This window comes from Ricinus communis, chromosome 3, assembly GCF_019578655.1.
Source record: "Ricinus communis isolate WT05 ecotype wild-type chromosome 3, ASM1957865v1, whole genome shotgun sequence".
Classification (NCBI taxonomy): Eukaryota; Viridiplantae; Streptophyta; class Magnoliopsida; order Malpighiales; family Euphorbiaceae; genus Ricinus; species Ricinus communis.
In genome coordinates, this window is record NC_063258.1 from 5874168 (window position 1) to 6018346 (window position 144179).

Genomic DNA, 144179 nt, shown 5'->3' on the forward strand with positions numbered 1-144179 from the left:
TCGGATTGAAAAGGATAATTGGATCAAAACCATTTAATTCCTCTCCTTAAATTTAAATAAGAGATTTAACTATGTAGTTTAACTTTTAATATAAATGATTTTGTGATTTCTTTTTAACACTTGGATATCTTGAAAGTTAAGTATTAATAATTAGCATTCGAATTAATTTACACTGTTAATTTAATTATTGTAACTCTTGTAACTCATTCATTTAATGTTAATTATTTATAATTTTATCATTATTTTTCTCTTTACTAATTTAGCTTTCATCCAAAACCAGAAAGAATAATCGAAAAAAAAAAAACTTACAATTCAATTTCTTTTTTTTAATTATAATCATCTCCTAGAAAATTCTACATTTCATCTAATCTTGTCAAGATTGATTTTACAGTAACAAATTTTATTTAAACTTAATAGCTAAGATTATTAACAATGTTTTGCTAACCGATTACTTAGCAATTCTCTAAGTACATTGAACCAAATGACTTCTTGCGACAAACGATTAATCCACTTTCCTCAATAAATAATTAGAACTCATCATTGATATGTGACTTATTTAAAATCGCAATAAAGTCCTTTTATTCATAGAAATTACCCATTGCAGTTTCCTTTTAAGAAATCAACTTTTTATTTTTGTAGAAATCAAATCAAACCAATTACAAAAAGATATCGAAAATTATATGGTACTGATGTCCTTTGAAAATTAAAATTGAAATCCTCAAGACATTCGAGTACAAGCAAAATGAAAATAGGAAAAGAAAAAAGGAATAAAGATCCCAGAGCATAGATTAACAAGAAAATTAAAAAAAGGCATGCGAAACCCCCAAAAATAATTCGGTTTGGGCAGAGTCACGTTTGTTTTCTTTCTAGAGCTATGCCCCTATTACAATTTACAACCATTTTGGTCATCACATCTATTTTCAGAGCTTAATAACAATCCCAGATAACAAAAACCCACAGTTCTCCAGTAACCCATGGAAGAGAATAAACAGCATAGAGCGACAGGCAACATAAGAGAAATTTGGCATCTGGAGACTCTTTGCCAACTGGTGCTATAAACATATACTTCGTGTTCTCATATTCCTACACTGTTAAACGGTTAAATCGACCCCCCCCCCCCCCCCCCCCCCCGTTAATCAACACGGAATTTTGGTTCCTGCCTCAAGTCATGTATCCTCGTATAAATAAATGGTTACATCAGGACAGTAAATGTCCTGCTCCTATCACTCACAACTATAACTGGAATTAACAGAGACCCATGTTACATACATTTTTTCTGGCATGCGAGAGAAAAATGCTGTCTTATTCCTGCTTCACTTCACTCATTCTGATGTTGTTATGTGCCTGTAAAACAATGCAGCTGTTTGTCAAAGACTCATTGCCTGTACAATATACCTTTTTGAAAAATATAGAACAGAGAAAAATCCCAGCGTTTCTGCAGAAGATCATTGCTGCTGATTAGTCATGTAAATTGGCAGCAAGCTCAAGAGGTTGCTGTGGTACAGCAGCCTCTCCAACACCACCTGCATGCCTCCGTTGCCTCTCACGAAGGTAGAGGACTGTAAGGAGACAGACAAAAAGGGTTAGTATTGTTGCATTTCCTTCCTCCAAGATCACATTCTCCACCCATGCTTCAACTTTTGGGTAGACTCCAGGCAATGAATCAATCAAGTTGACCTAAATTAAGAGCAAAAGCATCATTGAATTGGTAAGTCAAGAATTCAAACAATAATTACAATGAAATGCAATTAAATCTTAACCCTAACAGAATGCAATAACTCCAAAATACATGAATGTATAATCATAATATTGTCCTCAACCTACATCAAGCCTTATTGAGGCATTTAAGCAAGGCATATGAAGAGCCAAGAAAAAAATGCACACACAATACACAGATTGATTCCTCCCATATATATATATATATATGTATGTATGTATGCGTTCAAATCAAATTGCTCTACAAACAGGAGAACACGGGCATTACTGGTTTCCCTAAAGTAACGTAAAAAATTGAGGCTTAAAATACTTTCATGACAGCGCAGAGGCCAAAATGAATGGGGCAAATGAACCTTATGTCTATCCTTGTCATAAGTCAAAAGTGATCCTTCCACCCATAGTTCCTTTCTTTGGTAATAAAATAAAGAAAGAAAGGAAAGGAAGAGCATTATTTAATCAATGGCACTTTCTCTCTCTCCTCTCTCTCTCCCTCACACGGAAAATTCACACCCAACAACAACAAGAGAAACCCATGAGAAAAGGGAGAAATCAAACTCATCTCTTTCCTTGTCATAAATAACCCTAGTTCCTTTTTCAACGATAATAAAATTGAAGAGGAAATAAATGGAAATCTAATCGATGGCTCTCTCTCGCTCTCTCTCTCTTTCTATCTATCTATCTATGTTTTAAACAGTTAAAACATCCAATCAAAAAACAAAAAGGTGTCTAATACTCGTCCACTTACAAGCATCTTTTGATGCATGAAATATTGAAGTTCACTACCTAAATTTGATACTGACATTTAATGAACGAAAGCATGTAAACTGGATGAAGAAACTCACTAGGAAACTGTCTGCATAGTTCCTCCGCACCCACAGGCTTGTTAGGGCCAGTGTAACAGGTAATTTTGCTGCAGGATCAATCTCTAAGGCTTGATCATAGTAACGCTTAGCAAGATGGAGATCAAATGGAAGTCCTTGACCATGCTCATGCATGTACCCAAGGTTGAACATGGCTTGCGCATTAGATTGAGACTTTGCATGCATATAAGCCTCTGCAGCACGTTCATAGTCCCTCTCAGTACCCTGAGGGGAAAGAACAAGAAGGCCAGCATAATAATAAGATCAGAATATAGGATTTGAATTTCATAGGTGCTAAACTGAAGTATCCAAAGCAGCCATGCAGTCAGAGGCTGGAGAGACATACCCGTCCATAATAATATGCATCACCAATCAGCAAAGCAGCATGTTCATTGCCCTGTTCAGAAGCCTGCCACCACAAAGAATGTGCACGTTGATGTCTTTCTGCATCTGTACAAAATCCAGATTCTCCCATGCACATGCTTCGCTCCCCATATTTGTCAAGAATCCATGCAGCATTACTCTGGGCAATCTCATATCCCATCTCGGCCATCCTTGCATATAACAGGAATGCCTTGCCCACATCACCTTTTAAATATGATTCTAGAGCCCATCTAGACAAGGTGCTCCATGGTCCCCGTTCTGCAACTAGTTTATATAATGCAGTAGCCTGGAATGAAGAAAGCTCAGTTATAAAGGGATGACAACATATGCTGTGCAGTCTTGAAATATAAAACATTACTTGGATATTCCTATTTTATAGTTTGATTCACCTCAATAGGGCATGAATGAACCTTTTTTTCACCATTGACCTACTAGTCTATGTGGACAACAAAGACAATTAGTTTCAAGATGGTTAGGTGCTTATTAGGTCCTAGCTACTGATATGTCATGCAAAATTGGCAATCGCCAGGCATTTGTATCTCACAATATCTACAATTTTCAAAAACTCAACATGCATGTCCGTTAATCTATAAATTAAACCAATCATGATACAAAACCATGGTTGAGCTCAGCAAACATGGAATAGAACATAAACTCAATTTGGCATTGGTTTCAACCTTCAGTACAGGAACTCCAAGACAGTAAAGGCTTCTTTCTTTAGCTTTTGGCAGAAGTTGCTGTTTTAACATCTTGGAGTTTACAGAAGCTAAAAAGCAATGCCAAACTCCCTCAGAATTCCACTAATGGTCATCAACAAATCCATCTAATACCACTCAAACGAAACTACAGCTCCAAGACTGTCAAATACAACTTAATTCTAAGCTTCTTTAGTCAGCTCTCAACAAAAGTTGATGTTTTAACATATTAGCCTTCGTGCACCAAAGGGACATCCAACAGAGATGGAAAAGGCACTCTTTTTACCACTTTCTTTAAGCATGTATAGAAACAGAGAGATGCATAAACCTGTAGTCAAAGCCCATTACAACCTCTTTTGGTTTCCAGGGACCATAAATAGTTTTCTATATTATAACAAAGATACATATCATATGCCATGAAGCCAATTGCATGTTTAGACAAACCCAATAACCCCAGTTTCCGCAAGGAAATCAGGTTGACTCATCACTGTGGCAGTCTGACAGCAATCAAGGGAGATAATTCAGCTAAAAGAGATGCTAATTACAAAAGCAAGGAGGAAAAGGTAAAAGTTAAATATATGTTTCAGAAACATCTAAGTTTGAAGAAAGATAAAGTGAAAGAAAAATAAATCGATTTACCATAACAAGGTCCTTCTTAAGTCCCACACCTGTATGGAACATCTTTGCTAGCTGGTAAAATGCCTTTGGTTGACCTGCATTAGCAGCCACGATAAAATACTTGCATGCCAGCTTTACATCTCTCTTTACCCCAATCCCCTTAAGATACATTACTCCGAGATTGTAGTGCCCACCAGCCTCTTCATTGTGAGCAGCCTTCTCAAAGTATTCTTTTGCCTGAAAATAAAAGGAAACGGTTTGTGACCCATTGTCTCAAATAGCCTTTACAAAAACCCAACTCCATATCATGCAACAAAAAAATTTGAAACAACCAAGTAAAATCCACAACAGGTTCCTAGTTTAACAAGCTTCGCCATGGCATTACAAAATAGTAGAAAGCAATATGGCAAAGACAACACAATCAAACCCTATCCCAATCATATAATGATGAACATATAAAATATTTTTTTAACAAATATAATACAAATTCATAAATAGATGCCTCATCCCACAAGTTTTTTCAAACATAATAGTAAGGGATATAACTGCAGCATAATTAGAAGATATTGACAGACACGGTATAAAAAAATCAAATTTGATACAAATCCTTAAAAATGGTTGATTAATTTCTTTCACTAATGACAAAATTTTTCAAGGGGGTCCTTTTTTCCTCTGCAGTATGCAGCATAATTAAGAATATACACAAGGCAACTATTTCACGTTAGGGATATTAAGAGTACCATTGGGTTAGATCCAACCAACAATAACATAAAAAGCTCGAGTCAAATAAATGTGCTATGAAGAAAACTGAGCATACTTTGGTGTAGTTCTTTTCTACTCCATAACCTTTGACATATAGATACCCCATGCCATTATAAGCTGAATAAAGTTGCTGCTTTGATGCAAGTGTAAGCCATTCAAGTGCTTTAGTATAATTCCTTTCAACTCCAGCTCCCCTTGCATATATCTCACCTAGGAGTTCCATTGATCTGGGCTCCCCCTTCTTTACAGCCTTGGAAAACCATGACAATGCCTTTGCATGGTCACGCCTCAAACCTCTCAATCCAAAGTAGTAAAATAGCCCAATTTTATACATGGCTCCAGCATTACCCTTCTGAGCCTGATATTCCAAAATCTGGAAGTCTTCATCCTCTTCCCCTCGGGACTTTCTCAGAGCTTCTTTATTCTCCTCAGCACCATTATGAATTCTAACAGGTTCAATCACAGGCGAATCTTTGGAGATCAGAAAACTATTCACAGCTACTTCAGCTAATTCCGCATATAATTTCACCGCTTTATCATGCATCTGAAAAACAGACATAATATAAACCCACTGATCAAACAACAAGAACAGGAAGAGAAAACAACATTTGAGTATAGCTGTATTCAGACAAGGAGGTATGACTTGTTTCAAATAAACAAATTCAACAGAAAATAAGACTCCGCATTTTTTATTAATTACTTGAGGTAAAAAAAAAAAAAACCAAAACTATAAATCATCTATTTTTAACATAATCTGACATCAATAATTGAATCTGTTAGCTCAGTTATGCCAATATTAGTACACTATCAAGTTATGTTTTCGTCATAGAAGTTGTTCTTTTGTGCGGTTTCAGCACAAGGAGCTAAGCAGCCAGTATTAACCATATATACAATTTGCAAGATTATGAAAAAAAAGGATATCGCAATAGGAGAATTAAAAAGAAAAACTCACATCTTGGCGTGAATAAGTGAAAGCTAGAGCCATCTTAGACTGCATGTTACCAGATTCAGCAGCAAAATGATGATATAAAAACGCCTTTGCCTTATCTCTCTCTTTCATTTGACCTAATCCGTACAAAAACCCTAACACTGACTGCGCGTGGGGATTTCCACTCACCGCTGCGCTCTCGATCTCCGCCGCTGCTTCCTCCATCAACCTCACCTTTCCATCACTCACAGATGCCAGCATCTTCTCTACACCGGAGTAGTACTCTGCCATTTCCGAATCCTCGACTGAGGAAGAAGAAGAAGAAGAATCCGGTTCGAAGATTGGACGCCAGGAGCCAGGATCAAGTTCGTGCTCTGGTTTTGAGTCGGAATCGCCGAACTCATCCCACTCTGGCGGTGAGTCGGTGGCGGAGGATGAATCATCGACGGTGGCGGGAGCGTCCTTGAGGTCGTCTTGAGAGAGAAGGAGAACGAAAGGACGAGCGGTGAGAGAGAGAGGAAGGAGAGAGACAATTATCAGAGAGAATGTAAATCTGTAAGTTCCCAAACGGCGTCGCATCTTTCTTTTTTTTTTTTCCCGACGGAGTTGGAAGAAGAAGATTAAGAAGAAGAAGAGAAGAGACGGAAGCCTGTGGCATATTTGAAGTTTGTTTGATGAAGAGGGTAATTATGGAATTTTACTTTTGTTGTGAACTATTTTATTTGCCACGTCAATTTCTGTAGGTTGAGCCAATGATATGTTGCCAGGCTATGTATTTTTTTTTTAAAAATATCAAATACTCCTCCAATAAAAAAATTTAATTATTTTAATAAATAAATTTATAATTTTTATTTAAAAACTAACCAGATTCAAATTTTAATTAAATTTTTTAAAATTAATGAAAATAATATTAATGATGGTTTGGCAAAAGCAACGGTCGTAGAAAAATAAAAGAGCAATAATTGTTCATTTTGATTTTTTTAATAAAATATTACAAGATTTTAATATATAAAAATTAAAATGTTTAATTTTACAAAACTAAAAATTAATATTTGTTTAAATATTATCTTATTTAATTAATTAAAATAAGAAATATGATAGATATACTCATGATTTTTTTTTACTATTTGATCTTTGAATAGAAATTTTGAACCTATTTACTAAAATAGTTGAAATTGGACTTATTTAGCCTTGAGTTACAAATTCAGGAAATACTATTATAATAGAATAGAAGAACTTTGCTCTCATCTCTTTCAATGAGATACAGGAATAGCTCTTTTAGCATCAACATAAATTGACCTAAAACTACGAGTAGTTGTAATTTTTGTCTATAATAGTCATCTAGCATAATATAATAGAAAAAAGCGCGTCGAGCACAGTTTTCGTGTCACCAACAATCCTTTTTCGTTTATTAGGAGACTAAAAAAGCTCTGTCAAGCAGGTATAATTGTCACGTTGATCAACAGTTAAGAAATTCTATCTTCAAAGCCCTCACTTTTGGGCTATATTTCACCGTTGATAGACATGGTTCAATATGTGACCTTTTATCCGCTTTCTTTTCATTGTCTTTCCTTAAGGAGGAAGCAATGAGAATTTATATTAAAAAAAAGGTTAGAACTCGTTTAGTTCAAATCTTATGAACCGAGAAATGAGAATAAACCTGGCATATTCCTATTTTTCTTTGTTTGGTTAATTAAAAATATCTCATGAATGTGACTCTAATATCCTTAGCAATAGGAATGACTCATTTCTTATTAGCCTTGGTTCAATAATACCCACTCCAATAAAAGATGAAAAAAGTATTACAAAGTTGACAATTTTCCATTCACTTCCCTCGCCACTGCTCATGTTGTAATTGTTGCCTACCCAACATATGGTAGACTAAATCTCCAATTTTTTTATACTTTCTTAGATTAATTGATCATTAAGTCATTAATCTACCAGAAGCATTAAAGAAGAAGGTGAGCTCTCTTCGTCTCTCTCTAGTGGTACACGACCTAGAAATAATTTCTTTGTGAATGTTATTAATGACTCCACATCTCGTTCAAGATTATTTCATTGCTCTTTTCGATATAGCTTTTCTCTTTCACTCTCTTCTTCCTTCTCAAGTAACTAATTAGTGCTTCTATTATTATTTTTCTTTGTGATTTAGGTTTATAGGTGTCTTTTGTTTATTGATATTTGGTACTTAAATTACTTTGGCTTAGTGGTTGTTAGTTTAATTTTTATAATGTGTATTTTATTTATCATATTGTTGGGACTTGGAGTTTAAGTAAAAATATGAATTTAGCAATTGGAGAGTTCAAGTATAGATATGGATTTGAACTTTGAACATATTTGTATTTGGTATTAGAATACAAGCATTAGTGCAAACAACTAGCATTATGAATTTTGATTGAATGGAATATGTTCATAATATAGTAAAACTTATTCTTGCTTATGAATTTCATTAACCAAACATATTATCTTGAATAAAGAATTTGTAAAAAATTTGTAGATATTAGTTTAAAATAGTAAACAATTAGTCTAGAAGAAAAGGGGATATGGTGTATTTGCATCCACTAAAATTAGTAAAGCAGTCATATATGTGATGGCATATTATTTTGAGTTCATGGAAACATAATACTGGAAAAATAATAGAATATATAACTATTTTTTCTAATAATTGCTTATGATATTTTTTTTAGTTTCATGAATATTACAATTAGTCTAGAAGAAAAGGGGATATGATGTATTTGCATCCACTAAACAACAACCATGGACTATTGGTTATGTTTTAAATTTCAATAGTCAATAAGACTTGCATAAAACACGTAATTCTCTTTGTCTCTTAATTAACACTCCATTAAAGTAAAGCTTCTTTCTCCTTAAATAATGGCAAGTTCCAGTATTTGTACATTATCTTTAATAAACTCAAAATTCCCATAATTTAAAGAAAAAACGCATCTTAAGGTTCCTAAACTTTACAAGTTTGTTTCGGTTGGTTCTTGTACATTTATTTTAATTTACAAGGTCCTTGAACTTTTATTTTTGCAGTCATGATGTCCTTTTTCAACATATATCGTTAAATGCGTGTATTTAAGCACTGGTTATTACGAGTATAAGATGTTAATTTAAACACTAAGAGCTTAACTGGGATAAAGCCTATCCAACAAGGACAATGGTATTGATAAAACGACGTAGTATCATTTAAAGAAAAATGACATTGTTTTATTATTTCCCAAACTGAATCTAGTGTGGGGCTTAACCCTAACCCTTTCTCAATTACACGAAACACATAACTTGGGCTTAACCCTAACACTTTCTCTGAAAAATAATTTACATTTATATCTGGCAATGTCACTTTTGCTTTATATTTTAGCCTTTGTAAGATTTTAGTTCTTAAGCTTTGTGAATTTTGTGAGGATAAAATTTGGAAAGTGGAGGCTATCGAAGCTAACAGTTCTGTGGACTACTGTTAAGTAATGCATGTGTAGTTTGCCGTATGTTGTGTTGATTATTTAGTTGTTGCTTCGATTTAGGGTGTATAGAGTCCATTGTAGTTCTTTACTTTTCTTTTATTCTTTCATTACTTTGTATAAGGTTTCTATGGTTCCTTGTGTTTAGGTATTAAAGACAAAAGTTAATTTATTAGTATGGACCATTATCGGGTTAATTTGTATCATTTATAGAATTTTATAATGCTGCTTTAATATTATGGTCAAATATATTTTGTGCATTTTGACTTAGGAATGAAATTAAGCTTTTTAAAATACATTATGATCCTACTTGTATGTTGGTAATGTGGCAGAATGTTGTGTTATTATTGCTATTTTTTTTTGCTAAATCATATTTTAAATATCACGTGGATGATTATGTTCATGTAAAATGAATGAAAAAACTCTAAACCTGGTAATACATCATGGTGGCAAGTTTAATAGTAATAGAAAATCTAGGTATGTTGGTGGGAAAGTGTCTTAGGTGAAAGAGAATTTAGACATTGATAGGCTTTCATACCTAGAAGTTATATCATATATTATAGAAGACTTGGGGTATAAAGAGCATATTCGACTGTTTTACTAGGTAATATTTTTTTTAGTAAAAAATGATGATGACGTGCTGGAAATAGTTGGTAAATTAAGTTCTAGGATTAACTTAGAGTTCTATGTTGAGCATACAATTGCTGGTGAGGATGCACTTTAGTCTGTAAGTGGTAAATGTAGAAATATGAAAGGGTTAACAACAAGTGAGTGTATTAATGCGGAAGGATCAACAACATTTGAGGGTAGAAATAAAGAAAGGTTAGCAACATATTAAAGTGTAAATCGAAAAGGGTCAATAATAGGTCAAGGTCTAATTGGGGAAGGGTCAACAACTTTTGAGGAAACCTATGGGATAGAGAATATAATTGGAGAGGAAACAATTGGGTTAGAATCTGAAAGTGATCGAAGTGAAGAAAGTGAAATGGAGGATGAAGTTACTCAACAAACATATGATAATCTAAATATTAATGTTGATGTTTTAACTAATGATGATGAAAAAGAGCTACAATAGACTAGAAGGAATGTTAAAGAGCTTAAGAAAAAGAATATGTTTTCTAAAAAATAAAAAGTGGTTGAGAATGATGGTGAGAGTGATAAAATGGGAGAAAAATAAGATGATGGATTAGAAGAGGACTTAGAGTTAGAAGTAGATGATGACGATGAACTTTATAGTGAAGGATCAGAGGTTGATAAATGACTCTACATATAGTGTGTATTATGATAGTGATGATGCATATAAGTGTATATAGTGAAACGAATGGCGAGTATGATAATCATGCTCTTAGGAGACCTAGCAAGGTAGTAAAATTTGATCTAAAGGCAAATAGTCTAGTATTTTATCTTAGAGATGGTATTTAAAAATGTGGAGGAATGTAGGGATGCATTTGCAAAGTATGTGATCATAAAGGAACTGTAAGTGCAATTTATGAAGAATGATAAATAAAGGATCAATGCATAATGCATGAAGCAATGTCCATAGGTTTTTTTAGCATCAAAAGAAAGAAATAATGACGATTTAGTTATTAAGACTTATGTGCCCTACCATAAATGCATAATAAAAAACACTAATCTAATGGCCACTAGCAAATTTTTAGCAAAGCTTTTGAGGGAAATATTAATAGGACAACCATTTATTGGGCATGTAACACTTGGAGGAGTTGGTAGGTTATAACTGAATTTGAAAATCAGCCTCACTCTACTTAGGAATATAAAAAAAAGTTATTGCATATTTGATGGAAACTTATAAGGAGGAGTACATGAGATTACATAATTATGTACAAGAAATTAAATCAAGTAATCCAGGTACAACTCGCGTTATGAGGGCTTCTAAAGAGGAAGGTGAGGATATTAACTACTTTAAGAGGTTTTATGTTTGCTTTGCTGCTTGTAAAGAGTGGGTTGCTGGGTGCAAAAAGACAAAAAGATTAAATTAATACTTTTTGAAGGGAGTGTAAGGATCAACTACTATACGCCATTAGATGTGATTGGAACAATTAAATGTTCCCAATTACTTAGCCTATAGTGGCTATTGAGGATAAGAAAAATTAAGACTGGTTCATAAAGTTGTTGAAGCATGACTTACCAATTGGTGAGGGAGCTGGATACACTATTATTTCTAACATGCAGAATGTTAGTTATCATTTATTTAATATTTTTATCAATTAATTATATAAATTAAGATTGCAGCTACTAAAAATAAAATAATGTATTTTACAATGGTTTATGTAGGAATTGCAAGCTGTTGTACTTTAGCATTTACCATAAGTGGAGCATAGAATGTGTACTAGACACATTTATGCAGCTTGGGCAAAAAAATGGAGGAGTGAAGACAAGAAGCTATCTTTTTGGAATTATGTAAGAAGCACATCTAAAAAGGATTTGAAGTTAAAGCTAAAGGAAATGGAGTTACTTGGAAATGGTATAGTCCAAGATATGTTGGATTATAATGTTTTTGCAAGCATATTTTAACACTTATGTGAAATGCGATATGGTGGATAACAATATGGTTGAAACCTTTAATAGTTGGATTTTGAAAGCCCGTTGCAAGCCAATTATCAACATGTTAGAAGAGATTAGGCTTCAAGTTATAAGAAGGCTCCATATTAAGAGAAGATTTTACAAAACTTGGGTTACATATATGGATCCAAGGCCTTTATAAAAATTGAAAAAACATAAGGACTTGTCTTTTAATTGGCAAATGTACTGGAATGGGGATGAGGGGTATGAAGTCACCTAAATATATGGTCTTATCTAAGGTGTACAATGTATCTTGATAAGAAGACTTGCATATGTAGAGAATGAGATTTGATAGGAATTCCCTGTCCTTCATAATATATGTGCAATTTATAGTGTAAAAAAGGAGCTTGAAGATTTTATAAATGGATAGTATAAGGAGGAAACATATATAAATGCTTATCAGCATATGATGCAGCTTGTGAAAGGCAAATTATTATAAGAAACAACTGATAAGAAAGAGATTACACCTCCACCATATAGAAAACTACCTGGTGGACCTAAAATGAGAAGAAGAAGAGACAAAGATAAGCCTATAAAATTAGTAAGCTATAAAGGAGAGGAAGGATAATGACCTGCCAACTTTGCAAAGACACTGGCCATAATATAAGGACTTTCCCTAAGAGAACAGAAAAGATATTTTTGAGCTAATTCTAAAGCTTTGTTCTTAAATATATTATGCAATAGCTTATATAGATTTTTTTATACACTTAAATATTTTTTGATTGCAAAATGTTGTAGTTAATTTAAGGAGAGGAAAGAAAAAAGATAAGCTAATTGGCAGTCAACCATGCACCAACCTTAATGCACAACTTGTAACAAAAGTTATCAAGCCAAGAAAAGATAAAGAAGTTAGAAGCAATACCACTAATAGTAGCTCCTTAAGTGAAAGCTTCACCAGTAGCTCCTTAAGTGCAAGCTTCACTAGCAGCTCACCTGACTCTTTTAGTTACACCTACCCAAGTGCAGATAAGCCCCAACCTTGTTAACATTAATAAATACTTGTTAAGGTTCAATTCATTTGTAAGAGAAATTGCTTCAGCAACAAAGTCAACATCAATAGTCGTAAAACCCAACAAGTCAATAAAAACCACACCTTATGTACCTCCGATAGTAAATGGAAGACTTAAGAAATAAACTAGTTATGGATGTTATGTGGATGAGGCCACTAGCAAAGCCATTTTGAATGTTATTATTTGATGTTTAAATCCTTTTCTTTTGTTTAAAGATTTTTGGTGACATGATGTATTTTGTGTTTATGGTGCAGCCTGGAATAAGAGGAGCTAGGACATTATATGGAGGCTACAGTTCTTCCCAGCTAGTAGGGTCATAAAAAAAAGCAGCATAAAGTGTTAGTAAACCACCACTAGTGTCCACTACTAAACCACTTGAACTTGAAGCCAACCACCTGGGACTGCAAGTAAGGATGTTATTGATTATCCACTAAGAGGCTTAAAATGGAAAGGAAAGATCGTAGTTACAACTTCACAACTAAAGGCACAAGCACAAAGCAAGAAAGTTGATATTACAATTCAAGCAAATCTAAAAAAGGATGTGGGACTTGCAGTAAAGCAAAGGAATGAATTTGGGCCAAAAGGATTTGGAAATATATTTTTAGATTTTGGACCTGTTTATTTTAGTATTATAGGAGATTTAATCATTTGAAACTACTCTTTTGTTTAGGAGCCATTTTGGCCAACATGCAGTTGTGTGGTTTTTTGGTTGCAAGTCTAACTTGGCTTAGCCATTTAGTCAGCATTAATGCTTTTTGTTCAAGCTCTTACCCTTACATTAATGAAGCTTATTATTATTTTTTGCTTTTTTTTTTTCTGTTAATTCAAGTACTGTAAATAGTTACTGCAATATTATAAACATCAAAACAAGCTGTTCTTCAAAACACATTTACAGATTTCATTAATTTAGGATGAAAATACATTAAAAATAAGGAAAAACGATCCCAGATACCTTGACCTTTAATTATTTTCGCGAATCTACCCTCACCTTTAAAACTTATCAATTTGGTCCACCATGTTTGCGTATTGTATCATGTCTACCCAGCCGTATTTTGGCGTGTGCCACTAATGACATGGCGTCTACACGTGGCCCCAAATGTTTGTCTACGTGGCTGAGCACAATGAAGGAATGCAAAACTCACCATTTCATCCCACGATTTCCCCAAATTCTTCCCTAATTTTTCCCCAATTCTAATTTCTAAGGTTTCCAATTACAATACAACTAATAACTTCCATAACTCATTCTATTCCTCTCATTTCGCTCATTTCGCTTTGTTATCTTTGTCCCTTCTGTCGTCCATTATTGTTGAAGCTTGTGTTGTGGTCCCCAACAAGATGGCTCCTTCCAGAAAACGACAATGAAGTTCTGCATTTGTTAATACATTGAATGGGTAAAGCAATGTAAGTGGAGAATCTTATTCTCGTGGGTATAACATTGTAGGGAATATACATTTGTTATTACTACAACCTTCGAGCACTTTCTAAACATAATGCAATTATTACAAATGCCATTTCGTATATGCATTTGTTAAGTGGCTGTAATAACAAAATGCATTTGCTACAAAGTGCCCCAATTCCAAATGCATTTGTTATTACTATAGGCATTTGCATTTGTTATTACTACAAAGTTGCATTTTTATTACCGCATTACTAATTTAATTACTGTGTGTGTATTTATGCAGTATTCCTATTGAATTTTATCATGGTGGAGCATTAATTAGTAATCCTGTAGTCAAGTATGTTGGTGGGTGTAGTGTAAATCTTAGTGGCATTTCTAGTTTCAATATGGATGATATTGAGGAGATAGTGAAAACACTGGGATATAAACATTTCTTAAGTGTTGCCTATGAACCCCTAGGAGATGGAACCTTATAGGGAAGGATCTAGGCTTAGTTTTTGTTGAGACTGAGGAAGAGTGCAAGGTTTAGATTATGGGTTTTTAAAAGTTTATGTTGAAGCTGTAACAATGACTCCAAACTGTGGGCAAACTGTAACTGAAAATGATAATCAACCTCATAATGATAATGCAGATGAACCATTGACTGTAGTTGCATTTGAAAATGCAAATCAAAATGAAACTGAACCTGAAAGTGTTGTAAATAAAAGGAAAAGATGGAGTAGAGCCTGAATGTGTGAACAATGTTGATGACTATGTTGGATCTAGTGAGAATGGAGATTATACCCTTGAAAATGATGAATGTGATGATGAGGATAGCCTATCTTCTGATGTTTCTGATTCAGATATGGATGAGGAATATGTTACTGCAAAACAGAATCTGAAGGACTTTAGCAAGATTGTAGTTGACAATGGATTTGGGTTAGGATTGGATAGGGACCAAGAGAGAGATGACACTGGGTTTATAGGGCCTAGTAGCAACACTAGAGTGGATGACAATGAGTGATAATAGTGAGTACCATTTTGAGTACCTTGACAGTGATGCTGAGGTTGATACTCCTATTTCAAGTGATGAGGATGACTGTGGTTTTAGGAGAAAAAAGAGGGAGAAAAAAAAATTTACAATCCTAAGTGTAATCATCAATAGTTAAAGTTTGTGGCAGGAATGAAATTCACAAATGCATAACAATTTAAAGGAGCGGTACAGAATTATGCTATTGCAAATGGGTAATGATGTATGGTGGAAAAGGACTGGAGAAGATAGGATGGAAGCACAATGTAAAGAAAACTGCAGTTGGAGAATGTATGCTTTAAAGGTTCCAAATGAGAGGACATTCATGGTTAGGACTATTAGACCTAACCATAACTATGCTAGGGTGCAAATAAATAATATGGCAACTACAAAGTGGCTGGCTGATAAGTTTTTAAATGAATTTAGAAAAAAACCAAATTATTCTGTAGGTGAAATGGAATATGATTTAATGACAAAATGTGCATTGACAGTCTCAAAATGCTCATGTCATAAGGCAAAAAAGCTGGCTTTAGTGAACCTTAGAGGATCAATAGAGGCTTATTATGCCAAGTTGAGATCCTATGTGCATGAATTGAAGAGAGTTGATAGAGAAGGATGTTTTGATCTAGAATGCAATATGGAAGGGGATAATTCTGTTTTTAAGGATTATACATATGTTTTAGTGGATTAAGGAAGGGTTTTATGCAAGGATATAGACTTGTCATATCCCTAGATGGTGCATTTCTGAAGAATATACTTGGGGGTGCAATTTTAAGTGTAATTGGTCTTGATGGTAACAACCAAATGTACCCCATTACTTGGGCAATATTGTTGGCTGAGAACGAAAACACTTGGAGATGGTTCCTAAGCAAATTTTTCAATGACTTTGTCCATTGACACGAGCATAGGATGAACCTTTATAAGTGACCAACAAAAGGTTTATTTATCGTCTATTTTTTCTTATACTTGAATCAGTTACTAGTTAAATTACTTACATGCAATTTGTTTTGTTGATGTGTATAGGGCCTTATTAAAGTATTACAAGAGTTTGTCCCACATGCTGAAATAAGAAATTGTTCAAGACACATTTATGCAAATTGGAAGAAATTGCATAATGGAATTGAACTAAAGCAGCTATTTTGGAAAATAATATACAGTACATATGAAGCACAATTTGTGGCTAACTTGAAGGAACTTAGAGAAGTTGATCCTGAGTCAGAAGATGGATTTGTTTCCAGGGATCCAAGACTCTTTTGTAAAGCATACATATCCACTCTCTCTAAGTGTGACAATGTTAACAACAACATTGCTGAGACTTTTAATGGATGGATATGCAAAGCAAGGTTGCTGCATATTATTGACATGTTGGAAGAGATTAGGGGTGCTTTGATGGAAAGGATTAAAATGAAGTCTGACATGATGAAAAACAGTTTGGATGAATTGTGCCCAATGATTAGAAAGAAGATTGAGAAGTTAAAGTGGGAAACCAGATTCTGTATACCAAAGCCAGCTTTGAATGATAAATTTCAGGTTAAAATGTTTGATGATCAGTTTGTGGTGTCTCTGCCAGACAGGAGTTGCACATGCAGAGCTTGGCAACTGATTGGAATTCTTTGCATTGGTTGAAGCAAAATGTGGATGACTATGTTGATGAATGCTACAAGAAGGACATGTACTTACAAGACTATTAATATGCCCTTGAACCTTTAAATGTCAAGAAGATGTGGCATAAGATCACTAAGGCACAGTGCATCCCCCACCATTCAAAAGGATGCCAGAAAGACCTAAGTTGAATAGAAAGAAAGCTGTTGATGAAAAAGAAAGGGATCCAAACAAATTAAGTAGAAATGGAATCAGGATGCAGTGTAGAATTTGCTATGCATATGGACACAAGAAAAGAGGGTGCCCAAGAAAGGATAATCCACCTCCATCTAAAGATATTCTGGAAAATCATGTAAAATTTTATTGTTTGAGCTATCATATCTCAAAACTTCAGTATGCTCATTCATGAATTTTCTATTTGTAACAGAGAAGCAGAAGGAGAACTAGATGTCCATTAGCTCTTAAAAGTAACGTTACCAATATTGATGTACCAAATCAGACCATAGTTGAAAATGTAGAAGTTGCTCCTTCACAATCCAAACCATTATATGATAAGAGAACGATTGCCAAAGAAAGAATTCAGGTATTGTTCATAAGTTAGTTCTGTGTGAATTATACTTAGTAATCCTATGAGTTATGTGTTGTTGTATTACTGCAGGCTAGAAAAGGATATGGCCTGCACATATCCACAGAGACTGGTAATATGTATTTAAGAGTACGTAATCAACATGTCAAATGTGAATCTCCAATTTTGTGTGTTTTCATATGTTTCATGTTCTAAATATAAAATGTCATATTGCAGATGCCAGGGGAAAGGAATGTGAGGGCTGTTAGTGGTTATACAGAAACAGCAACAATAGCAAGGCAATCCAGAAAGAGGTCTGACACCCAAAGATTAACTACAGCTGTAAAGGAACAAAGATCAGCTAGTCATGCACAAAGTGTGAAAGTTTGTAGCCAAACTTCAACAGCTACAAAGGCAAAAGAGAATATGACTGTGTTCGATAGGTTGTCTCAAAAAAGTGTAGCAACTAATATATCAGTTAGTTCGAAAGGCAAAGAGAAGGTGGTAGCTACAAAAACAAAGACTAGTAAGAATGCAGATTTGGTGATTCAAGAAGGGCAACATGTTTTGCCAAAGCCAATGCAGAAGTTTAAGAAGTTGCCTTAGAGAAGTTGCAGTACTGTGTTTTTGTTAGAGCTTATAAAGTTGCATGGAACAAATCTGTCATTTGGACCATATCAATTAGTTTGCCTTAATATTAGTTATTTAGTTGTTTTATGTGTTTGTCTTTTCGAAGACATATGTTTAATGTACCTCATGATTTTTGTAAGGATTCTATATTATAGTAATGTTAAAAGGTTGTTTAATGCCTATTTTATCTGCCCAAATGTGAATCTGTCATAATAATTATAGGTTCACTTTACTTCATCAAAGCCATAAGCAATACATGAAAAATATCTTAAGAGAAAAATAAGAGCTTCATTGTAAAATCAATTATAAAAGTTGGTAATTCAATTCACCATTGATTACAAGATTCAACCCCACCCATCTACTACAAACCCAAATCCTACACCTTGCTACATCAACTATAAATCTTCTCTGGCAGAAACAGGCACAAACTGATCATCAAACATCAAACTTTCCTTTATATTTTCAGCTTTTCAATCATTCATTACAATGTTCAACCATACCACAGAAACTGAACTTGAAAAGCAACAAACATTCCGCCCCAATCGTCAAAATTCTTCTCGTTAGTGTAAGAGCACAGCTCCGCCCTTACATGACCAAATTGAAATGAAAGCATCATACATTTTTGACAACAGAAGCTTGATGATGCCCCTTGTAGTTTGAAGTGGAAATGAAAGGAATAGAATGAGTTATGGAAGTTATTAGTTGTATTATAATTGTAAACCCTAGAAATTAGAATTGGGGAAGGAATTGGGACGAAACGGTGAGTTTTGAGATACTTCTATGTCCTTAGCCACATAGACATATATATAGAGCAACGTGTGGACGCCATATCATTAGTGGCACATGCCAAAACACAGGTGGGTAGGAATGATACAATACGCAAACATGGTGGACCAAATTGATAAGTTTTAAAGGTGAGGGTAGATTCGCGAAAACGGTTAAAGGTCGGGGTATCTAGGATCGTTTTCCCTAAAAATAACATAACAATATAACTGCCTTACTACAAAGGCAGATCTTCATAACAACAAAACTATAAAAATTATTTATTTCTATAAAGAACCACCTCAATAACCCACCTCATATATTGTGTATTTGATTTTTTTTTAAGATAGAAGGTCGTTTCCCCTCTTTAGATGAATTCTACTATCTTTTTTTTGTATGTCTCTAGGCATGACTCTAGTTCTTTTATTTATGCCAGTAGTTTGGTAAATTGTTTATTATTTTATAACCTTCCCTTTTTCGTTAAAAATTAGAGAGTTCTTTTTGTTCATTCACCATGATTTAGCTTCTTTAAACTTAACATGTTCCTAGGCTCCTCTCATTAGGAAGGCACACAAGAGGCTTTTGAAAATAAAAAATGCCATGTTCTTAGAAAAATTATTAACATAATTCCAATCAAAATTTCCTCTAGTCAAGGACTATGTTAGAAAATTCATTCATAACTTTACTTCACCCTATTTTCCACTCTTCAAGCAATATCAAGCCCTATCTCTTTTGATTCTGAAGAAGATGAGGATCCACATTCGACTTTAGGTATTCGCCATCTTGTTGCCTCACAGTGTATTTTAGAATGAGTGTTCTTTATTTATTCACTTATGTTGTTTGTTTTTGTGGGCACGGATCCCAATGCATTTATAAAGGTTTTAAGCTTAAAGAAGGAAGCTTCCTCTTTATTATACCAATATTCTATGGTTCCCTTGTTTACAACCACTAATAAATCCTGAAGGTTCAAAGTGCTTCCCTCAAAAAGCAAATGGAAAAAGGTTATACTTTTTTCTTCCAATGCTATTGAAACTCGATCAAGGAAGGGTATGCTTAAGGAAGAGACCTTTACTTCCAAAAAATCTAAGTCCAATATCTCAAATCCCTTAGGGTGGCTTTTAGAAAATTTTGAAAGTTGGCGGAATGTGCTCGACTTCTTCATGACCTTAATGAGTGGGAGAATTACAAGATTGATGAAGTTATCTTCCCAAGTCTCTTATCATAATCTGGTTGCCATCCAAGGCTCTTTTATATCAGAAGAGATTCCAGAAAAGCTTAAAATCTCAAGTGCTGAACTTAAGCTTTAGGATTCCAAATTGCTTTTTAAGAAGCTTATAGAATTCTAGAAAAGAAAAAAGATGCTTTTACTAAAGAAAGGAAGCAGTTGTCCTCTAAGATTGATAAACATTTGACTCTGCAATATGGAAGAAGTGTTGTAAGGAGACTAAGCTAGCTAAAACAGAGGATCAGGCGAAGGAACTTCAAGCATTATGTTCGGCTATGATTTCTCGTTATAGACAAGTGGTAATCGAAGCTGTTTTGTTTCAAAATCCCAACATTGACCCTTCAGCTGTTGATGAAATCAACATTGAAGACTTATATGCTTTCATGCTTGCAGAGCGTAATGCTAAAGATCACAAACAAGGTCAGAAAGAGGCAGCTAATTCTAAGAAATAGCAAACTTCCAAGGTTACAAAAGATGTATCTATTCCTCTTGCTGATGATGGCAATGATATGCTATAGTTTAGTTTCTCTATAACTTTTAAACAATTTTTATTCTTGTGCAACTAGTTTTACTTATTTTAGGGCATGGTTTCCTCATGTTTTGAGCATGGTATCCCTTAGGATGTTCTTATTTTATTTTTTTCTTGTTGTTTCATGGATATTTATTTATCTTTATATATGTCTCATCATATCCAGATGATTTTATCCTTTAGGATATACTAAAACTATTTTAATCCACTTAGGATTACATTTTCATATACTTTTTGATCTTTTAAAGACGTATAATATCATGAATTTAATACCACCTTGCCATGAGGAGTTTGTTAACTCCAAATCTTTCTAGGACTTTATTCAAAGATTTTAACAGCTTAAAGAACTAATCTCATCCAGACAAGATTTTTATACTGAATTTTTATGGAGTCAAAGATCTTGAAGTTTTTAATCTGGCTCTTCATGGTGAGGTCATTGAATCTCTAAGGATTCTTGAATGTTGCCTTATCATAATGAGGTCTTTAAGTCTAAATCTCCAAGGATTCGTTTTTTGAGCTTTCAATATCTCAAAGTTATTTGGCTCATTATATTGAGGTCTTTTAACATCATAATCTTATGTAGTGTTTTGCTGCCTTTCACTTGCAAAAGTTCTCTACTTCAAGTCTATGAAGCTTTTGATGCCTCTCGCTTGTCTTTTGCCACTCCAAATTTATAAAGTTTCCGATGCTTATCACTTTCGGAGGTTTTTTACCACTTCAAGTTTATGAAGTTTGTGATGCCTCTCGCTTTCGAAGGTCTTTTCTTTATCCTAATGTTTAACCACATAAATAATATGTTAGAAGAAGGATAGTCTTTTATTGCTTTTGTCATATTACAACACGTTCCTATCCTGAATACCTTGTTAAAAAAATCTAAGTATGCAAAACCTCAAGGGATAAAGCTATACCCAGGAAAAAGAGTATATTCAGGAACTAGGATATGACCTTTACTAATAGAATTTCCTTAAGTGGTCAATGTTCCAGTATCTTGGGATGCAGGTTCCTTCCAAGGTTTCAAATTGAAAAGCTCTACTTCTAGTCAGTTTTAGGATTTGGTAGGGACCTTTTCAATTTTCCCCTAACTTTCCTAACCCCAAATCTCCTTTATCTATGTCTACCCTCTTTAGGACCAAATCTCCAATTTGAAAAGAGCGAGGCTTTACTTTTGTGTTATGATACTTGTCCATTCTTTGCTTATAGGCACCCTGCCATATGGATACTTGATCTCTGATTTCTTTAGCTAAATCAACATCTGTCCTGATCTGGTTGTCATTGTTAGCATAATTCGCATTCTTGACCCTTGTTGTAGGTATCCCAATTTTAATAGGGATTACCACCTCCATCCTGTAGGGTAGCTTAAATGGAGTTTCTCTAGTAATACTTCTTGGGGATGTTCTATATGGCCAGCTGACATTCAAGAGTTCCTTTGCCCATCGTCCCTTTAATTGATTCAGCCTTTTCTTCAATCCTTGCAAGATAGTTCTATTAGTGACTTCTATAAGCCCGTTAGTTTGTGGATGTGACACAAAAGTGAATTTGAGTTGATCCCCACATTCTTACATACACTTTTGAATCTTTCACAATCAAATTGTTTTATATTATCCGTTACAAGGATATGAGGGATTCCAAATTGATAGATCACCATGTTCTTAAAGAAATCTTCAATCTTTTTCTTAGTAATTTTTACCACCGATTCAACTTTCACCTATTTAGTGAATGACTTGAAAGAGATAATATAAGAATTAGGTTTTCATTATTGTATTTTAATATCAAAAAAGAGATACATCAGCCTTATATTTATACTCATATGTAAGACTTTGATAAAAACTAAATAACAACCTCTTAATAGCTAGACTCTAAATTTAAAAGATAAATACTTATTATATCCTAACAGCCTTAACAACTCTTTTTAGAAATAAGAATCTCAACACTCCTCCTCAAGTTGGTGCATAAATATCATACATGCTCAACTTGCCTAGACACTTAAAGAACACGTGATTTGAGACTGCTTTAGTAAGGATATCAGCCAACTGATCTTTAGAACAAAAACTTTAGGCAATTCTATGATATTCTCATCTAACTTCTCTTTGATAAAAAATCTGTCAACCTCTACATGCTTTGTCCGATCATGCTGTACAGGATTATAAGCTATATCATGTGCTGCTTTATTGTCACAATACAATCTAAGTGGCTGCCTCGATGCATAACCCAAATCTTCAAAAATTTATTTTAACCATGAGGCATCACACACACCAACAGCCATTCCTTTGAACTCAGCCTTTACACTAGATCGGGCAACAACATTTTGCTTCTTACTTTATGTCACAAGTTTTCCACCCATGAATGAAAAATATCCTGCAGTTGATCGTCTATCATCGACCGATACAACCCAATCAACATCATTGTAAACCTCTATGTTTTGCCAATCTATATGTTGAGTGAACAAAATTCCTTTTCCAGGTGCAGATTTCAAATACCGTAAGATTCTTATGACAACATTCGTATATCTTTTTCCATGATTATGCATGAATTGGCTAACAATACTCAAAGCATACGCAAGATTAGGTCTTGTGTGAGCTAAATACATTAATCTTCCTACAAGTCTTTGATATTTTCCTTTATCAGCGGGTACTTGGTCTACCTTAATGCATAACTTCAAGCCTTCCTCAACTGGTGTATCAACTGGTTGACATGCTGACATTCCAGTTTCATGCAATAAATCCAATGCATGCTTCCTTTGGGATAGAAAAATTCCTTTCTTTGATCTTGAAACTTCGATCCCAAGAAAATATTTTAAGCAACCCACATCTTTCATTTCAAACTCTTTGGACAAGTATTCTTGTAATGCCTTCCTCTCTTCTCGATCATTTCTTGTAACTACCATATCGTCCACATAGATAATGAGAGTTGTGATCTTCCCATTTGCCTTCTTTATAAATAAAGTGTGGTCTCCATTACTCTGATGATATCCAAAAGCTTTCATAGACTTTGAAAATCTCCCAAACCATGCCCGTGGAGATTGTTTCAGTCCATACAACAATTTCTTCAACTTGCAAGCTTTTCCATTCTGTATTGTTGACATACATCCAGGTGGAAGCTCCATATGGATTTCTTCGGATAATGCACCATGTAAAAAAGCATTCTTAACATCAAACTGTTGTAATGGCCAACCTAAATTTGTAGCTAAGGATAATAACACTCTCACAGTATTGATTTTAGCTATGGGAGAGAAGGTTTTAGTGTAATCAATCCCATAGGTTTAAGTGTACCATTTTACTACCAATCTTGCTTTGAATTGCTCGATTGTGCCATTTGCTTTATAATTTATGGTGTAGACCCAACGACACCCCACTGGTTTCTTTCCTGCTGGACAATCGACAAGCTCCTATGTTTCATTCTTTTGCAAGGCTTTCATATCTTTGTTCACTGCAGCTTTCTATTTTGGATCAGATAAAGCTTCCTGCACACTGTTAGGAATAAATACAATAGATAATTGATTTGACAGTGACTTATTTGATTTTAACAGGTTATGATTCGACACATAATGACTCATTGGGTATTTAACTTTATCAGAAATTTTAGGCTCATAACTAAGTTTAGGAATACCTTTGGTGGATTGTTCTGTTAATTTTTTCTTGGTGGATCGAGTTCAGGAATAGGAATATCTTCAGCAGGTGATTGGCGTGGTATTTCAGCTTGGGATTCAAGTCTTCTTCACTCGAGAACTCTTCTTCAACCGATGGAGTTAGAGCTTCTTGTTCAATACGTATCCCATGATTTTCGGAGTGATCACCAACACCATTATCAACCACTTCATACTCCTCATGAAATTGATAATCTAATGTCTAAATTTCTTCTTATCTCTCCTCCAAAAATTTAGACTCAAAATACATCACATCTTCATGAAAGACTACATCTATAGATATGAACATATGTCGAGTTGGAGGATGATAACACTTGTACCCCTTTTTATTTGTTGCATATCCAAGAAACACACATCTTATTGCTCGAGGAGCAAACTTATGGCGGTGATGTTTATGAATATGAGCAAATACTACACAGCCGAAGACACAAGGAGGTAAGTTTGATGTTGATGGAGCAGCTGTAGTATCATTAAGGACCTGAAAAGGTGTCTAAAAATCAAGAATCCGTGAAGGACTTCAGTTAATTAAATATGCAGCAGAAGCAAAAGCTTCTCCCCAATATGTTAATGGCATTTTTGAATGAAGCAATGAGGCACGAACAACTTCTAGTAAATGCATATTCTTCCTTTCAGTTACCCATTTTGTTGGGATGTATAAACACATGTACTTTGATTAACAATTCCGTTTTCTTCCAAATAATACTTTAATTCAAAGTTATGGTATTCACCACCATTATCGTTGTGAAGCACTTGAATATGTGCATTATATTGAGTCTTAACACGTGTGTGAAATTTCTGAAACAATGCACTCACATCACTCTTAGATTTCATTAAGCACACCCAAGTTATCCTTGTGCAATCATCGATAAAAGTAACAAACCAACGAGATCCCTCCAAAGTTGAAATCTTAGATGGACCCTAAACATCAGAATGAACAATCATAAAAGGTAAATGACCTCTATTAAAACTTGATAAAAAAGAGCTACGATGACTCTTGGCAAGTTCACAAAAATCACAATGAAAAATAGAAACATCAATGTTGTTAAACAAACTAGGAAATAAATTTTTTAGGTAGCCAAAAGAAGCATGCCCTAGTCATCTATGTCGTAACCAAATTTTTGCTTCATTTTTTCCCTTCTTTGGACCATCCATTGCAAACGCATGATGTAACTTGGAAGAAGTATTCGATTGCAAGTCCAAGTAGTACAAATTCCCTCGCCTAATACTACAGCCAATCGTCTGCTTCGTTTGAATATCCTTAAAACAATAGAAATTAGGCCATAAAATAACAACACAAGACAAAGCTGATGTTATTTGGGAAACAGATAAAAGGCTATAATTTAATGATGGAATAATTAAAACTGAGTCTAAATTTAAAGACTTGGTGGCAGTAATAGATCCCTCTCCAATAATTGGAACCTCATTACCATTTGCTACCGAAACAAATTTTTGTAAGGATGGTCTAAGTTTCTTAACCTATCCAGAATCAAAGGTCATATGATTTGAAGCACCAGAATCAATTATCCATGTACCATCACAAACAGATGTAGAAACATTAAACACCTTACCTTCCTTGCTTGTGCTTGCTACTAATGTTGAAGTTGATTCAACATTGTCCATACTTGTTTTGGTTTCAACAACAACGGAAATCAGGGAATTCTTAGCTTTCCTTCTTTGTGATCCTCGATTCTGATCCCACCAATTTGGATAGCCTACAAGCTCAAAGCAACAATCTTTGATGTGGCCTGACTTATCACAATGAGTACATTTTTGTATAGACTTTTCAATACCAATAGATGTCTTTGACTTGTTGCGAATCACCATAGCAGCAACATCAGAGTCTTCATAGTCTCCTTTTAATGTTACACGGCGGTTCTCCTCTCGTCAAATCAGGGTATAGCTTTCTTCTAGGCCTGAAGTAGACTCCTGACATAGGATTTCTCCAGGACAGGAACCTGCTCAAAATGATCATCCAGTCCAGCTAAAAGTATATGCACCAATAGTCGTTCAATAGATTTTTGGTACGCAACCACATCATTAGGATCCTTCATGACCATTTTGTCTATGTGATCCAATTCCTGAAAAATTGCAGTTAGTTCTCCATAATATTCAGAGAGAGATCTTCCATTCTGTTTGGTTGCAAAGGCTTTCTGGTTTAAGGCGAAGAGCTGCAACTCATCACTGCCATCATAGAAAGCTTTTGATAAAGCAGTCCAAATTTCATGGACAATGGATAAGCGAAAATATCGCTTCATGATCTCTAGACTCATAGACATTAATAGCCATCTCTTCACTTTTGGTTTTCAGCATACCACTTTTCATACCCATCCTCTGATTCAGCTGGTGGTTTTATTTTTTCCTGAATATGGAAAGCTTTCCTCTTTCAACAATATGCATTTCCATTAGTTGGGATCATACGTCATTAATTTGATTTTGTAAGCGTAATTCCTGCATTGAATGCTTTTTCAGATTGAATGATAATATGTTTCGATCCAGATGGTTCACCATCTCTACCACTCATGTTGTTTTAAGTGTTTCAAGGTTTTTTTTTTTGAGTCAGCTCTGATACCAACTTGAAAGAGATAACATAAGAATTAGGTTTTCATTATTGTATTCTAATATCAAAAAGAGATACATCAGCCTTAAATTTATACTCATATGTAAGACTTTGATAGAAACTAAATAACAACCTCTTAATAGCTCGACTCTAAATTTAAAAAATAAATACTTATCATATCCTAACAGCCCTAACAATTCTTTATAGAAACAAGAATCTCAACAGAATGATCTATCACAACAATTACAAATTTCCTTTACCTTAATGCTAAAGGGAAGGATCTTATCCATCCCCCAAATTGTGAATGACCAAAGACACTTTAAGGAAAATTGGCTTAGAGCTGGCTTATGAATCGAATCACTATGCTTCAGACATTTTTGACATTTTTTCACCAATTTTACTGCTTCAGCTTTTATGGTTAGCTAATAAAATCCTTGCAATAAAGCTTTTCTTATGATCATCCTTTCTTCCTGGTGGGCACCATAAACTCTCTCTTGTATTTCTTGTAAAACATACCTCTATTTCCAAGAAACACGCTTAGACTAAGTCCTGAAAACTTGGCTCCTTCTCTTTGGACTTGCTCATTTCTCAGGGTTTGGGTGACTTTTTGTCAGAATCTTTCTGCTTTAAACCCTTAAGCTTAGCTTCCATCTTTTGCTAGTTTCTACGCCCCTCATCCAACTCGATATATTTTCTAGCTATCACCATAAGTCTTGACAAGGTGTCAAGTTTTTTAGTATGGAATTTATCAATAAGCTTACCTAGTTGAGTTCCTGCTTACAAAGCTTTCGTGGCAGTTTCCACATTGAGGTTTTCAATTTGTCTTGGTTCATTGTTGAATCTTTCAAGATAACTACGCAATGTTTCATTCTCTCCATATTTACAAATTTTTCAAATCACTGGTGCACTTTTTAGGTGGTACATTGGCGATCAAGCATAATATGAAGGCCTTTGAAAGAGACTCGAAGATCGAATGGATCCATTGGGCAACTCTAAGTACCACCTAAGAGTTGAATCTATGAAAGTGGTAGGAAACACATGACATATAATTGCATCAGTTGAATCTAAAAGCAATATTTGACATATAAACTTGTGAAGATGAGGTCCTAGATCTCTTATTTTCGTAAATGAGTCGAAGGTTGCCAATTTGAGCTTAGCTAGAGACTTTTCAACCATTATCTCTAGGGATAAGGGTGATCTTTTTGCCATGAAATTTTTTAAATCATAATGCGATGTCTTCAGTTCTTTCATTGCCTCCAACAATTGTCATTTAAGATTTGGATTATCTCGCCTTACTACAACGACATTCACAGTGTCCACGTTCGTACATTGATGGATTTCTGCTTCATCTTTTATATTCTCAAGATTAGCATTATGCTGTTGATTTTCTCCATTTGGAGGTGGAGGTGGTGGAGGAGGTGCATGCCTAACTCCAACTTAAAGGTCATTTAAATCCATCGCAAGATTAACAAGCGGTGCCGGGGCAACAACCTGGGATAATGTCTCATGAATAATCTGTTGCTATTAGTCTTGAAATTATAAGAGTGCAGTATTTGTTATTCGATTGAAGGTTGTCTTGGGGGTTGAGGATAACTCTGGTGACTCTTCCATTATAACTCCCAATGGCGTAACAAAAGTTAAACTGCCTCCGATTTCTAAATTAGGAAAGTGCAAAGGTCTACGGAAATGAGTCAGTGACGTGCGCCCTTGAGAAATTGGTGTTGAACTAGGTGTTATAATGATAGGGGAATTATGAGCCAGTAATGGTATACTGAACATAGGCTTCGTTGAGTTTGCATGGTCAACTGGTGGAATTTGCTCGTTTGAAGCCATCTTTAGAAATCAATCACAAAAAGAGAAGGCTTTTACTCTTCCCATAGATAGTGCCAAATAATGATATCCAAAAATAACGATGCCAATTAGATAAATCTCCAAGCTATTGAATCCCTTTCAAAGATAGAAAGATATCCTGAAAGGACCTAAACTTAGCGTCCAGGAAAGCTTCCGATGCCTAAATCAACAATGATAGAGTAATTTAAACCTAGAAAAAAAAACTAATAGTAGCTAAAACTTGTGTAAAAAGCATATCTTGCCTCATAATGAACTTTTTGTATATATAATAAGGAAATAATTTGCTTCTTAGTATGCTTAGGCTTCTTAGTATTATAACAACAAATAATAATGAGTAAATGTGAGTCTCATACTTTAATACGTTCTTAAATATTATTTATTTAACCACCGGCTATTTGGAGAGAGTGCTATAGTATTCTGAATCCTTTTGAATTGCTGCACGTCTTTTATTTTCATTCTCTATCTCGGCATATATAAAATTATAATAAAATATGATGTTATTAATCTTATTAAAATTTATAATTTATTATATTATTATCTTAAAAAATAATAAATAATAAATAAATAATTTTTATTAAAATAGTTTAATCTACAATTCAACCGATGAGACTCGTAAATAACACCTTAATCATTTCGCTAACTATTTTGATTTTTGAAACACTGCATCAAACAATATCAAATCAAGATTATTAATACCTTCTTCAATCGATACACTATCTTCATCACATATATACCAAACAATTCCGAACCATAAATGATAGCCTACTTGCAATCTCGAAGACATACTTTAACTTTTTCTTAAACACAGCCAAACGGCCTATACTTGCTAAAGAGCGCCAAGAACTAGAACAAGCTTAAATAGTCCTCCTTGTCCTCTCCACTAAACTAAAACCTTTCGCTGTCTTCAGTCTGTCCTGGCAATGTCAACGACGATAGACCTTAAGCTTTCTCGATCCAACCGTATATATCGCCCTTCTGTATATTCTCTCTCTCTGCGTGTGTTTATACAACAAAACCCACAATTTTTTGCACATAAAATGACGATGATTTCTTGTTTGGTACACAATTTCAGGATCCTCTCAGAGGCAAAATAGTAATCAAGTCATCTTCTTCACTTTCTCACTATGGGATTCGTCTTACTGTCAACGGATCCGTTAACTTACAGGTTTTCAGTTCAGTTCCTCTGTTTGGTTTCGAATACGAATGAAATATGATACTTTTTGTTGCAATTCTCTGTTTTTTTTTTCTTGGTTTATAAAATTTTTGATGCATCCATACATGCATACTGTTTGGAGAACTGAAGGGGAAAAGAGGGCATTTTGAAATAAATTTAATCATATCAAAAGTGAACTGGTTTGCAAGAATTCAATTCAATTGACCTCTTGTGCTTAATATGCTCCAGAGAATGAATTTATGATTGCTTAAGTTTTGTTTGCAGGTTCGAGGAGGATCTGCAGGAGTTATTGAGTCATTTTATGGCGCTATTAAGCCCATCACCATTGTGTAAGTTCCAATTTTCGGTTTTTAATTTATTTTTCTTAAAAATTTATCTCACAAGGAAGCTTCTATTTGCTTCTTGGTGAAATAAGAATTACCTGTGGAATATATGTAAAATGCAAAACAAGGAGTTATAGTTACAGTATTTAGTAATGGTGGATGTACATTTAGTGTTTGATTTATGCAGCTTTGTGCTCTAGAGCTATGTTGATATTTTTGTGGATTTGATTTTGATGTAGTCCACATAGGAAGCTAGGATTAGGTCTGACACGTAGAATAATGTGAAAGATAAAAGAATAGGAAATTCTGTGGGAAATTAAGGTTTTCATTGCAGCATGATTTAGGTTTTAGATATGATAAATGAACCTCTTGGGCTGGAGAGTATATGGCTTTTGGTAATATATATAATGCCATAGATGATAATTATGGGGCACAGATTAGGATTTTCAATGAGGATATGTAGATTTCTATGTTGAAAAGACCACCATCATATTCGGGCACAAAAGGCACCTCAAGCCTAAGCACAATTCACATGCAAGTGCTGAGAAATGTAAGGTGCATATCAACAGAAAATGCAAAATAATACAATTAGCAAATCTTGTAATTGAAGAACAATTAAATTCAAAATTAAATATCCATGTTGCAGAGAAGATAATTGTCATAGATGTTGTATATAAAATAGGATTATATATAGCAATTAGAAGATTGGTTTAATTAGGAGTCTTAAATTAATTAGGATTGTATGTAGTGTGTGTGTGTGTATGTATATATGGGTGTAACTCTATTCATTATGTAATTGAATCCTTTGGTTAAATTACATGGTATTAGAGCACCAGGTCTGTACCTTTTGGAATCTCTTTAAAAGAAAAAAATTACAAACAATTTAGAAATTTACAAACAGGGGTAGGTTTTAGGGTTTCTCGGGTCCCCTTCCTCCGCTGCTTTGCTACTCTCACCGCTTGCACCAGAGGGAGCGCTAGCCGTCGATAGACCTTTGCCTGAAGTTTTGTCACTAGAAACCCTGCGCATGACCCACATGGGTCGCTAGAAGTTCTCTGCTACAAATCCACGTGTCGGCGCATGGAGGTGCGTCCTTTGTCGGAATTTGCTTCGGTTTTTCTTGATCAACTCGCCTCGGCTTCTACAACTTGTTTGTGTTCTTGTTTGGGTCAGCATCATTGTGTTGGGATCTCTTATGTTATAGGTTTGATTTTTCGGAAATTTTTAGGCAGAATTTGTTTTCCATATTTGGGTTTGCTTTACGTGGAATATGGTTGAGAAAAAGGTTGTGGTTGTTTCTGATGTGGTCCCGATGATGTTGAAAATCATGGAACATGAACTTAATGCTTCATATTATCTTGATTTGAGTCAAACTATTGAATTATATTTGCTAAGTATATCTATAGATAGTGATTTGATCGATGATCCTCCAAAAGATGATGCTAGACTACCTTGGATGAGAAAAGATGTTTTTACAGATACGCAATTCTATTGACAGTAAGCCAGTTGGTATAATTGCTCACTATAGGATAGTATAGAATTAATGAATTATTTAGAATTTCTATATTCCGAGAAGGGAAATAATTCTCATATTTATGATGTGTGTAAAACATTTTATAGGGCTGGCTGACAAAAGAGAAAAGTCTCACCAATTATTTTATGGATTTCAAAAAAAAACATATGAAGAACTTAATATCTTGTTTCCTTTTAGTAGTGATATAACTGTTTAACAAGCTCAACGTGAAAAGATGGTTGTTATGAGATTTTTAGCTGGACTCCCTTTTGAATTTGAGAATGCTAAATCTCAAACTCTTTCCAGTTTAGAAATTTTTTCTCTACATGATGCTTTTATTAGAGTTGTTCGTATAGAAAGTTCTTCACTTGTTCAGCCTAGTAGTGTCCTTTTTAGTGGTAATACTATATCTGTATCAGGAAAACAACAATACAAGAGCGCGAGTGGTAGTAAAGGGATGAGATCTAGCAACTATCTAATACTCGTGGACAAAGTCAGGAGAGATAGTGTGTCACTATTATCATAAGCCAGGACATATAAAAAGAGATTGTAGGAAGTTGCAGAATAAGAAAACTCAGCCCACCCATATTGCAACCACCACAGATACTTCTGAGAAGCCTGCAATGATATTTGCAGATGATTATGCAAAATTTGCCTAGTACTAAGAATCATTGAAAACTCAATCTCCTCCTATTACTGCAATCGTCGAGTCAGGTTAATTCAACACATGTCTTGTGTCCTCTTCAAAATGGGTCAATGATTTTGGTGCTGCAGATCATGTGACAGGTAATTGAAAACCGTTTTCTAAATTTTAGTCGCATAAATCTAGCTCTCCAGCTACTTTAGCAGATGGGTCAATATCTTATGTTATTGGGTCTGAGACAATTAATTTAACATCGTCACTTTATCACCTGTTTTTAGTTTACCACAGTTATCATTTAATTTTTTGTCAGCAAACTCACTCGTAGCCTTAACTATTGTGTATTTGTTGGAGAGAATTTGGTTTCGTGGAAAAACAAGAAGCAGAATTTGTCTCATGTTCAAGTGCAGAATCAAAGTATAGAGTTATGTCTAAGTCTGTATATGAAATAATATGGATATATCAGCTTTTGACTGAAAGTAGGCCTTAAAACTTCAACACTAGCGGAATAAACTTCAATTTAGCCACTAATTTTGTCACACAGGCTCAATTTAATTATTTTCTAAATTTATGGACTTTTTAGCCCAAACCTTTATATATTTAGCTTAAATTAATCTATTTTGGAAAAATTGAAAGTAAAAGTCACTCTCTTGAAAATAAAAAAATAATTAAAAATTTTATAATAATATTTAAAAATTATTTTATAATTTTAGTACAATTAATATAATTAAGCAATAAGTATTTATTACTACTATTATTCTCGCTAAAATCGCTTTCATCTCCACCGCCCTCAGCACCACCACCACTATAACTGTCTCCTTCACCGTCATTATTAAAAAAAAAAACAGTAATAACATTGAAAAGTGGCAATATTTATTTTTTTTATTGCGTTTTGTTTAAATATAAATATATATTTTTTAGTTTAAATAATTTAATTTAATGTAAGAATTATTATTTTTAGTTTTTCATTGTATCCACTCTCTTTCTAGAGTGTGTAACTCACTCTTATTTAAAAAATAGCACTGATTTGAGCTGAATATATAAAGGATTGGACTAAAATATCCATAAATTTTAAAAAGTGACTAAATTGAACCCCAACAATAAGGTCAGTAGCCAAATTGAAAACTTTATTCTAGCACCAGCCAAGTTGTGGTGTGATAACCAAGTTGCTCTTCACATTGCATCCAATCTTGTATTTCATGAACAAACTAAGTAGATCGAGATTAACTGCCATTTCATTCGTGAGAAGATTCAGCAAGGTTTGATTTTTATAAGCTATGTGAAGATAGGAAAACAACTGGGAGATATCTTCACGAAGGCTCTTAATAGGATTTGGGTTGGTTATTCTCTGTAACAAACTGGACATGATTAATATCTATGCTCCAGCTTGAAGGCGACTATTATAGATGTTATATGTAAAATAGGATTGTGTATAGCAATTAGAAGATTTGTGTAATTAGGAGTCATAAATAAATTAGGATTATATATATATATATGAGTATTGATTATTGTAATTCGAATCCTTCAGTCAAATTATAATAATTAGTAACATTAGTTCAATATACATTTAAAGAACTATAATGCATAAGTTTTATAAAACAAAGATAATCAAAATAGCAAGCAATACTAAGCTTATTTCTGCAAATGCTGAAATAAATTGTAAAAGCTATCATTAGATAGAATTGCAAAGTGCAAAGAAACTAATGATCACTATAGAGCATAGAAATTCAACCCAAACAAGGTCACAAGTAAACCATGGATAGATCCAAATGTTGAAATTCATCAAGCTATTGCATTACAAGCTTTGTCACTTAGCTGTTTCTTACATGCGTCACTTTTTGCTGTTTGTCTCATCTTTCCATCCCTCCTAATTTGCTCAACTTTTTTGGCATTAGCTGTTACATTTACCTATAATTGGCTTATATCATATTTGTCAAAAGTTCCCTTCATTTTCTTTTGGTAAATAACTATATCTATACCACTGATTTGTTTTTCTCTTAACAGGAATAAGAGCTTTGAGATCAGATCTTCAGGAAAAATTGGTTCAGGTACAACGGAGGTAGATATATTGAAGATGATTTAATTTGGAATTGATATAAACAATGTTTTGGCTGTTGATTTTCTTAGGATGATGCAAGACCCATGATTTAATGACTAGTACAAGTCTTTTGGTTTCTCATGTGGGGCATTGTCTCTCAACTGAACCACCATTTGTCCTTTTGGCTGGTTATTAGATAATCATATATATATTTTCCCCTCCATGTCTGATGTATTTTCTATATTTCCCTTTGTTTTCTAACTGCATGTGCAATTTGTTTTCTTTGTAACTTCAAAAAGACGTTTGCTTTCTGTGACAGATACCATTTTCTACAATTCTGAAGAAACCTGGAGAAGAAAATTTAGAAAGGTTTTATGAGACTTTCCATGGAACAAATGTTAGCATTCAGGTGAATATTGACTTATGGAAGCACCGATACTAATTGGCTGATATTTTCATTGTGATTCTCCTTGGTTTCAGTTTCTTATGTTCTCCATCTATTTCTATTTTTCTTTTACATTTTATGATTAACGAACCTTTTGATAGTATTTGGCAACTGTAGATATAATCAGAGGATACTTGCATAAATCGTTATCTACAACCATGGAGTTTATAGTTGAAAGTGACAAAGGTGAAGTTTTGATGTTAGGAACATTACTTCTTATTCTTATTATTGTCTAATACTTAAACTCAATAAGTTTCCATCTATCTGTGGCTGTTATCTTCAGTTGATCTTCTTGAGAGACCAGTTTCTCCTGAAATGGCTATCTTTTACATTACTCAGGACACTCAAAGACATCCCTTGCTTCCTGAATTAAAGTCAGGTTTGCTTCTTCTTCTCTATTCCTAATTCCTATTGTCTTTTTCAGAGTCTTTAATACAAGTTTATAAGTGGCATCCAGTGATATTTTTGTATGAAGGAGCATGTAGGTGCACATGTTTGTTTATTTGCATATTGCATGATTTGGAATTCCAGCTGTATGCATCTAAGTATTGTGTAAGCACTTGTAGTATTTAGAAGATCTGTGAACTGTATATGGTTGAATAGGTGGTTTTCGAGTGACTGGAAGAATATCTACTCAATGTTCCTTGTTGGATCCTATCAGTGGCGAGCTAATAGTAGAAAGATCTGCAGTTTCCCTTCGCTCCATTGACATTCACTTGCTTCGAGTAGAGTCAATTCTTCTTGGAGAGAAAATTGTGACTGAAACCTCTTTGATTCAGACCACACAGGCATGGCACGTTTCACATCTTATGAAATTCCCAACTCATATGATGATCTTTTATATTTCTTTTCCTTTAACATTATCAGATAGCAGATGGAGATGTCTGTCGCAATGTGACTTTTCCCATATATGTTATTCTACCCCGTCTTTTGACTTGTCCTACTGTCTTAGCCGGGTGAGTCCTTGACCTTCTTTAGTATAGTTTTTTAGCGAATGCATTAAAGTGAAAGGAAACTGTAAGAAAATTAAAATTGGTTATGCTGAAGCTTAGCTGCTAAAATCCTTTTTTTTTTTTTTTAATATTTCTCAGTTCAAAAGAAAGTGGACTAAATTGAGTCAAAATTATGTTAAACTCAATGCTACTACATGTTGGAGTAATTACAGTAATACTTATGCTTTCTCTTTTCTTTGGTTTAAATTGTTGAGTTGATCATGCAAATAGGTTAATTGGTATACCTGCACTTAATTTCTTATGGAGGTAATTGGTTTGGTATCTGGGCCCTTCATGAAAATCCAATAGCCGAATGGTCCCAATTAAGAGTTTGCAATTGGTCTGGTTCCATAAGGATCATTGTTCGGTATTTTTTCACCAGGATTCTCCTCTTTATTGAGAAAATGTTACAGCTTTTGTAGCTTATTTAGGTGTTTGACGTGGGAAACAATGAAGGTGAACTTCGATATCTGGACAGTGGAAAAGTTGATTTATTTCCCTTGCACCCAGTGTTATAGCTATAGGAGTAAAATGCTTGACGACTTCGGGCTTCTTCTACTTTGCTTATAATCATTGCCTGTACAGTTTTCTTGAGATGTTGTATCAGAAAAGGTTAAACTATGCAGTGATTATTTCTCCCACCATTCTATTAGTCATTTATTTAGTTATCTATTTTGGTGTGTGGTGGGGGGAGGGGATGGCGTGGGTTTATGCACATTTTGCATGTTCAAGTGGATTTTAAGTAATGTCATCTACTACTTAATCTGTGTGGCTGGCATCCTTTCATTGGCTCTGGTCTTGATTATTGTGTTTATATGACAATGTCAATATGGTCACCAGAATAAGCTCCTTTTCTTCTCTGTATTGCCTGTTGCAGACCATTTTCAATTGAGTTCAAAGTGTCCATTGTTATCAGCTTTCAGTCAGAACTGTCCAGATTGCATACAAAATCTGATCCAAGAACTCCAAGACTCTGGGTAAGCATTATTTCTAAATTTTCACTCTAGAGGTAAGCTATTTGGCATATCTAAAATGCCTTTTTAATTTCAGCTTGCAATGGAAACTTTACCGCTTGAACTTGTCCGATCAAAGTGAGCAATCAATCCGGAGGAAATAATATACAGCGATCTTTTATATGCCTTTCAAGATTGCCCTGAAGGTACAGAGGCAATAGTGCAAATACAGCAGTGTCCATCCGAAATATGCTTGGGTGTCTGTATGTTCAGAACTAAAACTATTATTATGAATGTAAAGTCTACACCTTCAGATTGAAATCATGATATCAGCATATGTAAACTTCACTGAAGCAAGACCCTGTATATCTTCTTGGGTCCTAAACTATTTCTGCGCCATGCTCCGGTTGTTTGTTGGTAATTATTGATGGATTGATTGAGATAATATAAACAGGGTTATCCTTTTTCTGCACCAACCAAAATAAGAAAAATAACAGAAAGATTGATTGAGAATTGCATACTGGAGTGAAGATCTTTAGTTGCCAGAAATGGCATTCATAATTTGTATCTCATTACATCTGCATCAAGTGTTCCAAGTCAATTTTATGCTATCTTTGATTGTTTATACGCTTTCAGAATAAGAAAAATGCAGATAAAAGTACAGATTTAATGACCTGACAGGGCATTTCCAAATGGACTGTGTAGTACTAAGAAATATTGAAATCAAAGTCAGCACAATACTGGAGTCGTTCTGCAAGACAGTAAGATTTAGTTTGGAGTTTGAACTTTGCACAGCTGATAGATTGTAGTATTTGAATTTGAATTTGAACACCAACCGGAGCCGATTAATCAAAGAAGGTAGATTTCAGTGTCGAGTTTGAACTCTAAGCCAACCGATTAACAAAGAAGGTAAATTTTAGTATTGAGTTTGAACTAGCAGTTTGCCCTGTCAAGAGACAAAGAATATTGAAGAAAGATACTATTCTGCACGAGAATTCAATGAAAATTTTCACACTATTCATGCCACTTGAATCCCTGCTTTCAGGAAAAATTATATATAAATTTCTTAGTTGATACTATATTTAATTACTTTTTTAGTTATCATTAATTAATAAAAATTCTTTTGAGAATATTACCTAATAATAATTTAAAAAGCCATATCTCCATGCTTCCACTTTTCTGGAAGCTTTACAGGTACATTCAAAGAAATTTTCTCCCTCTTAAAATTTACTATAAAGTCTTAAATAAATTATAAAAAAACTATATCTACATTTCCTAACTCCATATCTTCTTTTGAAGGAAGTTTTATCTAGTTGAATGAGAATTTTTCTGGAGAATTCAAAATATTCACTGTAAAAATAGCTGTTTTTCTTTGACACTGCCTGGTTCAGTTAATAGTTCAGTTCATGTAAAAATCCATTAATAACAATAGCCTCTCAAGCACATACAAAAACCTCATAAGTTTATTAGTTGAGGTGGTATAAGATCAACCTCTAGTTTATAATTCTGCAAAACCAACACTAAACATTATTCTCACTCCTATCACGCCCGACCGCTGCTATTTCACTCAACTGAGAACTCAAACAACATAGTGTGCTTGTATGTCTCACCAGGTCGAACGACAACTGATGGGAAGTTCGGTTGGTTTATGGCATTTGGAAATCCTTGCGTCTCCAAACACAGCCCCGAATGCTTTCCATAAACAGCGCCTCCCTTTCCGACTACTCCATTCACGTAGTTTGCAGTATAAAACTGCATCCCGGGAGCATTGGTCCACAAGTTAAGGACCCTCGAGCTTGATGGATCCTTGAGTTTTGCAGCACGTTTCAATCCTGATTTCTCTTCTCCGCAGTCGAGCACGTAGTTGTGATCATACCCTAAACCAACTTCACGGATTGAAGCACCGACCTTCTTTTCAGTGGTGAAATCAAAAGGAGTGCCTTTAACTGGCATGATGTCACCAGTTGGTACAGTATTCTGATCTACAGGTGTAACTTGAGATCCCCATATTTGAATTGCATGGTCAAGTATACTCCCTGAGTTGTGACCAGCTAAGTTCCAGTAGGTATGCTGAGCTAAGTTGACTGGAGTAGCTTTGTCCTTGGGTACTGCTTCCATATCAAGTCTCATTGTGGTGCTTGAAGCAAGAGAATAAGTTGCAGTTACAGAAAGATCTCCAGGGTAACCTATTTATCAGAAGAAACGAAAAAAAAAAGAAACAAAATAAGAGAGAGACTAAGCCGGAGAGATAAAGAAGTCAAGTAGATGGGGGAGGGGAATACCTTCCTCTCCATCATGACTATGGTACTTGAAAGTAATTGATGGATTTTCGCCTTTCTTATAATCTGCTACCTCCCAGATCATCTTATCAAAACCCTTGAGCCCACCTAAACATGACATAAAGATTGTCAAATTTACATGCAAGAAGCGTCTGCAAATAGGTATTTAATCTGGAACCGATCAACATCATGGCAAAATTATCTATTGTCACCCCAATAAAAACAAAAAAATTGGAAACTAGAACTAGAAATGTACTAGTCACTGTAAAATTTTAAGTCACAATGCTCTAAAAGAGCATTTTCATCCTCTAATCAATCCTTGTCAAGTGTACCCATTCCAAATTTCATTCGAATCAAATGATCCGCAGCTGCCACAGTGACAATGGAGAAACCAATTACTACACAGCAATTTCGTGAATGGAGAAATCTTATATGTTAATGCTAAAAATGGTCCTCCTGTCAAATTCTCCAACAAATCCTAAGCCTGAACCTACAATAACAAGTGATGTGTAAAGAATTGATCTTCCTTTCAACAAATGGCATTTTCCAAATGTAATAGTCTTGACCAGCTTAAAAGAATAAATTAAATGAAAATACAAACTTTAAGACTATAACATCACTTCTACACCATTACCATTCACTTCCTTCTCTGCCATCATTGTTTCCATTACAATTAATACTAGTACCATGTCCACAGCCGTAACTCAAAACCTACTAGGACCATGGCTGCCTTACCAGTGTTCACGTCATTACCATCCCATAGTAAGACATTTCCATTTCCGCTTACAATTGCTTGCTTACAGATACAAAACTACAAAAGAATTATTTTCAGTTTATTAGAATAGCATTGACTAAATTTCAGGTTTTCAATTTGTGGTTTATACTCTCAATTTGTACCACTTGATGGCATGAATTGAGCTCTAAACTTACAAACTCTCAGCCATCAGAATTCTTCAAAATTAATTCAACAAACTGCCCTGCAAATTATTTAAAATGATATAACAATCTCAACCCGTTTGAAACATGCAAGAATACAGTGAGAAAAGTTGGAAATAATTTAACGATTACGCACCATGAAGACTGTTTGGAGGCCTGTTAAGGGGCAAAGTGTAATCCACCCCATCAAGAGTAAACTTTCCATCTTTGATCCTGTTTGCTACTCTGCCCACAATGCTCCCAAAATAAGGGGCAACTCCTTTCTAGTCACACATAAAGAAAAGGGCTAATAACCAAAATCTGAACTAGATTAAGAGCAAAGTTACAATGATCCTGTCAAACAATTCAAATTAATACATCTGGAATCAACACCTTCTAATTCCAATAACATAATGAGCTAGATAGATCAAATGGGTTTGCAAGCAAAATTGACACTTATAAAATGGGTACTCTTTCTTTTTTTTTAAAAAGAAATAAATCATTAAGCCAATCACTTAGGATATAAGGTCGATACAGGGAATATAATTTACCAGATATGGCTCAAGAGAATCAAATCCAAGAACAACATCAGCCAAATTCCCTGGAAGATAAAGAAAACCAGAAATCTTAATCATCATAAAAAAAAAAACTTAAAAAAAAACACATTGATGACCAAACAAAGAAACTGAATATTCCCACTTTGAAAGAGATAAGAAAATAAAAGAAGAAACTGGAAGCAAAAGTTACCATTTTTGTCAGGTAGGGTCAAAGAAGTAATGGTGCAACCAAGATTGGTGATCTTGACAAGCATAGTGCCATTATTGAGTTCAAAGAGTTGTGGAGTCATCTGGGTATGATCCGCCATTGTTTCAACCACACTCTGAGTGATCGAATTGCGTCCGTTTGGTCACATATGTTGTTCAGATTATATAGTATGGTGGTAAATGACGCCATTAATAGCGATGTCCTTATCCTTTTCCACGTATTTTCATACGTGGTTCTGACTCTATTATATATTTCTACAATTTGTCGCTTTTTCTAATTTTAAATAGGGCAAAGGTGCAAATTGGCGCCTTATGTTTGGTCCAGGGGACATATAAGCCCCTAAACCAATTTTTTGAACAAATTACTTAAAAATTAACACTAAAATGGGTTGTCTAAGCCCCTTTGTTAACGTTGACAATTAACGGGGCATATGACCGTTTGAAATTGACGAGGTGGACTCCTTTGGGACCCATCAATAACCGATCAATTGAATTTGCAAAGCAGAAGCTCTCTCTTTTTACAAAATTTCTTTGCCCGATTCTATGACCCATCAACCATTGTTAACACAGATAGTCTTCCCCCTTGAGCTTGAGGCCCTGCACGTCCAACTAAAACTAAACCTGTGACAAATACCTTCCCACTATAATAATGCCTTTGAATAGCCATTGGGCTTTGGGGTTGCAATACAGTCGTTCATCTGTTACAAGAATTATACTTAAATTTAGGATCTGGGATACCCAGCGAAGCACGAAAGCCAGAATTTTTCAAAAAATGGATTCCTATTTAAGAGTAAAAGAATTTATTAGTCTTCTTTTGAGAATATCTATTCTTAAATACCTATTTATATTTTCCTTTCTTCTCGGCTGGTTATAAGACCGAATCCATTTGATTTTCTTAGATATGAGGAAAGTAGATTTCGATCCAAGAACAATGATAAAAATCACAAGCACTTAGTAAGCAAGGTGCTTGACGCGCTTTTTCCTATTCCACTGCGCTAAGTGGTCTTTCCCTTGCTGGACTTCAAGTGGTTCCTAGTGGGAAACTGCATTGCCATCTTGAGCTGTCTAGCCTCGCGTAAAAGCGATCAGAATTCAAACACGCCGCGTTTTACTGGGAAGGATCGAACCATGGGAGTGAATCATTCTGGCGCTCCAGCGATCCATCAACCTAATAACCCAAAAGTCGCATAAGTGGGTCACTCTTCTCGAGAATTCATACATCCCTTATCAATTATGGACAGCTATCTCTCGAGCACAGGTTTAGGTTCGGCCTCAATGGGAAAATAAGTAGCGTAACCAATCGTTCAAATGTACCATATTGTACCTAAAAAAAAAAATAGAAAACTAAGAAGAGCACGTACACCTCTAGTTCTAGGAATAGGTGTGGACTAAACCAAGAACAGGGCAGCATATCTGCATAATTTGCAACCATGACAACAGGCCATTTGACATACCAAAGTATAATGCAGCAGAAGACAGAATTTCTCAAAAAAAATGGACGTTTACTTGCTGTGAAGGAGTACACAGAGGCCCAGCTACAAAGCATGGCTTTAGCTTTACAATAATACGTAGCTGGTCATTACAAAAAGGAGTAATCTCACAGATTGAGCTTTTGGATCTAAGCACCGCTTTGTAAATACTGCAAGCAATGGAAAGTTTCCAATTAAAAGTGTCAAGGGAAAAAAATCAAAATCATTATAAATTTAAAAATAAAATTCAAACTGGATTGAACTAAATATTCAATACATTACAAAAGAAATACAATAACAACAGTATTTCCTTATCCAAGCAAGGGGCTAAGCACAATTAAACAACAAAATCGCTAGAACATTAAAATATAAAAGATGCATAAAACTTGTTATAAAAGGAAACAACTAAGCAGACAAGAGGGACTAAGAACCTCACTATAAAGACTGGACTGCCTTTTTTGTTAATCTGATAAAGCGTTGCGCTTTTCTTTCCCACAAAAATGCAGAGCGATGGATTTGAACCATGGAGCTGAAGAGATAATCTAGAGAGAGAAAGAGAGATATGGAGTCTTTTCTCTTTTCTCTTTTCATAATTTTGCTTTACAAATTCAACTAACCGTTATTGATGGGTCCCAACTAAGTCCACCTCGTTAGTTTCAAATGGTCATATGCCCTGTTAAAGGTCAATGTTAATAGAAGGGCTTAGACAACCCATTTTAATGTTATTTTTAAGCAATTTATTCCAAAAATTAGTTTAGGGGGTTATATGTCCTACGGACCAAACATTAGGGGCCAATTTGTATCTTTGTCCTTTTGAATATGTAGACAAAGGGTCTATTTTACAAATAAACTTGTGTCTAAGTATTAAATCAGTCAATTTTAATTTTTTAATAAATAGATTCATAATTTGTCATTTTTCAGTCAATTGAATTCAAATTTTTTAAAATTTGCCTAATACGCTCTTATATAGCGTGTCACTAGATATTGTATCAGTAAATTAATAAAATAAATGTCATTTAATTTTTACTACTTAACTAAAATCTAAAAATATGATATATTTTATTTTTTAAAAAAATTTAAATTGGATGTATTTCACTGTTAGACACAAGTTCAGATAGTTATTTATTAACAAAAAATTTAAATTTGGTGAATTTAACCCTTAGATATAAGTTCAGGGGCCTGGATATAAGTTCAGAGGATAAATGACCCTTTATCCCAAATAATAGTATAGTAAAGTTTGTTTATAGTTATATACTTAGGACCAATAAATATATTTTTTGATTTAATACTTAATTTTACCGGTAAAATGATAGCAACAAAAAATAAAATATGTTGATATCACATATTATACAAATAAGATTGATGAGATAAAATAATAATACAGTAAGATAAAATATAATATAATATAAATATTTTAAATATATATATTCAAATATTACTACATAAAAAAATATTTTCTTAAAACGAAACTTAAAAAATATTATAATATAGAGTTTATTAATTCTATTAACAACTTGTTCAAATTGGAACCAAAATTTTTTTATAACTATGTAATGTTATTCTTATATTGGATATTACTATTTCAAATTGTTAAATAATTTTCAGTAACATAATACTCTAATTGGGTAAGTTAATAATTCTACACATTCAAATTTATGTGGAATTGATTATAACTAAACTAAATTCTAACAAAATACATAAAATTTTCAAATAAATTCTATATTAATTTGTTAATGTATTTTATAATACTAAAATATCTCCTTTAACTTTATTATTTTTACTTTACTTTTATTAATATATATTTATCAAATAAAATGAATTTCTTAATAGATTTCAACTAAACATAGCATTACTTCATTCACAGCATATAAACTTTAGATTTATAGATAAATTTTATGGATTTTAACCAAACACAATCTAATGTAAGTGTATATATGGACCCAATTTTTTTTTCCTCTGTATCCCAAACTTTGGAGCCATTTTTCTGCACAGGTCAACTTTATGTTGTTCGCTTAATCAAACATTCATTTTATGTAACTAAATTGCTTTGTCCCCAAGACAAGAAGCTGACAAGAAGTTATTAGTTTTCAAAGTCAAAACAAAATTTTTTTGTGAACTATGTATGAATCTTTCAGTTCAACACACTTGCTCTCCAAGCAAAATGTGTATATAAAATAAGACATCATTCTAATTAGACATTCACTTATTTTTATTGTTTCTCCAGAGATAGACAATTAGCAATGGTGTCACTGAGGCTGCAGAAAAGGCTAGCTGCTAGTTTATTGAGATGTGGTGAAGGAAAACTGTGGCTTGATCCCAATGAAACCTGTGAAATATCCATGGCCAATTCTAGTAGGTTACCTTCTTTCTTTTCCCTGCATATATAACTCTTATTCTCTAGTATTATCATATGTGTGTGTTTGTTTTTCCATTTCATGTTGTTTTTATCTTTGTTAGCAAAAAACCAAAGACAAAATTATCTATAAGCTATTTCCATCTTCCACTAGAAATAGTATTATTTGCCCAATTTGTTCAAAAAAAGGATTATTTGATATTTTCTATCGCGATTATAATTTATTTATCTTATATATATATAAACAAATAGATAAATGATACGCAATTTAAGTATTTTATTTAAAAATATTAATTAATTGACACATATTTCAATTTATCATTATCTACGTAGGTTAAAAATAGAAGCATTTAGTCCTATGGACCTTTGAAATTTTAATCCATTTTTCTTTGATTTCTCAACTTTATTCTCACATTAAAAAAATACTTTATCATTCACTTAATATATATTGAATTCACCCATGTCTCAATATTTTAATGCTAAATAAATATCTTATTGGTCTATAAATATAGTATATAGATGAGCATATTATTACACATTGCAAGTATAGTTATTATGTTGAAGAAACCACTAGCTTTTATAAGAAATATATCTCTAACACCAACATATTTTACTTAAAAAGGCTTCATAACACTAAATGCTTTTGAACCAATCTCTAACACTTTTCTTAAAAGAAGATAACAATGGCGAACACATATATTACTTGCCAGGGTGACTTAATTTACTGGTGAGGCATGTCAAACTGCAGGGATGAACATAAGAAAGCTGATACAGGATGGTTTCATCATTAGAAAACCAGCAACAACCCATTCAAGATCACAGGCAAGGCGGATGCAGGAGGCGAAACAGAGAGGAAAGCACTCAGGTTTTGGCAAGAGGAAAGGGACAAGAGAAGCAAGGTTACCTTCAAAGCAAAAGTGGATGGGGAAACTGAGAGTGCTGAGACGTTTACTAAAAAAGTACAGAGAAGTTGACAAGATTGACAGACACATGTATCATTATATGTATATCAAAGTGAAAGGCAATGCTTTCAGGAACAAGCGTGTGCTTATGGAGAGTATTCACAAGTTAAAGGCTGAAAAGACTGCTAAGGATAGAGCAGTTCTTGACCAATTTGTAGCCTGGAAAGCCAATAGCAAACATAGTAAGAATAAAAAGAAGATTATTTCTTCTGTGAGCAGAGATTGAGCATGGCAATATGTTGAATAAATTTCTTCCTAATAGAGTAAGAGTTCTGTTATTATTATTATTATTATTTTATTTTATTAAATATTCAAATTCAATCTAATTAAATTAGAGCCTACCAAATAAAATTTTTAGAGGCGGTAAAACACTGCTGGTTAGAACTTGTTATTAAATTTTTAAAAATTAGATTAGTTGTTTGTTTATTTGTGTTTGTATACTTTTGAATATTATCTACTAGTTTTTATAGCTGACTAACACTCACATGCCCACTTATATAATTTGAAAAGGGGAACTAAAGAAATTAAAGAAAATATATTATGTTACTAGATTAATCTAAAGTTTTACTTACATATGGTATTAAGTTTAGGATGGCATTCTCCAGATCAATTTTTCCAAAGAAATCTGTTTTTCTTTTTCTTTTTTAATTTTAAAAGGCTTTAGAAAGAAATAGATAAATTGATATTTTCTTAATAGTAGATGATTAATTAAAATAATATAAAAATAAATAAAGTAAAAAAAAAAATTATAAATTTGCTTTTGAAACACTAATAATAACTTCAAATAAAAAATGTTACACTTAAAAACAGTGCTTTAAACGGAATTGATTATCTCAAAGAGTCTAATCATTGTTTTTAATTTAATTAATTTATCAAAATTTATTAATTTTCTTCTTGTTTAATTTTTTTTTTTTGAAAAAATAAAACAATCCAATCGATAGCTTGAACTGATTAAAAATAATCATCCATTGAACTTTTAACTGATTAATCTGTAATTTGCTTAAAATTTTAGTCTTTAGTTAAAAAAAAAGAAATCATTCATTAAATCGAATTTAACTGATCAAACTGTGATTTGATCCAAATTAAATTAACCACCGGTAATTTGATCAAAATCATTGGTATCCAATTTTAACAAAAAAAATAAATGGATTGGTTGGAGCTGGTTTTTCTTTGGTTCTTGTGTTAACAGATCTCACAAGTGTTTTCTGGCTGAAATTCTATATTGGTATCCTTTTGTTGCTTGAGATCTTTTAGGACAATTTATTACAACAGTAGAAATCTGAAATATTTCTTTATTAGGCATCATCAATAAGTCTTACAGTATAAACACACATGCATATGCAATATTTGCATAAAAATGTTGTTCATAATTCAAATAAATCTTCATGGAGTACCATGGAACCATGAATGGGGGCACAGGCAATTATTTGTAGATTAGGACTCCTTGTAAAAAGTGGGGGAAATCAAGCTTTTCCAGCTGAACCAAACAAATGCATCTTTTCTGCAATCACAGCCTTCATTGCTTCTTTTGCAGAAGCCATAACACGAACCAGATCTTTCTTCGGGTTGCTCAGCGCGTCCATGTAAGCCTTGCGCACTTCAGTGTTCACATTAAACTTCCTCACACCATGCTCTATACAAGCCTGCTTAAGACAGTTGCGAAGATCAGTAATGTTTCTGCCTCCAATTCTATTCATGATTTTAGGTCTACACATTCGTCAAGTTGAATAAGAATACTATCGAACTTTATTATTCGATAAAGGTTCATGGAAAATTGATACCTCAATCGTACATGTCCTACTGTTCTTTTCCATGTACATATATGTACAAGGCAGAAAGCATACATACCTTGACAAGCTCCTTGGGTACGCCAGAAGCTCCATGCAGCACCAGAAAAACGCCTTTCTTTGAACTCAAGGCATGCAGATCCTAACAGTAGCGACAATGTTTACAATCACTCAAATTTTCTATATGACATTGCAGGAGTTAATAACAGGCAATAAAGTTTAGAAATAGGAAAATCTTCAGTTTTGAGACTTATTTTATAAACAAACAACCCTAGTTACAGGGTAAACAATAAGCTGTATTGCCATTGAATTCGTGAACTGTGGAGGCCTACACATATCCAAGCATATGTAAGGACAGTCAAATTCTCGAGATATTTGGACTAGGAATTGCATTTATGCTAACCATTTAGGATGTTTGTACCAGTATCTCTAGAATCTAGGTAAAAGTCTATGATATTCTTGTTGCTGCTCTTAATTTCATGGAACATATTGTGTTTTTGTAGTTGATGAACACAACCACATAAGACATTTTACTTCATAACAATTGCAGCATCGCATCTTTAATATACTAGAAAATGCTTACAATCTCTGTTTGAAAAGGTAAACTCTATGCCCAATCATAAATATAGTCCCAATCTAAAACACATAGGCAAATAGCTAATGTATGATACCTTGAGCAAATCAAGCCTGAGATTTGGGCCACTGGCAGGGTACTTTCCATGTACATTTCCAATGCACACTGCTAAAGCATCTATACCAGTCTCATCAATGAAATCTTCAGCCTGAAATTCAAGTGAAGCCAATTATCTTCCATTTGCTGTATCAAACATATGGGGTTTCTTATTCTTCTTAATTGATTAGGAAGTACAATTACCTGACTGACGTCAGTCAGTCTTGCTTCATAATCTTCAACAGTCAAATCATCTTCTGTTCCTGACAACCTTCCTAGTTCTGCTTCAACAAGCATATTTTTTGAGTGGGCCAAGGAGGATATAAATTTTGTGTATGACATGTTATCCTTGAGAGGAAGATGTGAACCATCTACCATCACCGAATCAAATCCCTGAGGTGTTTGATTCAAGAAAAGAAAAACATCTGATACTAATTTAGTGTTCTATAACAGAAAAAAACAGTAGAAAAAGCTACTAATTTACAAATCATTTCATCATTGAACCCACTACATATGACTTTGACAGAAAAAAGGAAGCACACTTACCAAGTCAAGAGCTTCCACAAGTTCCTGCTTTGAAGTCCCATGATCAAAGTGAACAGTAATAGGAACCTGCCATGGAGGTGTATGCATCGATCATATAAGCCTATACAGATGCATATCTAAAACTCTTGATGGGATCTGCTATTTTGGGAAGCCAACAAATTAATACACAAGATTGAGTTTCAATAGGCTGTAAAAGAAGGGCCATCACTCTTTTATGATCCTTCATGTGCAGGATTCTAGTAAGAAAAATTTGAAGAGTCTTTCCTTCAGCATTTTTCCATAAATGGAATGCATGAGTCTTCTAACATCTAAGGTTTTCCTTTGCACCACATAAGATCCAAGTTTCTAAAGAAATTTTCTTTCAACGTTTCTGCCTAAGCAAATTGTAATCATATACATTTCAACCAGCATCCCACACACACTCCACCAGGCAAGGAAGTGACTAATGAAAAAGAAATTTCCAAAAACCAAATCAAATTAAGGTGCACTAAATTATTCCTACAATGTATACTAGGCTACCTCCTTTGTGATGCATAGAAGCAATCCGTCACAATTAAGCAACCGTCACACTGATCCCCCAAAAACATTAGCGCCTGAATTTCTCAACGATTTCTATCCTAGATTTGCAAATAACATCTCCAGTTAGAATTGATATCTAGTCAACCATGATTTGCTTATAGCCGAAATAACGCAAACTGACATAACTGTCGCTCATCTTACATATTGAATAAAGCATCCGTGACCTGGTTGGTTAGTCCAAGCTTGTACTGAGGCTAGGGTTTTAAATTATGCTATCATGAACTGTTTTGATATTGATATCTGTGTCACATTGTCATCGGACTGTATCATCCACGCCTATCATGAATTCTGAAATTCCTAGTACAGCATTAAATTATGTAACAGCATTGTACTGTTTTGGTATAGATGTACTGCTATATCCACGTCCAGGTAACGATATCGGAAGGTATCTTACTGTACAATATTTAAAACCATGCTCTAGGCCGTAGCACCAACTAATCAAACTTGGCAAGTCTACCTTGCGTTCCATCATCCCTGTTTTGGCTTGAGATTTCTGGTTTAAGAAGTCATTACTCCTAGTTACTAGATGACTGATCCCTAATATTTACTGTCTAATACCATGCTTTCCTGTTCAATTTGTTTCCTCAATTTTAATAAAGATAAATGCCACTTACATTGGCCTGTTCAGCAGCTGAGACACAACAAGCAACCAAGGGAATTCCTCCTTGCTTCAAAGCACTAGGATGTATCTATCAATAGAACAGATATCAGGCATGAACTTGTCAACAAGCATCTGAAACTCATAGATATCTCCACACATTAAATGAACACAAGATTTTCTTTAGAGGAATTAACACAAGATTAATACCAAGTCTAGGTAAGTTTCAAATTGCCAATAACATCTCTCTCATGCTAACCTGTAAAATAGCAGGACTTTTTTCTTCTTCTGCAGCAGCAACAACAGCTTCAGCTCCTTCCAAATTATAAACATTAAATGCTCCAACAGCATATTTACCATTTTCTGCATTCTAAATGTGGAAAGAAGTCGTCAATATGTGAAGAAGAAAAGATATAAGAAAAACATAAGTCTATTGTCCTCACTAGAAGGAGCTCTTTTGTCGACGAAAGTTTAGAAGGACGGGCCCAAGATTTCACTACTTCTGCCAATGCTTTACTGTCGCCAACATTACCTGCAAAAGCGACCTTACAAGATAGAGATCCAATTCTCAACTCAAAGGATATTGAAGTTCAAAAAGTACTGTATCAATTTAAATACCTGGGAAAACAATGTATGGAACTTCTGGATGCCTACTTTCAGGACCTAGCAGCCACAAGGGAACACCAGCCAGAGCTTGTCCTGCTACTTTGGCACATTTTGCTTTTAGAGCTTTTGTAGCAAGGTCTGATGACGTGATTCCACCCTACAACAACAAGACACATTACTTGGAGTTACTTAAAGGAAGGAACAGTTCCCCTTAATAAGAAAATAAGGCAGTGAACCAAGAATTCCAAAGGGAAAAAGAAACATATATTAGTCCATGGAAGTGCGGCAATCACTTGTTTTATATCATGTTTATTCGTCATAATTTTTGCCCAGTATAAAGACAATCAACAGAAGTTGAGTTACTTCTGTGAAGATAGATTTGTACATCCAGCTGGAAACAAACAAGAAAGATAATTTGCATTCATTAAACTAAATTTAATTAGATAAAAGAGATTTTTGGGAACTAAGAGAAACCAAACAAAAGAAAATGATTTCAAAAGCCTAGCACATGCTGTTCAACTTGCATGCATTATGCATGTTAATTATAGAAATGGATCTCATTGGAGTAATAACAATTTTCTTATTACAACACTCTTTTGAGAAAAAACCATAACAGATGCAAAGAAGAGACATCTTTCAACTAGAAGGCTCTGAGCCAAATCTTTGCAAATGGATGGAATACGAAATCACAGCTACATTTACACAAATTATCTTCCTTCCATATAGGAAATATTTGACAATTGTGCTTTTGTCAATGTCTAACAATAAATTAATTCTGTTGAGTTTCAAAATTCCCAGATACATTTTATTGCAATAGGAAACTATTACTAGACAAAATATGCATGTCTGTTGCAAATTCATGCAACGATTATCACTTTTTGTATCAGACACAAGTTTCCAATGGAATAAGATCTTATGAGTATTTTGAGCATTACTGATGCTTGCTTTGCTGTTGAAATAGGAAACGCATATAATTGGGTCAGATCAAAATATTTGTATGAATGTCATAGAACTTTGACCACTCTCTCATTCCTTAGTCTCCATTGGACAGTGGTCTATGCACAAGTTGTTCTCAACATGCTAATACATGCATTGCACAATTTAGATATATAAAAACTGTCTAAAGCACTTGAGTCATATCTCCACTTTCACAATGCAGATGCAGAGGATAAATTTTCAAGATTAACATAAACAGTCTCATTACATTCATGAACTGAAATTAAATAGTGGAAGCTACATAATTAAAATAATAGACTGTTTCAGGGCCCTAACATTTCAGCACATTTGAAGATTAATATGAGAGGATCCAAGCACAAGAAAGAAGGCAAGTTTATTCTCTGCAGGATTATGAAATTGATACGGCAGTTTGTTTCAGTTGCTTACTGGAAGGTATATGTTACATTGCTGGAAAAGATGGACAGGAGATAAGTATGACAGTTCTATAATACCGAACAAACAAATATAACTGCTAGAAGTTGTATTTATTCCTTATTGCTAAGATATTGGGCTGTTATGGTGTATATATCTGGATTGGGCACCACTTCCTTTGGGTTAACTTTAGGGAATGAGTTCTATCCAAGTCCATTTATTATGGTATCAGTTATGGTGTATATATATCTGGATTAGGCACCCTCTTTCTTTGAGCTAGCTTTTGGGAATGATTATCAATAATATTAAAAAAGTATACAAATTGCGTCTGATGAATTTGGAAATCAGACGAGAGTAGGAATACATGAAACAAAAGCTGATAAGTTAAGCATAACCAACCAAAATATGATTTGATCATTAAAACAAATTAAGATACCTTTGCTAGGATGTATCGAGGTCTTGTTGATATCTGACGCACAATTTCCACTAGTGCAGAGCTCACTTTAAAATTGATTTCCAAACTTTCAGAAGGAGCTGGAAGACAAATAGTTAAATAAATAAAATAAAACAGTTTAGATGACTGATTTAAAGAAAAAGATCTTCCCTTCTGCAAACAATAAATCTTCTAAGTGCTCTGTGCTTCTTTTATTAATAATAAAAATAACCAGCAGCAGGTCAGACTACATGTCCAAAAATGCATTATCCAGTTCAATATTCTTACAAAAAAAAGAAAAGCTGCAACATATAACTTTTATGTTTTAACTATGCCAAGAATCCATCATAACGAGAATTTAAAACTAGAATAAAGAAGGAAATGCCTGACTTTTTCCAGTGATGAGTTGACGACTTGTCATTACTAATGTGTCTTTGCCAGCCGTAAGGCAAAAATCTGCCATCTCAACTGCTCTATTAATTTCCTCCTCCCTCTCTAATGGAGACTTCATCGCAAGTTTATCAACAGAAACCTAGTCAGGCAAAGAAAGAAATTCTGATCCACAGTGATAACAATAGCCACCATGCTCGCTCTCTGCTGTAGGAGTAAGCTATTTAAAAGGTAATACTGTTGCATATTCTTTAAAGCAAAGAGAAAAGTTAACAGTTAGCACTATGACTAAAAAATACAAAAGACATTATGCATTTGGATCACCTCAATGATTTTTAATATCCCACCACATTGTATTTTAAGTTCTTCAACCTGTTATTTACATAACAAAAAAAACTATAAATCATATGCAAAAATCATTATAACAGGTCTTGTTAAGATGCAAAGAAAGCAGAATCCACAAACTCAACCTGCTTTGTTGTTTTTGGAACATAAGATCCCACAACTATTAGTCCACCTCTCCTGTCTTTGTTTATTCCTAGATCCTTGGGAAGTATTGGAGCTTTTGGAACAATACCAATTCGAGCAGAAACAAAACTAGCAGCTGTTCGGCATAAGAATGATTTCCCATTCAATTCAGCCTGCTCAAGTAGCAAATGTTAATAGAAGTTCTTTATCAATTTTAAAGTAGACAGACCAAAGAGTAACTCCAAAAAAAGAATAAGAATTTAAGGATATTTTGCCTGGATCATGCCAGCTGCAAATACAGCCATGTCTCTTTCACTTGCAGCATTCACTATACATGTTGACCCCTGTTTCAGCCAATAAGACATAATCAATGAACAATTAATACCAAGCCATAAAGCCTCTGTCGTGCTGCAGCCTAAGACTGATCAGATGCATCAACTATAACTGAACATTATACTTTCATTGATGTTACAAGTCTAAAAAAATAGTGAAGGACCAACAGGAAGACAAAACCAGCAATTAGTGCTAGATAGGACCACTGTGAATCAAATTGTTGCACAAACTGGCATCCAAAACTTAAAGCAAGTACAGAATAGGCATAACGAGAAGGGAAAAGCAATTGCCACATAGGAGAGTGGAACTAGCATACTGGGACTATAAAAGAATTGCCTTACTCTATCATTCAATGACAGAAAATTTACACATGCATTCCGGATTATCATTACCTTCTTCAAGCCACAAAGAAGCTCACAAACAGCATTTGGTCCACCTTTCCTTAGAAGTTGTATAGATATAGATGTAACACTATTAGCTGGAATACGGCCTTTAGTTTTTTCTTCGACCCACTACAGATCAAGACATTATTGTGAAATCACTGCCAAAACCAACAAACTTTCAAAAAGAAATCAGAATGAGGAAAGCAAGACCTCTCGCAGGTTGGAGGATTTATAGCCAAAAGCAGCATCTTTAGCAAACTCTGTGTCTCCTGCAGGGAAAAGCCTAAAGAAACAATGTCGTGTCTTATATGCCAAGAACATACTATCAAGATCATTATGATTTAATGTTCAGACTGATACCGATCAGAGTCTGCAACATAGTGTACATCTTCAATAGTGTAACGGCCTCCTTGAAGGAAAAAGGGGCAAATGATCCATGCATCCATCTCACCAAGTACTGAAACAGCTGCATCTGCTTCCTGCATAAATCACATTCTTACTTCAAACTGTGGTTGATAAAAGTAAGATGCAAAATTGTTCTACACAATCAAAACACTTCATGGCCTGTGTCCTTGCCTCTGGAAAATGACCTCGCAATGTTGAATCACCTCTCAAAACTACGGTATAGTCAACATTCTCAACTGATCTAGCTGCATCACTTAGGTTTCTGCAGATATCTCCTATCAGTGCACTGGCCTGTAAACAGTTAACTAATTACTCAGAAGAACAAGTCTATACAAGCAAAGTTTATTCCCTTCCAGCAGAACATGAATTCTTGATAAGAAGTCATTATTCTTGCTGATACAAAACAAATTAAAAGACAGCTATATTACCTTCTCAGAACTCAATGACCTGGAGTTAGTCAGAATAAAAAAGCACGTAGACTTTTTCCTCAGCTGATCAACTAGAGACTCAACACTCCTGAAATGGAACAAAAAAAAGAACAGCTAAATAATGAAAAGAAAAAATTAAGGTGAGCCGGTGCATATTGTAGATCTTAAAAAGTTTAGAGGTTTCTCATTTGTTGAATGGAATTTAAAGAACAAAGAATAGTTAACTAGTAATGAGAACAGAAATTTGCCTCCCGAATGTTAGATATATCATAGTAAACTACGTCATACTTTTAGATGATTTTGCAAAGGAGTTAATATAACATAGAGATCGAGAGATCACCATTCTGTCAATACTTCAATATCGTGAACAGTTTGAGTTCCAGTTGGGTCATCATCCAGGACGACCAGTGTTTTTGAATTACTCTGATTTAGTCTATGGATATCATCAATGAGATCCAGGGGCCACTCAGATGGAAGAGATTGCAAGACAGTTTCTTTCTTAAGAATGGGAAGTTTTCCTTCAACTCTGACACCTGTGAGTGTCTCATATACCTGTGGAGTTGTGGAAAAACTTGCTAGTTTGATAACTGCCAACTTTGACAAGCTATACCCCGTATTAAATCTCCATCATATACAATTATATGTAGTTTAGTATTCCATACCTTAACTACACCTGCGTCATCTTGCCGACCCCAACCAGCAGCAGAACCTGCTCATCAAAGTATATCAAATATTATGTCACTTAAAACTGCAAACTCAAATGCAAGACTAACATGAGGGATTAAGTGCATATACACTTGCACCAACACCTGAATTGCAAGATTTTCATGTCCATGGCAGCTTGATTGCATTTTGATACTCATATCATGCAGAATGCATTCTGCTAAATGTGCAAGGCATTCCAGCTAATAGTCTATAAATTGTAACAAAAACACGAGAGAATCTTTTGGACTAGAATTTTCTCTTTTAGCATCAAAAGCTACAGAAAACTAACTATTGCAGCAAAGTTGCTCAAATTTTGGACTTATCCATGAAACTTCAAGGTTGGATCCTGTTATAATCAATTATTTCAAACTCCTTCTAAGAATGTCCAAGTTCTGACACTTCAACTTAGACATGCGAAAGGCCAACCACATGTGGTTGCTTACAGCACTTCGTTTGCACCATTCTACCCTCTTTCAAACAATGGTTCAAGAATGGCATAGAACTTCCACATTGTAGCATTTCTGTCGAGATTCAAGTTACTTCTACATCCAACTGGTTTCTAAACTGATCAAACTACGCTAAACAAGTTTTCACTGCCTCTGCATATTACTATTGTTTTTCCATTTCATGGATAACCTATAATATTTAAATCCTTAAAACTAATTTCAATCAATTTTACCCCTAATGTAAACAACTCATCCAAGATGCTGAAAGTGTCACTGCAACCTCCTATTGTCATCACAAGACTATTCTAGGTTTTACTACATCAGCATTCCAGAAATTTCATTTCCCAAATTACCTCTTCATAATGCAAACTTACAACCAAGGATTGGCTTCAGCCAGCGAAAACCACAGGAAGTGCAATAGAAACTTAGAATAATTGAGGCAAAAACAAAGATGATGCTAAGTATAAATATATATATATATATATATATATATATATATATATATATATATATAAGAAAACAGTTACAACTATGAAGGCCACTAGACCTGCTAGGAACAGTTGGTGCGCAACAGTTGAAATATGAAGCGGAACTTTATGATATGAGCATTCGCGAGAAACAATGCCCTGAAAATATTTAGGAATTGTTTAACAACCTAATGATTAATTACTTAAATTATATATCTAATTAAATCTAAACAAAATAACAATAATAGAATAAAAGTATTCAAACCAGATCCTTCACGAAGATATCAAGTGCAGAATATGGGGTGTAGTCATTGTCCAACATATGTGGAACACGATTCTCAAACATCCTGCAACAATAACATTTATTAAGCTGTCAAACATATGTTTCATGAGGTTTGACTAGCTGGTATGCAGCAGCACAATATAGCACTTTTGTTCTAATAATTTTTTTACTATTCTTTTTCCTTTATAGTTTCTTAGGTAGGAAAAGTTTTTTACTTACTTCATTTCTTGTATCTAAATTCAATGTCTTCATTTTCGCAATAAATAAATCAATAGATATATTATGTTTTCATGTTCCTAAAGTAATTCACAAATCACAGGATGAATTCCTGTTTGTTACAGCATTCAAGTACTGATGTCTTTTACTTTTCCTCCACCTGGTGATTTTTCAGGAAGTATAAACAAGTAAATATACATATAGGTGAATCCCAAACCACATTGCATAGTACAACACTGTTACGGTCCTGAATTTAGGATCAGGTTATGGGTCTATGATTCACCACAGTGTCGAAAGAACATGAAGATTGTTTATTGGAATTTCTTCCTTTTCAACCTATGTTGAATTATAGTCAAGGGCTCATTAGAGAGAACCCCACGATCTCTTAACTTTAGGAGTTCACAACCTTGTTGAAATTTCTGCTTGCCTTATTGCATAAGAGAATAATGTTTATATAGTAATAAGAGAGGGTAGGCTAGCCTCTAACCCTTAAACCCTACTTGTTATAATTAAGAACATACAATTAAGGAAAACTTATATAAGGAAGATTCTAAGATTTACCTATAATAACGAAATAGGAAATTAACTAGCCAAATATTATGAAAGAAAATTAAGGAAAACTTAATGATTCTAAGAATCACCTATAATAGCTAAATAGGAAATGAATTAGCAAAATATTGGAATACTGTAACATCACTCCCTCCCTCGAAAATGCACTTGTTCTCAAGTGCAAAGAGAATTGTTATTGTTATAGGAAATTCACTTCTCCCTCTTCGTGCAACCCTTAACTTGTAGTTTAGGGAGCACATATGCCCATATTAACATAGACATAACCTTTAGGCTCCAATTTCACCTTACCGTAGCCCCATCCATCCTTGGATTATTCATTATTTTCCCAAATTTGCACGGAGAACAGCCTTGTACATTGACGACCTTTTACGTACTGCTCCTTGCAGTTGAAACAAAGCCCTTTACTTCACCTTTCTTCCATCTCTACCCTGGTGAGACGTTTCACCATTGGTGGCCCAGTTGGATTAGCGTTGATATTTTGTTGCATAGGTGGAAGGCTATTATTTCGCCACCCTCCCCGCCTCTCATACAAGCGGTCCAAACTCAATGCACTAGTCAGGTCTTTTGGGTGTTGAATCTCTACCTCTACTGTAATATAATCTTGCAAACCACTAATGAATAATTGCACCTCTTGTTTTGCGGTTAGAGGGTTTGCACGTGCTGCAAGTTGCTCAAACAAACGTTGGTACTCCGTGACTGTCCCATCTTGTTTTAGTTTTGCTAATTCCCTAAATTTATTATTATGAATAGGTGGGCTAAATCTTAGATTGCATTGTTGCTTAAAATCATCCCAACTCAAGGAAGGTTGATCTTTTCAACTTTAAAAACCATAATTGTGCGTCACCCCTAGATGAAAAGATGCCAAGCCCACTTTATCTTCCTCCGAGGTGCGCTGGTGACGAAAAAATGTTCGCACTGCGCTGGTGACGAAAAAATGTTCGCACCTGTTTAACCAACCTAGAGGATCATCTTGACCACTATAACATGGAAAATCCAGTTTGGAATATCTTGGAACATAAGAACCATCCTCAGCTCTGCCCAAACTACTATTTTTCGCTGTTGGCTTGTCAATTCTGCCTCCACTTACATTGTTGTCCTCCTGTTCATTCTGCCATGCTGACTTAGCTGCTGCAATTTCTCAGGACAGACCCTCCAATTTTTTAGTCAAGTCTGTCCCTACGAGCCATGTCTTCAGCTGCACGTAATGTTTCATCTTGATACATCTTTATAAACACCTTCAACTGCTGTTGTAGACTTCATAAATCACCCATAACAGTAGGCTCTGATACCAAGTTGTTACGTTCCTGAGTTTGGGTTCGGGTTATGGGTCTCTGATTCCCTATAGGATCAAAAGAATGTGAAGAGTGTTTGCTGGAGTTCTTTCTTTTCAATCTATGTTGAATTATTGTTAAGGGCTCATTAGAAAGAATCCTACGATCTCTAAACTTTAGGAGTTCACAACCTTGTTAAAATTTCTGCTTGTCTTATTCCATTAGAAAATTATGTTTAAATAGTTACAAGAAAGGGGAGGCTAGCCTCTAACCCTTAAACCCTACTTACCATAATTAAGAAAAACAATTAAGAAAAACTTATATAAGAATGATCCTAAGATTTACCTATAATAATGAGATAGAAAATTAACTAGCAAAATATTAAGAAAGACAATTAAAGAACTTAATGATTTTAAGAATCATCTATAATAGCTAAATAGGAAATTAATTAGTAAAATATTGAACTATTGTAAAAAACACCTAATGGATCTTCCAAATACCACTAGCAACATCCAGCCAAAAAGCAAATAGAAGAATTTGAACAACAATCTAATGTTTAGGAGTAATAAACGAGCTTGGGTAAAACTCATTCCAAAAGCTAGCTCAAAGGAAGAGGATGCCTAAATATATACACCATAGCAGCCTAATAACTTAGTGATGTGGGATAAATACAACTTTTACCACCCTTCCTCACGCTTAGCGTGACATGCAAATGGGTCGGAAGAGGGTGCCCAATTCACATATATACACATAGTATCCCAGTAACTTGGTAATGTGGGATAAATATAATTTCTACCACTCTCCCTCACGCTTAGCATGACATGCAAATAGGCCTGATCCAAACCCATTATTGCTAACAAAAATCTGAATCTGATATTATAATAAATGGGTTTGAGTAGAACTCAATCTCAAAAGCTAGCTCCAAGGAAGAGGGTGCCCAATTCACATACATACACCATAGCAACCCAGTAGCTTAGCGATGTAGGACAAATACAACTTCTAATAGGGAGTATAAAAACTGTTCAGTTTACCTGAGGAAATTTTTCTTTTGACTAATGATAATGAAATTCATGGATGAACAATGTTTCTAAAGGTTATGTATGATAAATTAGTGGCTTAATTACAAATTAAATCCTAAATTTTACATTTTTTAACAAATTTTATCCAATTGTTTTAAAATTTTAAAACAAATACTCATTCTTTTAATTTATTTTCAAAAATACTTTCCGATGGCAATTTTTGAAATTTCATAGTGAAAAAGATGATATAGGAAATCGATTATGCTTACTAAAAAAATAATAATTATAAAGCAGCAAAAATAATTTATCCTAAACTTAATAATATAACCATTAAAAATCTCATGTATGTGCATTCTTTCACATATTTTACATATAAATGCAACAATTTTTTTATTAACTCGCTAATTCTCATATTAGTAAGTAGAATTAACTTGCCACGTCATTTTTCTCATTGTAATATTTCAAGAATTATTATCGAAAAGTGTTTTTTAAAAAAAATTGAAACTATAGGTATTTGTTTTAAAATTTTGAAATAATTGGATAAACTTGTTAAAAAGTGTAAAATTCAGGATTCAATAAGTAATTAGGCCTAAATTAAATAAAATAGGTTAAGAATTATCAACAGAAAATTGTTAGACAAGTTAATGAAATAATAAACAAGCTACAACTTCTCTCTCTCTCTCTCTCTTCTTCTGTTTTATTTTACTCTTTTGCGGTAGATATTCCACCACAACATTAGCATCAAAAAGGAAAAATCATTAGTCCATCAAATGAACCTAAGCCGTTATTGCACATTCAACAAAGATGGCATATTAATACATTTTGAGTCAATTATGAAGAGACATTGCATTTAAATCAAACAATACCAATTCTTTTGAGAGTTTTTTATTATTTCTAACACGAAAAATAATAAGCATAGTAGAAAGGATAACAACCATGTGGAGAGAAAAAGTGTTATGCAGTGTGCATGAGACAAACCAGGATGTTCCCCCACTATTCGCTATGAAGTTAAATAACGTCCTTGTATTAAGACCTAATCGAGCTCCAAATGCCATTGCCTCGGCTGCTGAAGCTATATGAACTCCAGCAAGCAACTGATTAACCATCTTCACACCACTGAAAATGATAATTTATGAACACAAGCTAATGTCATAGGATTCTAAAAATGTTAATGTACCTCAAAAGTACAATTAAGAACTATAAATAATTTGCAGCATTTAAATTGATGATGAAATACCTTCCAGCTCCACAACCTCCCTTAATAATATAGAGCTTCTCACTTAGTGCTGTTCATAGTTAAAAAATCAAGAAATGATAGTATAATAAATTTCAGGAAATTGTACAACTAAAAGTACAAAATATACAACATGCTAATTACCAGCAAGGACTGCACCAGTACAAATAAGAGCTTCATCAGCACCAGAAGCCATTATCTGAACAAAATATGTAATCCCTGTTAGAATATATTTATAAAGCCTATCTGCTGTCTTAAATAAGAGGTGTTACTTTCAGACCGTAAGTGTTCCATCAGAAGCCCTCTTAACACCACCAGAAACAGGAGCATCCACCAATTTCAAATCCTTGCCTTCATCTAGAACATTCACATGTTGATTGTTATGGTACTAGAACATTACATGGGAGAAGCATAAATCAACCACCTAACGCTGTGTAAACAAAATAATATCATGAGGTCTCCCCCCCAATTTGAAATGCCACCTTCCTATTTCTTTGAAGGTATAAAGAAGTGATAGTTGCGTAATTTTCATTGCCAAACGTCCCATTGACATCTTTGATCATAGTTATCATTATATGTAATTTTCATCTACTTAAACCTTTTTCAATCCCTTTCTTGATACTTCAAAAAGATCATGATAATTTTCTTTTAATCTTTTGAAAAAAAAAAAATAGAAAGAAAAGAATTGGGATAGTAAACTATGAGAACAGAAAATGTGAAGCTGCATTTTCTACAAACAGCATTTTTAGCTTGAAAATAAAGAGAGGCTAACATATTGGAACTGGAAATTCCACATCGCAAAAACATAATCATAATACATACAAGAGAATAAACAGAAAGCATACTTTGCAATCGTCGCTCTAGTTGGATTACGAACCCAGGAGATACAGTAGATGAAAGGATGACAGCTGATCCTGGTGAAAGTGCTATAGAATAGAATCCAAAAGTAAAGTCAGCAATTTCATCAAAACAAATAGATATTATACAACAAATGGTACCTTCAATTGCTCCCTGATCTCCATACAAGACACTCTCTGCTTGAGCTTCATTTGTAACCATGACTACAAGCACATCAACATCTGGACATGACAACATAAAAGAAAGTAATACCATAAGCTTCATTGAGCAATAGCTGAATCCACCACTCTACAATGAAATTCTATCGAGTTATCTGATCATCATTTTCCCGCTAATACTGCTATCATATAAAGTAAGCGAAGCAAATTACCTTACACTCCAAACAAATATCCAATTACAAAATTTCAAAACAAATGAATATATATCACAACCCAACAAAAGTAAAAATCTCCAGAAATGTCAGGAAGCAGGCAATGCACCTGAAAGTAGATCAATTCAGTGTTCCCGTTTGTGGATGCTTAGAAACATCAACTAATGCAGAAAAGTTCTTTGTAATTAGAGACAATGACCAAATGTCTTCTTATTCTAAATCAAAGCAAGTGCCTAAGTTGTAGATGGAGGCATGGTAAGCAAGGGAAATTAAAATTATAATGTCAGTTATAATTGTGGCAATATTTTCTGAGACTCAATTGCGGTAATATTTTAGTTCAATTTACTCGATCTAATGCCTTCCAGATTCTGAGGCCCTTTGATATGAATGTTTCTCAATTCGTTTCCTACTACTAAATGGAATCTTGTCCTTTTATGGAAAAAATATAAAAGGCATTCTTGTAATCCCAATCTTACCAATACAGATACCCACCAAAAGAAATCTATCTAGGGCCCTACACGTGAGTTGTTTTTAATCTATGACCTTATCTTTTGCCTGCAAAGTGAAAGATTCAGCAGAGGATATTAAGAACTATGATCAATGCCGAACAACTTCATATTCTGATGAAATTGCATAAAAGAAGCAGGAGCAGAACAGTAAGACACATCAGTCAATATTCTCTGAAAATAAAAGCCTCAGATGCACTTAATAGGGTGTGCACGCCCCATTACTTATGCTCCATGACATTTTATATAAGCATCGCATAAGCTAAGGTTGGATCACATAAAACTGTAGAGACACATTCAGAAACAAAGAACTCGATTTCACAAATAATATAGCTCTGTTTATCTAAAACGACCTTACTTGCCAACTCAAATTCAGGACCTTTTAATGTGCCTGAATATTTACCTTTGGATACTTCAGCTGGAGAGTTGCCAATCAAGCCACCAGCATTTGCAAATCGATTTAGTGTTGGTTTATAGACCTGCCAACCAGGAAAAAATGCATCTAATACAAATTTGCAAAAGCAGTTTAAGCTTTCAATTAAAGATATAAATGTGCACCAACAAAAATCCTAGAAAAGTAAAAGACAAGCAGGGCATGGAAGCAAATACACACAAATAAACATACATATCTTACATACTTAAATGTACGTGGCACCCATGATAACTTCCTAAAACACCTGCAAAATACACTAACACATGAACCACACATGCAATGGATCATGGTGTTCAGGCCATTTGTATAAGCTGAAATCTTGCAACAGTTCAACTGAGCACAATGACATTACAAAACAAAGATTGATGTGTAGATTAGACATTTAATTAAATCTAAATGAAATTAACATTTAGTGAACAACCTAAAATCTAGAAAAGGAGCTATGAGCTTTGACATTGAACCTTTTAATTCAATACTAGAATTCCACATACTATGTTTTCCCTGGGATGCAACACCAATCCGTCCCAATAAAGGAACTGACAAGAAAAAGGATCTTGAAGGTTATTTAAAAACATTAATTTTTAAAGTCATTTCAACTTGCAGTCAGCATGAAAGTAGTGGATTCAACTCAATACACATGATTGCTAAGAGGAAATTTCAAGTCATTTGACATCAATTTTCCTAAATTTAGATGAAAATAGGGATATGAGACTTTAGTATTCAAATTCTGATCTACTTTACGATGCATTAAAGATATAAATAAAGAAATTTAGGCTTCATTATAAACACTATGTTAACTGTATCTGTCTATTATCCAACCTCAAGCATGAAATAAATTGGCTATTCAATCAAAGTAGACTAGAGTTAGAAATTACATCATAACCAAGGACACAGAAATTTGACTTCAGCAGGTGCGTTGCCATGCCAAATCCCATTGCTCCAAGACCGATAAAACCAATTCGCTTCGCAGAAGCATATTTAGCAGTAATTTCATGTGCCAATTGCTCAGGGCTGTAGGGCTCTGCATTAGCTGCATCTTGAATATTTACTTGAAGTATTTTTTCCCAAACCTGGAAAAGAATGGTATAATGTAAAGCTATTAATGCATACGATAAGTCAATTTTTCTTCATATAATAGCCCAAGAGCAACATAGCCAAATGCTAAAAGAAAAATGCAGGAGAGAGTGAGGGAGGGAGAAGGACAGAAGTGCAGGGAATACCTTAATCAATGTGATATCATTATTATCTCCATGAACATATGTAGAACCTATAAAGAAATATATTATTGATCAGGAACTTGGCTGATTTGAATCATTCAACAATCAGAACAATAAATGGTGGTTTTTACCAAGAATCAGCTGTTGGTGAGCAACAGCTAAAAGTGGAAGAGGAAACGTAAGAGATTTAGCCATGTCCAAAACAATACCCTGAAATTGGAAAAATCCATAAATCTCAAGCAAAGTCATAGTATAATGATTTATCAAATGCCATAAGATAAGATTGAAATTTCACCAAAAAATTACTTCTTTGATAGTTTGGTCTTATAACAAAATACATACAAATAATTATATGCTATTATTTTCATAAAAGAAATAGGTACTTGATGATACATTTTAGATTTTATATGAAAAACTTTAACAGCATAAGTTAATTTGCACTATTTGCATGATACCAATTATTATACCACAACTAGGCTTCATCTTATCCTTGGTAAGTCTGTTGTTTTCATGTGCAACAAGACCTGACATTATATACATAAATAGTGTACTGACAAGGTTCATGAATGCACCAACTGAAGTGCATTTCCAAGCAGCAAAAAGAGTCCTGAGATACATCCAGGACAATATTGATTTTGGTGTATTTTACAGGAGGAGCACAACAACAAAGCTGCTTGGTTTCACAGATAGTGACTTGGCAGGATCAACAGATGAGATAAAAAGCAATACAAGATATTGCATCACACTTGGTTTAGGCATTGTATGCAGAATACATTGCTGCTTCTGCTGCATTTAACCAAGCCTTGTGGATGAGGAAAATTTTGGAAGATTTAAAGCTCAGACAAGAGAAAGCAACAGAAATTTCATGTGACAGCAGCTAGGTAAAGGGTCAAAGATCCAGTCTTTCATAGAAAAAGAAAGAATATCAAGGTCAGATATCATGCATTAGACAAGCTGAAAAGAAGGAGAAGTCCAATTGCTGCATTGTGGAGCTGGAGATCAATTGGCAGACATATTCACTAAGGCATTGCAAAAGGGAAGGTTTGAAATGCTCAAAGAAAAACTGGGAGTCACTAATAGCACCAGTTGCAAGCTTTGATGCAAAGTACTGTTAGCTTAGACTTTTGCTTAGATATTTTGCTATGATATTTTGTAAAGTTTATTGACTGTGGTGGATGCTCTGGAATTTTGTAGAAGTCTAAGAGAAGTTAACAACTTGTGGTGGAGACTAAAGTTAGGTAAACAAACTTCCTTAAATTAAGGGAGTTGGTGAATCAAAATATGTATATTTTGCTGTATAAATACATATGAAGATGAAAAAAGAAAAGTAGCTTCTTCCGGCACAAAAATCTGCTTCTTTCCTCTCTGAACTAAGTCTTCAAAACTCCAACAAGAAAGAAACCTAGGACCTTATTAAGGGCATCCCTCTCTATCCATAAACCACAGACCACCACAAATGGAAGCACAAATTATCCAATTTTACGTTGACAACCAATTCAACCACAAACTAAATGACAAACCTAGAGAAATTGAACCCATGTAGGTTTTAGGTGCCTAATACCATTTTATAAGTAGCCAAAGCCATTCCTTTCGAAAGTTCAAAGACATGTTAACCAACTCTGCGTTTACAAAAATCAGAAAATGTATCTTACCAAATTATGAACCAAAATACCGAGGGAATGTGGCTTGGTATCACCTCTTAATAACTGAGGTACAAGATACTTGAAAACCCTGCATTTATAAAACATAAAATGTCTAGAGGTAAAGAAAAAGAAAAACCATTACAAAGATAGATCACTATGCAGTTAAAATCTCAAAATTGGATTAAAAGGAGCGCATGAAAACTCAAATTAGTGGGGTTTGCAAAGCTGACAGTATTTGCAACTTTTGGAATCTATCACGTGATCCTATTAGTGTAATACATTTAAGTTCCCCACTGAATGCATCTTGCCATTGTTTGTCTAGCTTAATAATCTTGATGCTAAAACAGTAACAAAATCAACTTATCATAGTAACATTGTTTATTGGATATAACAAGTAATGAGAAAAGAAAAAAGAAACAGGTAAAATAGTGAAAGTGCTGGGGTGATACTGATAGCTGAGAACAATAGCAGCCAATGAAGGTTGTGGTCTCTATACAGAAGGAATTATATACGATCTGAAGCAAGTTATAACTAAACACTTCTGAGATTTTCTAGCACCAATAGTGATAAACAAGTCAACTAAATGTTACCCTACTCAAATGAGAACACAAAATGTCTTTCAAGCACCTGCTTGCTAGGTCTATTTTGGATTTTTATTGATGCTTCCAACTCCAAATTCTGCAGCACATAGTACAATTTTCTCTATAAAATAGTAGAAGATAATGTGTATCATAGCATAATGCATAATGCACTCACCATGAGTTTCCAGCAGCATTGGAAATGATGTCATAGACTATCCATGGATGAATTGCTGCTTTAGCACCAAGAGAGATAGCTTCCACTGAAGCAACAAGATGAATGCCCTCAAGCAACTCATTCACCATTTTAATTTTACTATGAAGAACAAGAACATATTGAGTTATTTAAACATTTTCTAATACTTAACCACGAATGAATCCGCACAAATTACAAGCATTTACTCTCTTGTCTAAATTAGCATGCCATGTACTTTTTTAACTTTCTCATCTAGAACTTGCAATTTCAAATATTAATCCAATGAAAATATAATACCAAGAGCAACAATTAAACAGTGTTCTTCTTTATGATAAGAAGTTCCAAAAGAACAAGAATAAAACACACCTTGCAGCACCAATTTCACCTTCAAAAATGTAAAGCTTTTCAGACATTGCTGTCAGGAAAGACAAGAATTGAATTGGAGAACATATAGATAATATAAATTATGATGCAAAATAATTTAATAGAGCAAATAGATCATAAGATGATCATTACCAGAGAGAATAGGCTGTGCCTTTGCAATGGCTTCAGATGTTCCTGAGGAACTAATCTAGATAGGGCAAAAAATAGTCATGCATCTCCTCAATGAAAATTAGCTAATGAAGTAAGAACCTGCATTCTGCATTCACTACAAAGCTAGGTTTAAGATTATTCAGTGGCAGAGACAATGTTACCATAATTTGTCCATTTAAATCCTCAGACATTCCCCTGGAGACATATGCATCTACTAAATAAGCTATCACACCATCCTCTGCAAGACAAACAAATATGCCAAATTTAGTGTTACTTACAAATGATTGTGTAATTATTTTCAATTTTTTTTTTTTTTTTGGGAAAAAGCAACTATCAGAATGAGAAACTAATAAAAAAAAGGAACATGAAACAACACTTTATGTATCATCAAAACTTTCAGATGATAATACATCTCATGCTTGTGGTTAGACAATGTTATAGAAATGATCAAACAGGAAGAATAAGATAGACATGTCCACATTCACACTTCATTCCCTACCTAAGAAATTTTTCCTATATGTATGTATGACAAATCATGTGCAAGTCATAACCCCTCCCACTAATTCTCTTAAGCACCAACATTACTAGTATCATTATTGTCTACATACAGGATAGGTTAACAATAATTTACAGAAAAAGTAGTTGGAAAATGCTTAAGACGAATGGTTAAATTTTTGTGATTTAACTACTAGATTTAGTGAAATATGTGATCTTACTCATTATGAAAATCCTCTGGTGCCTACATGATTACAACAAAGTTTTTGTAATGTTTATGTTACGCATACATAAGCGGCCCAAAATGAAGTAGAATATTTAGGGTAAAAGTATGCGTGGCTATACTTATATAAATTGTAGGTAAATATCATTAGTTCAATATAAAGTTTACCATAACAAAAATCTTTCATTGTGTAGTAGTTGAAATTTAATTTAAGAAATCAAATTTAGGGTAAAAGTATGTGCCTCTATGAATAAAAATAACATCAACAAAAATATTACCTATAAGACGTTTCTGTAAATTTTGGACATGTGATGGCAAAATAGTTGAGCGTATGATGATAGTAGCCCCTTTCTGGAACCCTGCATACCATCATATAATGAAGTTATGCTTCTGTATGTATACAACATGGACAAAAATGATCTAATAAATCATGGGGAGCTTTATAAACCTTTTAAAGCACCCTGTTGACCAAATATTACGTCATTGATTTGATCCACATGAGATATTAACACAACCAAAGCTGTTACATCTGCAACAACAAGACAATATATAACAAAAAGAAAACATCTAAATCAAAACACAAAATTTAGACGTTAAGTTTATGTATTGTAATCGATCCAATATATTATATCTCAATAGTGGTGGTCCATATATCAAAGTTGAAGAATTAAAATAGCAATAACAGTAATGCACAAATTTACACTAAACAAATTTCTAAACTTCTACATAAATATCTGGTAGAAATGGGGATACTAAACAAATTTCTAAACTTCTACATAAATATCTGGTAGAAATGGGGATAATGAAAGGGTTTTGCATGTCTGAGGAAGTTTAGAATGCTATAAGTAAAGTTTTAAGCAATAGAAACAGAGACTTCTAAAACTAGACAATAACAATTGTTGTTGTTGTGAAGCTTTCAGAAAAACATGCAAAATAACTTGAGTCCTCATTTAATAAAGAATTTACCAATCTTTTAACAAGTTATAATGGAAAAAGAAAACAAAAGCGAAAGATAGTTTAAGAAAAATATACTCATTATTTTAAAAAATCACATTTAACATGAATAGGTTAACATACTAAATCATTAGAAAAACTTGCCTTGTGATAGTGACAAATAAGGCTTGATGGTCCAAATTAAAAATGAAAAGTTCTAAAATAGTGTGTTCCAAATTAAAACTAAACTGTTGTTAGGGCTGAAAGTTACAATCCAAAGACCATTTCAAGGAGTAAAAAAAAAAAAGAGTGAATTTCTACATCTTTAAAAAAATTTACATTCTTTAAAAGGATTTAACTTTGGCTTTGTTGTTGTTACTACTGTAAATGCAAAGGAAATATATTGGCTTATACTATATTCGTGATGGTCTACTAATATCATACAGTATTTAGTTAGATTAACCATTTATTTTAAAAGAAAAAAAAGGTAAAGAAAATTAAACTAGTTTCGTAATTACTTTTTAGTAAATTACATATATAAACTAACTTAACCTTTTTAACAATAAATTAGAAGTTTATTTTTGTTAATATTTCCAAAATTACAAATATATAAATCTAATTTATGGATCAATAATAATATTATAAATCTAGATCTGATGTCCTTGTTTGATATTCACTCGTTCACCAGTTGCATTTCATGAATTTAGTAAACTCACACAATATCTATCCATTTAATTTTAACAAGTTGCCATAGGGCATAAACATTGGAAGATGGTCAAAACTAGGGCTGAGCATGGATCTCGGTGATTCTCCCCCGAACCGAATAACCGTACCGAAAAGTACCAGAACCGAAAAAAAACGAAAGTTTTTATAACCGAATTGAACCGATCCGAATTTTTTTACTATTACGGTATGGTACCGGTTCTTTAGTAAAACCGCATCAGAATCGTACTGTAACCGATCCGTCTTGTACCGATCCCACCAAACCGTAGAACCGAATTTTTTACATATATTTATAAATAATTATTTATATTATATAAATAATACATATATTAAAAAAATAATACATATACTCTATAAAAAATTATTTTATATTTATCATTTATATAATTCAAGCAATTGCTATCGAAATACAAAAATAATACATATTAAAAATAACTATAATATTATAATATACTTTATACTCTATAAAAAATATAAGTTATATATTAATATGTCACATAGTATATTGATACTAGTAATCTAGTATACATAATATAATACTAGATTTAAAATTTATTTACTATCTAGAAATCTTTGACAAGTTAATTAAAAAATTACTTAATTTAATACAAAGTTATATAAATTAGTAAGATTTATAAAAAGATATTATTATATAAATATAATATTATTTACACTATATTTATTAATAAATTAATTTTTAATTATATAATATTTTTATTTTAAGAATAATAATATTAATTATACTAAAAGTATTAATTTATATAAATATTAAAATTAAGAAATAAATATTATAAAAATAATTTTTATATTATTATAATAATAAAACTTAAAAAATTAAATATTTAGAAATAATTAATTTATTAACTTTTAAAATATTATAAATTAATATTAAAATATAAAAAATATATTAAATTATATTTATAAATTTAATTTTTTTTTTGAAAATGATTAAACAAAACTTGAGAAAAAATTGTCAAAACATATTTTAACAATATAGAAGTTCTTTACTTCCTACAACAAATGGAGGTCCTCATTTGTTGTTAAGATTGGCTTAGAAGTTCAAATAAACCTATCCAACTAGAAGAATCAATAGAGGATATTGAAAGCATAGAGTCAGATAACATTTCTTTACTTCTTACATATATTTGTTTATTGTTGATGCTGTTAAGTCTTATTGACGTAATCTTTTACTTTTATTGTAGAAATTATTCAAGATCTTGAGATTGGTGAGTCCCTTATGCCAAGAATAAATGTGGAGTGCTAATTTTGAGGGGAGGTAATAACATTCCTTTGCTAATTTTGAACATTTATTTTAATGCTACATAAAGTTTTTAAATTTATTTATTTTAATGATTGTCATCTGTAAAATATTTTTATGCTAGCAGTAATATATATTTTAATGATTTGTATTTGAATATTGAATGAATTATTGTATTTGCAAATGACTGAATTGCGAAACAGGTTGTTCAAGAATGTGATTATAATTTTAATTCAGATTTTCATGCTACTTTTTTTAGGTTGGTAATCATATTTTCTCTAAATGTATTTGATTAAAGTTGAATTTTTTAAATTTTTTAGAACCGACAATAGCACCGAACCGAACTGTATTGAACCGTAAAATTGGTACAATACGGTATTGGATCCTTTTATGTTTGGTACGGTACTGGTACCTTCAATTTTAAAATAACCGAGGTTTGGTATGGTACTGGTGATTTATAAATAACCGAATTGGATCGATCCGTGCTCACCCCTAGTCAAAACACCCCCCATTTCTTTTATACATAATTGCAGCTATGCAATTTAGATCAGCAGCTCCGAAAAAAAGTAGGAGATAGAAACAGAGAAGGCATCACATAGAAGCCTCAAACAGTAAGCATTGTCTTGGCTCAACACAAAAAAAGAATTAATAAATTTCTTTTGAGAAAATAAGATTTACATGCATTTTAATTTAAAGATAGCTAATCAATAAAGAGAAAACCTTTTCTAGTTTAACTACTAAGAATGAGATACAATAGTGAAAATAGATGGCATAAATGCTTATTATTGCTTAAGAAAGTGCTAAATATTGTACCTTTCCCTACTTCACTAGGACTGGTACATTTGTTACCCCCAATACTTGAAAAATCATCCAGCAAAGCTCCCTCTATCTATAGAATGAGACATTGGCAGTTAAACAGTATTAGTCCTTTCAATTCATAATATTAAACTTTGAATCATCTCATAAATCAACTCAATCCAATAAAACTTTAATCCCAAATTAGTTGGGCTCACAATCCAATTCAGCTAAGCCTTAATGGTTATATAGATTTTCTCTTTGGTCCATTCCCAATAAACTACTTGTAACCTCACTGGTAATTTCAAAATTAGTTTTATAACAATCATGCAAAGAACTCCACCAAATCAATGTTTCTGCATTACGAAAACATTTTGAAAACAAAAAACTCAAAGAAACTATCTCCGAAATGTTTCGGGCCCATATATATATATATATACAAATTTGTTGACATGTGTTACTATTTTGGCATAGAAGATTTACTTTTTTTACATGTATACTTTTTTTTTTTTTTGAGATATAAGAGTCGAGCTGATTGTAATTTTATAATTTTTCTATATTAATTTGTTAATCAATTACTTTCCTAATAAAGAAATTATTCTAATCCTAAAAAATAGTTTTTTAATTATATTTTAAATATTATATTAATTAATTAATTAGTTTCTCTTTGTTTTTCTATGTTCTTAAAGCCTTTTATTTGTCGTTTCTCTTTTTTTTTTTTTAATAATTAAGAATGGAAAATTATTGGATAATCAATATTCATAAAATTTCTTATATATATCCCCTATATTTTTAATATTTACATATGGCGAATTCAATGGTGACTTTATTTTAAGGATTAAATACTATTTATCCCTTGAGGTTTGGTTTAATACATAAGTCGGTCCTTATATTTTTTTATTACATCAAAATCCCATTGAGTTTTAATAACCTTCTATGTCAGTCGAAGGAATAATCTAGTAATTTAATATTCTTTTACTTTTTTATATCTTATCCTAAAAAAAAAATTAAACATGTTAAAAACATTTATTTTTTGTTTAATATTATTAAATTACTATGTAGTTTAATTTTAAATTTTTAAATAAAATAAATAGTTAAAAGTTATTGTTTTTATTAGACATTAAAAATGAAAATTTTACTCATATTAATCTCATTTGAATGGTTGATGAAATGTTTTATTTTTAACATACAAGATTATCATGGTCCTCTTCATTAATAGTGGACTTGTCAATTTAGTTCTAAATTATTTTGCTATATTAAGACATGGTTGTTTAATTTAATTTTTACCTTTAAAATAGTTTACTACAATATATAATAAAAATAACAACGGAATGATATTTTTAACTAGAAATGTTTATTTTATATTATTAATTATTAAATTATATAATAATTTAATAACATTTTGTAAATATAAGTAGTTTTAAAACTTTTAGATTTACTTGAATTATATTACATTAAAAATAAAATATCAAAGCAAGAAAAAGAATATTAAATTTATTATTTTAATTAGGCACTAAAATTAACTTATGCTAGAAATAAGATTTTACTCTAATTTGACAATTAAATTAATTACGGACGAGTTTGAGATTTGATAATAAATTCAAAAATCAAATTGTAATCTTAAATTATCAGTTTAGTCCTTCAACTAACACTAAAAGAAATAGTAATTAGTTTTATTAAAACTCAAAGGGGTTTTGATGTAATAAAAAAATATAGAAACCGACTCGTATATTAGACCAAACCTCAAGGGGTAAATAGTATTTAACCCTTATTTTAAAAGATCAATAAGAAATTGTGAAATTATTAATTTACTAAAACATTAAAAGTATTATAATTTTATTGATTATAATTAGAGGTTATCAAATAAAAATGAGAAATGTTATAATAATCAAGATACTATTGAAATTTCATCACCTGTAATTTTAAAATTATTATTTTAATTATAAAAAGTATAAAAAGGATTATCATTTTTCATAAAATGGTAATTTTTATGGCAATTACAAAAAAGTTTTATTTTTTTGTTATTAATTCTTTTCATAAATTATTGACTTATGCAAAAATAGTCATTTTTCATAATATCATAATGTTTTTCATAAGTACTATGAATTATGAAAAATTATTTTAATTTACAAAAATATGAAACGGATTGTTATTTTTCATAAAATAGGAAGTATTGTTGTCGTACGAGAAGTTTTATTGTTTCTCATAAGTTTATCAAATTTTTTTAAGTTGTTTATGCAAAAGCAATTATGTTTTTATAATAAAAAGAAAAAAGAATTGTAAGAATTTATTTTAATTTACCAAAAAGTACAAATTAATTGTCATTTTTCTATAAAATAGTAATCATTTCTTGATTATAAAAAATTTTCTTCTCTTTCACTAACTTACCAATCCTTATATATTTAAAATTTACACATCTTCACATTTCCATTTTCTATATTTAAAAAAAAAAAATGCCATCGCATATCCATATACATTACTCGTTTCTGTGCCGTGCTCCATGGTTAGTGCATAAGGAACAAAATGAAATTACTATTTGCCCCTTATATCTTGCCATATACTAGTTATTCCTTAATATTTAAAAATTATATTTTTTGTTTATAATTTTATATCAAAAAATCTTTCCGTACTAGTTTCTAGTTTTGGTTTTCTAAAAGTTGCCCCTTCAATTTTGGTGTAATGTATAACTTATCTCTTATATTTTATTCATTACACTATATATTGAAAATCAATGCAATTAAAGAAATAAATTAATAAAAAATATAATTTGATCTTTAAACTTTTTATCACAGTTATAATTCATGTGTAATAAAATTAATAATAAAAATAATATTTACTTTGTTTTGATAATTTAAAATTAAATTATATGAATTTTTAATATTTTACTAAATATAAGTATTTTTAAAATGTTTAAGTTTCACTGGAATTAAATTATGCTAAAAATTAGAGCATGTAAAAGATTTAATGACTAAGTTGAATTTTTTTATCGACTTCATCTTTTATCTAACTTGACTTTGCATAAAAAAAGCTAATAGTTAGTTTTATTAAAAGATAAAAAAAATATAGTGTAATAATTAAACTATAAAGAGCAATTTATGTATTACACTAAAATCAAAGAAAAAAATAGTCTAAAACCAAACTTAGTTAATAATTGTTAAACCGAAATTCAGACAAAATGATTTTCTTAGTATAAAATTATCAAATAAAAAAATATAATTTTAAATATTAAAAAGTAATTAGTATAATATAGTAAAATTTAGGGGCAAAATAATAATTACTCTTTGGAAAGATCCATCGGAAGGTTAGGAATGTTATCCAAACTTGAATTATAGGCAAATCTTAAGGACTGAGATGTAATTTAACCCTCCCATAGAGAAACAACTTTTAATAATAAGATCAAGTGGCTTGTTGATCAACTATAGTAATGACTACAAATAAGGAAAACAACAATCTGTTATTAATGTACATAGTAATTTCTTTTTATATTTCTCTTTTTTTTTTGTTATATACCTTTTATTGTTAAGTAATGAATAAGACTGTAAAGTACGATTTTACCCTTATAAAATTGATGTTACTGAAGAAAATAAGAATATTTTTTATATAATCTTATAAAGGGAAACAATTTTTAAGACCTAAGGGCTAAACTGACAAATTTTTATTTCCCCACATACTTTTTCTCTCCCTTTTCCTTTCCTTTTCCTTTACTACCCAAAGAAAGAAAATAACAACAATTACTTTCCTTTTTCCTTTTTCTTTTCTTTTCTTTTCTCTCGAAACAAACAAGGCATTTAAAATATATAAAAGCAAAGTCAATAACTCTCTGCCTACTCTTACCACTAAGAATGGCTTAACTTAATACTTTTAGACACGTAATGTCCAGCTCATAATCATTTCTCAGTCTTATCTTTATCCGTTAGATAAACTAAAAAAAAAAAATTCAAAACAAAAAATTTATTTTCCCTCATCCTTCATAGGCCTTTTTCTCGGAAACCAAACAGAAAATATAAAGAGATGGAAAAAAAAAAAAAAAAAGTAGAGAATCAAAAAAAGAAAAAGAATCACCTCAAAAGCCTGAACTCTGTAACCAGAATGGAGAAGAGAAGCCGCCATTTCCAAGCTCAACTCATCCAAGCCAACAAATCCAACAACACCACTACCAGACGCCATTTTCTTTGCTTCCCTGTGATATGCTTTTAGCTGTGGATTTCTTGAAATCAGAGTGTGCTTATTCTTTTTCTTCTTCTTCTTTTTTCTAATGGTTAGAGCTAAAGGTTTTTGGGAATGAATGACAGAAACGATGAGTTTAAATTAAGAGGCGGAGTCTGGTTCCGGTAGTCCATTCCAATACGTAAATATAATAAACACAAGAGGGCAAAATGTACAGTGCCTTTCTTAAAAAAGTCGCCACCTCCGCCCCCACGTTTTTCAAACTGGCAATTCCTTTTTTTTTTTCCCTTCTTCTTCTTATTATTACATTATTAATAATAAAAAAAAAAAGAAATAAATACACCCGAATTTGAAATTATTAAACGTCGAAGTGTTCTTAATTTTTATCTCACTAAAATAATAAACATAAATCTATATTTATTTCTAAAATAAAATTTTATTAATTAATAAATTAGCTCTAGATTAATAATTATATAATGATATTTTTTATATCAATTTTAAATAATCTCGTAGAAAATATCTTAATCACGTATAAAGATGTGAAACTTCTTAATATGTATATTTATTTATTTCTAATATTTAGAAATATTATATTGATACATAAATTTATAAATTTATTATAATTAATAAATAAATAAATTATATTTTTAATTAATTTTTCAAAAGTAGATTTTTAGCTATGTTTTTAATTATAATATTAACTATAGTTTATTATAAAATATGTTTTATTTTTGAAATTAGTAACCAATGATATTCATTAATTTTATATAAAAATAGATTAATTAATAAATATAATAAAATAATTTTTTATATTTTCTATATTAATAAAGTATTAAAATATTATAATTTTATTAAAGATTTAAAAAAATCTTAAATTATATTGCTTTAATATATCATAATATTATAATTAAAATAACAAAATAAAAAATTTATATTAAATATTGTAAAAAAGAATATTTCAACTCAGATGGTAATAATTTTTTTTTAAAACAGGGTGTAAAGAGAATTTAAAAAGTAAAAACATACAATTTACTGACTAAATTATTTATTATTTATTTTTTCTTTATCATATTTAGTAAAAAGATTATGAATTTACTAAATCACACTCTTTTTCTTTTTTACTTTTCGGTGTAATGTATAGGACAAGAGAATACAGACACTTGACTTGCTTTCCTTTTTCATTTTCTTTACTTTTGTTTCCTTTTCTTGTTTTTTGTTTTCCTGATATTAACCACAAAATAACCAATAAAAGGAACCGAAGAATGGCTGCCTCCGTACATGGGCTCCACCGCATGACAGGGAAGGTGCGCGTATCTAATACGGACGGATAGGACTTTTGGAACAAATGCTGTCACCACCACCATTCCTTAGGGTTTTGGAGTGCCATTCCTGAGTCTTGTATGAAATTTTTAAATTTTTGTTATATGATAATTAGTTATTTTTCTAATATTTGTTGTTATTATTTTTGTTATAATTTTTTTTAATTTAAATAACTCCAACTATATTTTTATTAAAAATTATGTATACATTTATATAAATTATTGTTAAGAATAATAAAAATATAAACTATATATTATCACTATGTACGTGACATATTAAAAATTTATATTTATATATATATTATATAGGTCGGCTAACAGGGCTTAATTCAGCTTGTAATTTTTAAGTATTGGATTGAGCCTGGTCCAATATGTATATAGGCTTAAATTTTGACCTAGCATGCACATTTTTAAAAGTTATGAACATTTATATAAATCATCTTTAAAAGTTATAAACATGCATGAGTGGCTTAAAGTACAAATTTTGTGTATAATGCAAAAGAATTTCGAGCTAACTTAGATGACTCTGGTAGATATCCAAGCCCATAAGTTAGTTTAATAGAAAAAAAATTGCTAGATCAATCTCTAGTTTCTTTTGTATTTTTTCTATCCATGATAGGAGGGTCAAAAGACTATAGATTTTACAACTCGCCGTAAAAACTGATCTAATGAGGAGGAGAAAACTCAAACTTGAGACTTCTTACTCCCAAAAGCAAACGATCTTACCACTTGATCTTAATCTTAAGTATAATTTATTTTGTATTATCATAAAAAGAAAACATAAGATGTTATAAAAACATATATAATATAATAATTTAGAAATTAATATGTACAAGTAAATTTTAGAATTTAAGAAATATGAATGTCATTTCGAGACTAACACATCTTTGACTACCAGACTAAAGTTCAGAATCTTTATATACTCATTTTGTATGAAACTTTTAAAATTTTGTTATGATAATTAGTTACTTTTCTAATGTTTGTTGTTATTATTTTTGTTATAAATTTTTTTAATTTAAATAACTCAAACTATGGTTTTATTAAAAAATTATATTTATTTATAAAAATTATTGTTAAGAATAATAAACATGGAAACTATATATCTTCACTATGTACATGACATATATATATATATATTTATTTATTTATTTATATTACATAGGTCGGGTTAGAGTCTAACTGGACTTGACTCAACTTGTAGTTTTTATGTATTGGCTTGAGCCTGGTCCAATATATATATGTAAGCTTAAATTTTAACCTAGCATGCACATCTTTAAAAGTCATGAACATTTATATAAATCATCTAAAATTTACAGTTCATGCTTGGGTGGCTTAAAATAAAAATTTTGTGTCAAGTGCAAAAAAATCTCGAGCTAACTTAGATGAGTCTAAAGGATATTCAAGCTCATAAACTAGTCTAATATTCAATTAAAAAAAAATGCTAGATCAACCTCTAGTTTCTTTTGTATTTTTTAATTTATTGGAGAATCAAAAGGCTTATAGGCTTTAACAATAGGAGTAGTCGTTCCTTTACACTCGCATATAGTAAGAAGGAGAGGACTCGAACTTGAAACTTCTCACTCCAAAAAACAAACGCTCTTACCATTTGAACTAAATTTCAAGTATAGTTTCTTTTGTATTATCATAAAAAGAAAGCATAAAATTTTATGAAAACATGTATAATATAATAATTTAGAAATTAATATATACAAGTGAATTTTAGAGTTAAGAAATATGAGCTGCTTTAAAATATTAAGGACTTAAACATACTAAAATAATTATTTTTTTTGCATTATAGTAAAATGTTAAATCGTCGGATATTGGTAAGATATATTATTAAGCCTCTAAACTAGTCTATTTTATTTTACTGAGCCATTGAAATTTTAAATTATTTTATTGAGCTTGCATTTGTATTTTTTTGTTTTTTTAAGGATTTCTTATATATATTTTATGAGATTTTTGTTTGTTCTAGTGAACCCTTGTATTATTTTTTTATTTTTATTTTGGTTAAGGATCATTAAATCTCAATACAAGTAAGATAAAACAAAAGCACAATGAATTAAAACAAAATTTAAAGGATTCAATAAATAAAAATAATAAGTTCAAGAGGTTAAAAATACATTTTGTCATATTAAATTTAAAATTTTAATTATGAAATAATAAAAGTCTATATGTATTCTAAAGGTAAACACTTTCTATTACTGGATGTTTATTATATTAAATTTAAAAATTTAATTATGAAATAATAAAGTTCTAAATATATTTTAAGAGCAAATACTTTTTATAACTCGATGTTTGTCCCCACATTATGGGCGGATTACTCTGATTATTGAATTAGATAATATTTAAAATTATAGTAAATAATACTTATTATTTTATAGGATTAAAGATCTTTAAAAAAATGACGTTGAAATTTTAGAATTTTCATTTTATTTCTTATCTAATTCTCATTTATGACTTCATAAAAAATTTGTATTATATGCAATCTCATGGCAATACTTCTAATATAATGGTCGTCAATATACACTTGAAAAATAAACTTAGCAATTAAATATGATTAAAATATAAATAAGAAATAATATATGCATATTTTTATCATATTCTGTGAAAGTATTTTCATTTTTATTAATAATATCTTTCTCTATTGAGTGATGTTTTTATTTGAATTGCTTAGAGATTATTGTTTTAATTTTTTAATTGCTCAATCTATCACTGTAACAATCTAATGCTCACTTTAATAATTTTATAAGTCTTCATAGACTAAGTTTCAAAACTTTGATGCATGCGCCAGCATAGCCCTTAAGGCTTCTCCTTCTACAACTACATATAGGACCATATTCCTTTTAGGTTGTGAGGGTCGCAGTATTGGAGGGGCTATAAAATATTCTTTGATTTTCTCAAAAGCTATTTGACATTGTTCATCCCAACCCATCTTCTCACCTTTCTTCAACAGCTTGTAAATAGGTAAGAATATCGATGTAAGCTTTGCAATGAACCTATTGATATTTTGTACTCTTCCCAAGAAGCCCATGACTTCTTTCTCTGTCTTGGCCGCAGGCATGTCTTGGATGGCCTTTACCTTGTCTAGGTCTACTTTGATTCCATTCTCACTCGCTGGGAATCCCAACAGTTTTCTTAAGGTAACTGTTGAGATTTTGAGTTGTTAGGGTTGTTAGGATATGATAAGTATTTATCTTTTAAATTTAAAGTCTAGCTATTAAGAGTTTGTTATTTAGTTTCTATCAAAGTCTTACATATAAGTATAAATATAAGGCTGATGTATCTCTTTTTGATATCATAATACAATAATGAAAACCTAATTCTTAGGTTATTTCTTTCAAGTTGGTATCAGAGCCTACCAAAAAAAAAAAAGGCTTTGAAACACTTAAAACAACATGAGTGGTAGAGATGGTGAACCATCTGGATCGAAACCTATTATCATTCAATCTGAAGGAGCATTCAATGCAGGAATTACACTTACAGAATCAAATTATGATGTATGGTCTCAACTAATGGAAATGCATATTGCTGAAAGAGAAAAGCTTTCCTATATTCGGGGAAAAACAAAATCACCACCGAATCGGGAGGATGGGTATGAAAAGTGGTATACTGAAAACCAAAAGGTGAAAAGATGGCTGCTAATGTCTATGAGTCCAGAGATTATGAAGCGATATTTACGCTTATCCACTGCCCATGAAATCTGGACTGCTTTATCAAAAGCTTTCTATGATGGCAGTGATGAGTTGCAGCTCTTCGCCTTAAACCAAAAAGCATTTGCAGCCAAACAGAATAGAAGATCTCTCTCTGAATATTATGGAGAACTAACTGCAATTTTTCAGGAATTGGATCACAGTGACAAAGTGGTCATGAAGGATCCTGATGATGTGATTGCGTACAAAAAATCTATTGAACGACTACGGGTGCATATATTTTTAGCTGGACTGGACGATCACTTTGAGCAGGTTCGCGGAGAAATCTTACGTCAGGAGTCTACTTCAGGCCTAGAAGAAAGCTATGCCCTGATTCGACGAGAGGAGAACCGCCGTGTAACATTAAAAGGAGACTATGGAGACTCCGATGCTGCTGCTATGGTGATTCGCAACAAGTCAAAGACATCTATTGATATTAGAAAGTCCACACAAAAATGTACTCATTGTAATAAGTCAGGCCACATCAAAGATTGTTGCTTTGAGCTTGTAGGCTATCCAGATTGGTGGGATCAGAATCGAGGATCACAAAGAAGGAAAGCTAAGAATTCCTTGATTTCCGTTGTTGCTGAAACCAAAACAAGTGAGGACAATGTTGAATCAACTTCAACATTAGTAGTAACCACAAGCAAGGAAGGTAAGGTGTTTAATATTTCTACATCTGTTTGTGATAATACATGGATAATTGATTCTGGTGCTTCAAATCATATGACCTTTGATTCTGGACAGGTTAAGAAACTTAGACCATCCTTACAAAAATATGTTTTGATAGCAAATGGTAATGAGGTTCCAATTATTGGAGAGGGATCTATTACTGCCACCAATTCTTTAAATTTAAACTCAGTTTTAATTGTTCCATCATTAAATTACAGCCTTTTATCTGTTTCCCAAATAACATCAGCTTTGTCTTGTATTGTTATTTTTTGGCCCAATTTCTGTTGTTTTAAGGATATCCAAACGAAGGACGATTACGTGGTATTAGGCGAGGGAATTTGTACTACTTGGACATGCAATCGAATACTTCTTCCAAGTTGCATCATGCGTTTGCAATGGATGGTCCAAAGAAGGAAAAAAATGAAGTAGAAATCTGGTTACAACATAGACGACTAGGGCATGCTTCTTTTGGCTACCTAAAAAAGTTATTTCCTGGTTTGTTTAACAACATTGATGTTTTTATTTTTCGTTGTGATGTTTGTGAACTTGCCAAGAGTCATCGAAGCTCTTTTTCATCAAGTTTTAATAGAGGTCATTTACCTTTTATGATTATTCATTCTGATGTTTGGGGTCCATCTAAAATTTCAACTTTGGGGGGATCTCGTTGGTTTGTTACTTTTATCGATGATTGTACAAGGATGACTTGGGTGTGCTTAATGAAATCTAAGAGTGATGTGAGTGCATTATTTCAGAAATTTCATACACATGTTAAGACTCAATATAATGCACATATTCAAGTGCTTCGCAGCGATAATGGTGGTGAATACCATAACTCTGAATTGAAGCATTATTTGGAAGAAAATGGAATTGTCAATCAAAGTACATGTGTTTATACACCCCAACAAAATGGGGTAGCTGAAAGGAAGAATAGGCATTTACTAGAAGTTGTTCGTGCCTCATTGCTTCATGCAAAAATGCCATTATCATATTGGGGAGAAGCTCTTACTTCTGCTGCATATTTAATTAACCGAAGTCCTTCACGGACTTTTGATTTTCAGACACCTTTTCAGGTCCTTAATGATACTACAACTGCTCCATCAACATCAAACTTACCTCCTCGTGTCTTCGGCTGTGTAGTATTTGTACATATTCATAAACATCACCGCCATAAGCTTGCTCCTCGAGCAATAAGATGTGTGTTTCTTGGATATGCAACAAATAAAAAGGGGTACAGGTGTTATTATCCTCCAACTCGACGTATGTTCATATCCATAGATGTAGTCTTTCATGAAGATGTGATGTATTTTGAGTCTGAATTTCCGGAGGAGAGACATGAAGAAATTCAGACATTAGATTATCAATTTCATAAGGAGTATGAAGTGGTTGATAATGGTGTTGGTGATCACTCAGAAAATCATGGGATACGTATTGAACAAGAAGATCTAACTCCATCGATTGAAGAAGAGTCCTCAAGTGAAGATGTAACACCCCCATCACATGTTAACCAATAAACATTAGCCAGGAAGCATACAAGCGTCGTAGAATATATACTACAGGTAGATAGGTCAATATGTAGGTTGTTAAGAATCCAGACACAAGGTTATTAACATATAAACATATGATTTTACTTAAACATCATTTAACAAGTATTACAAACATCTTCTTATGCCTTATAAGGCATACTTCCATATATATCATATAACTGCATACAAAAATGCATCAGGAGGAGACTTCACAAAACTGGCCCAACTTGACAGAACTGCTAAAAGCTAAACTTCGCATACAACCAACGAATGCACTACTATTTACAAACCTGAAAAGAAAAATTTTAGAGAGGGGTGAGCCTCCACGAAATAAATAATCAACATAATCTATATCACATACACTTAATACAATTTCCACCCAATCACATAACTTTCCATGATATTCATAGTTTAGGTATAAAGTCATACCATTCTACTCAATTCATTACAACCATCATAGAAGAAATACAATTCAACAATTATGGTTAGTTCTCACGGCTTGTGGATCCCCTTTAATGTGCTGCTCCGCCTCATCCTCACATATCACACACGTAAGCTGCTCCGCCTCATCTCACATTATACACTTTTATAGCCTCTCTAGGCTTTAGCCTCCCAAGGCTTTATATATATATATATTTTTTTTTTCACAGGGGAATCCACCATTCACATGCACATATGCACTTAACATCACAATTCAATCATTTCACTTATATCATATTTCAGCAATAACAATTGTTCCACTCAACACCAATCATTTCCATCTCAGTCATTCAAACATAAACAATATTAAGCAAACGCAACCATTTGCGGAACATTTGATTAAATATATGAACATAGCAAATATTAACTATTTACTTACTCAAAATATACTTATTCCTTTAGCATATAAGAACCTCCTTTCTCCACAACTTCCTTTCCAGGCCTTTGAGTACCTGTCAACACATTCATCAATTCACATTTCATGCATATTACAAATATTCATGTAAATGCGAGTTCTAATGCATTACAAGATCATCCCCTCTCTAATTCATAGGTCTAACTCTTCCTCTAAGACTCTCAATTACTGTTTTAATATCCTATAAACATTTTCCATCTAGTTAAATACCAATTTAACTCAAATTAACATCAATAAATTGCATAAAACTAATCTCCAACATTTCTGTTTTCTAGACAGAATTTAGTACCAAGGTATATTTATTGCTGGGCAAAATTGGCTTAATACAAAAATCTCATATTAAATAGACATATCCATTTATGCGTCTAGTTTCATCTCCAAGAAGAATTACTCAATTCCGACTTCTATAGATTTAATTATTTTCAAATTACTGAGCAAGGGTCATACAGCTAGTTGTACCCGAGCAGCAATCTATTTGCTCAATTTAAGCAACCAAAACGGCAAAAATAGCAAAATCACAAAACTACAAAGTTATAGAGGACTCTTTAAACTTTCCATAGACACCAATTAAGCTTAATTTGGACTTATATAACCCATGTTATGCCTAACATACAGAACATCAAGGTTGCTGGAATTTTGACAGTTTTCTATCTTAACATACTTAAACTTAAATCAAGCTTAATCTTTATGCAATCATTCAATACTCTACTAATTCATGATAATCAGACCTTTAATTAATCAATGAGAGCATCAAATAAAGTTTTTCCAATTTGTAATCAAGAACCCTAATGACAAATTAATAACACTCAAGTAACAACTTACCAATTTCAGCTTTTGGGTTGCTAATATGCTTAAATCCTTTAGCTTTAGCTTGGCTCCTTCAATAGTTGGCAAAATCCTATCTTAATCTTAAGTTTTTCTAGGTATTTCACTCCTCTCTCTTATTCCAAATTTTGTGTTTTTGGCCATGTACGAATTTTAGAGAAATGAAGAGGTAAAATGAGCTTACTCATGGTTCCAATTTCCAATATTCCTCTCTTAATGCCACCACCTACTAAACTATTTTTATCACCCTAAATTAATTCTTACTAACCATATATAGGTACTAACTTTTAATTGTATCTTTTAAGTCCAATCTATTTACCCAACCTTCAACTATTGGTTCAATTAAGTCTTAAGGCTTAATACACATAACCCAAATACTTAATCAACTTATCTAAATTAATAATCTAATATCATGCTTCTTATTCTCTACTTATAATTAATATATATATGTTCTCATAAAATAAAAATATCATTGATATACCATCATATGTCCAATGATTAAATGTAAATGCACATAACATGGATGATGAGAAAATGCAGGCGTTACAGAAGAAGACCCTGAATCCCAAGCTGAAATACCACGCCAATCACCTGCTGAAGATATTCCTATTCTTGAACCCGATCCACCGAGAAAACGATTACCAGAACGATCCACTAGAGGTATTCCTAAACTTAGTTATGAGCCTGAAATTTCTAGTAAAGTTAAATACCCAATGAGTCATTATGTGTCGAATCATAAACTGTCAGAATCAAATAAGTCACTGTCAAATCAATTATCTACTATATCTATTCCTAACAGTGTGCAGGAAGCTTTATATGATCCAAAATGGAAAGCTTCAATGAACGATGAAATGAAAGCCTTGCAAAAGAATGAAACATGGAAGCTTGTTGATTGTCCAGCAGGAAAGAAACCAGTAGGGTGTCGTTGGGTCTACACCATAAAGTATAAAGCAGATGGCACAATCGAGCGATTCAAAGCAAGATTGGTAGCAAAAGGATACACTCAAATCTATGGGATTGATTACATCAAACCTTCTCTCCTGTGAGCTAAAATCGATCGTAGAGTGTTATTATCCTTGGCTGCAAATTTGGGTTGGTCATTACAGCAGTTTGATGTTAAGAATGCTTTTTTACATGGTGAATTATCCGAAGAAATCTATATGGAGCTTCCACCTGGATGTATGTCAACAATGCAGAATAGGAAAGTTTGCAAGTTGAAGAAATCGTTGTAGGGACTGAAACAATCTCCACGGGCATGGTTTGGGAGATTTTCAAAGTCTATAAAAGCTTTTGGATATCATCAGAGTAATAGAGACCATACCTTATTCATAAAGAAGGCAAATGGGAAGATCACAGCTCTCATTATCTATGTGGATGACATGGTAGTTACAGGAAATGATCCAGAAGAGAGGAAGACATTACAAGAATACTTGTCCAAAGAGTTTGAAATGAAAGACCTGGGTTGCTTGAAATATTTTCTTGGGATTGAAGTTTCAAGATCAAAGAAAGGAATTTTTCCCATCCCAAAGGAAGTATGCATTGGATTTATTGCATGAAATCGGAATGTCGACATGTCAACCAGTTGACACACCAGTTGAGGAAGGCCTGAAGTTGTGCATTGAGGTAGACCAAGTACCCATTGATAAAGAAAAATATCAGAGACTTGTAGAAAGATTAATGTATTTAGCTCATACAAGACCCGATCTTGCGTATGCTTTGAGTATTGTTAGCCAATTCATGCATAATCCTGGAGAAAGACATATGAATGTCATAAGAATCTTACCAGTATTTGAAGTCCGCACTGGAAAAGGAATTTTGTTCACTCAACATATGGATTGGCAAAACATGAGGTTTACACCGATGCCGATTGGTCGGATCAATCGATGATAGACGATCAATCGCAAGATATTTTTCGTTTATGGGTGGAAATCTTGTGACATGGAGAAGCAAGAAGCAAAATGTTGTTGCTTGGCCTAGTCAGAGGTCGAGTTCGAGGAATGGGCTGTTGGTGTGTGTGAAGCCTTATGGTTAAAATAAATTTTGGAAGATTTAGGTTACGACCGAGGCGTACCAGTTAGATTGTATTGTGACAATAAAGCGACGTGATATAGCTTATAATCCAAAGACAAAGATGATCTGGACAAAGCATGTAGAGGTTGACAGATTTTTTATCAAAGAGAAGTTGGATGAGAATATCATAGAATTGCCTAAAGTATGTTCCGAAGATCGGTTGGTGATATCCTTACCAAAGCGCCTCGAGTCACATGTTCTTTAAGTGTCTAAGCAAGTTGAGCATGTATGATATTTATGCACCAACTTGAGAAGGAGTGTTGAGATTTTGAGTTGTTAGGGTTGTTAGGATATGATAAGTATTTATCTTTTAAATTTAGGATATGATAAGTATTTATCTTTTAAATTTAGAGTCTAGCTATTAAGAGTTTGTTATTTAGTTTCTATCAAAGTCTTACATATGAGTATAAATATAAGGCTGATGTATCTCTTTTTGATATCAGAATACAATAATGAAAACCTAATTCTTAGGTTATTTCTTTCAAGTGTAACTCCGAAAATACACTTCTTGGAATTAAGCATGAGGTTGTTTTGTTAGACCCTTTCCAAGAACTGGTCCAATCCCTTTGTATGTCCTTCACGGATTTTAGTCTTGACTATCATGTCATTAACATATATTTCCATTTTTTTATGCATCATGTCATGTAACATTGTAACAGCCATTCACTGATAAGTGGGCCCAACATTTTCAAACTAAATGGTATAACTCTGTAGCAAAATATTTCCTATTTTGTGATGAAGGTTGTTTTGAGCTTGTATATAAATGATATCATTATCTAATTATACCTTGAGAAATCTTCCATTAAGGAGTACATGGAGTGGGATGCAATGCTATCCATTATCATATCTATGTGCAATAGAGAAAAGTCGTTATTGGGTGAAGCTTTATTGAGGTCTCGATAATCCACACAAAAATCCTGACCTTTCCATCCTTTTTTAGAATTATAACCATATTGGCTAGCCACGTTGGATATTTGACCTTTTCTAAGAACTTGGCCTCTATTTGCTTCTAGATAACGTCCTTGACCAATTAAGCCCATTCTTGCAAAGATTACACTTCTCAACCTTCATAAGCAAACCTTATGCCCTCTATCATTAATGTATCTCCATGCCCATCCCCTGTCACTACGTTTATTTCTAATCTCCTGAAATTATAGTCATCTAAATTGAAGGGAGGATAAGGTACGATTCCTTCTTGATCACTTGTCTCATTTTGTTTATGCATTTTGTTTCGCTCTATGTGTTATATTATCAAGTCAATGGCTTATTATGCTCAATAGCGCCTTTTTCTACTTCTCTAACACTCGACACTTTTTCTGTTGTATATTATTTTAATGGTAGTTTCTAGTAACTTTATCCACTTTGTCTGAACATTGGCAAAAGAGCAGCATTGACATAAAATCTTCAAATTAAATATGACATGGTGCATTTAGAAGTTGATATTTTTTTTTGTATTATGATTAGATTATTATTTTTTTCTCTTTTCTTTTCTTGAAAACTTGTTTCAGAGACAACCAAAACACAACTTATTGGACTATTTGTACTCTTACTAATTGCAATAGGACTCTTGGCAATTTCTTATTTTTTGATCAGTGTAATTTCTATTAATTTTCTTTCTTGTTTGTCTCTTGTTGGGTCCGTTAATTTGTCAAAGCTCATTGATATATTAAGATGATTGAGCTATCTATGGCATACACTCTGGTTTAAATAACTAGTAACACATATAAGAGGAAGAAAATATAAGGAATAGCATGGAGTTAGGAGAGTTAAGAATCAGGAGTAGGAAGGATTAGAATGACAAGTCTCTGATTCCAAATTAAAAAATAAAATCATGAAAAAAAAATACTACACATCACTTACAATCTTACAATCCATTTGTTTGAGCAATAGAACTCAAAACAAAAACACATTAATTACTTTTGTCCACCGTAATAAAGAAAGAACAAAAGTTCATACTTTATTTAGAAAGACAAACTAGCCAATAATTAAAAATAAGAAAACAAAAACAAATGGAGAAGAAGGTTGTTATTAATGGGCACATATGGGTATGACTGTTGGGCAGAGATGGCGACGGTTGTTGCATGATGACGATGGTGAAGGCGACGATTGTTGTGCTATGGCGCAACAAGGTGATGACTTGAGGAAGAAGGGATGATCGTGAGAAACTTATTCATCGAAGTTGTTCTTCTTCATGTATATTTTGTGTTATTTTATTAAATTTTAAGGTTAAATTTTTGTTGGATACTGGAGAAAAAAACTCGATAAAGAGAAGCTTCAAATTTGAATTAGGATGAATATCTTCATCTTCCATGTTGGAGTCGGCGGTGGATGTGCTTGAGGAGAAAATAGTTTTTTTTTTTTTAAGTTCTTTTTATCTTTTAAAATTATTTAAGTAATGAATATTTTATTTTTTGTTATTAGATTTTTTTATTTTTTAAAATTATAAAATAATGAATATTATATATTTTTATTATTATATGTGCGCGGGATACTCACGCATGAACTAAAGCACTTATTAGAGGGGTTGATGACATTTTTTGCAAGTATACAGGGCAATTGGGCCAAGAAATTAATTTTGAAGGGATTTGGACATAACTAACAAGTTCAGGGGCTAATTTGCTACTTAAGCCCAAACTAGACACAAATTCTATTCTCATTTCATCCCAAACTCCCATCAACCCTCTCATCTCAAGCCTCCACCAGTTCGCCACCCTCACAAACCCTCAATGCCGTCGTCAGCCTTGCTGTCTTTCCGTCGCTGTTGCTGACGTCGCCGCTGATGCCATTTCCGTCGCCCTTGCTGCAGCCGTCGTAGCCCTAGCTGCAGTCGCCTCCACCCTTGCTGCCGTCGCTGTCGCTGCTGCCCTCTTCTCAGCCGTCTGCTCCAGCCTTTGAAGTTTGTTTGAACAGGGATTTGAAGTTGGAATCTATACTAGGTGAAAATTTACATGATTAATACTCTATTATCAGATTGCTAGTGTAGTTCCTCTCACTTATGCTCAAGTAGTGGAACAGGAATTCAACTTGCTTCTGAAATTAAATATGAAAATTGACATGTTTTCCTATCGGTCCTATTATCTTTTCCTTTTCTTGTGAAATCAGATCTGTGCGTAAATGAATGGGTCAATTATTAATAAGATAATAATGTGTGTACATTATGGACTGGTTCAAGAGCTGTATTTATGACCTTTTTATTGCTGTTGGTTTCATGTCTTATTCTTGCTTACGAACAAGAAAAAAGTGTTTAGTAGTTCTATTATTTCTTGGCAGATACGAAAACATGGTCCTTAGAAATCATATTTCATAGCAGAATCAGTAAATGGATTTTTAATTTTTAGATCATATTATGAGAGTTTTTCTTTTCTTTCAACTAAATCAAAAAATATTTAAACTGATTTTACTATCATATGCAAATGATAAAAATATTATTTTTATTAAAAAGTTAAGATTTTTCATTTGAACAAATATATTGGTTGATCTTTTGGAATTTAGTTTTGGTTAAGAAAGAGTACACAAATTATTTACTAAAAGAAAAGAATATTAAGAAGAAAAAGGGTTGTTAGAATATGCTGATCTTTCTAATTTCCAAGCTGATTTGTCTATTTCATCTAATGATTCGAGTATTAATTTGTGCGGAAGATTGGCTTCGTGCTTTTTATGGTTTCAAGAGGAAAGCAAAAGTGAGTATATTAATACTTTATACACTTAAAGTCGAATATATGATTTTCATACAGTCATATTTCTTACTGACTTTTTAAATTTTCTATGTGCATTTAAAAGGTCAAGCCAGATATTCAAGAGTTTTCACTAACTGAAAAGCTTTGTTAATACATAAAGTGAGTATTCTCATATTTCTAATATGTTTTTTGATGTTGAATATTGACTGATATTTCTCAAATGGGGTGTTGTGTATGTTTTGCAGGGCAATTGCTATTTTTGTAGTGTAACCAAGTAGCTCTTAAATAATGACAAATTGATGATTTGTTTAAATTTTAAGTTCTAAAGGGATTGTGAGGCTGGTTTATATGCTCTTTTTAAGTTAACACAGTATTGTCTTTTTTTTTTTTTTTGTATTATTGGTCTTTTTGCTACAAATTTGGAGTTTGTATTTTATTTTGCTATATCTGATACTATCATCATTTCTTGCTATAATTTTAGATGTTGATTAAATAATTTTTGAAAAATGCTTAACGAGCTCGAGCTCGAGCTCGAATTGTGCTTAATGAACTCGAGCTCGACCTCGGATTGTGCTTAACGAGCTTGTTTTCAATATAGGCTTACCGAGCTCGAACTTTAGCTTTTGTAACGAATCAAATTCGAACCGAGCTCGAACTATTCATCGAACCAAGCGTTTTGTGAACCGAACTCGAGCTATTCGCAAGCGTAATTATTTTCACACGAGCCGAGCTTGAGCTCGATTATGAAAGCTCGAACTGAGCTCGAGCTTCTGCTAAAATTAAACGAACTGAATCTGAACTTGTTGATATTTGGCTCGGCTTGATTCGACTACAGCCCTATAAAGAAGAGAGCAGAATTAAGGAAAATAATTTAGGCCCTTATATGTGGGCACATAATTCATCCCCAAATAAAATAGAATCACAAATAAGATAACTTCCCTCAAGTATCAAAATAAGATGCTGCATTAAACATCTTACATCAAAGCTATGTGTTTTCCAATTTTTTTCTTTTTGTTGTAATTATTGTATTCTCTCATCTTAGTAGTTCTCTTTTCTGAGTACTAACCTAACTTCATCTGTTCATGTAGCAAATTTGATGAATATTAAGTGCAGAGGCGAATTTGCCATGGAGAACTCTGATGAGGAGAAAGATGGAGGTTTTGGGAATTATATGCCTAAAGAACTAAGTATGAGTGTAGCTAATGGTACCAAATTTGTAGATGAAGTACTAGCTGGTCAAAGTGACCGTTGTTTGGAAAATTTCCGCATGGATAAGCAGGTATTCTACAAGTTATGTGACATTTTGCAAGCCAAGGGCCTGCTACGCCATACAAATAGAATCAAGATTGAGGAGCAATTAGCCATCTTCCTATTCATTGTTGGGCATAATCTGCGTACAAGAGCTGTCCAAGAGTTATTCCGGTATTCAGGAGAAACGATAAGTCGTCATTTCAACAATGTTTTGAATGCTATTATGGCAATTTCATTAGATTTCTTTCACCCTCCAGGATCTGATGTTCCATCAGAAATCTTGGGAGATCCTAGATTTTATCCTTATTTTAAGGTAATGCAGTTGTAATGTATGTTCAGTATCTCCTTTGAGGATCCCCTGTATCTCACTTTAAAACTTTAATGAGTAGGATTGTGTGGGAGCAGTTGATGGCATACACATACCTGTTATGGTTGGTGTGGATGAACAAGGGCCCTTTCGCGACAAGAATGGATTACTTTCTCAAAATGTTTTGGCAGCTTGCTCATTTGATCTCAAGTTTCATTATGTTCTAGCTGGCTGGGAAGGCTCAGCATCAGATTTGCGAGTTCTAAACTCAGCTCTTAAAAGGCGTAACAAGTTGATGGTCCCTGAAGGTATTTATGCTCTTTGCACATTATGGCTTAATACAAAGATGTTCTGCTACCCAATCAGAAAGGACATATTCATGTTGCATTTCTTGGATGTTTACTTTTATTTGTATCATGTGTATTGTTGAATTTATTGCATATTGTTGCCTTTTTATGGTTATAATTATTTTCTATCATTTATTTATTTACTTACTTACTGTTCTCTCTTCAACTCTCACTGAAGTTATATTGCTGTTATTGGTTCCGTGTCATGCAGATAAGTACTATGTTGTTGACAGCAAATATGCAAATTTGCCAGGCTTTATAGCCCCATATAATGGGATTCCTCATCGATCAGATGAATATTCCAGTGCTTATCATCCTCAAGATCCCAGAGAACTATTCAATCAAAGGCACTCACTATTGAGAAATGCCACTGACCGTATCTTTGGGGCTCTGAAGGCACGATTTCCTATATTGATGTCAGCTCCACCCTATCCTTTACAGACACAGGTTAAGTTGGTTGTAGCAGCATGCGCAATACACAATTATATTCGTAGGGAGAAACCAGATGATTTAATTTTTAGAATGTATGAACATGATAGTATATTACAAATGGAAGAGTCATTGCCCCCACTAGAGATGGAACAGCCAATGATGCAGGTAGAGGAACAGGCTCTGGACATCGGTTTTGACACAGAACAGCTTGAATTTAGTTCACAGTTGCGAGACTCTATTGCCAGCAGTTTGTGGGATGACTATATTCGTGATCTGTCAGCTATGTAAATGGATTCTTTTGAGGTTTTAGTTTCAGGATAGTGTTGGAATTCTTTTCAAGATGGGCTTGTAAAGAAAAAGGCTTTTACTTCTCGGTGTACATTGGCATTTTGTCTATAACGATATGAAATATATTGGTAGATATAATTTTACCAGTGCTTGCTATGTAAAAATGTTTGCAAGCTTGGCAGGCCTGAACCTATTTGTTATCTGATGTGCATTTTTTCCCTTGATTTACATGGGTATATAAGGTATAGTAGCTAAAGTGCTAAGCAGCAACGCAAATTCTGTAATGCATGAGTCAGCTTACAGCCCTGATATTGTGTTTTTTTTTGGAGACTTTCCTTCTGTTAATGAAAATTTCTTTTGTAGTGAAGCAGGTAAATTGATGTTTTTACATATAACCTTCAGTTTGCAACTCTTTGCTATGCATTTATAAAAGCTACAGGAAATTCAGCTTTTCATTTTGTAAATTGTAAAGGGAAGGAGAACTATTATTAGATCCTCCTTTTAAAAATTCTTCAATTTATCATTAAACAGAGATATCAATTGTAAAATGAAAGTTCCAAAACATTATCATATACCAAAAGTGAATGGACTATCTCACTAGGACATTTTAATGGATAAGCATGATTTGAAGATATGATATTCGTAATCTACTACCATGATAATATCATAATATATGCAAAAGTATGAAGGGACATAAATTTACTGAAGAGTATCATATGATTAATATTGATTGAGTTTAATTTTATACTAATGTAATATAATTTAATAAAAAATACAAATAGGTGGTAATATATAGTGATAAATTTGTACGAAGAGTGAAAACATATGAGAGCGCTCCGTGAAAAAATTGTAAAAATATATAATAGGAGCCGATGGTAACTTTTAATATCTTTTTAATCTCTAATTTTATTATTATTTTTCACTTTGGTCTAAAATTGAAAAATCTTTTCAATTTGATATAATCTCTTATTAATTTTGTATTTAAAAATTCATGAATAAACTATATTTTATATTTGTATTCTACAGGAACTATAGATAAATAAATAAATAAAATGTCAGATGTAAATCATATAAGTTAAGGTAAAAGAAAGAAAAAAAAAAAAGAATAGTGTGGAACAAAATAGTAATAACAATATATTAATTTATATAAATAAATAGTAGTAGTATAAAGTTAAATTTATGTAAAAATAGGATACTAAAAAATTGAAAAAATAACTATTTTTACCGATGAAAGTACACCATCATACTAAACTAGCAATAAAATTCTATATGCATGGTTGATGTACATGAAAAATTTAAGTTTTATATTTCTTTTTATGCTAAATTAATACTCATTATCATTATTTAATTATACTAAGCTAATATAACTTTATTAATATATTAGTTGTAAATTTATCTTAATATACTGAATTAGAATTTTTAATCTCAATATTTTTGTCTATTATGTATATAAATTTGATGTAGTAAACTACCAACTAATATGTTATCATCTTATAAGACAATTAAATTAAGCTAATAAACATATGGGGTATGCATATTAGATGTATTCAAGTATGTTTTCTAATTTTTAATTATAATTATATTATTTAAATAATTAATTATATGTGCACTAATTCTATACGATAGAAATGATGAGTTTTGGGTTTTCACTAATGGAGATAGATTTACAACAAACTTTTGTATCTGCATCTTCTAAGACGAAATTTTTTTATTTTAATAAAATATTGATTTTCTTTTTATACATTTTATTCTTCTGCTATTTTATATTGTTTGCTTATTATTTTTTATTTTTTTCATAATTGCGTTTAAAAAATATTATTGTCTCGAATGAGGAAAAAGAGAAATTAAATTTGAAGAGTCTTTTCAAGAAAGAAAAGGAGAAATGTGATGAACACTAATGAGTTTAATGCATCTGGTTCTTCTTCAATTCATGGACCTTCCAGTTTACTTTACTCTTTCATGGCAGATGTATTTATATGGAATTTTATTCGCACCAAATAATTATGAAATTGAAGGTTTCAGAAATTTATAACTTCTTATGTGATACTAAGTTAAAGTTTTAATGTGGTTCTTACGAGGCTCGTAGTATTTCTTGTTAGGTAAATCAGTTGTCTAATTAGATGTTTGAAAAATACTTCTAATATATGTTTTTTGAGTTAGCAAAAATATACTTATAGTATATCTTTTTTGAGTTATTAATTTAGTAAAAGTATACTTATAATATATCTTTTTTCTATTTTAAATTTGTTATATGTTAATTTTATATTCAGTTAGTGAAATTATATTAAAAATATATTTATAATATACTATTTTAATAGTTATTTTTATTTTTTATATTCTAATTTTATATATATTTTAAGTATTCCAATAAATTTACTATTAATATTTTAGTATGGTATAAGGACTGTTTGGAGATAGGAATGCAGGTACTTCTGTTGATGCCGATGATGATGGAAATAATGCAATTGAGAAAAATAATGAAAATAAATTGTATTATTTTTTCAATAATTTTATATTTTAATTTTTCTTATATTTTTTTATTATTCTAATAAGATTTTATATATTTTTTAAACTTTGATCATAAGATTTTTGAAGGCAGTAATGTTGAAGGTGTTGATAATATTGGGAAGAATGTAATGGAGATAGATGATGATAAGTTGACGAGGTATAGAGTAATTATTTTCTTACATGAAAAGATATTGCTGAGATATTTATAGTATATCCGTTTCTTAGTTTTTTATTTATTTCAGTTTTGAAGATTATGTATATTTTAGAATATTAAAAAGAAAAAATAAGATAATGTTGAGAATTTAAATAAAAATGATGATGCAAAAGAAGATGATGATGGTGATGAAGAGACAAAAGATGACATGAACAAACTAAAGAGGATGATGGTGACGAAGAGGAGAAAAAGAATGATGATAATAATACGAGAGATGAAAATACTGAAGATGATGGAAAAAAGACATTATGGTGATGATTCAGATTCTAATAATGATAGTAAAAGACCTGATCGATATAATATTATCTTGAATAAAGGTAATATTGTTGTTGAATTGAGAAAAATAGTGGTAGTGGTGACAAGAAAGACAGAAAAAAATTAGAGGGGAAGGTGTTGTTCAAAATATTTGAAAAACTAAAGTAGATGATAATAATGTTGATAATTATGCTTATCTTTTTCTCACGTGTTTTTTGTTAATTAGTTTATATATTTTTATTAATTTTGTTAATTATTTTATTTATTAATGTATTGATATTTTATTTTAATACAAGAGTCTTGAAGTCCAGTAGGAGAAAATAAGTATTCTACCTATATTTTTTTTAATTTTTTTATAAATAAGTGACTAAAATACAATTTTAATTGACTTTACTTATAAAATTAATTAAAATTCATAAATATATATCAAAAAATTATTATTTTTATTTATTTTTTAAACATTTTTCATGATATTTTTATTATATATTGAGTTATGGTCATTGCCCAAAACTGTGTATATTTTATACGGTGTATTAGCTTTGAAATTTTTTTCTCTCTTTAACGACCTATTTTCGCTCAATCTTTCCTTAAAATATGTTTAAGGAATTATATCTCATTTGAAGAGAATACAAAAGCTCAGGGAATATATGAATAGAAAAAGGAATAGATATATATTCCTAATGAAAAATGTTTGAAAACCACATCTATAGCGATAAGGACTTGAGTTGCGAGAGAAAGGCTTGGAAGATTAAAAGAGATGTATATATTAATATAATAAATTGATTTGTATTTAAATATTTTCTATAATTTTTATGACTAATATGATATCAAAGAATTAAGGGTAATTATTATGGTGTTAATTATTAAATCAATTGGGAATAAACAATAAAAGGAAGTACTTACCCTTGTTAGACTTTTAAACCAAGAGTTTGGAATATAAACGTTTAATTGAATGTTTCTGAAGGATTTTAAATTGAATTTTTTTAAAGGACTTGGATGGGCAATATGTGTTGTGAATATGATTATAGAAATGTTTTTAGTAGGAAATAGACTCATTTTACAAGAAAATTTAATAGATTTATATATATATATATATATATATATATATATATTTAAGGTCTTTTAGTAGTTTATTGGTATGTTTTATATACATAAAATGTGAAAATATATGCTTATTACCTCACTTTAGCCTTATTGTCTAATTTGATGTGTTAATAACCAAAAATGGAAAATATGAGCTAAATATACATAAATGGGCTTAAATTGGACTGATGTTGCTGAGTTTCAGAATAAAGACAAGTGAACTATTAATTTCACAAACCTAGCCGAAAAATACAAGGCCCAGAATAGGAAATTAATTAGTTATTATATAATTATGGATAATTATTTTTAAGTTGTTTATTTTATTTAGGATCGTTAGGTGATAACTGTTAGAGATGTTGTGCTTAGAGAAAGATTATGCAAAAATAGTAGTGGAGATAAATTAAACAAGAGGAGTTCAGCCGGCACTTGCCTGTTATTCTTCTCTCTAAAATTCTCTATAGTTCATCTTCCAAAAACACTTTAGTTAGTTTTTATATAACTCTTTAGAGATCTAAGAAGATTTTCAAGAAGTAGAGAGTGAGGATCAATCATCTTCATACCTTGAATTTTTAGATTTTGAGGAAGCTTTAATTTTCAGCTTTAATTTTATATCTTTCTATTTAATTACAATGACCATCGATTAAATATATCAGACTAATTTTCATAAGTGTTTAATTTAGCTTTTTACATATGTACAAACCTTATTTATTTATGAGTTTAATGAATAATTTCTTTACCTTCATAACTTTATTATTTGCATCTATTATTGTTGGTTGACCACCATATCAATTTAATAACAATATTTGTTATGAAAATCTTTAGTTTGTATTAGAGATACCATCTTTCCTTTAATATATATTGGTATAAGAATCTAGGTTACATTATTAGTTTGAGTGACTTAGGAAAAAGGGACATCACCATCTCATCTATTAGATTTGGAACTTAAGGGAAAATAAGGAATTACTAAATATTGGCTAGACTAAATACTATTTTATCATATAGTTTATATTAATCATTCCATTTGCATATTTAATTTATAGTTTATTTAATTTCTTTTATAAACCTTAAACTATTCTCAAAATATTAGCTTAGAGTGTTTAGATTTATTTTTAGTATTTTTATATGATAGTTAGTCTTTATAGTATATGCTCTACAATTCCTTATGAGATCGACCTTGTAGTGAACTTGCTCGTACTATCATTCGCTTCGTACACTTGCGAGCACTAAGTTTGAGACATCAAGTTTTTGGCGCCATTGCCGGATAACCATGTCAATATTATATTGATTAATTGTCAAGTTTTGTTCTTGTGTTTTTGTATGTTTCTTATTTAGTGCCTTTGTTTAGTTTTTAAATTTTATTTTTAAATTTTTAGATCTGAAAATTTTCTTTTGATTTTGTATGCCTAGTAGGAAAACAAGATTAGGTGATTCATCAACTTAAAATCTCTACAACTTGAGATCAGTTGTTAAAATGGCAGAAGAGGACCAAGAAGTAGAGAGTGAGTTTGTACCTCCAAAACTAGGAGAAGAAGAAGAATCTGAAAAAAAAGCTAGAAGAAGGATTTGAAGAAGAGGTTGAAATAATAGCTAATGACCAAAGAAAAGTAGCAACTGAAAGGCAAATGGCCATGAAGGATTATGCTCAGCCTATAATTGGTAACACTACTTCATGCATAGTTCTAGGTGATGCATCTAAAAATTATTATGTACTTAAGAACATCCATTTTAATATGCTCCTTTCATTCTATGGTATGCCTAGTGAAGATGCATTGACATTTATTAGAAAATTTTATGTTATATTTCCATTATCTGGACTAAATGAGGACCAATTAAGGATGATATATTTTCCTTACTCATTGAAAGAGAAAACAAAGCCTTGGTTGATGACCTTGCCTCCTAATTCTTTGAGAAATTAGGATGGAGTATATAAAAAATTTATAAGTAAATTTTACTCACATCAAGACCAAAGAGTTAAAGACTTAAATTTCTAACTTCTATAAAAAGAATACTGAATCCTTTCATGAAATATGGGATCGCTTCAAGTCACTTTTATTGCAATGCCCACATCATGAATTACCTACTTCTTGTAACTAACCAATCATTCTATGATGCTTTAACACAACAATATTAATATATGGTTGATAATACAGTTAGGGGTGCTATGTTAGAAAAAACTGTTAATGAGGTTTATGACATTTTTAAGACAGTAGGAGCCAGTTTGCAACAAAAGAATGTGAGGACAAAAAGAATAGGAGTGAATGAAGTTATGTCTAATAATGAGATGACTATGTAAATAGCTGAATTAACTAAACAAGTTAAAATATTGCTTTAACTAAGAATGTACCAGACAATGAGATTTGTGGAATATATGGTGTTTATGGTTATGGTGGTAATGTTTGCTCATCTTATGAGAACTATGCAGGAAATGATTATGAACAAGTTAACTTGATGGGATCTTATTAGCCTAGGCAACCGAGGAATAATCTGTATTCCAACACTTATAATCCAGGTTGGAGGAACCAATCAAATTTTTTCCGAAGAAATAATGACCACAACCCACCACAGTTATTGGGGAACCAAAATCATCCCCAATATCAAAACCAAGAGCCTTAATAGCCAAGAAATCACCATTCAAAAATCAAGGACAAGCTCCTAAAAAAAACCAAGCTTAAAGGAAACACTCCAATATTTTATGACAGCTACCCATGATAGAATGGAGAGGAATGCAAAGAAAACTGAATCCATTGAAGATTCAATGAAGCGATTGAAAACTCAAATTGGGCAAGTTGCTGAAGCTGAACAAGAAAACAAAAAAGGAAAATTGCCAAGTCAACCTGAGCAAGTTAAAGCTATCACTATTCTAAAGGATATCGAGTTATTTGATAATAATATTGAAACCATAATTGAGATAGATTCTTCTTATGCAGGTACATCAAAAGAAGATATATTCATTGATGTGAAAATAATTGAAGGAGGTATACAAAAAGAAGGAAGAGTAGCCCAATGTTGGGAAAAAGAAGAAAGATGATGAGTTGTTTCTAGGACCTGAGTTTCATAAGACGGCTGAGCCTTACAAGCCTCCTGTTATATTTTCTAACAAATTGAAAGAAAGTAAGCATGATAAGCAATTCTCTGACATCTTTGATATGCTTTTTAAAGTTAACATTAATTTATCTTTATTGGATGTTATTAGAAGTATGTCAGCTTATGTCAAGTTCTTTAAGGAGCTTAATTCCAACAAAAGGAGATATGAAAATAATGAGAAAGTTAGGTATTTGACATAGGAAAGTCAGGTATTACAGTTGTTAAAAATGAAAAAGGGAGTTAGTTCCCACAAGAATGATTATATGGTGAAGAATGTGTATTTGACCATAGGAAGCTAAACATTGCAATAAAGAAGGATTATTTTTTCCTCCCTTTTATTGATCAAATTTTAGAACATTAAGCAGGATATGGATTTTATTATTTTCTTAATGGACTTTCAGGCTATTATCAAGTACCCATTGCACCTGAAGATCAAGAGAAGACAACTTTCACATGTCTTTTTGGAACTTTTGCATTTAGAAGGATATTGTTTAGACTTTGCAACACACCTGCAACATTTCAGGGATGTATACTTTCTATTTTCTCTGATATATTAGAAGAGTGCATCGAGTTATTTATGGATGATTTTTCAGTTTTGGCTCCTCATTTGATGCATGTCTAAGTAATTTAACTCGTGTGCTTGAAAGATGCATTAAGTGTAATTTGACATTAAGTTGGAAAAAGAGTCATTTTATGGTTAAAAATAGTATTGTGCTAAGACATGTGGTTTTTAATAAGGGTATTGAAGTCAACAAGGCAAAGATTAATTTAATTACTAAATTACCCTCGCCTACTTCAGTAAAGGGCAATATAAGTTTTCTTGGCTATGCATGATTTTATAGGCATTTTATTAAAGAATTTTATAAAATTGCTGGCCCTTTAACTCAGTTGCTGGCTAAGGATGTTGACTTTATTTTGATTATGCATGCATTTATGCTTTTAATACTTCGAAAGAAAAATTGACTAGTGCACCTATTATTATGGCACCTGATTGGTCCATTCCCTTCGAAATAATGTGTAATGCATCTAATTATGCTATAGAAGCAGTTCTAAGTCAAAGAGTTTATAAAGCTTTAAATGTCATATATTATGCTAACAAAACTCTTGATGGTGTCCAAATGAATTATTCAACAACTTTCTAGCTATTATGTTTTCATTAAACAAATTTAAATCTTACTTAGTAGGATCTATAGTTATTGAGCATTCAGATCATGCAACTTTGAGATATCTTTTAACTAAGCCTAATGTTAAACATGAGCTTATTAGGTGGGTGCTCTTATTACAAGAATTTAATATAGAAATAAAAGATAAAAAGAGTAGTGAAATGTGGTTATTGATCACCTTTCTAGGTTGATTTTCAATAATCTTGGTTCTAAAAAAGTAATTAATGAGACCTTTTCTGGTTAACAATTATTTGTTGTAAATCATGAGCCATGGTATGCTGACATTGTAAATTACTTGGTTTGTGATATCATGAGACCTGATTTAACGTGGCAAGAAAAGAAAAGATTTTTATCTGTTTGTAGGCATTGTTGGAATAACCCTTATTTGTTCAAACATTATTCGGATCAAATAATTAGAAGATATATTCCTGAGGATGAGCAACAAAGTATTCTTGCTTTTTGCCATAAGATGCATTATGGAGGTCATTTTGGTGGTAAGAAAACAACCTACAAAGTTCTTCAATTTAGGTTTCTTTTGGCCTTCATTATTTAAAGATACTCATATTTTTTGTGCTAAATGTGATAGAGGCCAAAGAATTGGAAACATTAGTAAAAGGAAGGAAACACTTTAAACTTTTAATCTTGTGGTTGAATTGTTTGATGCGTGGGGCATTGATTTTATAGGAATTTTTCCACCTTCTCATGATTATGAATATATACTTGTTGTTGTTGACTATATATCTAAATGGGTAGAACCAATTGCTACCGGAACTAATGATGCTAATATTGTATGCAAATTTGTAAAGGCAAATATTTTTAGCAAGTTTGGAAAACCTAGAGTAATCATTAGTGATAAGGGAGTACATTTTGCAACAAGGCATTTGGCGTCTTACTTAAGAAATATGGAATAATTCCTAGAGTTGCAATTTCTTATGACCCACAAATATCAGGATAAGTGGAAGTAAGCAATAGGCAAATTAAGTCAGTTCTTGAAAAATTAGTGCGCCCATTTAGAAAGGATTTGAATGTACAGTTGAACAATGCCTTTGAGCATATTGCATAGCTTATAAGATACCGATTAGAATGAGTCCTTATATACTAGTTTAAGGCAAGGCTTGCTAGTTGCTAGTTGAATTAGAACATAAAGCCTATTAGCTTATTAAAGAGCTTAATATGGACTTAACCAAGATAAGAGAAGAGTGCATATTGCACTTAAACGAGTTAAAAGAAATACGCAGTGAGGCATATGAGAATGCCAAACTATACAAAGAAAGGACTAAGAGGCAACACGCCAAGAACTTGTCATTAGGATGAAAGTTTTATTATTTAACTCGCGTTTTACATTTTTTCCAAGAAAGCTTAGATCAAGATGGAATGACCCATTTGAAGTAGTAACGGTATTTCCCTATAATGCGGTAGAATTATGCAATAATAAAACGTAAGAGCAATTCAAAGTAAATGGTCGTCGTTTAAAGCCATTTTATGAAGAATTAGCCTATAGACATTAAGTGGAGTGCATTGATGCACCACCAACTTGAGCTCAACTTGACAGTGTCTAGCTATAGACAATAAATTTAGCACTTGTATATTACATTTTTAGTATTTTAATATCTTATGCTTTAAATTTTAATTATACAATATTTTTACTTTTGGTTTTAGGAACTTATAAGAGATTCCAGAATCATAGCACCTAAATGGATCATCAAGTATAAAAGAAGGATCCTTATGTGGTAACATTAAATTTACTAGTCAATATTGTGCTTCAAATATTCATTGAATTTTATGTATTGCATGAATATTATATATTCATAATATATGCTCCATAATTGCTAATTATATAGAATATAACTGTCTAGAATTATTTAGGACTAGGATTTATATTTCCTTATAGGATTAGGACAAGCAATTAAGGAGAAAATAAGAATTTTAATTCCTAAAGACTTCGTTGCCTAGAATTCATGATTATTAAGAGCTATGAGAAGAAAAGAAATTTTTAAAGTAGTTCTTAATAAGGTGTCAAGAAGGAGGTTAATTCTTCATCGTCTTCACCACCATCAAATCACTCTACACCAAAATTCAAGCCACTAAGCTAAGACTCGCCTTTAGAAAATTTCAAAAAAATTAAAAGGCATCTACACCATTCCCTTCACCATCAATTCCAATTAGTTTGCTTGTCTTTAGTTCAAATTTATTTTTATTTTTAGTCATCTTAGTTAGGATTTATATTTTTAAATTTTGTTGATTTTATTTAAGTCAGTAATAAAATTTAATTTTTAGTTCAATTTACCTAATTTCTTTAGTTAAAGTTAGTTTATTTATATGTTTAAAAAATTTATGGTACCTTAATTATATAATTAACATTAATTTATAATCCTTGAAAATATATAAGTTAATTAGAAATCGTTTGAGAATTACTTATTAAATTTTGGGAGCGAGCTATATTGTGGTAGTGAAAATTTTGCACGGGCCCGTAGTAGAGGCATGACAGAAACATCACGAGCCCGTAGAAGAGAAATAGCACCCAGTAGTAGTAAGAGCCGCGAGCTGCGGAAGCCTCCACGACCAGGTCAGACATAGCAAGTAGTAGGGCGTGCATCCTCCGCAAGGGCGAAGTAGCCGCGAGGTGCGGGCCGCTCGATGCACCAGCACGAGGCGCAGCAGCTCCAGCGAGCTAGGCATGCGCGACATGATTAGAATTGAAGACATTGGCAGTGAGGCACGAAACCTGCACAGCGGGACGCAGAGAAACCAACGAGCAAGGCAACATCTGCTACCTCACAAGGAGCTGCCAAGCATGAATGACGCTGATGCAAGGAAAATATTTAATTTTTTTATTAAATTAATTTCTAAGTATATTTAAAATATAAAAGTAAAAAAATAAAAAAGAATTTAATTTAATACACAATGAATAAGTCATTTATTTTAACTAAAATACTACACCCCTAAAACCTTAACCCTCCTTTATAAATACATCTCTCTCTCTCTCTCATCATTCTTCTTCATTAATATAAAACTCAAGCTTTCTCTCTCCTCATTTTACCGTCTCTCTCTTCATAAATCTACACTTTTCTCTCAAGTTCTAAAGGTTTCTCAATCATAGTCAATATTAAACCCTCTATACATCTCGAAAAGAAAACTAATGGCCCCAAAGACAAGAAAGGAAAGACAAAAGGCAAGGAAGTAGCTTCAAGCACTAATGAAGAAGAACCAAGCTTAATGGCCATCTATAGAGCCCCCTTTGACATCTACACTCATAAGGAAGGTAATAGATTCTTAAGCCTTGGCACAAGAGAGCAGGTCCATATAAGTTCTTGGATGTCCCTACACTTATTAAATTAAATATTTTTAAGAGAATGATGATCCTTTTGGATAGATTAGGTGAGAAGGATTTTGCTTTTAGAGCACTACCATCATATAATGAATTGAATCTAGAGTTTTTCACAACTCTACATTACAATCCTTCCAATGACAAGGAGATTAAGGTCAGGTTATTTGGGCACAATTATACTATTACTGGTAATACTATTGTTTCAAAGAATTACTATTACTTGTAATACTATTATGCAAGCCTTAGGATTGAAGAAGGGAGGTATACGTGAGCAACACCATAAGTTTGAAATTGACAAGTTTTGAAAGAAACTAACGGGTCAAGATAAACATAATGTGAATAACATGCCAAATAATATCTTCCATGATCATTGTTATTTGCTTATTTTAAAGTTTTGTGTGGAAGTATATTTGGTAGAAAAGAGACAAGCAAGGTGACAAAAAAAGAGCTAAATTTTTTGTGCTGCTTAGACAACCATACAAATTTATATCCTTGGTATCTTTTATTATGCAAAGCTTATTGAAGACACCGGCTAGACCCAAAAATTGTATTGGTTTAGGCATTATCATTACGAGTCTAGCTATTCACCTTTGTGCCTTTGATTCAAAGCATTCCCCATTTGAAGAACTACCATCTTTAGGAAATTTTGATATTAATGCTTCAGTGAGAGCTAATTTGCTTAATTGCCATAGTGGCCAATATCTTTTAAGTCGAGATCAAGTGGAGGAGGTAGCACTAGTGCGGTTAGAGATAAGCCACTAAGAGAGGAAAAGGAAGAGGAATTGGATAATGAAGGAAGTAAAGAGTAAGAATAAGGTATTCAAGGTTGGCACCAAGTATTAAACCAATTGAAAACAATAAACACCAACCTTAACCAAAAGCTCGACGTATTTGATTCTTGCTTGACTAATATAGAGATGAGTCAATACCGACAAGCATACAAGCTAGATTAGTATTTCGAATCGGTTGACTTTGATGATCTATCACCACCATCATTCCCACCTCATCATTGATTTTACTTTCTATCTTAGGATTTTTTATTTTTTCTGTTTTTAGGACTTAGATATCTAGCAGCTACCTTAGAAAATCTTTTTTTTTTTTTAGTTACCTTAGGATTTCTATGCTTTCTAGCCAATGAGGATTTCTTTTATGACTTTATTTTGTAACTATAACTTTATGATTATGTTTTAATTTCAGCATTTTATTTTAACTAATGTTTTGCTTATCAATGATGGTTCTTTAAGATTATTTAAGGTGTCTATGGGATGATATTATTTGTATACAATGGCAACCAAGTGGCACTCCAACTTACTAAGGAACTATTCTACCTTTTTATCAATTATTTTTTTTATTCTTATATGTCAAAAATAAGTGTAGGGAGGAGAATTAGAATAATTCTTTTATTTTATTTAGATATGCCATGTATTTAGTAAATTTTGATTAATTTTTGTAACATTTTAAATTTTTCTAATTTTTATTATTATCCTATAATCAAGAATCAATGAAAGAATGCTATTATGTTGACCCTTGAGTTCTTGAATTGATTTTTACACATATATAAATGTGAAATCATGAGTTATTTGTAGTTAAATGATCAAGTGTTCATCTTTTTCATATGGACATAATAAGTAGTTTGGCAAATTTAAGATGGGTATAATTAGAAGTCTATGATTTAGGTTATTATGTTCTTGTTATTATATGGGCTTACCTAAGTTTGTGAGATATGATATGGGTAAGTAAAAGCTCTAAGTTTTATAATCTACTCCGCTTATTTTAGTTGCTCAGTAACCAGAAATTTTCATGACCAATGTTGATTTTTCGATAAAAAAAAATTAAAATTATGAGTATGCAAAGCATCTTGATGTATGTTTTGTTGAATAATCAGGTCATTCATTATCCATGTTAATATTTGTGCAAAAAGGCATAACATCTCAAGAAAAAAATAATTCCCCAAGTATAAAGATAAAAGTCCAAGGGGTATGAAGAAAAGAAGGAAAAAAATGAGAGCTTGAAAAGCAAGTGAAAAATATAAATGCTTATTGATCTTTTATGAATGAAGATTTGTATTTTTGAATAAGGTTATTGTAATTTGGATTGTGCATCATAATTGTATTCATTAATAATGAGCTAGGCTATTTGTTGCGAAACATGTTTAGATAATGGATGCTTAAATTTTTTAACTGACTAGGATTGAGTTTATATCTTTTTAAGAAAAACTTTTATGATTCAAGTTTTCTTGGGTTGGCACAAGTTCTACATTAGTGAGATTCTTTTAAGTAATATCTTTAAGCTAAGTATGAATGTTCTTCATTTTTTTTGCAAAAGTTAATTCCTAAGTTGCTATTTACTTGAGGACAAGTAAAGGTTTAAGTGTGGGGGTGTTTGATAGACTCATACTATATATATATATATATAAGGTGTTTTAGTAGTTTATTGGTATATTATTATATATATAATATGTGGAAGTATATACTTATTACCTCACTTTAGCCTCATTATCTAATTTTAGGTGCTAAGAGTCAAAAAGGGAGAATATGAGCTAAATATACATAAATACGCTTAAATTGAACTGTTGTTGCCGAGCTCAAAATAAAGATACGTGGACTACTAATTTCACAGGCCTAGCTGAAAAGTACAAGGCCCACAATGAGTGTTCTTCATTGTTTTTGCAAAGGTTAATTCCTAAGTTGCTATTTATTTAAGGACAAGTAAAGGATTAAGTGTGTGGGTGTTTGATAGACTCATACTATATATATATATATATTAATTATTGTAAACCATTTGATCCTCTTATTATATTAGAAAAAAGAAGGAGAGATCTCTTCTTTAACCGAAATGGGGAGGGGAATGAGAGTCATATATATATAAAATTTGGGAGATAACAAGGATTTGGGAAATAACAAGTTTCTGGTGTGCAGGATCCTCAGACGAGGCAAGCACAGAGCATACACTTGTTAAATCTTAATTAGAAATGGAAAATAAGATAATAAAATAAGAATTTGTTATTGATGGATGAATAAATATACAAACTTTGAAATAAAAGCTTTAAAATGAAAGCTTTAAACAAAAGAAATATAACTTACAAGAGTAGTTGAATACAAGAGGAAGGTGGTTTCTCACTATCACTCTCACACTCTCTTTTCTCACTATATTTCTAATGGTATGACTTGAAGAATACAAGAGTTTCTTGTTATTTTTCAGTCTACCTTCTTCTTTGGTAGCTCCTCTATTTATAGAGGTCTTCAGCCTTGAGGCTCTATAATTTTTGCTTTGGATGCTCTTCATAATGGAGTCAGGGGCTCCACATTTTTTGGATGCTTTTGATAATGGAGTGAAGGGCTCCACGTCTTTTGTAGGAATTGTCTGCCACGCTTCATCATTGAGGAATCTTTTTCTTTAAAAAAGTAATGGTGTAGAGTCTTTTATCTATTTTTTTTTCTTTTAAAGACTTTTATTTATTTATTGGGCATTTGGCTCATTGCAGAATTGTCTTGGGCTGCCATTTCTGGTTTTCAACAGAAGAGCTTTACAAAGATATTAATTGATGGGTTTAAATATCCCAAAACAGTCACCTTCGTTCGAGTCACCATCTAGATCAATTGTTGTTGAGCTGGTGCTGGAAGAGGAAGAGGAAGATGAAGCTTTAGATTTTCCTTTTGAAGAGGCGGTCTCTGACAACTGTTTGATCAATTGTAAGAAATCTTCTTCTGTTTGAGCCGTCGCTAGCTTTGGAATAATGAAAGACTTCTGTGCCAGGAAAGTGGTCTATTCTTTCGGCGGTGGCAAGAAGCTATTTTTTGGAAGAACACTTTGTACCATCTTTAGAGATAATTCTTCTTGGTGGTTGAATTTATCCCACCATTTAACTTTGAATCTTCGGGCAAGGATGATTTCTCCATCTACTGCTTGGTTGAAATGGAAATACCATACACATACCTAAGGGAGAAAGAAGTTTGAACAAAATAGAAGTAAGGGAGGAAAACGCCTTTCTATTTTGTTGGGTTTATAGTGAGCTTTGAAAAGATCAAACAAAGGGAGAACTTCTGGAATTATGGTCTTTGGAACATTGCCATAAAAATTCCACCATTGTTTAAACCAATATGGGATTTTTGAAGTTTGGATTGTGCTTGTGTCGAAGTAGAAAAGCCAAAAATGACTATGTCCTTCGTTTTGTAAAAGAAAGGTATTAAACCAATCTTGTTGGTAATCCCAATAGTTGAAAGATGTATTTAGGCTTGAAGGGTAGGTGCTTTGGGGGGAGGTTGGAAAAGATCTTGGTGAATGTAAATCCATTCCCCATTCTGAAGGGTGAAGGATTCTTTGGATGGTGCATGTGGAATATGCTGGGTCTTTGTGGTCTTTATACTTTTTGAAGTGTTTGAATTTTGCAGAACTAGTTACCTCAAGGATAGACTGGTAGTAAGATTGGGGTTTCGATTTATTCCAGGGTTTAAAGTACCATCCCGGAGGGAAAATTTTTGAAACTAGTTTTGAGGGGCTTTCTGTATAGAATCCGTCCTTAATAGTTAAAATGCTTTGAAAGTTTTTCTTTTTTACATATTCATTGGTTTTGAAAAGTTTTGTTTGTGACAAAACTATTTCTTGTGAGTTAGGCTTTGAAATACTTTGAGAGCTATGAGATAGATTTTGAGGAAAAATTGCTATCTCAGGTTTTGAAAAAGGGATAGAGAGTATACCTTTACCTTTGTTTGAAGAGAAGGATGACTTTGGAGAAATCTCGGGGTATTGCTTTGAATATTCTTCGACCATCTTTAAAAACTCGGGAGTTTGCTGTGCAAGCCACTCCTGAATTTGGAATTGCTTTTGGGCCGGGTCTTCTTTGTTTTTGTCTATCTCTTCCTAGATGATCTCAGTCCAGGTTCCGATAGGCTTTGAAGAGGAGGGTAAGATCTCCTTTTTTGGGCTTTGAACAGCTTTTGTATTTGCTATTGGCTTTTCCTCTTTGTCTTTTGCTCTCGGTTTTCTGGCATTCTCGCTCCTGTTTTTGAGGGAACTCTCTAGTTAGAAAGTCTGGAATTGAATTCGAATCTCCTCTTATGTATTTGATTTCAAAATCAAAAACGGAAAGAATGGCTTGCCATCTAGCAAAAATCTGTTTTGAAGCTATATTTTGAACATCTTTTTGTAATACTTCTTTCGCAGATTTACAATCAATCCTTAAAAGAAATTTTTGATTTAAAAGGTCACTTTGGAATTTTGAAATGCATAAAACTATCGAAAGAATCTCTTTTTTGATATTCGAATAATTCTTTTGTGTATCATTCCAGTGTGGAGAAGTAAACTAGACAATACATTTTTTGTTGTTTTGAACTTGTTTGAGAATTCCACCATAACCTAAATTTGATGCTTCAGTTTCAACAATTTTGAATGTAGATGGATCAGCTAGGTGCAAATATGGAATTTTAGAAACTTGCTTTTTAATGCTTTGGACAATCTTTGTATGCTCATCAGTCCATGCAGGGGGATTTTTCTTTAATCTATCATAGAGGGGGGTTTTGCTAAACAGTTCAAATTTGGATAAAAATCCATGACATAGTTTAAACTACCAAGGAACCTTTGCAATCGAGTTTTTTCCAAAATTTTATCTGGAAATTTTGGAGTAAAAGTTAGAGACTTTTCAATTGGGGGGATAGTTCCCCGGGAGATGTAGTGTCCAAGAAATCTAATTTTCGTTTGGAATAAAGATATCTTGGACTTTGAAACTACTAGACCATTTTTCTTAACAATATAGAAAAATGTCTCAAAATGTTTGAAATGTTGCTTTAGAGAATTTGAAAATATAACACATCATTGATATAGACGATGCAAAACTTTGAATAAGGATTGAAAATGTCATTCATGATTTTTTGAAATTCAGAAGGAGCATTTTTTAATCCGAAAGGCATTACATTCCATTCGTACTGGCCAAATGGAACTGTAAATACAGTTTTGTACCGATCTTTAGGATGAATCTGGATTTGACAGAATCCTGATTTCATATCAAACTTTGAAAAAATAAAAGCAGAATGAAGCTCTTGAAGAAGATCTCTTTTATTTGGAATGGGGTATCTAATCCACTTTAGAGCTTTATTCAAAGGTTTGTAGTTAATCACCAACCTAGGTGTTCCTCTTTCTATCTCACTATTTTTGTTAACATAGAAGGCTGCATACGATCAGGGGGATCTAGATTTGGTAATTAAACCCTTTTGCTCTACATCTTTTATTTCTACTCTACAATGGCTTTCAAGGGTTTCATTCATTTGGATAGGTCTGGCTTTGGTAGGAATTTTTTTGTCACTAAAATCTTTTTCATATGGTAGATCCACCATATGCTGTTTTCTTTTCCAAAAAGCATTAGGAAGATCAGAACAAACTTCTTTTTCAATTTTCTTTTGTAAATTAGAAATTTTTCTTTGGACAAACTCATTTTGTAATTGGCTTTGGATTCTTTTTAAACCCATATCTTGTTTTAGGTGAAAAAGCTGAGCTTGTTTTCCTTTAATCAAAGAATTTATCTCAAAATTATAAATTGAGTGAGCTTTTATAAGATTGAGATTTCTCTTCTTGGATTTTTCTAAAAAAGGAAAAACAATATTTGAATCTTTAGCTTTAAAAATGAAACCAGCAGTAGTAACTTTGAAAGGAGTAATTAAATTGATAAAAGGAGTTCCCAAAATAACACTTTGCTGTAAATCCTTTGTAAGAATAAAAATATTTTTAGAGCAATATTGTTGTTTAGAATTGCAGCTTCAGTTTTCCCTGTAATTCTGATCTTTGAACTATTGGCTGAGGTGAGCCTTTCTTTAGTTTCTTGATGATATCTTTTAGGAACTAGCTCATAATTGATACAGTTGAGGTCTGCTCCCGTATCAAACAAAGCTATAATTTCTATCTGAAAATCATCAAGGAAAATGAGTTTTATTTGATTCAAATATTTTCTTGAGGTTATTTCTTTTAAAACATTAATGAAGTTTTCTGTGACATTTTCAGAAACATCAAGATTTTGAAAATCATTTTCTTCTTCAGAATCAAAATCACTATTTTGTTTAAGAATCAAGCTTTGGAGCAAAATATAATCATTTTGTTGTTTTTCTTTCAAATTTTTTAGTTCTGTTTTAATAGTTTTGATTTCTTTTTGGAGTTCTTGGATAGTAGGGAGAGGGTTCTTTAACTTTTTCCCTTTTTCCAAGATCATAGTAAGATCATAGGTGTTCGTACTAGAAGAAGGGACGAGGGTTTTAGTTTTTAGAATTTCTTTCAAAACTTGTTTTTGGATTTGAGGGTCGTTAATATGCTTGACGGCTTCAAGAAGAGCTTCTTGTTGCCTAGTGAGCATATTAATATTCTTTGGAATATCATCAGATTCTGATTCAGAATAATCGGATGATGTTTTAATTTCATCAATTTGAAACTCTTCCTCACTATTCGAAAATTCTAATTCAGAGGAGTCAACAAGAAGAGCTGAAATTTTGCTCAAAATTTCTTCTTCTATTTGGAGCTCATGACGTTTTTTAGAAAACTTGCAATACTTTAAAGTGTGACCCCTTTTCCCACATTTGTAGCAAGTAATTTTGCTAAAATCTTTTTTCGAATTTTGTTTTGGAAATTTAGAAGAGGATGGCCTTTTGTAGAAATTCTCTTTATTTTTGGGCGCTTTCCTGTTTTTGAAAAAACATTTTTTCTTAAAAGATTCAGAAAAATCTTCTTTGCATTTTCCTTTACAGTTAGGGGAAGGTTCTATAGGATTACACTCAAACTGGTCACAAAAGCTACCTAGCTCCTGCCTAGTCTTCTTCATTTCCTATTTGAGTTGTCTTTGGAGTTTAAGGTCATGGAAAATCTTCAATCCCTCTTTCTGAGTAAGGCTAACTAATTCACCATAAGTGTAGAAATCATAAGGGATCTGGCCATTATAGGCTTCTCTTAACCCTTTCACCTAGTATCTTAGGTAAACCAGCTAAGAATTTCTCTTTCCAGAAAGGTTGGTTTGAGTCTTCCCTAAGCATGACTCTGGTCAGGAAAGTATCTTTATAAGCTTGGAAGTTGCTAAGTTTTTTGCAGGTTAGATTGCTGAGAAGCTCAGCATTCTAATCTTTTAGAAGAGAAGGGTCTCCTATGAAATGGAGGGAAATTGTCAAGATTAAGGTTGACACAGCATCCTAATAGGATTTCCTAGCACATCTAAGATGGGGGTCCCTTCTATAGTGGTTTGGATGGCACCTAGGATTTGGAGCTGCTGTGCTTGTGTGAGATGGTAATCCCACCATCCTTTAAGTTGGCCAGAAAATCCAGCTATAAGGAGCTCAACAATGGCTCTATCGAAGGTACCGCTTTGGGTTTTGTAGGCATTGGCTGTCATGGTCATCTGTTGTAAGAGACCAAGAATGTTGTATTCTAACATTCCATCTATATTCCATTCATAGACGGAAGAGGCATTGAATCTAGATTGGGTGAGGATATTATTTCTATTTTCTATCCCTAGATCTGAGGTAGTATTCCTAGAAGAATGTCAAGTCAATCTAGGGGCTTGCCACCCCAATCTGTTGATGTTGGAAGGTTTTTCAGTGACACTTTCAAGCTCTGAATCATTATATTCATCGCTTTGGGCTTGGTCTATAGCACTGATATTCCTACTGCTTTGAGGAGTATCGGGTACTAGGTTTTTGGAGGACTCAGAAGTGGCTAATTTGCTAAGCTGTTCCTTGACTGCTCTAGCAAACTCAGTTTGCTTCTGAAATTGGTCTTGACTAGGCTTTGAGATCTGGTAGGGTTTGAAGACTGGGTTTTTAAGCTTTTCTGTTTGACTTATCTCTTTTGGATGACCAGTGTTGGGAATTGGAGAGGTGAAGACTGTAGGAGGTTTTTGAATTTGGCTTTCGATCCTAACAAGCTGTTTTCCTATTGTGTTAAAATAGGTATTTGAGAAATTTTTCTGCTGAACAATATTCTTGACATTTTTCTCAAGCTCCTCTCCTACTAATTTGTAAGGTGCGGCTTCTATTTCGTTCTCTCCATAAGAAATGGTTATTTTCCTAAGGGGAGGATATTCAGACTGGATGGTTTGCTTTTCTCCGACCTTCCATTCTTGAGTCTTGTTCCTTACAGTAATAGGATTAATGAGTTTTTCTTTAAAAGGATAAAGAATACTATTTTCTTTGCAATAAATCTGAAACCAATCAAAAAATTTAATTTGGATTCTGTTTTGTATGTAAAATTGGTAGTATCTTTCCTAGATACTGTCATTTTCTTGTAGAAAATATTTAAAAAACCAAAGTTTTTTGGAATGGTTTTTCTTTGAATAGAAATCTTCATGTAAAAGCTTTTTATTGATTTGAAACTCTTTTGAAATCATGTTGATTTCTGCTTCTAGATTTTGGGTTATTGTAGATGGTGATGGTGAAGAGGGGGTAGAGACGGTCTCTATATCATTATCCTTTTTTGGTTCATTGTAAACAGGTCTAGGGATATTGCTTTGGTAATCAACATTTTGTAATATGGTGTTTGAGCTTGGTATATCAGATGTTGAAAATCTTGGTTGTATTTGTGATGGAGTTGGTTCTTTGTAAGGAGCATAAATAACAGAAGGTATTTTTGATACCCTTCCAATATCTATGGTCGAGGTTGAAGAATCATCATTAGAAAATCTAGAAGAAGTTGATTTCCTGTTGAATGTAAGCTTGACTTTCCCATCTGGAAACTGGGTTATATTTCTGAGATTTATATTTGGCTCTGTTTGCTTCGGTGATTGAGGTTGGATTGCACCTTCAAGGATCCATTCTTCTCGAAGAGTAATATCCTTGCATTGAATTGTTTTTGAAATAGTTGCATTGGATTTGGAAAGATCTGTTTGGAGGAATAAGATTTCTCCTTTTGGTGAGTGGAGTTTGTGTTTCGAACCAAAAGCATAAATCATGACTTTGTAATATATTTTGAAAATCAATGCTATCGGAATAGATCCTTCAAGCATTTTGTAATTATGTATTTTTATTTGAAGAACAATAAAAACATTTTTAAAACATTTTTGTCATTTAAAGAAATTGTAATGTTTGGAAAACAATTGAAAGAAATTGGTCCTTTATTAAGGCTTGACTCAACAGTACTTAATAAAGAATCATAAAAATGTGTAAACCTAACATCTCTAAGGACTGCTAAGATGGAAGTATCTAAACCTTCTCTGGTAAGGGGCTTTATTCCTACCTAGACAAGTCCTATATGAATGTATTTATAGTATTTTTCTTTATGCTTCTGGAGGGTCTTTGGATTCAAAAGATAAATTTCTTCATCATATCACTGATAAACAATCTTGTTCATTAATGCACAGTAGTAAGTCCCGTCTGATTTAAGGGCAGTAAATCTGGTGGCTTGGTCCATGTTTGTTTAGAAAGTTATCTTGATTTATTTTAAAATGAATTTAGAACCTTTTTTCTGCAGATCTTCTTCTTTCTTAAACTCGTCTACCTCTGAGTCTTCAAGGTCAAAAGGATTAGTAAATAGTGAGGAAATCACTATTGAAGATTTTTCAAAGCATATTGATGATTGGAAAATACCCAAGATTCAAAAGAAACAAATATATGAGTTTCAAAGTTTCCTCTCTTCAAAACTGATTTTACTATCAAAACTGAAGAAAGAGATATTCAAATTTCAAAGCCTTTCTTTTACAAAATGAAGGACAAAGCCATTCTTGGCTTTTCTACTTTGACACAAGCACAATCCAAACTTTAAAAATCCCATATTGGTTTATATATATATATATAATATAATATAATATGAGAGAAGAGAAAGACTAACAACTTTCTGGTGTGTAGGATCCTCAGACGAGGCAAGCACAGAGCATACACTTGTTAAATCTTAAATAAAAATGGAAAGAAAGATGATAAAATTTTATTGATTGGATGAACAAATATACAAACTTTGAAATAAAAGCTTTAAAATGAAAGCTTTGAACAAAAGAAATATAACTTACAAGAGTTGATGAATACAAGAGGAAAATGGTTTCTCACTCTTACTCTCACTCTCTTTTCTCACTATATTTCTAATGGTATGACTTGAATAATACAAGAGTTTCTTGGTATTTTTCAGTCTGCCTTCTTCTTTGGAAAACTCCTCTATTTATAGAGGTCTTCAGCCTTCAAGCCTCATGATTGATGCTTTGGATGCTCTTCATAGTAGAATGAGGGGCTCCACGTCTTTTGGATGCTTTTGATAATGGAGTGAGAGACTCCATGACTTTTGCAGAAGTTGTCTGCCACGCTTGAGGAATCTTTTACTTTAAAAAAGTTAAGGTGCATAGTCTTTTCTCTTTTCTCTTTTCTTTTAAATGACTTTTATTATTATTATTATTATTATTGGGCATTTGGCCCATTACATAAATATTTTGGGCTGCCATTTCTGGTTTTCAACCCAAGGCTTTACAGAGATGATATTTGATGGGCTTGAATATCCTAAAACAGTCATCTTCGTTCGAGTCACCATCTAGATCTATTGCTGCTGAGCTGGTACTAGAAGAGGAAGATGAAGCTTTAGATTTTTCTTTGGAAGAGGCGGTTTCCGACAACTGTTTGATCAATTGTAAGAAATCTTCTTCTGTTTGAGCCGCCGCTAGCTTTGGAATAATGAAGGACTTTTGTGCCAGGAAAGTGGTCTATTCTTTCGGAGGTGGCAAGAAGCTATTCTTTGAAAGAAAACTTTGTACCATCTTTAGAGATAATTTTTCTTGGTGGTTAAATTTATCCCACCATTTGACTTTGAATCTTCAGGCAAGAATGATTTCTTCATCTACTGCTTGGTTGAAATGGAAATACCATACACATACCCAGGGGAGAAAAAAGTTTGAACAAAATAGAAGTAAAGGGGGGAAACATCTTTCTATTTTGTTTAGTTTATAGTGGGATTTGAATAGATTAAACAGAGGTAGAACTTCTGGACTTATGGTCTCAGGAACATTGCCATAAAAATTCCACCATTGTTTAAACCAATATGGGATCTTTGAAGTTTAGATTAAGCTTGTGTCGAAGTAGAAAAGCCAAGAATGGCTTTGTCCTTCGTTTTGGAGAAGAAAGGCATTAAACCAAGCTTGTTGGTAATCCCAATAGTTGAAAGAAGTGTTTAGGCTTGATGGGTAGGTTCTTTGGAGAGAAGTTGGAAAAAATCTTGATGAATGTAAATCCATTCCCCAATCTGAAGGGTGGAAGATTCTTTGTATGGTGCATGTGGAATATGCAGGGTTTTTATGGTCTTTGTGCTTTTTGAAGTGTTTGAACTTTGCGGAACCAGTTACCTCAAGGATAGACTGGTAGTAAGATTGAGGCTTTGATATATTCTAGGGCTTGAAATATCATCCTGGAGGGAAAATTTTTGAAATCAATTTTGAGGGGTTTTCTGTATAGAATCCTTCCTCAATAGTTAAAATGCTTTGAAAGTTTTGCTTTTCTATATACTAATTGGTTTTGAAAAGTTTTGTTTGTGACAAAACTATTTCTTGAGAGTTGGGCTTTGAAATACTTTGAGAGCTCTGAGATCGGTTTTGAGGGAAAATTTCTACCTCAGGTTTTGAAAAAGGGATAGAAAGTATACCTTTACCTTTGTTGGAAGAGGAGGATGTCTTTGGAGAGACTTCGGGGTAAAGTTGTATCATTTGCTTTGAATATTCTTCGACCCTTTTTAGAAATTCAGGATCTTGCTGTGCAAGCCACTCTTGAATTTGTAATTGCTGTTGGGCTAGATCTACCTTGCTTTTATCAATTTCTTCCTGGATGATTTCGGTCCAGGTTTTGATAGGCTTTGAAGAGGAGGGCAAAATCTCCTTCTTTGGACTTTGAACAGGCTTTGAATTTGTTGTCGACTTTTTTCTTTTACTTTCGATTTTCTTGGCATTTTCACTCATGTTTTTGAAGGAACTCTCTGTTTAGAAAGTCTGGAATTGAATTCGAATCTCCTCTTATGTATTCAATTTTAAAATCAAAAACAAAAAGAATGGCTTGCCATATGGCAAAAATCTATTTTGAAGCTATGTTTTGAACATCTTTTTGTAAAACTTCTTTGGCAGATTTACAATCAATCCTTAAAAGAAATTTTTGGTTTAAAAGGTCGCTTTGAAATTTTGAAATGCACAAAACTACCGAAAAAATTTTTCTTTGATAGTTGAATAATTTTTGTGTGTATCATTCCAGTGTGTAGAAGTAAACTGGACAATACATTCTTTGTTGTTTTGCACTTGCTTAAGAATCCCACCATATCCTAAATTTGATGCATCAGTTTCAATAATTTTGAATGCAGATGGATCAGCTAGGTGTAAGCATGGTATTTCAGAAACTTGCTTTTTAATGCTTTGGACAATCTTTGTATGCTCATCGGTCCATGCAGGGGGGTTTTTCTTTAATCTATTATGGAGGGGCTTTGCTAGACAGTTCAAATTTGGATAAAAATCCATCACATAATTTAAACTGCTAAGGAATCTTTGTAATTGAATTTTTTTTAAAATTTTATCTGGAAATTTTGAAGTAAAGGCTAGAGACCTTTCAATTGGGGTGATAGTTCCCTGGAAGATGTAGTGGCCAAGAAATCTAATTTTTGTTTGGAATAAAGATATCTTGGACTTTGAAACTACTAAACCATTTTTCTTAACAACATAGAAAAATATCTCCAAGTATTTGAAATGTTGCTCTAGAGAATTTGAAAATATCAATACATCATCGATATAGACAATGCAAAACTTTGAATAAGGATTGAAAATGTCATTCATAATTTTTTAAAATTCAGAAGGAGCATTTTTTAATTCGAAAGGCATTACATTCCATTCGTACTGGCCAAAACTGTAAAAGCAGTCTTGTACCTATCTTTAGGATGAATCTAGATTTGCCAAAATCCTGATTTCATGTCAAACTTTGAAAAAATAAAAGCAGAATGAAGCTTTTGAAGAAGATCTTTTTTGTTTGGAATTGGGTTTCTAATCCATTTTAGAGCTTTATTCAATGGTTTGTAATTAATCACCGACTTAGGTGTTCCTCTTTCTATTTCACTATTTTTGTTGACATAGAAAGCTGCACATGACCAGGGGGATCTGGATTTGGTAATCAAACCTTTTTGCTCTAAATCTTTTATTTCTATTCTACAATGGCTTTCTAGGGTTTCATTCATTTGGATGGGTCTTGCTTTGGTGGGAATTTGTTTATTACAAAAAAAATTTTCATATGGTAAATTTACCATATGTTGTTTTCTTCTCTAAAAGGCATTAGGAAGATGAGAACAAACTTCATTTTAAATCTTCTTTTGCAAATCAGAGATTTTTCTTTGGACAAAATCATTTTGCATTTGACTTTGGATTCTTTTCAAACCCATATCTTGTTTCAAGTGGAAAAGCTGGGTTTGTTTTCCTTTAATCAAAGCATTTACCTCAAAATTATAAATTGAGTGGGCTTTTATAAGATTGAGATTTCTCTTCTTGGGTTTTTCTATAAAAGGGAAAACAATTTTTGAATTTTTAGCTTTAAAAATGATACCAGCAGTAGTTACTTTGAAATGAGTAATTAAATTGATAAAAGGAGTTTCCAAAATAACTGTTTGTTGTAAATCCTTTGTAAGAATAAAAATATTTTTTAAAGCAATATTGTTATTTAGAATTGCAGCTTCAGTTTTACCTGCAATTCTAATATTTAAACTATTGGCTGAGGTAAGCCTTTCTTTTGTTTCTTGATGATACCTTTTAGGAACCAGCTCATAATTGATACAGTTGAGGTCTGCTCCTGTATCAAATAAAGCGATATGAGTTTTATTTGGATCAAATATTTTCTTGAGGTAATTTCTTTTAAAACATTAATGAAGTTTTCTAGAACATTTTCAGAAACTTCAAGATTTTGAAAATCATTTTCTTCTCCAGAATCAGAATCACTATTCTGTTTGAGAATCAAGCTTTGGAGCAAAACAAAATCATTTTATTGTTTTTCTTTCAAATCCTTGAGCTATGTTTTGATGGCTTTGATTTCTTTCTGAAGTTCTTGGACGGTAGGAAGAGGGTTTTTTTTAACTTTTTCCCTTTATCCAAGATCATAGTAAGATCATAAGTGTTCTTACTAGAAGAGGGGACAGGGGTTTCAGTTTTTAAGATTTCTTTTAAAACTTGTTTTTGGATTTGGGGGTCATTAATATGCTTGACGGCTTCAAGAAGAGCTTCTTGTTGTCTAGTGAGCATATTAATATTCTTTGGAACATCATCAAAATCTGATTCAGAATAATCGGATGAGGTTTTGATTTCATCAATTTGAAACTCTTCCTCACTATTCGAAAATTCTGATTCAGAGGAATCAACAAGAAGAGATGAAATTTTGTTCAAAATTTCATTTTCTATTTAGAGCTCATGAAGTTTTTTAGAAAACTTGCAATACTTTGAAGTATGACCCTTTTTCCCACATCTATAGCAAGTAATTTTGCTAAAATCTTTTTTGAAATTTTGTTTTGGAAATTTAGAAGAGGATGGCCTTTTGTAGAAATTCTCTTTGTTTTTGGGAGTTCTCCTATTTTTGAAAAATCGTTTTTTCTTAAAAGATTTGAAAAAATCTTCTTTGCATTTTCCTTTGCAGGTAGGGGAAGGTTCTATGGGATTATACTCAAACTGATTACAAAAACTACCTAGTTCTTGCCTAGTCTTCTTCATTTCCCATTTGAGTTGTCTTTGGAGTTTAAGGTCATGCCTAATCTTCAATCCTTCTTTCTGGGTAAGGCTAACTAATTCACCATAAGTGTAGAAATCATAAGGGATCTGGCCATTATGGGCTTCTCTTATGGTATTCCTACCTCTTTCACCTAGTATCTTAGGTAAACCAGCTAAGAATTTTTCTTTCCAGAAAGGTTGGTTTGAATCTTCCCTAAGCATGACTCTGGTCAGGAAGGTATCTTTATAAGCTTGGAAATTGCTAAGCTTTTTACAGGTTAGATTGCTAAGAAGCTCAGCATTCTTATCTTTTAGAAGAGAAGGATCTCCTATGAAGTGGAGGAAAATCATCAAGATTAAGGTTGACACAGCATCCTCAATAGGATTTCCTAGCTCATCTAAGATGGGGGTCCCTTCTATTGTGGTTTGTATGGCACCTAGGATTTGGAGCTGTTGTGCTTGTGTGAGATGGTAATCCCACCATCCTTTAAGCTGGCCAGAAAATTCAGCTATAAGGAGTTCAACAATGGCTCTATCAGAGGTACCACTTTGGGTTTTGTAGGTATTGGCTGCCATGGTCATCTGTTGTAAGAGACCAAGAATGTTGTATTCTGACATTCCATCTATATTCCATTCATAGACGGAAGAGGCATTGAATCTAGATTGGGTTAGGATATTATTCCTATTTTCTATTCCTAGATCTGGGGCAGTATTCCTAGAAGTATGCCAGGTCAATCTAGGGGCTTGCCATCCCAATCTGTTGATGTTGGAGTATTTTTCTGTGACACTTTCAAGCTCTGAATTATTATATTTATTGCATTGGGCTTGATCTATAGCACTGATATTCCTACTGCTTTGAGGAGTATCTGACACTAGGTTTTTGGAGGACTCAGAAGTGGCTAATTTGCTAAGCTGTTCCTTGACTGCTCTAGCAAACTCAATTTGCTTCTGAAATTGATCTTGGCTAGGCTTTGAGATTTGGTAGGGTTTGAAGACTGGATTTTTGAGCTTTTCTGATTGGCTTACCTCTTTTGGATTATCAGTATTAGGGATTGCAGAGGTAAAGACTACATGAGGTTTTTGGATCTGGCTTTCTATCCTAACAAGCTGCTTCCCTATTGTGTTAAAATAGGTATTCGAGAAATTGTTATGCTGAACAATATTCTTGATATTTTTCTCAAGATCTTCTCCTATTAATTTGTAAGGTGTAGCCTCTATTTCATTCTCTCCATAAGGAATGGTTATTTTCCTAAGGGGAGGATGTTCAGACTGGATGGTTTGATTTTCCCCAACCTTCCACTCTGGAGTCTTGTTTCTTACAGTAACATGACTAATAAGCTTTTCTTCGAAAGGATAAAGAATACTATTTTCTTTGCAATAAATCTGAAACCAATCAAAAAATTTGATTTGGATCTTGTTTTGTATGCAAAATTGATAGTATCTCTCTTGAATACTGTCTTTTTCTTGTAAAAAATGCTTAAAAAACTAAAACTTTTTGGAATGGTTTTTCTTTGAATAGAAATCTTCATGTAAAAGCTTTTAATTGATTTGAAAATCTTTTGAAATCATGTTGATTTCTGCTTTTAGATTTTGAGTTATTGCAGATGGTGATGGTGAAGAGGGGTTAGAGACGGTCTCTATATCATCATCATCATCTTTCTTTGGTTCATTGTAGATGGGTCTAGGGATACTGCTTTGGTAATCAACATTCTGTAATATAGTGTTTGGATTTGGTATGTCAGATGTTGAAAATCTTGGTTGTGTTTGTAATGGAGTTGGTTCTTTATAAGGAGCATAAATAATAAAAGGTATTTTTGATACCCTTCCAATATCTATGGTCGATGTTGAAGAATCATCATCAGAAAATCTAGAAGTGGTTGATTTCCTGTTGAATGTAAGCTTTACTTTTCCATCTAGAAACTGGGTTATGTTTTTGAGATTTGTATTTGGCTCTGTTTGCTTTGGTGATTCAGGTTGGGTTGTACCTTCAAGGATCTATTCTTCTGGAAGAGTTATATCCTTCCATTGAATGGTTTTTGGAATAGTTGCATTGGATTTGGAAAGATCTGTTTGCAGGAATAAGGTTTCTCCTTTTAGTGAATGGAGCTTGTGTTTTGAACCAAAAACAGAAATCATGGCTTTGTAATGTATTTTGAAAATCAATGCTATCGGGATGGATCCCTCAAGCATTTTATAATTATGTGTCTTTATTTGAAGAATAATGCTCTTTAAAATATTTTTATCATTTAAAGAAATTGTAATGTTAGGAAAACAATTGAAAGAAATTGGTCCTTTATTAAGGCTTCACTCAACAGTACCTAACAAAGAATCATAGAAATTTGTAAACCTAGCATCCCTAAGGACTGCTAATATGGAAGTATCTAAACCTTCTTTGGTAAGGGACTTTATTCCTAATTGGACAAGGCTTATATGAATATACTTATAGTCTTTTTCTTTATGCTTTTGGAGGGTCTTTGGATTCAAAAGATAAATTTCTTCAAAAGGCTTTGAAATTTGAATATCTCTTTCTTCAGTTTTGATAGTAAAATCAGTTTTGAAGAGAGGGAACTTTGAAAACTCATAGATGTGCTTTTTTTGAACCTTGGATATTTTCCAATCATCAATATGCTTTGAAAAATCTTCAATAGTGATTTCCTCACTATTTACTAAACCTTTATACCTTGAAGACTCAGAAGTAGAAGAGTTTGAGAAAGAAGAAGATCTACAGAAAAAAGGTTCTAAATTCATTTTTAAAATAAATCAAGATAACTTTCTAAACAAACATGAACCAAGCCACCAAATTTGCTGCCCTTACACCAGACGGGACTTACTACTGTGCATAAATGAACAAGTTTTTTTATCAGTGATATGATGCAGGTTAAAATGATTTTAAAATCTCTTTTATGCAGATGATGTTTCTTTCCTTGAACCCTATATATAAGGTGTTTTAGTAGTTTATTGATATATTTTTATATATATAATATGTGGAAGTATATACTTATTACCTCACTTTAGCATCATTATCTAATTTCAGGTGCTAAGAGTCAAAAAGGGAGAATATGAAATATACATAAATAGGCTTAAATTGGACTACTACTGCCGAGCTCAAAATAAAGATAAGTGGACTACTAATTTCAGAGGCCTAGCTGAAAAATACAAGGCCCACAAGAAGAAATTACTTAGTTATTATATAATTATGAATAATTAAAGTTGTTTATTTTATTTATGATAGTTAAGTGATAACTGTTAGAGATATTGTGCTTAAATAAGGATTCTGCAAAAGGAATCTCCAAAGTGCACCAGCGGCTCTGGTTTTGTTTGGTGCAAGAACAACAAAGATGTTCCTATTTACTGCAATTGAAACCTTAGGCCGCCAGAGAGGGGCGGATTATTTCCTCTTGAAATAGACGATCATCTAAGCTTCCATTTGCCATGTACTCATATACTAGGCATCCATATTCTGGACAAGCTCCTAGGAGAAGAACCATGTTAGGGTGTCTTATGCAACTTAGCACCTCAACCTGTAAGATAAATGCTTTTTAATCATCTCATCTCATCCCATCTCATCAAAGTTAATCAACTGTAACCACCAATATACCTCTTCACGAACCTGTGACCTTCCTTGAAATGCATCCGGACGTAAAACCTTTATTGCCACCGATGTATGGTCTAGATAACACTTGTATACGTAACCACCCTCCCCAATTTTGCGAGATTCCGAAAGAATTACATTGCAGCTTCAATCTCCTCTATCTTGTACTTCAGATCGGATATCCGAGTGTGCGAGCATCAAGTGCCTTTTTCTTCTCTTGTGATTCTCTAAGTGCTTTCATTTCTGCGCTCACTCTTTTTGTGCTTGAGTTAATTCTGCTGCCTCGATTCTTGCTTTGAGATCAATTAAACAAGAGGAGTTCAATCGACACTTGTCTATTATTCTTCTCTCTGCAAAATTCTCTATAATTCATCTTCTACAAACACTTTAGTTAGTTTTTTTATATTACTCTTTGCAAATCTAAGAAGCTTTTCAAGAAGTGGAGAGTGATGGTCAATTATCTTCATAATTTGGAAAATTTCTAAATTTTGAGGGAGCTTTAATTTTCGGCTTTATTTTTATATCTTTCTATTTAATTACAATGACCGTTGGATTAAATATGTCAAACTAATTTTCATAAGTATTTAGTTTAGCTTTTTATTTATGTATGAACCTTATTTTTTTATGAATTTAATGAATGATTTCTTTACCTTCATAACTTTATTAGTTGCATCTATTATTGTTGGTTGACCATTGTATCATTTAATAATAATATTTGTTATGAAAATCTTTAGGTTAAATGTATTAGAGACATTATCTTTGCTTTAATCTATGTTGGTATAAGAAACCTAAGTTGTATCATTAGTTTGAGTAACTTAGGAAAAATGCATATCACTATCTCATTTATTAGATTTGGGGCTTAAAGGAAAACAATGGGCTTACTAAGTATTGGCTAGACTAAATACTATTTTATCATATATTTTACATTAATCATTCCATTTGCATATTTACTTTGTAGTTTATTTAATTTCATTTATAAACCTTAAACTATTATCAAAATATTGACTTAGAGTGTTTAGATTTATTTTTAGTATTTTTGTATGATATTTAGCCTTTATAGTATATGCTCTATAGTTCCTTGTGAGATCAATCTCGTGGTAAACTTGCCCGTACTATTATTCGGTTTGTACAGTTACAAGTACTAAGTTTAAGACATCAAAATTAGTCCGATTTACATAGCAAATGCTGCCGAATTTTCGGTAGAATTAACTAGAATAAGAAGATAATTAATAGGATTGTATAAAAATAATATTAGAATTAGATATCAAACATTAATTAAAAATTATCTTAAAAAAGAATTTTAACTATTTCTAAATTATGTATATGCGTGATTTATAGGATTAAGTGCTTAAAAGATTGTTTCGAGAGATTAATTAGTGAATTAAGTGAAAGATATAGTCAGTTCGGATCTGCATACTAGGTGAAATGATAAACTTATAACATTCTATTTTTTTAATAAATAATTTATATTTTTATGATTTATTGAAAGTATTTCTATTAAAATTAGATATTTTAAATACAATTTAGAAGCTCATTATTTTCTATAGAAATTAGGGGCAGAAATGGTATTTTTAATTTTTATTTTATATATGAATATAATTTTATATATTTTGGATAATGGGTACACACTCATTTATGTGAGCTATGAGATCATACCTTGGACGTTGAGTGTTAAACATGATATACAGACTTTAGGACGGTGTTTAATATACACGTCGCTTTTAAGGCATATGCTAGGTGGTTGCATTTTGGGAAAGTAATTTCACGTGTATGTATAACTAGGATTGCACTTTAGAGTCGCATAGATGAGACGTCTGAACATCCAAAATTATCAGGTATCAATCGGATACATCTATGAGTGTATATTTGGGTTCTACTGTTTATTTATTTATTATGTTTCTTGGTAACTTCATATTTAAAATAGAGAAATAGTTCTTAATTTATTTAGTTTTATAAAATTTCATTTATCCACCTAGATTTATTTGATTAAATATTTATGTTTACAATATCATTAATATTTTGTTCCGCAGAATAATATTTAAGAATTATGTTGTATTGTATAAAATTTATTTAGATTTTTGTTATTTATTTATCTTTTCACTGATATTTTACTTACTCTTTTTTGACCCTATAGTGTTATGCGGTATACTTAGAAATGGGATTAAAACAAAAGTCATTACAGATAAAGCTTCTTATTGCTAAACTACACATCCAAAAAATAAAATATGAAAAGTTAGATAGTTAGGGTCAATTTTGGCAGGCCGATTATAAAAATTTTACAATAAATTTGTTTCTATATTTTTTCTCAAAAAGATAGTGCAAATGAACAAGAATATTTATAATTTTTATATTTTAATTCTTTTATTTATTTTTTATCTTCAACTTAGTCCATAAAATGGTTATAATCTCCATCTCCACTTAATCAAATCAAATTTACAAGCTATACTAGAACTAAAAGCATTCGACTCAAAACTAAAAGCCGGTCGATACAATTCTAATGTAGGAAGGAACAAAATTGACAGTTATAAGTCAATTCTAGTTTAAAGTGAACATTAGTACATTAGCTAGGTTTAGTGTGTGAGTGATAGTTTTGGCAAATTCGTAGTGATTTACCAAAAAGAGAAGACTAAAGATGCGAAAGATGCTTTTATCAATTGTCATTAACACTTAAATCACTTTAAAAAGGGTAAAATAATGAGATTTAATTGCATTAAACTTGTCTTCTCTTTTGGGGCATAGTGTATAAAGTTTCTATTATGAAGAAAAAATAAAGGAAAACAGAAAATAATTAAGAACAGAAAAGAAACCAAAACAGAAACCATAGAGGATGATCATTTCAAACAGACAAAAATGGTACCAAAAGAGAATACTTTTCTTCTCTTTCTCACTATCTCCTCTCTCTCTATCTGTGTCCATCTCTCTCTACCTCTTTCCTTTTCTCCATTCCAAATACTTACAAAACTATAAACTCACTTATCTACATACACAATCATAAAGAGAAAAATGTTAGATCCGACAAATGACATCCTTCCTCCTCCATCTTCTCCTACCAACTCCTCCATTTCCTCCTCCGATCTCGACACTGAGGTACCCCTTCAACACCCATTACATTTAATTTGTTCTTTTCTTCCTTTTGAATCTCTGCGTCTTTCATTTTATTACCTGTCTCTTCTGTTTTCTTGATCCTTTTTAATTGTTGGGTTCTCTTTTTGTTTTAATAGTCTACAGGTTCTTTCTTTCATGATAGAAGCACAACATTAGGCACTTTAATGGGCGTCACTTTCCCAGCCATTACATTCAGAGCTCCTTCTCAGTCACGTGACAATCACGTGACCGCTGGTGGTGGGGTCGCCGCCATTGCATCCACCACAAGCACCGCCGCAAATAGGAACAAGAAGAACAAGAAGAATAAACGAAGCCCATTAGAACTCCAGCGACGGCGTAGATGGTGGAGGCTCTGTAGCGACGGTGAGTCCAAACCTGCATCTCTCGGGGAGTTTCTTGAAGTTGAAAGAAGGTTTGGCGATGGAGCTTTCTTTGGTAATGCTGCGGCTGAGCTTGAGGGTGTGATGGCTGCCCAGCAGCAGCAGCAGGAGCAGGAGCAGCATCAGCAAGGGAATGGATTGTTTGCTGATGGCAGGGTTCTGCCGCCTGCTTCTGCTCAAGTTGTTGATGATGGGACTTCAACGGCTGGGATTCTTTGTAGATTTCCTGTTTCACTTACTGGGATCTGTAGCGGTGGTGTCGGATAAATCTTTTGTTTTCTTTTCCCTCAAATTCAATTCTCTTGTCTGTTTCTAATTAATTCCATTCATGTTTTCTCTTGAAAACAAACATTTCTTCAGGAAAATGATAAATCAATTGGGAATTTACATTTTGGTAATGAAAATTATATGACCCCAAAGATCATTCTGTCAGTGACTTAACCTATCTTTTAATCTTTAATCTTTTCTTTTTCTTCTTAACGTATAAATGGGAAGCTAATATGATCTTGCCTTAATTGGGTTATTAATTTTAAGGTAATTATGATACATAAACCAATCAGAATGATAAAATAAGTTCAAATCAATGATGAACTTAGAGGACTTTAGAGATATGATGAGCATAGTAATAATTTAATAACAGCTGATTTAAAGTTGTGATTTGTTCTTTTTTTTTTTTTTGTGGTATAATATGCTAAGAAATTAAATAAATAACTTTTCATTATTTAATATGTTGGTTATGCTTTTGAATTTTGATTGCTTTTTGCCTTAGGATTCACATGACTTGCTCTCATTTGTTGGTGATGATATGATTTCTTATCAGAGTAATGATTTTGGCCAGTTTGGCACTTTTTCTCCCATCAACTTTTTTGTTTTTTATTTTTCATTTAAAAATTGAGATACATATTTACTGGGTTCAAGTTTCATTTTATAATTGGTTATTTAGAAGAATAAAATAGTCACTTTAGTAAAGTTTTTTTTAAAAAAAAAAAGAAAGAAAAGAAGAAGAAAAAACTGAAACCTTTTGGAGTGGGGCGTCCAGTTTTGTAGACGTGGGAGCACCTGCACAAAAGGCTTTCAAGCGCATCATTGTTGTTATTTGAGGAGCTCGACTAGACCAAGTTTAAGGCCCAGGTGCGTGCCTAATAGACAAGCCCGACAACTCCTTCAGGGTCAGATCGACTTGGTTGGTGTTCTTTTAAAGATTATGATTTTTATTTGGTATTCAATTTCTTTAATTTAACCTTACATCTTCACTTTTCATTTAGTTCAGATTTATCCGAATTGTCTTTTTCATTTTCTATTTTTCCTCAATTTCGTCTAGTTATACATCTTATATGTAAAAGGACCGAAACGACTATTGAACTTTTTGGAGAAAGTTAATTAAACGTACTCGATGTTTGTTTTGATACGATAGAACTCTAAACTTTTTAAAACATTTCAAATTAAGCACAAAACTCATCTTTAAAAAATTTGCAACTATCATTACTAGCGATCCAAGTATTGTTGAAGTGCATGGATAGTGCATATAAGCAGTATCTTGGAAATGCTAAGTTGTTAGTTAATAGTGTGAATAAAGAAGAGAAAATAACAACTTCAGGCCTTGGATTTAAGCAAGCGATGAGGTAATTGGAAAAGTTGAACCCATCATTGAATAGCTCGCGATTAGATGAAGCGATTTGGATAAATATTCCACCTGCTATGAGATGAGAGTTGAGGTGAATTTTTAATGCTCAAATGATGTATTTTAGTAGCAAATTTGATTTTTGGTCCGACCGAAAATGAGTTGCACATAAATTTTAGAAAATTTGGAGAAATATAGTTTAAAAGAATATGAGTTTAGGGTTTAATTGAGGCATTTTAAAAAAATAATAATAAATCTTTAAGATTGATCACTTAATCGGATGCACCTTCATATTTTTTTTTTCTAAATTTTTTTTCTTCATTTCTAGTGACTTGAGAGAAAGCGATAGCCTCATCTATAAAGATAATGTCCTAACTGTAAGCACATAATAATTTTATTATTAAGATTATTTTTACATTCTTTTTTTAATTCAAATTTCAAGATAAGTTTAGTTATAGTCTTTATCCTTCACTCCGTGTACTCTATATAATTCATGTAACAATTACAGATTCAACTAATGCAAAATATTATACTCTTTACAAGTTTTTACATGTTACTAGAGTTTTGATGAGCACCTCTCTTTAAAACATCTTTCTATTCTTTAGGTTTTTTATAAAGCTCAGTTGTATAAAGAGGCAGTGAAAAGCAAAGAAGTAGAAGAACGATTAATTGCCATGAATGAGGAAATACAATATCTTTCTAAGAACAAACCTTGAAAACATGTACCATTAACAAAGTGTGTAAAGCTAGTGGCATGCAGATGGGTCTTTGAGAAGAAACAAGGAATTCCCAAGGTTGAATCAACCAGGTTCAAGGCATGGCTTGTGGCATAAGTTTTTTGTAAAAGGAGGAAATTGGTTATCATGAAATGTTCTCACCAGTTGTGAAACATAAGACCATTCAAGCTCTTCAAGCAATGGTAATTGCATTTGAACTTGACTTAGAATATCTTGATGTAAAAATTACTTTCTTGCGTGGAAATCTAAGAGCAGATTTACATGTCATAACCAAAGGGTCTTCTTGATTTTAAAAAGAAAGATCATATATGTTTGTTTAAGAGATCCTTATATGGCTTAAAACATTCATAAAAAAGGCTTGCTTGAATCGGATCTAGATAGGACATGTGCCGAAGCTTCCCTTGTTGACGCCTAAGGCAACCTTGATAAGTGGAGAATGAGGTCACATTCTCGGCCTTAGAAAGGAGGCAGCTCAATCCTCAATTTTTGTTATGAATAACAAATACAAATAAGGAAAAAGAAGAGCAAGGTGACGTCGGTAGATGTAAAGTGCACGACTTTCACTAAATTAAGAATGAAAATGGGGACAGCCCCACTAATTCACAATTCAGAAATGATGATTGTTGCCGTAGAAGAAGTGGACACAATTCCACTTAATTTACAGCCTCACTAATTCACAATTCAGAAATGATGATTGTTGTCGTCGAAGAAGTGGACACAATTCCACTTAATTTATAGATGGAAAGTGGACGTTCACAAATCGGAAGAAGAAGTCCCAAAGATGACGTTGATAGGGAGGTGATCAAATGTCACATTCCCGCTACATGCTAACTAACAGACATTAGCCAGGTAGCATACAAGCGTCGTAGACTATATACTACATGTAGATAGGTCAATATGCAGATTGTTAAGAATCAAGACATAAGGTTATTAACATATAAACATATGATTATACTTAAACATCATTTAACAAGTATTCAAAACATCTTCTTATGCCTTACAAGGCACACTTCCATATACATCACATAACTGCATACAAAATGCATCAGGAGGAGACTCCACAAAACTGGCCCAACCTGTCAGAACTGCTAAAAGCTAGACTTTGGATATAACCAACGGATGCACTACTATTTACAAACCTGAAAAGAAAAATTTTGGAGAGGGGTGAGCCTCCAGCTCAGTAAATAAATAATCAACATAATCTATATCACGTACACTTAATACAATTTCCACCCAATCACATAACTTACCATGATTCATAGTTTAGGCATAAACTCATAGCATTCTACTCAATTCATTACAACCATCATAGAAAAAATACAATTCAGCAATTATAGTTAGTTCTCACGGCTTGTGGATCCCCTTTAATGTGCTGCTCTGCCTCATCCTCACATTACACACTTTTATGGCCTCTCTAGGCTTTAGCCTTCCAAGGCTTTATATATATATATATATTTTTTTATAGGGGAATCCACCATTCACATCCACATATGCACTTAACGTCATAATTCAATCATTTCACTTATATCATATTCAAGCAATAACAATTGTTCCACTCAATACCAATCATTTCCATCTCATTCATTCAAACATAGCACAATATTAAGCAAACACAACCATTCGAGGAACACTTGATTAAATATATGAACATAGCAAATATTAACTATTTACTTACTCAAAATACACTTATTCCTTCAGCATAGAAGAACCTCCTTTCTCCACAACTTCCTTTCTAGGCCTTTGAGTTCCTGTTAACACATTCATCAATTCACATTTCATGCATATTCCAAATATTCATGTAAATGCTAGTTCTAATGCATTACAAGATCATCCCTTCTCTAATTCATAGGTCTAACTCTTCCTCTAAGACTTTCAATTACTATTTTAATATCATATAAACATGTTCCATCTAGCTATATACCAATTTAACTCAAATTAATAACAAATAAATTGCATAAAACTAATCTCCAACATCTCTGTTTTCTAGACAGAATTTAGTACCAAAGTATATTTTTTGTTGGGCGAGATTGGCTTAATAGAAAAATCTCATATTAAATAGATATATAATTTTATGTGTCTAGTTTCATCTCCACGAAGAATTACTCAATTCCGACTTCTATAGGTTTAATTATTCTCAAATTACTGAGCAAGGGTCATACCGCTAGTTGTACCCGAGAAGCAATCTGTTTACTCAATTTAAGCAACTAAAAAGGAAAAAATAGTAAAATCACAAAACTATAAAGTTATAGAGGACTCTTCATAATTTCCATAGACACCAATTAAGCTTAATTCGGACTTATATAACGCATGTTATGCCCAAAATACAGAACATCAAGGTTGCTGGAATTTTGACAGTTTTCTGTCTTGACATACTTAAACTTAAATCAAGCTTAATCTCTACGCAATCATTCAATACTCTACTAATTCATGATAATCAGACTTTTAATTAATAAATGAAAGCATCAATTGAAGTTTTTCCAATTTATAATCAAGAACCCTACTGACAAATTAATAATACTCAAGTAACAACTCACCAATTTCAGCTTTTGGGTTGCTAATATGCTTAAATCCTTTAGCTTTAGCTTGGCCCCTTCAATAGTTGATAAAATCCTATCTTAATCTTAAGTTTTTCTAGGTATTTCACTCCTCTCTCTTGTTCCAAATTTTAAGTTTTTGGCCATATACGAATTTTAGAGAAATAAAGAGGTAAAATGAGCTTGCTCATGGTTCCAATTTCCAAGATTCATCTCTCAATGCCACCACCTACTTAAACTAGCTTTATCATCCTAAATTAATTCTTACTAACCATACATATGTACTAACTTTTAATTGTATCTTTTAAGTCCAATCTATTTATCCAACCTTCAACTATTGGTTCAATTAAGTCTTAAGGCTTAATACACATAACCCAAGTACTTAATCAACTTATCTAAATTAATAATCTAATATCATGCTTCTTATTCTCTACTTATAATTAATATATATCTATTCTCATAAAATATAAATATTATTAATATACCATCATATGGCTAATGAGTAAATGTAAATGCACATAATATGTATGATGAGAAAATGCAGGCGTTACATCAAATTCCACTAATTTGATAATAGGGTACCAACCATATAACAATTCAATTGGGGACCGAAATGAGGGAAATGAAGCCCGATCCCCACTTTCTCAATTCGACAATTTAAAGAACAACCACTTTGGAATGGAAAATGGGACAAAAGCATTTAATAAAGATGGACATAATTCCAAACAAGAATGAAGATTAAGACGAGTGATATTGTTTAGTATTAGGATCGGCACAAATGAGAAATGTAGGGAGGCGGCGTCAAAGACAAGGGAGGAGTCCAAAGCTCTCTGAAATCTCTTGTTTTATAATTCAACGTGCCCTAAAACAAAACCAATATCCCATATATATATGGGAACCCTAAACCTAGATTTCTAATAAAGGAAAACAAGGTGAATATATACAAACAAATAAAAAATAAAAACAAATAGCAATATAAACCCAAAGATGAAAGTTTAAGTTTTAGAAAGTCTCTTCATGCCAAGTAGACAATGATAAAATCTTGAAGGTGGGTGTGGAAATTGAGGATGCTCCATTCCTTGCAAAGGCCTTGGAGACAATGCTCGAAGTGGCTTGAGCAATAGCTTTGGCACGAGCCCTCATGATAGGTCCGTTTGAGCGAACGCTCAACATGTCTTCCTCTTTAGCCTCCGTCAATGGCAATGGTGGAACTGCATCACTATCCCCTTCTTGGCCTCGAATCGTCCCTAATTCATCAATGTCAAGGTCTGGTGGAGTGTAAGGAGACAAGTCGGCAACGTTGAAGGTCGCATGCACCCCATAATCATGAGGAAGCTCCAGCTTGTAGGCATTAGGTCCATATGCTTCCAAGACCTTGAAGGGTCCATCTCCTCTCGGGGCTAGTTTATAACGTCTCCTAGACGGGAAACACTCATTCCTTAATGCAACTAGACAAGGTCTTCGGGAGCAAATGTGATACGGCGTCGGCCCTTGTTGGCCTTGTGCTCCAGCTGCCTGGCTCTCCGTTCCAGCTGCTCCTTAGTCTTAGCATGCAACTCCTGAATCATCTCGGCCTGTGCAGCTCCACGGACGTGGTCTTCATCTTTCAAAGGATGTAGCACCAAGTCCAAAGGTGACAAAGGGTTGCGGCCATACACAACTTCAAACGGGGACATCTTCATAGCTGAATGGATAGACCTGTTATAAGAAAACTCAACAAAAGCAAGTAAGTCCTCCCAACGGTGCTGGTTGGCCCTAAGCATTGTCCTAAGCAAGGTTCCTAATATCCGGTTGGTCACTTCCGTTTGGCCATCAATTTGAGGGTGATAGCTAGTAGAGAATAGAAGACTGGTACCTAACTTACCCCACAATGTTCTCCATAAATGGCTAACAAATTTCACATCTCTATGACTAACTATAGTACGTGGAATACCATGTAAGCGAACCACATGCTCAAAGAATAAAGAAGCACAATCAGAAGCATTGTTAGTGAACTTACATGGTATAAAATGAGCCATCTTAGAGAATCGATCGACCACCACGAAAATAGAGTCCCTCCCCTTCTTAGATCTTGGCAACCCCATCACAAAATCCATAGATATATCCTCCCAAGGTGCCTATAGTATGGGTAAGGGTGTGTAAAGTGAGGAGCTTGACTTAGACTTGGCTTTATAGCAAGTGACACAAGCATTGCAAATTTTTTTTTACTTGTTTAGTCATGTGTGGCCAATAAAAGTGTTCCTTAAGAGCGGCTACGGTTTTGGCTATATCCCGAAATGTGCTCTACTCTCATGTACTTCCTTAATTAGGAGACCCCTAATAAAAGACGATGGAATGCATAATTTTCCACCCATATAGAGGTACCCTTGGTCAAGGAAATAGGTCTCTAAGGCTCCTTGAGATGCGCAAGTGTCATAAATAAATTTAAAGAAAGTATCATGTTTATATAATTCCTTAATTAAAGAAAATCCAAAGACTTTTGCATCAAAGGAAGATAAGAGAACATACATGCGAGAAAGGGTGTCGGCTACCATATTCTCCTTACCTTTTTTATGAAGCACCACATACGAAAAGGTCTCCATGAACTCTATCCACCGAGCATGCCGACGGCCAATAGTGAATTGGTGCTTGAGATAAGCCAAGGCCTCATGGTCCGTATGGATGACGAACTCCTTAGGCCACAAATAATGTTGCCATGTCTTCAATACCCGAATAAGAGCATAAAGCTCTTTATCATAAGTAGGATAGTTGAGAGTGGCACTGGACAACTTCTCGCTGAAATATGCAATGGGGCGGCGTTCTTGAATAAGAACTCCACCTATCCCGATGTTGGAGGCGTCGCACTCAACCTTAAAGGTTTTATTAAAGTTCGGTAATTGTAGCAAAGGAGCATGGCATAGGCGATCCTTAAGGGTCATGAAGGCTGCCTCATGCTTCAACTCCTAAGTAATGGTGGTGCCCTTCTTTGTCAACTCATGTAGGGGCGCGACTATTGAGCTAAAATCCCTCACAAACCGCCTATAAAATCTAGTCGACCTTAAGAAAGACCGCACCATGGTCGCTGTAGTAGGGGTAGGCCACTCCTTGATAGCACGGACCTTTTCCTCATCCACACGTAGCCCATCCCTAGAAACTATAAATCCTAAGAAAATAGTAGTGTCCGAGTAAAACACACATTTTGACAAGTTGACGTACAATTGCTCGTTCCTAAGACATTGTAGGACTTGTCTAAGATGAGAAACATGTTCATCTAAAGACCGACTATACACTAAAATGTCATCAAAATACATAACCATAAATTTCCCTAAAAAATGTCTAAGTACATGGTTCATCAATCTCATAAAGGTACTGGGAGCATTGGTGAGTCCAAATGGCATCACAAGCCATTCATAAAGGCCATACTTTGTTTTGAAAGTTGTCTTCCATTCATCACATTCTTTCATGCATATTTGATGGTAGTCGCTCCTAAGATCGATCTTGGAAAAGAGGATGGCTCCATGCAACTCATCGAGCATGTCGTCTAGGCGAGGAATTGGATGACGATACTTTACCGTTATTTGATTAATGGCCCTGCAGTCCATGCACATTCTCCATGTACCCTCCTTCTTTAGTACTAAAATTACCGGTACGCCACAAGGACTTAAACTCTTTCGTATATAGCCCTTCTCTAAGAGCTCGATGACTTGATGCTGGAGTTCCTTAGTCTCCTCCGGACTTGCCCGATAGGCTGCACGATTAGGCAAAGAAGCCCCATGAATTAAATCAATATGGTGTTTGATCCCACGAAGTGGAGGAAGACCTTCGGGAATCTCATCAGGCATAACATCCGCGAACTCCTGCAAAAGACAAGTCACAGAAAAGGGTAAATCATCTACAGTTTTAAAAATAGACAGATACGCAATAGGAATCAATAAGAAGCAAGGAGAACGTCCCTGAACGATTGGGGTGATTTCTCTCGAACGTGCCATGAGTAATCGTCGCTCACAACAACCCTGAATTGTAGATGTAGGGTCTGCAGGCATTTCGGATCCAATTTCGGTGATTGCAGTTGCCCTAAGAAGCTGTTGTGCTTTGTCCCGGTGGCCGGTGTGCTGCATTGGGACCTGTTGCTTTCTGGCCTTTCCCCTAGTTTCTTCATTGGTCAAAGGGGCTTCATGGGTGGTGGGGATAACCCGCAAGGTTCTTGGACCTGTAGAGTGGTCCGCATTGGTTGATGCTTTGAGATTAGGCGAATGCTGGGGCCCGGTAGTTGCCATGGGCTTGATTGCTTCTTTTGTCTGCTCCAAGACTTTGATGCGGTCTCTTTCCACATGGTCATGGATTATTTCCTGTGGTGTCATGGGGAGAAGAGTTACCCTATGCCCCTTGTGTTGGAAGGTGTATGTGTTAAAGAACCCATCATGCACGGTCTTTTTGTCATATTGCCAAGGGCGACCTAGAAAGAGGTGAGTAGCATCCATCATCATCACAACATCATAAGTAACTGTATCAACATATGTACTAATAGAGAATGTGATGTGGCATTGCCTTGTTACCACATCACCTTTACCTTCCGAAATCCATTGGAGGCTATACGGTTGAGGATGTGGTGAAGTAGGTAAGTTTAAGACCCTCACTACTTTCTCATTTAAGATGTTGCAGCAAGAACCACTATCTATTATCACACTCAAAGATGAAGTACCCACAAGGCACCTTGTGTGAAATAAATTCTCTCGTTGGTCCCCTACAGAAGCATCTTTCACTGTCAAAGCACGACGAGCTACAAGAGAAAGAGGCGTTCCTTCATTCAAGTCCGGGGGACCATAAGTATAAGGCTCCTTATCAGCAAGGTCATCATAAACAGTTCTCGGATCCTCGTCATTATCCTCTTCATCATCAAATAATTCATACCCCGTAGCTTGAGAGAATAATACCTTCCTAGGATTTGGACAATCGCGCATAATATGACCATGCCCGCCACATTTATAGCATACTCTATCACTTGTCTTGTCTTGACAGGTGCCATATGGAGGTTGAGAAGGGGCTGCAGCCGGTTTAGGAGTCTCGGTGGGGTGTGTAGGCCGGCCAGAGATAGGAGCTTGAGACCTACGTGTATGCCGGCCATAGATAGAAGCTTGAGACCTAGGCTGCACATTAGCATTAGAATTAGTAGAAAACTTAGGACTAGGGTTAGAATCATACCTTTTTACTGAAGAAGCCGAGAGCCAAGGATAGACCTTCTTGCGCACAAGTTTAAAACGGACCTTTTAAATGGCGTGTGCGAGCGAAGTTAAGTTCTTGATGGGTAGCACATCGATTTCTTCCCTCAAATCAACATGAAGACCATGGAGAAATTTGGTCAGAATGGTGGTCGGGGTGACACTCATGCACAAGTTCTAGTTGTGCAAAGAACTCAAAAGGTGGTTGATTCCTTGTCGAGCTAAGGCTATCTTCAATCTCATCTCATTTTTATATTTCGGAGGTACATACTTTTGACTCATGACGAAGACAAGTTGGTGCCATTATCGAATAGGCTCACGTCCCATGCAAGCTCTATTGGCCACATCTCTATGCCACCACAATCTTGCGGCTCCTTGGAAGTGCAAAGTGGCAATTTCCACCTTTTCCTCTTCGGAATAGTGGCAATGCTGAAGTGCATGTTCTGTTGCCTGCAACTAGTCCAAAAGATAACCGCATCATATTCACCAATAAAGTTTTCAATCTTTACCTTGATATCGCGTCTAGAGTTATGATTGGGTTGAACTTGGCATCTCTCCTCAAAGTCGCGGTCACCGTGATGGTTATATGCATTCCCACGAACTCCATTGTGGCCTCTCCTATGCCTAGGCTGCACATTCTCATATTCATCATAGGCATTAGCATTAACATTATCATGAAATAAATGTGTAGGGATGTAAAGAGGAATCCACCCCTCCGGATGAACTTGGTTCTCGATAGGTTCAGCCAGCGGGGGGTGGTAATTACTTAGATTTACCTGGCCAGCTAAGTGCATATCCTCCTCATCATATTCACCGAAAGTAAATGGAGAATAGGGTCTAAAAGGAGCTTAAGGAGCAGGTTGCGTATGGCCTCTATCAGGCCATGTGGTAGGTCTTGCATTGTTGGTGCAGACGGAGTGATGCCCATAGTAATGAGTATCAGGGTTAGAGTGATCATACCTGTGTCGCTCAAGTGATTGGTGGTCGCCTTTGGGGGTGTCTGCATGGTCTGAGTAATGACCATTGTCATCGAGGTCTCTAGAGTTTGATCTTGGTTGCCATTGATCATCAATGTCATCGGTAGTAGGCCTCTCAATGACCGACTGCAGCTTGTTGGACTGCTTATGGTGAACATGTTGTTGGTGTGATGATGACACTAGTCCTTTGCTCCTATCATGCCGGGAGTGTTGAAGAACTTGTTGTCCGACACTAGCGGCTAACAGAGTGTCCAGAACTAAGGAAGGGGGCGCCCCAATAGGCCCATGTTGAGCCTCCATAAGCCGTGTTAAGTGAGCTAGTTGGCGCTCCGTAGTGGCCAACCGTTCCGCCAGAACAATGCGCTCAGCCTCGGACTTGTCAAGGCGTTTCTTCGTCGCCAACAATTCAGCCGCTTGCACGTCAAGTTCCTCCTCATGCACAAACATAGCAAGAGGTTAATAACAACAAAAATAGCAGCAACTACAAGAAGTACAAAATGCAGTCCAACACACTCAAAGTAACAAAATCTCCCAGTAACTACGTGAAGTAATCCATGAGGGAGGTGAAGGAAAGAAGTGAACTTGTATGCAATAACCTATTCAAGCCAAATCAAGCATGCAATATTGTCCCAAGATGATTAAATCAAAGTAAATAATCAATACACAATAAAGTCGTCGATTGATTGTGTTGCATGAGATGGATGTATGCTAATGTCTTCGATCTTTGTGATCATTTTTTTTTATGAATTTCAACTGCACTAGTGCTAGTGAGAAGTAAGAAAACAAGGTAACAACACATATTTTAGTGTATTCGTGGAATGTAACTTTGCTCAATTTTTTAACTGCACTAGTGATGGTAATAAACAAGAGAACAAGGTAACATCACAAATTTTAGTGTATTCGTGGAATGCAACCTTGCTCAAAATTTTAACGGCAGTTGTGATGGTAACAAACAAGAGAACAAGGTAACAACACAAATTTTAGTGTATTCGTGGGATGCAACCTTGCTCAAATTTTAGAAGATGATTGTAGGCTTGTTACAATAATCGCAAACTTATATTCATGCAAGATCTATTATGCAGCAAAATAATCACAAGGTTAATATGCTAGATAATATGATAAAGCAAGATAGTACTATTGCATACAAGGAAATAGGGTGACAACAAAATATAACATTCTGGGTGTGAACTATGTCCAAACTTAAGGGCTTTTTTTTTATTTTGGTTGTGGTTAGAAAGGCGGGACAACTATGAAAAAATAAAGGAATGGAAACACATGTGAGGGTTAGAAATAATATAATGAGAGAAATTGAAACAAGAGAATGATGAACAACATGTCGTACCCCTCGAAGCTGATACCAAATTGATGCGTTAGCCACTTGAAAGGCTTGCTTGAATCGGATCTAGAAAGGACGTGTATTGAAGCTTCCCTTGTTGACACCTAAGGCAGCCTTGATAAGTAGAGAAGGAGGTCACGTTCTCGGTCTTGGAAAGGAGGCAGCTCAATCCTCAATTTTTTTTTATGAATAACAAATACAAATAAGGATAAAAAAGACCAAGGTGACGTTGGTAGATGTAAAGTGCACGGCTTCCACTAAATTAAGAATGAAAATGGGGACAGCCCCACTAATTCACAATTCGAAAATGATGATTGTTGCCATAGAAGAAGTGGACACAATTCCACTTAATTTACAGCCCCACTAATTCACAATTCGGAAATGATGATTATTGCCATAGAAAAAGTGGACACAATTCCACTTAATTTGTAGATGGAAAGTGGATGTTCACAAATCGGAAGAAGAAGTCCCAAAGATGACTTCGGTAGGGAGGTGATCAAATTCCACTAATTTGATAATGGGGTATCAACCACATAACAATTCAATTGGGGACCGAAATGAGGGAAATGAAGCCCGATCCCCACTTTCTCAATTCGGCAATTTAAAGAATAACAACTTTGGAATGGAAAATGGGACAAAAGCATTTAATGAAGATGGACATAATTCCAAACAAGAATGAAGATTAAAAGGAGTGATATTGTTTAGTATTAGGATCGGCACAAATGAGAAATGTAGGGAGGCGGCGTCAAAGACAAGGGAGGAGTCCAAAGCTCTTTGAAATCTCTTGTTTTATAATTCAACGTGCCCTAAAACAAAACCAATATCCCATATATATATGGGAACCCTAAACCTAGATTTCTAATAAAGGAAAACAAGGTGAATATATACAAACAAATAAAAAATAAAAACAAATAGCAATATAAACCCAAAGATGAAAGTTTAAGTTTTAGAAAGTCTCTTCATGCTAAGTAGACAATGATAAAATCTTGAAGGTGGGTGTGGAAATTGAGGATGCTCCATTCCTTGCAAAGGCCTTGGAGACAATGCTCGAAGTGGCTTGAGCAATAGCTTTGGCACGAGCCCTTATGATAGGTCCGTTTGAGCGAATGCTCAACATGTCTTCCTCTTTAGCCTCCGTCAATGGCAATGGTGGAACTGCATCATCAACTGGCTTTAGAGACACAATTAAGCCACCTGACCTCTAGTTTAGTGCAATTCAGAGATGGATCTAGCCAAATGGAAGGGACCAAAGCGAGTACCAACTTGTCCATAATGGATCTTAGCAACACTATACTCCAATTGGCTGTAACAACCCAATTGGTCCTATTGGGCCTTTATTGAGACCAATATCAAAGAGGATACAAAGACATCTTCAATATTTAACTCCCACTACTTTTGGATCCACTTAGCTCCACATTTAAGCACATATATGATTTCAATAGTTGTTCAAGTACTCTTTCATTAGAAAAACAAATTAAGATAACAACTAATATCCTACAACATGGTGGACAATCATCTTGGTTTAGAAACAAGTATGATCCTGCCATTACTACTCTTATTGAGCTTCTTCAAAATGGAACAGAGTCTACCTATGTACTTTATTGCCTTGAGACGAACATATTAAGTCAACTTGATGATCCTCTTGTTTTACCATTAGAAGATTTCCTTATGTTAATTTTTTATAGGTCTTGGAGGTTCTAGCTTATCATAGGAAATATAAGCACGGAGCCAAGCACTATGTTACCATCACTAAAGTTCCTAACATTATTACTCCTATAGTCCTAAGTAAGCAAGCCATAGAGGACAACTTTGAAACCATTGGACCGATATCAAATGTTGGTCGCTTTCAGATAACCATTGGCCAGCCTAAAATGGCCCAACCTCTATAACGCGCTACTCAATTGGAATTGTCAAGGAGCCGGGAAACCCTTGACAGTTCACCATTTTAAAGAGATGGTTTTAATTCATTTCCTAAGTTTGTTTTTCTTATTAAAATAAAAGATTCAGATACACAAGTAAACTTACTTTTGATGTCATGTGGGTTTTGCGATCAAGCTTATGTAAATTTTATTAATGCTTCGGGTGGGTTAACTATAGGTGGGGTCGGTATCAATGTACAAGTCCTTTTTAAATCAAAAAAATCTTCTCCGTTGTAATGTTTAAAATTCTGATTTGGAATGGGACTTGATCGCTTGCTATTTAAGTTATAACCTCTCTATTCGTAGTAAATAAATTCAATCTTTATATGATTACTAATATTAAAGAAATTAAAACATGTTTATTCATGGGTGATTTTAATGCTATGGTGTCTCCTATTCACAAGTTAGGTGGCTTTGATTTTCACCGTCGCGAGTCTCTTAGTTTCATCTAACTCAACATGTCTATGGGTCTCCTATCGATTCCTTGCAAACGCCTCTATTTTACTTGGAATAACCATTAATCTTGGGAGTTCATTACTCATCAAAGAATACATTGGCAATTATGTACCACAACCTAGCATCAATTATTTTCCCAAGCTATTTCTCATTATTTTCAAGACATTGGCTCTAACTATAGGCCGTTATTATTAGATACTCCCTAACCATAGGCCATTATTATTATATACTTAACAAAATCTTCAGCATCAAAAGAAGTTATTTTAGTTTAATAGGTGATGGGAAATTTCTAAGGATGTTAAGCATCTTATTCATTATGGTTGGAAGCTTGCATGCAATAGTTCCTTTATGTTTCAAGTCATGACAAAGCCAAAAGTAGCATACATGCTTTAATAGCTTGTATTAAACTCAACAAATTCTAAACAAGAAATTGCACACATTTTAAAGCCAATATTGCTCTTGTGAAGGATAATTTAGGAGGTAGGGACTTCTAAACCATCAAGGGCTTGGAGGAATGTCTTTGCCAATATATTTTTAAGAAAGAAGAGTTTTAGACATAAAAAGCAAGGAAAACCTGGTTGCGGCTTTAGGACAGCAACACATGATATTCTCATACAATCACTTATTAGAAAATAAGGAAAAATTGAATTCAAGGCCTTCTTGATGCTCACGGTTCTTAGGTCACCAATCATTCAGATATATCCTAGGTAGCTACACTTATTTCCAGCAATTTTTTACATCCTCTTTGTCATCCAACCATGATAAAATCACAGAATACATGGCACCACAAGTTATAGGTGAAAATAATCTCATGCTTAAGTTCCTATTTCCTTGTAAGACATTAAATTTGCAGTTTTCTCTTTCCACCTAAATAGAGCTCCATGAAGGGATCGTTTTATTGACTGAATCTTTCACCAACATTGGAAAGTGATTAAACATGATTTGCTTACTTCCATTTCTTGCTCTTTTGTAGGAGGTCACATGCTTCATAGTATTAATCATGCTACTATCTCTTTGATTTCGAAAAAGCCAGATCCAACAAATATGACTCATTGGAACCCTATCAGCCTTTGTTTAGTATACTATAAAATCATTTCAAAAAATATTATGGTGACCCGTATCTAATGCATTATGCCTAAGTTAATAGGCCAGACTCAAAGTGCCTTCACTAAAGGTAGATTTATAGCTGACAAAATTATAACCTACAATAAGACAATTCATCATCTTAAGTAAAAAATGATATCTTTTCTACTCAGATTGAGGAAAAAGTATCACCATTCAAGTAGACTGCTTATTGGATCTTCGATAAAGGACCTAGAAATGATTCTTCTACAATTACTATGACTTCCATTGCTGCTACTTCTTATGCTCCCTTTCTTTTTAGATTAGAAAGGAACCTTTCTTCTCTCTTTATCTCAAAAAAAGGGGAACTTTAAGGTGGCATATCAAATGAAAGAAAAAATTTGTGCTATCGTGATGAAAATGGATATAGCTAAAGCTTATAACAAGTTGGAACGAAACTACATCAGACACGTCCTCCGAGTAATGGGATTCTCTAACATATGGACTAATTGGATCATGAAATGCATCTCTTATGTGATTTATTCGATCAATATTAATGGTTCTATAGAAGGCTACATTCTAACTACTAAAGAGATTCATTAAGGAGACCCACCATCCCCTCTTATTTTAGTACTATGTGTTGAAGGACTAACTCATATGTGCTATAAAGCACAACTTTGAGGAGAGCTCAAAGGGATTAGGATTGCTCGTACCAGTCCATTTATTAGTCATTTGCTTTTTTCAAATGATTTAATGTTCTTTAATGCAATCACCATTTGCTTAACTATCTTGGATTGCTTACAATTATGGTGTGCAAGTGGTCAAGAAGTAAATCCAAGTAAATCAACATTATTCTTTAGTCCTAAAACTTGTTTGATTACCAAAGTTTATATTGCTGGGCTCTTTTAAATCGTCAAAGTTAGTTGTTTGGATCGCTATCTTGGACTAT

At 33.1% G+C, this 144179-nt stretch overlaps 8 protein-coding genes and 1 non-coding gene across 21 annotated transcripts; 4 read left to right on the top strand and 5 right to left on the bottom strand.

Annotated features, from left to right (window-relative positions):
* Nucleotides 1-765: 765 nt before the first annotated feature.
* Nucleotides 766-6598, bottom strand: LOC8283119 (ERAD-associated E3 ubiquitin-protein ligase component HRD3A). Its single transcript, XM_002530432.4, has 6 exons — nt 5988-6598; nt 5091-5579; nt 4295-4510; nt 2923-3246; nt 2559-2801; nt 766-1677 (listed from the first exon to the last, which is right to left on the bottom strand). The coding sequence occupies exons 1-6, from the start codon at nt 6540-6542 to the stop codon at nt 1459-1461; spliced, it is 2046 nt and encodes a 681-aa protein (XP_002530478.1). The 5' UTR covers nt 6543-6598; the 3' UTR covers nt 766-1458.
* Nucleotides 6599-29454: 22856 nt separating this feature from the next.
* Nucleotides 29455-37343, top strand: LOC8283117 (vacuolar protein sorting-associated protein 26C). 4 transcript variants are annotated; one of them, XM_048372166.1, is made up of 11 exons: nt 29455-29743; nt 29856-29955; nt 30222-30286; nt 34438-34492; nt 34791-34880; nt 35018-35102; nt 35200-35295; nt 35520-35704; nt 35784-35872; nt 36786-36885; nt 36959-37343. In XM_048372166.1, exons 2-11 carry the CDS (start codon nt 29908-29910, stop codon nt 37001-37003), a joined length of 858 nt encoding a protein of 285 aa, XP_048228123.1. In that variant the 5' UTR covers nt 29455-29743; nt 29856-29907; the 3' UTR covers nt 37004-37343. The 4 variants fall into 4 exon arrangements, with proteins under 4 accessions (XP_048228123.1, XP_048228122.1, XP_015581667.1 ...); XM_048372165.1 differs by having other exon boundaries at nt 29456-29760; XM_015726181.3 differs by having other exon boundaries at nt 29458-29760; nt 29856-29948.
* Nucleotides 37344-38247: 904 nt separating this feature from the next.
* Nucleotides 38248-40976, bottom strand: LOC8283116 (galactose mutarotase). Its single transcript, XM_002530429.3, has 5 exons — nt 40803-40976; nt 40607-40656; nt 40213-40339; nt 39144-39248; nt 38248-39047 (listed from the first exon to the last, which is right to left on the bottom strand). The coding sequence occupies exons 1-5, from the start codon at nt 40918-40920 to the stop codon at nt 38425-38427; spliced, it is 1023 nt and encodes a 340-aa protein (XP_002530475.1). The 5' UTR covers nt 40921-40976; the 3' UTR covers nt 38248-38424.
* A 3519-nt stretch (nt 40977-44495) lies between these two features.
* On the top strand, nt 44496-45887 carry LOC8283115 (60S ribosomal protein L19-1). Its single transcript, XM_002530428.4, has 2 exons — nt 44496-44640; nt 45390-45887. The coding sequence occupies exons 1-2, from the start codon at nt 44529-44531 to the stop codon at nt 45827-45829; spliced, it is 552 nt and encodes a 183-aa protein (XP_002530474.3). The 5' UTR covers nt 44496-44528; the 3' UTR covers nt 45830-45887.
* Nucleotides 45888-46877: 990 nt separating this feature from the next.
* Nucleotides 46878-76007, bottom strand: LOC8283129. Of its 2 annotated transcripts, XM_048371661.1 has the most exons (42): nt 75633-76007; nt 71589-71664; nt 68310-68390; nt 68140-68220; nt 67305-67381; nt 67126-67180; nt 66976-67024; nt 66592-66729; nt 65845-65923; nt 64324-64402; nt 64196-64242; nt 63851-64045; nt 62946-63021; nt 61807-61887; nt 61654-61734; nt 61089-61165; nt 60953-61007; nt 60812-60860; nt 60553-60690; nt 56481-56562; nt 56296-56374; nt 55260-55306; nt 54938-55149; nt 54598-54685; nt 54341-54460; nt 54125-54243; nt 53975-54047; nt 53774-53893; nt 53324-53392; nt 53051-53221; nt 52905-52952; nt 52581-52722; nt 52194-52291; nt 50402-50546; nt 50227-50315; nt 50043-50153; nt 49800-49874; nt 48607-48672; nt 48265-48453; nt 48062-48172; nt 47452-47532; nt 46878-47246 (listed from the first exon to the last, which is right to left on the bottom strand). In XM_048371661.1, exons 1-42 carry the CDS (start codon nt 75735-75737, stop codon nt 47067-47069), a joined length of 4134 nt encoding a protein of 1377 aa, XP_048227618.1. In that variant the 5' UTR covers nt 75738-76007; the 3' UTR covers nt 46878-47066. The 2 variants fall into 2 exon arrangements, with proteins under 2 accessions (XP_048227618.1, XP_048227619.1); XM_048371662.1 differs by lacking the exon at nt 71589-71664.
* A 12462-nt stretch (nt 76008-88469) lies between these two features.
* Nucleotides 88470-93221, top strand: LOC8263895. Of its 7 annotated transcripts, none has more exons than XM_025159407.2 (6): nt 88471-89666; nt 90370-90410; nt 90511-90566; nt 91496-91971; nt 92048-92273; nt 92524-93221. In XM_025159407.2, exons 4-6 carry the CDS (start codon nt 91504-91506, stop codon nt 93030-93032), a joined length of 1203 nt encoding a protein of 400 aa, XP_025015175.1. In that variant the 5' UTR covers nt 88471-89666; nt 90370-90410; nt 90511-90566; nt 91496-91503; the 3' UTR covers nt 93033-93221. The 7 variants fall into 7 exon arrangements, with proteins under 7 accessions (XP_048228009.1, XP_025015175.1, XP_015581869.1 ...); XM_048372051.1 differs by having other exon boundaries at nt 88472-89666; nt 90352-90410; XM_015726383.3 differs by lacking the exon at nt 90370-90410.
* A 5840-nt stretch (nt 93222-99061) lies between these two features.
* Nucleotides 99062-99167, bottom strand: LOC112536624. The gene has a single exon (XR_003080600.1). It is a non-coding gene; the product is annotated as a small nucleolar RNA R71 (small nucleolar RNA).
* Nucleotides 99168-126646: 27479 nt separating this feature from the next.
* LOC8263893 (uncharacterized protein At3g17950) lies at nt 126647-127822 on the top strand. Its single transcript, XM_002530750.4, has 2 exons — nt 126647-126992; nt 127127-127822. Exons 1-2 carry the CDS (start codon nt 126909-126911, stop codon nt 127655-127657), a joined length of 615 nt encoding a protein of 204 aa, XP_002530796.1. The 5' UTR covers nt 126647-126908; the 3' UTR covers nt 127658-127822.
* A 5287-nt stretch (nt 127823-133109) lies between these two features.
* LOC125369599 lies at nt 133110-137226 on the bottom strand. 3 transcript variants are annotated; one of them, XM_048372399.1, is made up of 2 exons: nt 134828-137226; nt 133110-133980 (listed from the first exon to the last, which is right to left on the bottom strand). In XM_048372399.1, the coding sequence occupies exon 1, from the start codon at nt 137220-137222 to the stop codon at nt 135225-135227; it is 1998 nt and encodes a 665-aa protein (XP_048228356.1). In that variant the 5' UTR covers nt 137223-137226; the 3' UTR covers nt 133110-133980; nt 134828-135224. The 3 variants fall into 3 exon arrangements, with proteins under 3 accessions (XP_048228356.1, XP_048228355.1, XP_048228357.1); XM_048372398.1 differs by having other exon boundaries at nt 133110-134399; XM_048372400.1 differs by having other exon boundaries at nt 134282-137226.
* Between the last annotated feature and the right edge of the window lie 6953 nt (nt 137227-144179).

Coding starts and splice junctions, on each gene's coding strand:
- LOC125369599 (XM_048372399.1), bottom strand. CDS start 137,222: ATGCGCGATTGTCCAAATCCTAGGAAGGTATTATTCTCTCAAGCTACG.
- LOC8283115 (XM_002530428.4), top strand. CDS start 44,529: ATGGTGTCACTGAGGCTGCAGAAAAGGCTAGCTGCTAGTTTATTGAGA. Junction 44,641..45,389: donor AATATCCATGGCCAATTCTA/GTAGGTTACCTT, acceptor GTCAAACTGCAG/GGATGAACATAAGAAAGCTG.
- LOC8263895 (XM_025159407.2), top strand. CDS start 91,504: ATGAATATTAAGTGCAGAGGCGAATTTGCCATGGAGAACTCTGATGAG. Junction 91,972..92,047: donor GATTTTATCCTTATTTTAAG/GTAATGCAGTTG, acceptor TTTAATGAGTAG/GATTGTGTGGGAGCAGTTGA. Junction 92,274..92,523: donor CAAGTTGATGGTCCCTGAAG/GTATTTATGCTC, acceptor CGTGTCATGCAG/ATAAGTACTATGTTGTTGAC.
- LOC8283116 (XM_002530429.3), bottom strand. CDS start 40,920: ATGGCGGATCATACCCAGATGACTCCACAACTCTTTGAACTCAATAAT. Junction 40,657..40,802: donor GACCCTACCTGACAAAAATG/GTAACTTTTGCT, acceptor TTTATCTTCCAG/GGAATTTGGCTGATGTTGTT. Junction 40,340..40,606: donor ATTCTCTTGAGCCATATCTG/GTAAATTATATT, acceptor ATGTGTGACTAG/AAAGGAGTTGCCCCTTATTT.
- LOC8283117 (XM_015726181.3), top strand. CDS start 29,704: ATGTCAACGACGATAGACCTTAAGCTTTCTCGATCCAACCGTATATAT. Junction 29,761..29,855: donor ACCGTATATATCGCCCTTCT/GTATATTCTCTC, acceptor ACACAATTTCAG/GATCCTCTCAGAGGCAAAAT. Junction 30,287..34,437: donor ATTAAGCCCATCACCATTGT/GTAAGTTCCAAT, acceptor TTCTCTTAACAG/GAATAAGAGCTTTGAGATCA.
- LOC8263893 (XM_002530750.4), top strand. CDS start 126,909: ATGTTAGATCCGACAAATGACATCCTTCCTCCTCCATCTTCTCCTACC. Junction 126,993..127,126: donor CCTCCGATCTCGACACTGAG/GTACCCCTTCAA, acceptor TTGTTTTAATAG/TCTACAGGTTCTTTCTTTCA.
- LOC8283129 (XM_048371661.1), bottom strand. CDS start 75,737: ATGGCGTCTGGTAGTGGTGTTGTTGGATTTGTTGGCTTGGATGAGTTG. Junction 53,222..53,323: donor TTGCAGCTGGCATGATCCAG/GCAAAATATCCT, acceptor CTACTTGAGCAG/GCTGAATTGAATGGGAAATC. Junction 50,316..50,401: donor TCCATACATTGTTTTCCCAG/GTATTTAAATTG, acceptor TCGCTTTTGCAG/GTAATGTTGGCGACAGTAAA.
- LOC8283119 (XM_002530432.4), bottom strand. CDS start 6,542: ATGCGACGCCGTTTGGGAACTTACAGATTTACATTCTCTCTGATAATT. Junction 2,802..2,922: donor ATGCATATTATTATGGACGG/GTATGTCTCTCC, acceptor CTTTCCCCTCAG/GGTACTGAGAGGGACTATGA. Junction 1,678..2,558: donor ACTATGCAGACAGTTTCCTA/GTGAGTTTCTTC, acceptor CTCTTAATTTAG/GTCAACTTGATTGATTCATT.